Source organism: Rattus norvegicus, chromosome 7 (genome assembly GCF_036323735.1).
Source record: "Rattus norvegicus strain BN/NHsdMcwi chromosome 7, GRCr8, whole genome shotgun sequence".
Classification (NCBI taxonomy): Eukaryota; Metazoa; Chordata; class Mammalia; order Rodentia; family Muridae; genus Rattus; species Rattus norvegicus.
The window spans coordinates 96,333,552-96,477,730 of NC_086025.1; the positions used below are offsets into that span (position 1 = coordinate 96,333,552).

At 38.3% G+C, this 144,179-nt stretch overlaps 1 long non-coding RNA gene and 1 other non-coding gene across 2 annotated transcripts; one reads left to right on the forward strand and one right to left on the reverse strand.

Moving 5' to 3' along the window:
• The first annotated feature begins 12,881 nt into the window (after positions 1-12,881).
• LOC120094009 (small nucleolar RNA SNORA17) lies at positions 12,882-13,015 on the forward strand. Its single transcript, XR_005487703.1, has one exon. It is a non-coding gene; the product is annotated as a small nucleolar RNA SNORA17 (small nucleolar RNA).
• A 6,450-nt stretch (positions 13,016-19,465) lies between these two features.
• Positions 19,466-121,199, reverse strand: LOC120093675 (uncharacterized). Its single transcript, XR_005487213.2, has 5 exons — positions 121,078-121,199; positions 73,842-73,967; positions 72,482-72,586; positions 69,858-69,959; positions 19,466-21,016 (listed from the first exon to the last, which is right to left on the reverse strand). It is a non-coding gene; the product is annotated as an uncharacterized LOC120093675 (long non-coding RNA).
• Positions 121,200-144,179: the final 22,980 nt, after the last annotated feature.

Consider the following 144,179-nt stretch of genomic DNA (forward strand, 5'->3'; position numbering starts at 1 on the left):
CCATATTTTCACACAGAATTGCCTGACTTTTAAATGTCATCTCAATTTTATTTTTAAAAACACCTAGCAGACTAAACTATGTGGCACCTGCTCTTCAGCTCTGTCTTACAGACTCATTTTCCTATTTACAAAATGGGGCAAGCAATTTGTATTTGACAGTGTTGTAAAGGTTAAAGTACTTGACATCTAGGGTTGCTTTATATAATTTGCCTTATGAACTATTTTCACTATATTACAAACAATATTTATTAGTGATTAAAGAGTGAGGGTACAATAAATGAGCTATGAAGATTATGTTTCACCTTAGAAATGACTAAAAACCTTCTATCTTCCTCTCCAGAATATCACTGAGTTCTTTGGATTTAAGGTTGGAGTCAATCAAAGACTGATGATCTTATCTTTGCCAGCATTTTAACTTGATGTGCCTTCCTGGATAAATGTCCTGTATCTGTAATGACTCCTAGTGATAAGAGGCTCTCGGGATTGATTAGTGATGTCTATCAGGATCTCAAAAAAAATAATAAAGTGCCCATACATGCATGTACATTCGACATCCTTGGACTAGTAGAGTTTTCAGTTCATGGTCAGCTCTAATAGTTTACAAAATGAGACTTGATCAAATCTAACTTGTAATGCTGATGCTTACACTATGAAGATCACCTTGGCAATGAAACATTAACTGATGGAAATTTTTATGTGACAGACAACCACATACACCAGATTTGCTTCCCACCATTTTATGCTGGATCTAGACCGAGGACTTTACAGAACACATCTTATTATCTAATGTTATCATTTCATAGTACACATGGTAAATATTTACCTACTCCATTTTGGTTGAAGTTGAAAAATATGAATTTTCATCTCATATGTGAGATGTTAATAATACCACTGTGTGGATTTACTAAATGTATTTCCTACCATTTGCATTAATACAAATATAGAGAAAATATATCAAATAGGAGAGGTGAGCAATCCCAGAAGTTTCTGTCATTGCTTCTTAAATGTTCCCACCAAAGCCCAAGGGAGATTGCCTAAAACATGAAATCTGAAGCCAGGCATAAGAGTACAGGTTCTTAAGGGAATCTTGTTTCGTATTTTAAGAAAAACTAAAGCTACATAATAGGACTATTTTCTAGTTCATAGAACTTTTATATTAAAATAGTCTAGTATAACTGTTGAACACAAAAGTGCATGAAACACTTTCTGTAGATCTTTGCATCTATAGATATCTATAAGGTCCTGTGGTCCAATAAACAAACAGTCTAGTAGATTAGCATTTCTGAATGCTCAAGGAAGACACTATTAGTATTGCTAATTGAAGAAGAAAAAGAGTAAGCCTCACAGCTGAAATCAGACATGAGTGAAGGATCAGAATTCTAATACAACCAGAGTAAGTGTCTGTGTAAAGATTTGGATATTGCACAGTGTCCCCAGGAAACTGCAAATAGTTTTGTACTGTTGGGTATGATGTTTCCAGACTGAATGAGGCCAGAGTAAGGGAGATCCACTGAGTATAAGAAGCAACTGTTAGACACATCATCATCTTCTGAAATATGTATTCCTCATTATTCTTTCTAATTGCCCCTGTTCTTCTTGCTTAACTTCCCACTCCCAGACTAAAGAGCAGGTCAGTTGGAAGTGCTTTTAAAAAATTGTTATTCATTCATAAACCATACTTTAAAACCAAATCATCTGTGACAAACTCTGTCATGGCCTTGGCCACCTATCAAAAGGATCCCCTTACTGGTGATCAGTGGTTCTCCAGGACCTGAAACTGAGCCAAGAAGGAAACAGCCACTGATGAAAAGAGCAGGGTAGCAATTCAATGAGACCAAAATGTCCTCACCAGAGTGAGGGCTGAGGGTTCCTTAATAAAAAGCATTCTGTCTGGTCAAGAATCATTCAACAAGAATACCCCCACATACACATATACATGCGTCAGGGTGGAAATACCTTCTGAAAGTTAGTAACAATCCACCTTCTGTATGTAACCTTGTAATTAATTTGAGGAAATATTTACAATAGAAAGCTACACTGACCTACAGAACACCGGCCCTGTTTTTGAGTGCCTGAGGACCAGCATGCCTTTGAAGATGCCTTTTCCTCTCTACTTCCTCTGGCGACTGCCTAAACAGTGCCTGTCTTCTTGATCCCAGCCCAACCAAGAGCATGAACTTTAAAACATTTTCACATACACAAACCCAAGTCATTAATGTTGTTTTTGCTATAAATTGTTGGACATTAGGAAACACTTATAATGCACTTCATCTTTAAATCATTCTTAACTTTTCTACATGCGGAATGACTGGCTACATTTTTTAATTACCTTGCATTATTCCTATATCTTATCCTGTTTTACAATTGATGTGGTGGTAAGGGTTCTGGGAGTAATGAAGTTGACAGGAAGGGTATTTGGATAATGGTCATATCTCTAAATCCACCAGACTGTGGAAAACTTTTATTCATTCTCCTTTTTGCACATGGTACTCTAGATAAATTACCCAATTAATCTCATTTAATCTATATTTACCCTCACAAATCTAATAAGAAAAAATAGTATTTCACATTTCAGAGGTACTGATCTTGAGGCTCAGAAGAATTTATTTATTTCCCCAAATTTGAAGCACTGTCAGTAATGGAGCTGGTTTAGAAGCAAGGGTATTTGTTTTTCAAGTGTTCTGTCTTAATATCCTCTATGTCTAAGCCTTTTACCCTTGGGATTCACATTGTTTGTATTGCTTCTTCAGCCCTGGTTCATGGTCTTCTTGTTGTTAGTTTGTTTTGTGTCAGTATTTTTTTCCTTTACAATTTGAGGTTGAACTAGTTGCAGTGGCTCATGACTTTAATCTCAGCAATGGGGAAGTAGAGGCAGGTGGATCTCTGTGAGTTCAAGGCTAGCCTTGTCTACATGGTGAGTTTTAAGACAACCAGAGCTACATAGTAAGATCCTGTCTCAAACAAACAAACAAACAAACAAACAAACAAACAAAAAAAGATATAAGCTTGTAATCAACTGGGTGTGGAGACAGGACACCCAGTTCTAGGCTAGGTGACTGATATCTACAGTCTGCTCTACACACTGTTTACTATAAAATCTGACAAGATGTTGGCTATGGCATTTACTTACCCATGTCACACAGGATAACTATCACAAAGTCACTATTTAATAACTTCTTAGTCATTTAATACAGCCCTTCATTTTTGCATTTCTGTGATACTTAGTTTTACAAATGCTTCCGTGTAAACTGGACCATTATGAGATATGCAAAAACAAGTAGGATCAGTAAATTTACTACACCAAGTGAGACATATGATTAATATCAACAACTGTGGATTAGCTACAAGAGTCTGAATAACACTAATGTGTTTCTACATATTCTAATATGTAATGCTATGAAGTATGTTAAAGCACAGTAGTGAATTATGAAAAGGCCAACAATACCATTTTTAAACAAAAGTATACTCCAGCAGTACATATAAACTCTGTATTGGTGGTAGGATACATACTAGTTCCTGCTGTATGAATGGACCAAGTGAAATTTGTCATGAGATTGTTCTCTTGTTTCGCATAAATGAAAACTTGACCCTGATAAATTCAAGATGTTTTCATCTAATGGTTTTATATTTTTAAATTTACCTTTATTTATCCTTCCGTGGACTTAGTCCACTGTAGTTATTCAACATTTTAAAGGATGAATTTCCTAACAGGAAATAGGAATATATATATATATATATATATATATATATATATATATATATGATACTGCCATTTCATTATCACCTGCTAAACAATGTTACCCTCCTGTGATGTACTAAATTGAGTCTTAATACTACAGCCCTAATGCCCATGATCTCAAAATGTGAGTATAATTGGAGATATGGTTATTTCGGAAGCAAATGTGTAAAAAAGGATGGCAAGCAGGTGGAATTATGTCTATGCTGATTAGTATCATTCTACAAAGAGGGAATTTTGACCCAAGGAAAGACATTTGGGAGGTGCTCCCCACATAGAAGTGTGCAGAAAGACACTTGAAAACCTTGCGGCTAAATTAACCCTACTGGTGCTTTGTGACTTAATGTTCAGCCCCTAGTGCTCAGAAAGTCAGCTCATGCCACTGAGGTAAACTAGTGTATAGTATTCTGTTGTGAGAACACTAAGAAACTAATTGGGAGTCCCACACCCGCGGATCCCGGCCCGCAGCAGCTCTCTGCTCCCAGACCCTGTGAGAGAGAGACCCAACCGCCTGGTCAGGTGGGCACTCCTGAGGCTGCAGAGCGGAAGAGACCACCAACACTGCTCACCCCTGCCCACATCCCTGGCCCAAGAGGAAACTGTATAAGGCCTCTGGGCTCCCGTGGGGGAGGGCCCAGGAGCGGCAGGACTTCTGCGCCTGAGACACCGCCTGAACCTGAAAGAAACAGACCGGATAAACAGTTCTCTGCACCCAAATCCCGTGGGAGGGAGAGCTAAACCTTCAGAGAGGCAGACAAGCCTGGGAAACCAGAAGAGACTGCTCCCTGCACACACATCTCGGACGCCAGAGGAAAAAGCCAAAGACCATCTGGAACCCTGGTGCACTGAAGCTCCCGGAAGGGGCGGCACAGGTCTTCCTGGTTGCTGCCACTGCAGAGAGCCCCTGGGCAGCACCCCACGAGCGAACCTGAGCCTCGGGACCACAGGTAAGACCAAATTTTCTGCTGCAAGAAAGCTGCCTGGTGAACTCAAGACACAGGCCCACAGGAACAGCTGAAGACCTGTAGAGAGGAAAAACTACACGCCGGAAAGCAGAACACACTGTCCCCATAACTGACTGAAAGAGAGGAAAACAGGTCTACAGCACTCCTGACACACAGGCTTATAGGTCAGTCTAGCCACTGTCAGAAATAGCAGAACAAAGTAACACTAGAGATAATCTGATGGCGAGAGGCAAGCGCAGGAACCCAAGCAACAGAAACCAAGACTGCATGCCATCATCGGAGCCCAATTCTCCCGCCAAAACAAACATGGAATATCCAAACACACCAGAAAAGCAAGATCTAGTTTCAAAATCATATTTGATCATGATGCTGGAGGACTTCAAGAAAGACATGAACACACTTAGGGAAACACAGGAAATCATTAATAAACAAGTAGAGGCCTACAGAGAGGAATGGCAAAAATCCCTGAAAGAATTCCAGGAAAACATAATCAAACAGATGAAGGAATTAAAAATGGAAATAGAAGCAATCAAGAAAGAACACATGGAAACAACCCTGGATATAGAAAACCAAAAGAAGAGACAAGGAGCTGTAGATACAAGCTTCACCAACAGAATACAAGAGATGGAAGAGAGAATCTCAGGAGCAGAAGATTCCATAGAAATCATTGACTCAACTGTCAAAGATAATGTAAAGCGGAAAAAGCTACTGGTCCAAAACATACAGGAAATCCAGGACTCAATGAGAAGATCAAACCTAAGGATAATAGGTATAGAAGAGAGTGAAGACTCCCAGCTCAAAGGACCAGTAAATATCTTCAACAAAATCATAGAAGAAAACTTCCCTAACCTAAAAAAAGAGATACCCATAGGCATACAAGAAGCCTACAGAACTCCAAATAGATTGGACCAGAAAAGAAACACCTCCCGTCACATAATTGTCAAAACACCAAACGCACAAAATAAAGAAAGAATATTAAAAGCAGTAAGGGAAAAAGGTCAAGTAACATATAAAGGGAGACCTATCAGAATCACACCAGACTTCTCGCCAGAAACTATGAAGGCCAGAAGATCCTGGACTGATATCATACAGACCCTAAGAGAACACAAATGCCAGCCCAGGTTACTGTATCCAGCAAAACTCTCAATTAACATTGATGGAGAAACCAAGATATTCCATGACAAAACCAAATTTACACAATATCTTTCTACAAATCCAGCACTACAAAGGATAATAAATGGTAAAGCCCAACATAAGGAGGCAAGCTATACCCTAGAAGAAGCAAGAAACTAATCGTCTTGGCAACAAAACAAAGAGAATGAAAGCACACAAACATAACCTCACATCCAAATATGAATATAAAGGGAAACAATAATCACTATTCCTTAATATCTCTCAATATCAATGGCCTCAACTCCCCAATAAAAAGACATAGATTAACAAACTGCATACGCAACGAGGACCCTGCATTCTGCTGCCTACAGGAAACACACCTCAGAGACAAAGACAGACACTACCTCAGAGTGAAAGGCTGGAAAACAACTTTCCAAGCAAATGGTCAGAAGAAGCAAGCTGGAGTAGCCATTCTAATATCAAATAAAATCAATTTCCAACTAAAAGTCATCAAAAAAGATAAGGAAGGACACTTCATATTCATCAAAGGAAAAATCCACCAAGATGAACTCTCAATCCTAAATATCTATGCCCCAAATACAAGGGCACCTACATACGTAAAAGAAACCTTACTAAAGCTCAAAACACACATTGCACCTCACACAATAATAGTGGGAGATTTCAACACCCCACTCTCATCAATGGACAGATCATGGAAACAGAAATTAAACAGTGATGTCGACAGACTAAGAGAAGTCATGAGCCAAATGGACTTAACGGATATTTATAGAACATTCTATCCTAAAGCAAAAGGATATACCTTCTTCTCAGCTCCTCATGGTACTTTCTCCAAAATTGACCATATAATTGGTCAAAAAACGGGCCTCAACAGGTACAGAAAGATAGAAATAATCCCATGCGTGCTATCGGACCACCACGGCCTAAAACTGGTCTTCAATAACAATAAGGGAAGAACGCCCACATATACGTGGAAATTGAACAATGCTCTACTCAATGATAACCTGGTCAAGGAAGAAATAAAGAAAGAAATTAAAAACTTTTTAGAATTTAATGAAAATGAAGATACAACATACTCAAACTTATGGGACACAATGAAAGCTGTGCTAAGAGGAAAACTCATAGCGCTGAGTGCCTGCAGAAAGAAACAGGAAAGAGCATATGTCAGCAGCTTGACAGCACACCTAAAAGCTCTAGAACAAAAAGAAGCAAATATACCCAGGAGGAGTAGAAGGCAGGAAATAATCAAACTCAGAGCTGAAATCAACCAAGTAGAAACAAAAAGGACCATAGAAAGAATCAACAGGACCATAAGTTGGTTCTTTGAGAAAATCAACAAGATAGATAAACCCTTAGCCAGACTAACGAGAGGACACAGAGAGTGCGTCCAAATTAACAAAATCAGAAATGAAAAGGGAGACATAACTACAGATTCAGAGGAAATTAAAAAAATCATCAAATCTTACTATAAAAACCTATATTCAACAAAATTTGAAAATCTTCAGGAAATGGACAATTTCCTAGACAGATACCAGGTATCAAAGTTAAATCAGGAACAGATAAAACAAGTAAAACAACCCCATAACTCCTAAGGAAATAGAAGCAGTCATTAAAGGTCTCCCAACCAAAAAGAGCCCAGGTCCAGATGGGTTTAGTGCAGAATTCTATCAAACCTTCATAGAAGACCTCATACCAATATTATCCAAACTATTCCACAAAATTGAAACAGATGGAGCCCTACCGAATTCCTTCTACGAATCTACAATTACTCTTATACCTAAACCACACAAAGACACAACAAAGAAAGAGAACTTCAGACCAATTTCCCTTATGAATATCGACGCAAAAATACTCAATAAAATTCTGGCAAACCGAATTCAAGAGCACATCAAAACAATCATCCACCATGATCAAGTAGGCTTCATCCCAGGCATGCAGGGATGGTTTAATATACGGAAAACCATCAACGTGATCCATTATATAAACAAACTGAAAGAACAGAACCACATGATCATTTCATTAGATGCTGAGAAAGCATTTGACAAAATTCAACACCCCTTCATGATAAAAGTCCTGGAAAGAATAGGAATTCAAGGCCCATACCTAAACATAGTAAAAGCCATATACAGCAAACCAGTTGCTAACATTAAACTAAATGGAGAGAAACTTGAAGCAATCCCACTAAAATCAGGGACTAGACAAGGCTGCCCACTCTCTCCCTACTTATTCAATATAGTTCTTGAAGTTCTAGCCAGAGCAATCAGACAACAAAAGGAGATCAAAGGGATACAGATCGGAAAAGAAGAGGTCAAAATATCACTATTTGCAGATGATATGATAGTATATTTAAGTGATCCCAAAAGTTCCACCAGAGAACTACTAAAGCTGATAAACAACTTCAGCAAAGTGGCTGGGTATAAAATTAACTCAAATAAATCAGTTGCCTTCCTCTATACAAAAGAGAAACAAGCCGAGAAAGAAATTAGGGAAACGACACCCTTCATAATAGACCCAAATAATATAAAGTACCTCGGTGTGACTTTAACCAAGCAAGTAAAAGATCTGTACAATAAGAACTTCAAGACACTGAAGAAAGAAATTGAAGAAGACCTCAGAAGATGGAAAGATCTCCCATGCTCATGGATTGGCATGATTAATATAGTAAAAATGGCCATTTTACCAAAAGCAATCTACATATTCAATGCAATCCCCATCAAAATACCAATCCAATTCTTCAAAGAGTTAGACAGAACAATTTGCAAATTCATCTGGAATAACAAAAAACCCAGGATAGCTAAAGCTATCCTCAACAATAAAAGGACTTCAGGGGGAATCACTATCCCTGAACTCAAGCAGTATTACAGAGCAATAGTGATAAAAACTGCATGGTATTGTTACAGAGACAGACAGATAGACCAATGGAATAGAATTGAAGACCCAGAAATGAACCCACACACCTATGGTCACTTGATTTTTGACAAAGGAGCCAAAACCATCCAATGGAAAAAAGATAGCATTTTCAGCAAATGGTGCTGGTTCAACTGGAGGGCAACATGTAGAAGAATGCAGATCGATCCATGCTTATCACCCTGTACAAAGCTTAAGTCGAAGTGGATCAAGGACCTCCACATCAAACCAGACACACTCAAACTAATAGAAGAAAAACTAGGGAAGCATCTGGAACACATGGGCACTGGAAAAAATTTCCTGAACAAAACACCAATGGCTTATGCTCTAAGATCAAGAATCGACAAATGGGATCTCATAAAACTGCAAAGCTTCTGTAAGGCAAAGGACACTGTGGTTAGGACAAAACGGCAACCAACAGATTGGGAAAAGATCTTTACCAACCCTACAACAGATAGAGGCCTTATATCCAAAATATACAAAGAACTCAAGAAGTTAGACCGCAGGGAAACAAATAACCCTATTAAAAAATGGGGTTCAGAGCTAAACAAAGAATTCACAGCTGAGGAATGCCGAATGGCTGAGAAACACCTAAAGAAATGTTCAACATCTTTAGTCATGAGGGAAATGCAAATCAAAACAACCCTGAGATTTCACCTCACACCAGTGAGAATGGCTAAGATCAAAAACTCAGGTGACAGCAGATGCTGGCGAGGTTGTGGAGAAAGAGGAACACTCCTCCATTGTTGGTGGGATTGCAGACTGGTAAAACCATTCTGGAAATCAGTCTGGAGGTTCCTCAGAAAATTGGACATTGAACTGCCTGAGGATCCAGCTATACCTCTCTTGGGCATATACCCAAAAGATGCCTCAACATATAAAAGAGACACGTGCTCCACTATGTTCATCGCAGCCTTATTTATAATAGCCAGAAAATGGAAAGAACCCAGATGCCCTTCAACAGAGGAATGGATACAGAAAATGTGGTACATCTACACAATGGAATACTACTCAGCTATCAAAAACAACGAGTTTATGAAATTCGTAGGCAAATGGTTGGAACTGGAAAATATCATCCTGAGTGAACTAACCCAATCACAGAAAGACATACATGGTATGCACTCATTGATAAGTGGCTATTAGCCCAAATGCTTGAATTACCCTAGATCCCTAGAACAAACAAAACTCAAGACGGATGATCAAAATGTGAATGCTTCACTCCTTCTTTAAATGAGGAAAAAGAATACCCTTGGCAGGGAAGGGAGAGGCAAAGATTAAAACAGAGACTGAAGGAACACCCATTCAGAGCCTGTCCCACATTTGGCCCATACATATACAGCCACCCAATTGGACTAGATGGATGAAGCAAAGAAGTGCAGACCGACAGGAGCCGGATGTAGATCGCTCCTGAGAGACACAGCCAGAATACAGCAAATACAGAGGCGAATGCCAGCAGCAAACCACTGAACTGAGAATAGGTCCCCTATTGAAGGAATCAGAGAAAGAACTGGAAGAGCTTGAAGGGGCTCGAGACCCCAAAAGTACAACAATGCCAAGCAACCAGAGCTTCCAGGGACTAAGCCACTACCTAAAGACTATACATGGACTGACCCTGGACTCTGACCCCATAGGTAGCAATGAATATCCTAGTAAGAGCACCAATGGAAGGGGAAGCCCTGGGTCCTGCTAAGACTGAACCCCCAGTGAACTAGTCTATGGGGGGAGGGCGGCAATGGTGGGAGGGTTGGGAGGGGAACACCCATAAGGAAGGGGAGGGGGGAGGGGGATGTTTGCCCGGAAACCGGGAAAGGGAATAACACTAGAAATGTATATAAGAAATACTCAAGTTAATAAAAAAAAATAAAAAATAAAAAAAAAATATATGTCAATACATTAATATCTACCAAAAAAAAAAAAAAAAAAAAAAAAGAAACTAATTGGAATTTTGATGACAGCAAGTGAGTGCCACTGTAACACATGTCAAGAATATGGAAAGTGCTTTAGCACAGTCTAACATGTGTTGGCTTTTGTTGCTATAAAATTAAAATAAATGCTGTCTTTTATCCTGCACTAGATCCTCCACCATAGTGCCCCAAGATATCTACTAGATATCTTCATCTTTGTCAATAAAGCATCTCACAAGTTTTGCTCCATCCCATATCACATTGCCAATGATTACTCTCTGAACCTGGCAACAATCTCTCTACCCATCTAGTTCCCAAGGCAGGTTGCCTCCATGCCAGACATATATATCCCAGTTCCATGGTGGCCTAGTGTCTCCAGCCACCACATACTGTCTTGAATTCAATTAAATTGCCACGTGAAAGAACACCCAACACAATAACCTCTGATCCAATTGACAATATATAATTGCCCACCAAGACATACAAAGCCCTGTATAATCCATCCCTTAAGATTATTCATATCAGACTGTAAATGTATGGAGAGGACTCTTAACGTCCACTTCCATGTTCTCCCAGCTGCTTTCCTCTTCTTACTCATGTCTCCTCCATCGCTATAAAACTTTTCTCCTGCCCATCCTTCCTTCTCATCCGATGAAGGCCTTGTTCTGTCTTGTACCTGCCTTCATGTGCATAATGACATCATCTGTGGGCTTCTTTTATAAATATGTAAGAAATGCTCAGAGAAAGAACTGGAAGAGCTTGAAGGGGCTCGAGACCCCAAAAGTACAACAATGTCAAGCAACCAGAGCTTCCAGGGACTAAGCCACTACCTAAAGACTATACATGGACTGACCCTGGACTCTGACCTCATAGGTAGCAATGAATATCCTAGTAAGAGCACCAGTGGAAGGGGAAGCCCTGGGTCCTGCTAAGACTGAACCCCCAGGGAACTAGACTATGGGGGGAGGGCGGCAATGGGGGGAGGGTTGGGAGGGGAACACCCATAAGGAAGGGGAGGGGGGAGGGGGATGTTTGCCCGGAAACCGGGAAAGGGAATAACACTCGAAATGTAAATAAGAAACACTCAAGTTAATAAAAAAAAGAAATGTAAATAAGAAATACTCAAGTTAATATAAAAAATTCACATAAAAAATTACTTCCATGTACCAGGTATTTTTAAAAATTAGACAAAATTAGTATAACAATCTGTTTTGCTATTAAAGGTGGGTATTCAAAAGTAAAAAAAAAAAAAGAAATGCCCAGGATCCCTTGAAATTGCTGATGGTAGACAAAAAAATCAGGAGGTGAACCTCAGATGGAAATGAAGAACACATTGTTAAAGAAAGGCAACACTTGCTATGGCGTGGCAAAGAACATGGTTAAATTACATTCTACACAAGGTAGAGTGTTTGAATCTAGAAATTTAACACAGCGGGTTTCTAAGGAAAATATTAGATTATCTGTTCACATACAAGAACATGTAAAAGGGGGTTGGGGATTTAGCTCAGTGGTAGAGCGCTTGCCTAGGAAGCGCAAGGCCCTGGGTTCGATCCCCAGCTCCGAAAAAAAGAACCAAAAAAAAAAATTTAAAAAGAACATGTAAAAGGAAAATTACACAATGAAGAAGAAACTATTTCTAGAAAAGGAACCAGAATGGGAAGATTTAGAATGTTCTTAGCATATTCACATTGAAGAATGTTAGAATGAACCATGTGGAATGCTATTCACACCAAATGTTGATGAGAATGGAAACTGTAAAGTGCTGGTGGACTGGTTGCAGAGTTTTAGGCTACTTTGAAGTGGGATAACTTTTCTGTTAGTGCTAGGAACTGGTAGATTCCTTGGATTTTCTTCTGACAACCATGCCATTTCCAAAAGGACAGTTTTAGATTTTTAAGTTTTTGTCTCTGGCCTGGGTCTTGCATTTCTTTTATCTTGTTTTTAAAGTTCAGGCTAGAATCACCAGCTGCAGGACGAAGAGAAGTGTGAGGTCTAATCGCAATTGTAGAAGGACAGCATTTCTCATCCAGGAGATGTTGTGTATATTTCCTTTGAGATCTTTATTAAGTAGAGAAATCCCTTTACTAGATGTATTTTCATAAGTATTGTCATAAATGAGGGTTTGAATCATGGAAATGCTTGTCCTTCATTGATAGGGTAATACAGTTCTGTTCCCTTTTTTAATTGTTTATATGGCTTTGGTTTCAGGAAAATATTGTATTTAAGTCAGTTGGGAAATATGCCCTTAATGAAATTGTGGGTGTAGCTGCTGTGTCACATGTCCTTTATTCAGTAGTTGGAAGAGAGTAGAGAGGCTATGGCTACACTCAGTGTTCTGACCTGTGAACACTGAAAAAAGCAAGCCCGAGATGACCATCAGTCTAACACCAAGGGGCTTGAAAGGAAGCTATTCTGGGAGGACCACTCATCTGATGTAGTATGAGCCCCATTGGGCTCCAGAGGCAGGGAAAGAGCTATAGACTGGAAGAGCCCAGCCTGGAACTGAGGGTCCCTGGGCAGGAGTAAACTTGGATGACCTTTGCATGGGCCCAAACAAGGAGCAAGCCTGAAATTACCACTGATCCAGTGCCACTCAGGCCTCTGTGGTAAAGACAGACCATGCCAAAGATGATTTCTGTCTGGGTCCATAATGCACCAGAGCACTCCTCAGACAATACCAAACACTCAGAGACCCTGGGTACCACTTAGAGGAGCAAGTAAGTGGTGGATAAATGGAAGAGAAAGAGAAACAGAAGGATGTGAGCACAATGAAGAGAGGCAGAACTAGAGACCTGAGGGTAGTGAGAAGCAACCTGATGTGAGTAGCCGGTGATTACACCTGGGAGCATGGTGGAGTCCTAGCCTATGCTTCCACCACACGCCATGTCTGGGTCCATAGTCCCATAGCAGGAGTGGTTTATTACCACCAAAACACTGGGAAGATGTCCCTGGTCTGGGCTGCAGCCTGGGGATATGTTGATGTCTGAGGTCGTGCAGAGCTGGCTTCACCCCTCACATGAGCACTACGCAAAGCTGACCCTGTGAGTGTGAAGCAGAAGAGCTGATCCTGCTCCTAGCCATTCCAGTACTCAGCAAAGCAAGTATCCTTCACCTTGCCTGGGCAGCACAATAGAGCTGGCCCTGGATGATAGGGTTGCAGGCGAGCCAGCCCTGAGGGCATGAGGGAAGGAGAGCACACACTGCCTCTTGTGGGACAGATGAGAAAGAGATGCTCTACTCCCTCCCATTGTCTCTCACTACCCTTGACGGATAGGAGAGGTGACCCCAGGAATATGAGAGTAGGAGAACTGGCCATATCCCTTGATGAAAGTGGACCCTGAACCTTCCCTGGGCAGCAGGGCTGGTCCTGGTTGCCAAGTTGTCAGTAAGCCAGCCCCAGGGTGTGAAAGTGGGAGAACTGGTGGGCTGACTGACTTAGATACCTCTCATGCCCAGATCTAGGGCTTTGAATTGGCCTACTCCAACAACTGCTCCATAGACGAACTGCTGGAGTGCACAAAAGGGCCATTCCTAAAGATCTAAAACTACAGGACTTCCATTCGATGGCAACAACAGGGTATGTAAGAGGAGTTCCAGTGAGGTTCCAGTATTGATAAGTAAGAGAGAAGCCAGAGATCTCTTACCAGACCAATGAGTCATTGCAATGAACACTTGTAAGCAAGGAAGTGTGGACAAAAGGGGACAGCATGGGGCACATTTTGACACACTACAGCTTCTACAATGAGATTTTTCCCCCTCTACTGAAGGAGAGTTGGCAAGGATGGAAGGTGTGTCTGAAGGGTGGGGAAGATAAATGGGATTGGGGTGTATGATGTGAAATTCACAAAAAATCATTAAAAAGTTAAAATAATTGGAAAATAGTATATAATTTTCAGGTTTCTGGAAAAGGTTGAACAGAAATGACAAATAAGTCAAGAAACATTGGGCGGGTTTTCTTTTGATTTTTGCCAATTTTATTTTTTCTTTACAAATTTCATATACATGTACAAGTCATTTAGATTTTTTCTCTCTGTACTCCCTCTTCGTTCTCCCTCCAAACCTGTCTTAACCACTCCTATCATCCTTTCTACCAATCCTGTCCTCAGAATTATGACTCTCTCACGTCCAAGTGAGCGTGTGCACATCTGCATGTGCGTGTGTGTATGTCTGTGATCTGTTGGAACAAGGATCCTCTGTGAGTACTGATTTAGCAGCATCCATTAGAACTTTATGGAATCACCTATGGGTACATTGAATACAACAACTCCCTCTCTCCCTGAAGTTATCACTACCAAATGTTTCCCCATTGAGGATAAGAGCCCCTTGAGCCTTTCCTGTACCCATGTGTGACTATTGATGGACTAGGTTCACTTGCACGACTCAGTACAGAATTCTGCAAGTGCTGTGGACTTATAATTGAAATGACTGTGTCTTTCACAGAAGATGGCATTTTGCAGCCCCTTTCTTGACTTCTGCATCTTATATTCTTTCCACCACTTCTTCCATAATATTCTCTGGGCCTCAAAGGGAATGCACACTCACTCACCACTCATCTCCAGCATCCTGTGATGCTACGAGTGTTTGCATTTACTGCCATTCACAGGAAATAGATCCATTTATAATTAAGGCAGGGAGTAGTATTCTCCTATAGAGAATACATGTTTAATACAACATGAATATTTAAAACATATCTTGACACTCTGCCAATTTGGGTAATTAGATTCACTTCTGAACTAGTGCCTTATGGCCTCATCTCATGTTGTTTTTGAAAATAGATTTATAATGCCAGGTAGAGATTCCATGCTGTGGGATGGAACTCATCCTGTAGTTGGTTTTCCAAACAACAGTATTACCACCACTGAACAAGTATGCATGTTTTATCTGGTGAGATGGTCCTTTAGTTCATAGAGTTAATAGTTGCAGATGACATTTGATGCTTTTTTTCTCCACCAGAACCATACCTAATGCCTTCTCGAACCATGAAAGATAGTCCAGGGAAGAGTTTCCAGCTCAGATTGATTTCTTTATATCATGCAGTCAGTGTGTAGATGGTATCATCAACAATAGGGTCTTCTTATCTGGTTCAGAGCAGGGATAAATGAAATGGAAGAGAAAGAAGACTGGGAGTGAAAATGTTTAAGGAGGGAGAAGGGTAATGGGTTTGAGGGGGAGCATTAATCTAAATAATTGTTGGCCATGGAGGGCCTAGATGCCTTCCTAGTGTCTCTTTCAATTTATTATAGTGTATTTTATAATCTTTATTAATAAAATACATGCAAATAACAACAAAAAAATCACAGGCCAAAATTAACTAGTCTATACTTCTCCATGAATTTTCATACTGTTGGACTAGCTGTTCTGAAGTGCTGGAACTTCACTTTAGATTTTACATCTTCACTGTCAAGTATATTTTTTACACTTCTTCATTACTAAATGTTAAAAAAAATCCATTACATAATTGGAACTAGAAAATCACTTAAATTTATATATTCCATCACAATTTACGTCAGGTCTATTACATGCATTGGGTCCTTCCTCATTCCTATTATATAGCCTTTCTTATCCTCTTTCTAAATGTTATACTGCACACTGTTAAGTTCCCTAATGTCGAGTCGCACCCTTTGCTCTGATATTGGATGCTACAAGGTACTCTTAGTTTTAAGATATCCAGAGTTCCGGAAATACACTAGTGTACTTATTTATAGCTCTTCTCTGGATAGGTACTTCACAATTTCTTCTAGTTTATTATTTCCTCCATTCATTCTCAATTTTTCCAAAAGTCATAGATTCACAGATAGCTCTTTGTCTCCTTGTTTTGTCTTTGGAATTCACAGCTTGATTTCAAGCAAATGTAGAGGCAATCACATTCTTATATTCAAACATGTAAACACATATCTTTGTAACATTGAAAATAGAATTATGTAGTTTCTGCTCCTTGACACTGGGATGGCAAGAATAAACATATATGCCATTATCAGACAACAAATGTGTCACTACAAAGTTTGTAAATTTTTCAGTCTTGTTTGAATAGTTAAAAGCTTTTGGAGCAAAAAATTTCCTGCAGAGTGATAATTATTGATCTATTTGCATTTTTTTACATGCAGACATCCAGTTAGATCAGCAACATTTGTGGATGATGCATTCTTTTTTCTATTGTATGGCTTCTTTGTCAAAGTAGTATTTGTAGGAATCTTCAACTGATTCGATTATTCAACTTGTCTATTTCTGTAAGAATACTACACAGTTTTTATTACCATTGATCTGCACTACAGCTTGAAATCAGGGATGGTGATATGGTGATACCTTAAACAGCAGTTCTTTTATTGTACAGGATCGGTTTAGCTTTTTTTGTTTGTTTGTTTGTTTGTTTGTTTGTTTTCATATAAAGTTGAGGATTGCTCCTTCAAGATCTGTAAAAAAAAATGTGTTGGATTTTTGATGTGAATTGCATTGAATCTGTAGATTCCTTTTGGTAAGAAGGCCATTTTTACTATGCTAATCCCACCAATTCATGAGCATTAAAGATCGTTCCATCTTCTGAGATCTTCAGTTTCTTCAGTGACTTGACATTCTTGACATACAGGTCTTTGACCTGCTTGGTTGGAGTTGCACCAAGATACACTTTCCCTATAGACTACAGTAAGGACAAGTCACCAACATCCTAAGGTTCTATCAAGCCATGCCATTAGTTTTTCACCCATTCTCCTCTTGGTACTCAGAGCCATCTCCTTTATCCTGTTTTTATTGGATATTTTATATATTTACATTTCAAATGTTATCACCTTTCCCTGTTCCCTCCTCTCCCATGCTCCTTCTCTCTGCTTTTATAAGGACACTCCCCTTCACAGCCACCCACTCCCACCTCAACACCCTGGCATTCTCCTACACTGGAGAAACAAGCCTTCACAGAACCAAGGATTTCTCCTCCTGTTGATGCCAGATAAGGTCATCCTCTGATACAAATGCAGCTGGAGCCATGGATCCCTCCATGTGTTCTCTTTGGTTGGTGGTTTAGTCCCTGGGAGATCTAGCAGCCTTATTTATAATAGCCAGAAGCTGGAAAGAACCTGGATATACTTCAACAGAGGAATGGATACAGAAAATGTGGTATATTTATACCATGGAGTACTATTCAGCTATTAAATACCATGACTTCATAACATTCTTAGGCAAATGGATGGAACAACACAATATCATCCTGAGTGAGGTAACCCAATCACAAAAGAACGCACATGGTATGCACTCACTGCTAAGTGGATATTAGCCTAAAAGCTCAGAATAGACAAGATTCAATTCACAGACCCTGTGAGGCTCAAGAAGGAAGACCAAAATGTGAATGCTTCAGTCCTTCATAGAAGGAGGAACAAAATACTCACAAGAGGAAATACAGGGACAAAGAGTGGAGCAGAAACTGAAGGAAAGAGTCATCTTAGTGACCAATCCTCGTGAGAATTGAAATCCTTCCCATAGTCTGCAGACTCTGGTGGAGTTTGAATTCTCCATTTCATGCTCCCATGCTTGCTGATCATTTGTTGCTGCAATGTTGCAAGCCCCTCAGCCAGTGTGACTTTACTCACTCATGTCTGGAATTACTGAGTCCCTTGGCAACTCTCTCCCTTACATGGCTAGTGTTCAAGGTCATTCCTTGGTAGCCAGGGATATGGTCCAGGGGAAATCCTAACATATTTTCAGAGATTATTTAATTCCTATTTCTATATATCACAAGTTGTGTGACTGTGTCTTCGTCACTTATGAGCTCCTAAGGAGCTGTCAGCTTGCTCATAATAAATAATTTTACTCAACGAATATCCTACTCATTATGGTGACCTGTACAAAGTGTAGGTTCAATATATATTAGTTCACCCCTCTTCATTTTTTGTGAAAAATTATCAATGGCAATTTGATAAGGAAATGAAATTTTGGGAAAAATCTAGCACACAATAAGAGATAACATTGTAATACAAATTCTCTCTCGAGTCTGCTCTACACACACACACACACACACACACACACACATTTTAGACAGAATCTCACTATGTAGCCCTCGTTGGCATGAACCTTACTATGTAGACCCATCTGGCCTTGAATTAACCATTTTCTGCCTGTCTATAATATAAGTACTCTATTTGAGTACTTGACGTAGCCTAGAGTCATCTGAGAGAAAAGCTTTCAGTTATGCATTTTCTAGGCCAGATTAGCCTGTAAACATGTTTATATATTAATATCTTTCTTATTAATTGATATATAAGCACTCAGTCACTGTGAATAGTACCATCTCTACTCAGGTAGTACAAGGACATATAAGAAATCTAGCTAAACATTAGCCTGTTAGTAAGCTAGAAAGCAAGACACCTAGCAACCTTCTACCAGGTTTTTGCCTTGAGTTCCTACTTTGATTTCCTTCAATGAAGGAATATGACCAGGATAAAGCAAATAGGGAATAGTGTTTATTTATGTATGTATGTATGCATGCATATAGTATGTATGTATGTATGTATGTATGTATAAGTCCTATGGAAATATAATATAAAATTTATATCATTGAGAAATAACACCTAAAAATAGATTCCTCAAGGGCTGGGATCTACTATTATAGTGACTTTTGTTTGGCAAACTTATCCTGAGCCAGGACTAAAAAGGAGTTTACAAAAAAACTTTTGCCAGCAGCCCTGGTACCCAGGCAATTCACCAAAGCCCACTCTCAAGGGAGGTTTCATAGTCTTGATTCTTGTTCAGAAGAGAATTTTTGTCAAAAATACTTTCATTTTCCCAAGTTGCTATATATCCCATTTTCAAGTGCAAATTTTCTTGAATTCCTTTTTCGTTTAATTTCCTTGACCCTAACATCACTCTGTGTTTCTTCCGTCTTGATCTTGACCATAGCTGTCGATCTGTAGCTTTAATGTGGACTACAACTAATTACTCTAGATTTGGCTTGCTTATTTCTAGTATTTTCAACAATCGTTGTGTAATTGCTCCTCAACTCATATTCCAAAAGCTTTATCTAATTCTCTTCCCTGGTATTTATGATGTGTCATAGTCAGACTATCTCTTAGTCTTTCTCAGACAAGAAGGTCTTTATAAACTGTAAAGCTCTTTACAAATTATAAAATGACAAGGATCTACCAGTCACATTGAATAGATAAAAAAAAAAGACTTGTCTATTGATTTTGTAGTTTGGCTATGAGGAGGTTTGCTTTTTAATTACCAAGTTAAATGATACAGTCTTATCATGTTCAGTTTTATTATGGATTCCTTTATCTAAACTTGAATAAATATGGATGTTCAGTACTCCTCAAAATTAAGGAAAGGATGGAATTTCCCACTAAAAGTTAAGAACTTGTTCTGTTCTAGTTTGTTGGACTTTCTGTCACTGACTACTGACTGTGAAGAAAACACAAAGCATCATTTTGCAGGTCTTTAAACCTCAATAAGAGAAGCTGTCTGTAACAAGGGAATTAAATGTAAGCTGAAACACTAATTCAAGTTGTACTTTTATTCTTGATCATTTCGTTACTTTTATTTAGGAGTTTTCCTACTCAACTGATACAGGACCCGTTGGCCCCGCCTCCTTGCCAATAAGAACCTAAAGACTTAGGACAACTGGCTAAATCTAGAGGTCTTTATGAGTTTTCTTTTTATTCTTTTTTCTCTCTTCACTGGTTGCTTTTTCTGCTCTAGAGTATACATTCATATAATCTTTATCGAGTTTAATTACCAAAAGTTAAAAACAAAAGTTATACACAATAGTAATGGTAATATGTATTGTGGTCCCTCCTACTCAACCTCCCCCCTCCTTTCTCCATTTCTCTTCCTTTCTCAAAGACATGAAGTTGCAATTAAGCACAAACACGGAGACTGGGGAAAACCCATTTCTGAAGCTTGTAGTGGTAGAAAACTGTGGGCTAAATTAAGCTGCATTGAAAAGAATAGGGAGTGACAGAAAACATTACACATATTGCAAAAATTACTCACCAAGTTAAATGGTGTTATATTCAATTAAACCACGTAATTATATTCCATGATATTTTACAGGGGAGCAGGTCTAAGCAGGAATACATGTAACACTGGTGCCAGTCTATAGTTAATTGGTAAATCCTCCTAGAGCTAAAACCTTGTCTGAATCCGCAGAGCATTCAACTGCCACAGGTCCCTTCACTTTGACTCATCTGAGTGATTTCTCAAATCTGTAGAAAGAACCAACAAGAAATAATTTTTGATACTGTCGACTTATATCCCTTACTAAATACTTACACATGGCAAACTTTGCTTCAGGCCTCTTGTAGGAATCCTTATTCTCTCCTCTTCTTCCTCTTCTTTCCCTCCTTGTTTGTCCTCAGCAGCCTACACAGCATCTTCCGGCACTATGTAAGCTGACGGACAGGAAGAGTTTCATGGTCATTCAAGGTTTTTTTTTTTTTTTCTCTAGGCACTGCACCTGAAGTATGTGGTGTGTTCAACCAAAGTTTTTACAATCTAGTTATGGTAGATAATCAAGACCAATGACATTAGCCTGCCTCATTCTCGAATGCCTAGTACTGAGATTGTCATTTAATAACCCATGTCTTCTGGAGGCAGTATTGCTCACCAATGCAAGACATTCTCACTCCAGTTAAACAAATTAGATCCTGGGTAAGCAAAGTGAATTGTCTTACTAATGCGAAAGATACAGTTCTAAAGTTATACTTTGATTTGTATACCCCACATTCACACACCCACACCATTTCCAATGGGTGTGTTTGCAGGAGAAATATATGATGAATTTATAGGTCTATATCATGAGGGAATGACACAGAATCCCAGTTCAACTTCAAATTGGGAAGTGTGTGGTGTATCATGGGAAAACGTGGATGAATTATAGAAGATCTCAATCCTGAACTTCTCTATAGAACATTAAAGATGAATTTGAATGCATTATTCTCTCCTGATGCAGAAAGTTCAATGAAATACACTTATGTTTTACCTGGGATTTTCCCTGTCCTTTCTCCTGTTGAGAAACATGAGCTTTGGTCATTTTCAGGTGACAGGCTTCTACTCATGCTGATTATTTATGGAGTATATGCTTTGACTGAGAAAGTTAGTAAACGTAGCTTTTGATTCATAGTGCTGTGCTTATAGATGTGAGCTCACATTAGAATGAGGGGACTCAGAACAAACTGACCATTTCCCTCTAGTGTAGAGACTTTAAGGACTCTGTGTAATCTTCTCAATTCATTTTAAAGTTGATAGTTTAAAGATATTTCCAAGATTATCCCATCATATATATTCTGACTGCTTTTAGATGTTTTACAAATCCACAAAGATGCTTGTGGTAGGGACTTTTCTCGTAGCTCTCACACTCTGAAATTGCTGGTACAGCCTCTATTCTCTGCCCCATTATGGGTATGGGAAGTTATTAAAAGGCTTTTATGTTGGCTTTATGCCAAGAGGGATGACTGTTACCTGTAACCAGAATTTTTGCTTCATTTCCATTCCCCAAGTATGCTACCAATTGCTTTTCCAGGCAAATTTAAGAATGATTGGAGCCCTTCTAAAATCTTGCTAATTTCCTGATTCACTCCTGTCCTGGTTAGTGTATTGTTTATTGTTTTTATTGATAGCACTTAGAGTCACTGTGGAACAGTGAAACTCAACTAAAGATTTTCCTCATTCAGATATAACCATAGACTAATCTGCGAAAAACAGTCTCAGTTAATAATTGGTGTGGGAGAGCCCAGGACACTCGGTGATACCATCCTTAGTCAGGTGAGACAGCCAGAGACTCAACCAGTAAGTAGTATTTCTCTATGACTTCAGTTCCTACCCTGACTTTCCTCAAGTATGGACTGTACCTTGGAAGTATAATCAAATAAACCTTTTTAACCCCCTAAGTTTCTTTTGCTTAGACTGTCTTATTACATCAGGAGAAAAAACAAACTTGAACAAACTCCCAAACTTTTCTCTGAAATGTTAGGGCATCATTCTACATGAAGACAGTTTCTAATGAGCTTCTCAACTCTTTGATTATCATGGGTCATTGATAAATTGAACAAAAGGGGCCAAGTGTGCTTTACGAGGAAACAAAATATTAGAAGAGTGGATTATTTATTGCAGCTTTCTTAAAATAGAGTTTCCTGGAAGCGTTCTGTGGAACATATGAATATTTATCTCAACTCTCATTTGAAATCTGAACTCCAACATGATGTCAGTTTGCTTGGGTCATTCAAACTCTCAAGGCCTGTGCATGAACATTTGAACAGTGAGGGGCAATTGAGGAGACCTCTGGTAAGTTCTCTAGTAGCTATAACATTCAGTGATTCTAGTCTTTGGTATTAAAGACCATTTCTTTGGGTTTTGTTTTTCTTTTACTGAAAGTTCCACCTTACCTTGCACGGCTCCTCAGCCAAAATAGACTAGATATAAATTTGTAGGCTTACAATATCTCAGAGTTCAAAGGCACTGTCAGGTCACAGAGCTCAACCCTATGATGATACATAATACCTTCTCCAACACCTCCACCAAGTGGCCAAGCAGTCTGCATTCTGCAGGTGGCAGCATGTCTGCTGATACTCACCACATAGATTATATTCCAAACATCATTTTCTCTAAACCTCCCTATGACTATGAGTTTTTTTCTTCAGTTGTTCCCAAAGCAGCTGTCTCTCTTCCTTCACAAGGACACCTAAATTCTACCTCTATGACATAAATGATATACTTTCCTGTTTTTTTTTAACTAAGCATTTTTTCTGTCATTTGAAAATGATACACCCAAAGCCTGGTTCTAGAACAGGTAACTCAGCTCTTTGGATCTTTGGAGCATCCTTATTCTATGTGTGATCCTGGTTCTGATCACTGTCTTCTTTGACACAGACTATCAACTTCCATTTTACTGACTCACAGGATCTGTTAAGTGTCCAAGTAATTTGGGATGACAGAATTTAAAAGCCAGCTTTCAGAGCAAGCAAAAGAATCTGACAGAAAACTGGTACGTAATCTGACAAAAATATAGAACCTATACAATGTTAGTAGCAGAATAGTCATTTCTGTTGGGTATTTTGAGTCTTGACATCAGTGCATTGTCTTCAGTAATATACTAAGTCTCCCCATGTGTTTTTTCAGTTATCTTTAGAAGAAATTAAGGTTTTTATTTTCAGGTTCAAAAGCAGTTCATCAATAGCTGAAATGAAAGATATATTTCAGGAATATTTATGAGAAATGAAATTAGGGAAGGACTGAAGAAACTGAAGGGGATTGCAATCCTAGGAAAACAACAATATCAACTAACCAGATTCCTCAGAGCTCCCAGAGATGAAACTACCAAGCAAAGAATATACATGGGTGAGTCTATGGCTCCTACTACATATGTGACAGAGGAGTGCCTTATCTGGCACCAATGGAAGAGGATGTGCTTGGTCATGTGAAAGCCTGTTGCCCCAGTGAAGGAGGATGCTGGAAGGATAAAGCAGGAGTGGGTAAGTGGATGGGGGAGTGCCTTCTTAGAGGCAAAGGGAAGTAGGGATTGGATGTGGTGTTTACAGAGGGGAGACTGGGAAGGAGGACAATATTTGAAAAAATAATAAATAGATAAACAAATAAATAAACACAAACCACTCTCTTTCTACAAATAAATAGAAAGAGTAAGAAATCTGGCTCCCTAATTACTTTTCACAAGAAACTACTTTTGAAATTTCTATAGAGAGTAGATTCCAAGACTGGGATTACTGGACAGAAATACCACTGAATGGCAGTGTCCCTCTGTAGGAGTGAGTATAAGTCCTCCATCTTGGTCCTTCTTCTCCTACGTTAGTTCATCCTTCCAACACGGGGCCTTAGAATGTGTTTGTTTTAGGCTAATGCATGATGCATATTTGGTCTAGGAATGGTTTATAAGTGAGTAGCCTGTAGCATCTTTGATTTCTAGATAAATTGACTTTTGCTTCGGCTGAGTCTCAACTGCTTTTCTTCTTGTAGTATATTCTTAGAATAGTTATTATTCGAAACATCTATCCCATACCACATACCACAAACCCACATACTCCAGGAATAACCACTGTTATATATGACAGGACTATGATATTTGAAAGCATCAGGCTGCACAGGGGAAGCTTTTTGCTCAGTATTCTTAGCAGTGTGGTCAGACATCATCGTTATTGCTCCTGAAGCAGTCCTTGTAAGCAAAGAGAGAGGGATGAGCCCTGCCAGACTGTCCTCAGAACAAGGTTGTGGTGATCCTTAGAGGTCAGAGTAAGGAGAAGGCTAGACTTGGAAAACCTTTCTTGACTATGAGCTCTCCCTTTGTAGACAATAAAATATAGAGAGGTTCTTTCTCATTTCTAAGCATCCCTTTGGTCTCCACCACAACCCAGAATGCACTGAAACCTGAGTTCTCCTCCAGATTTATATCTGCAAATGATCACTGACAGATGACATGAATTCGTTAGCCAGGGCAGGTGAAACAAAAGAGAACACATCATATAGATTAGCAAACATTGACTCTCTTTACTCATAGTCTAATTCATATACTCCACAATCCAAGGAACCATCCATTAAATGAACCCCTTAAGAAATTCTCTTTAGCTTGCTGGTGATGGCATACACCTTTAATCCTAGCACTAGGTAGGGGGAGGCAGGCAGAGTTCTGTGAGTTTGAGGCCAGCCTGGTCTACAGAGTTCCAGTACAGTCAGGCCTAAACAGAGAAACCCTGTCTCAACATCCCCTTCTCAACAAATGAAAGAAGAGGTAGAAAGAAACCCCTTTTAGAGAAAGGATAACAGAACATATATAAACATATGATATAAAAATGAAAGGATTAGTAGGAATTACAACTATAAGTGGTTATCGGGGAAGAGGTAAAGGAAGAGGAGTGGGTATGGGTTTAAAATGCACCAAACAAATATAGAAAACCTCCACAGAAACACACTTTTGTAAACTGATTAAAATGTAATTTAAAAATTGGAGTATGCACTTGCATGCACACGTACTTGCAAGGGCATAATGATTCCCTGGCTGACATGGCTTAGTAAATTAAAAACTCAATACCCTATCTGGGATATTTTACCATCTCTCTGACCATAGGTCAGCAAGATCTTAGAGTTCCCTCTGGATGACACAAACTATTACCACTGCTCTTGGTTGCCATTCAGAATTAGATGGGAAGACTTTATTGCTGAAGATAAAATACATTTCTGTTGTAGAATATAGAAAAGCAAGACTGGAACTAACCTCATAACTTCCTACTAAGTGGATAACTTCTGTAGTGCTATGCGGGCCACTATTGGAGACAAAAACATCAATGGCAACCCTGTAGCCAATTCTGTAATCTACAGACCTACTAGCTAAGGTCTGCTAGCTGGTCCAATAGTGGCATGAAGGTTATAGGGGTAACACATGACATTTGGATATCCATGAGATAGTGATCACCACTGAGAGAAGCAAAAAGACTTGAGGCTTCCATAGTAATGAAATCAGGTCTGCTACTGTCAACCTTGTCAAAAGCCTAGGACTCAGGAGGTCACAGAAGAAGGAAGCAACTACTCTTGTTTTGCTAAACCACATGTCGTCAAATTGCTATCTAAATATTTAGGCTTACACCCATAGACTATGGCTACCTTCATCCTTGGCAAGAGAGGCTTGGCGTCTCTCTGTGAAGAACAGTAGTCAAATTAGAGACTTGTAACTGGTCAAATTGCAAAGGTAAATTTCTTTTTTTTTCATTCTTTCCTTTCATTTTATTTTTTATTGGTTATTTTACTTCTATTGGCTGCTTAACCTTAAGTAGGACATCTATACTGCCATTCTCAAGGCTCAAGTAACATCATGGGAGAGGGACAGGGATAATATATAGAGTTGGAGGATAGGAAATAGTGTGGCAAAATGATGTCTTTAGGACACGATGTGGACATTGTACTTCCAAACTCACTGCAAAAGATCAAGCTACCACAATCAATCCACATTCTAACAGGCAGAACCCTTGAGTGCAAGGGGTTATGATCAAGAATGGAGACAGTTTGAAATGTGGAGAGGGGAGTATTGGGAATGGATGCCTGAGGGAGTTGGGAAGGAATAGTTGGGGATACCCAAGATAAGTAGAGGGAACAGTTAAGATGCATATGCCCAAGATGTATCATTTCCATGCGTGAATCCATCACAAAACAAATTCATGATATTCAATTTTAAAAAGACATCTTCAACTGAAGAATACACATGAAGGGACCCATGGCTCCAGCTGCATAATGTAGCAGAGGATGGCTTTATCTGGCATCAATGGGAGGGGAGGCCCTTGGTCCCATGAAAGCTCAATGCCCCAGTGTAGGGGAATGCTAGGGTGGTGATGGAGTGGGTAGATGGGTGGAGAAGCAGGAAGGAGGGAGGATGGGATAGGGAGTTTGCAGAGGTGAAACCAGGAAGAAGGATCAAATCTGAAATGTAAATAAATAAAATAATAAAAAATAAATAAAAATAAAGAAATCTTTGTCAAGGCACGCATCTCCCACAACATGTCTCCATCACTAAACCTATCTCTTCCCTTGCCCAAAAGATCACTGAGATAGTGATCAGCACAGAGAGAAACGCAAAGATGAATAAGATGAATGTGTACATGCTTGCATGCGCGCGCGCAAACACACACACACACACACACACACACACACACACACACACACACAAAGTATTATATAATGGGTTGCATGATGCCTGGCACCAAGATCCTATCTATTTCCTCAAGTGCACATGCCCACACACAGGATCTCAATATGTAATTTGTGTCTGTTCCTAGACCTAATATGCATCAATCATTAGCCTAAACACAAACACTTTTCAAGGGTTCTTTTGGGAAGAATAAATCTAATCTAGGAGACAAAGGACAATACAACAACATGGAAGACTCATCTATCAACTATTGGCTATAGACTATGCTTTCTTAGAATTATTATGCATTTCACTAGTATCCAAAATGAACTAACATTATAAAACTAGGGTTGGAGAAAGAAAAAGGGGAAGACCCCTGAGATCTGTAAATGACAAGGGGAGGAGGTGTTTGTACTTTTCACCAAGAAAGGCTTGAGAGAAGACTGCAAGCGATCCTTCTTGTGGAAACAGTGTAGTTCTCTGTGGTGAGTCACCTGCCTGGGGCTTCCCCAGATCAAGAACACCCAGGGTTGTAAGCCCTTGAGTAGAAGGACCATGTTAGGGCTGAGGACCTAGAGTCCATTTGAATCCTGTTGCTACTACATGCTCATTTGAGGAGAGATTCTAAATATCATAATGTTACCCCAGTCCCTCTTGGAACTGATTATTTCTTTGTCCTTTGAAAGTGTGTGTGTGTGTGTGTGTGTGTGTGTGTGTATGTGTTTATGTGCATATTTTAGGAGGGTTTATTTACATTGGTGACTCTATTCCAATGTATTTTACTCTTCCGTGATGAAAGAGGAACAGAAAAATGAGACTGAGAACAGATAAGGTAGAGTTGTCAGACCCTAATTCGGGCAATTCTTCCTTCTAGATGCCAGGCAAGGCAATATACTTGGATGAGAAAAGACGCAGGTTAGCAAAGCCTAGTCTAGATAGAGTGACCTTGGGCTTAGAGCATACTAAGAAATTAGTATCTATATTCTTAGGAATAAGGAAAGCACAGTGCTAAACACTTCATAGTAGGGGCCTTTAGCAAAAAGAAACTAATCAGTAGACTTCCAAAACCACAAGTGGCAATCCCCTACCTGGTTTGCTCTAGGCCTTTACCTTGTCCAGCTGGCCCAGCTAGCCCAGCTGTTGAGGTAGGGATGCATAGACATTTTTCTTAGTACTTCATTCATGCAAATTCACATTCTCTCTTGAAAAAAAACCTCTAGCAAATAAGTCTCTTGATAAATAAGTTTTGTTGTCTTTTTTTGTTTGTTCTGTTTTTTAGCATTAAGGAAATTCATCAAGATCTACTTCTAAAGAAATAAAAAGTGACAATAAGATATTAAAATCTTCAAACTCATTCATTTCCTCTGTTTTCTTTTCAAAAACGATTGAAGAAGGCCATGGTGTTGGAGATGACAATGACAGTCACCACAATGTAGACTAGGAAGCCCTTAAGAATAATAGGCATCACAGGCATCATGAGAGCTGCCTATGTCTAATAATTTTGTATACATTTCTGTGAGACAGTTATATTGTTTCAGTTTTGCAGATAAAGAAAGTGGGACATTTGTTTGGCTAAGATCACAAACATTTCCAAAATGAGGACCCGTGTTCAAATCTAAGTATACTTGACTGCAGAGTCTGCTTTCTGCCCTGTGTGTCAAAGGCAGTTGGAGAGGTTGAGCTCTACTCCAAAAAACTCTACTACCTCACGGAGAAGTGAGGAAAGGCAAGAAATAAAATGAGGGGGAAATGTCCTCTCAGAAGGGCGGAGAGGTAAAAATCTACAGACTCTATAATTGACTTCTATTAGGCATTGCGAATCATTTCCCTAGACTCCAATAACTTGTCTGTGTTCATGGTTTAGTCTCCTTGAAAGGTGTTTTTCAACCCATCCATCTTTTCTCTAATTGGGTGTCAACTAAAGTGAGTTAGTCACTCCCAGGAATAAACAATATTGAAAACTGCAAAACATCTTTTCCCACTCTCTAGCTTCACGTGAGCAGGTGAGTTGTACTGAAGACCTAATATGAAAGAAAGAGACTCTCATTTAACCAGCTCAAGAAAAATGGGTAGGTGACTTTGCAAGCTCCCTTTGTTTGTCTGGCTCCACAGTACATCATCTTTGAGGGAAATGCTCTGGATATGTCATCCTGACCTCCATTTCATCACATCTACTATGAAAACTTGTTTAATGAGATTCCCACCAAAAAAGGAAGGTTATCTAGAACTTCAAAAATGATTAAGAAAGGAAGTTTGGTGCTTTTGTGGAGGCCTTTCTTAAAGTACTATATATAGCTGTTGCTTTTATGTTTATAGCTACAGAGAAATAGAACTTCCTGCTTTCTCTGAAAAATGGTGTTATGGCATGCAAGCTGAGGTAGTCACTAAAAATACTTGCATCCAGAACAGCCTGTGTGGCTTGTTAGAAGGCTGTGACTATGTGAGGTCAAGTGAATTTTTTTTTAACCATGGGCCTTGGTTACTCTTCACCTCAATTTTCTAGTCCCACAGCCTTCTATATATTCTTTCTCTGAATTACTATTTTAATAAGGTGTTACCAATAGAATTTGTCTCCAACTTTCAACATAAATTTCATCCAATGACTTTCCAATGTTTATTACCCATGGTGCTGTTGTTTCTGAATAACTAGGCAAAGACAGAGGGAACTGGTCTTTAACAAGGAATTAGAGCCTTTTGATCTTTGCCAACTTACTCTTGCTCTTTTCATCTGCACACAGATCTTGGGAATATGTAAGTGTTGATAGCGAGTCATTTATTAGTAAGGAGTCAGAGTTAATTGAACATCAACAAAATTTATTTTCTGTGTTATGCTCTGAGTGTCAAATAAATATTTATTCATACAAACATGAAAGTCACTTTTTTCATGCATTTTCTCATAATGTGTTATTTTCCTGGGTGTCAAGTAAGTTGTTAAAATAAGTGAACAACTTAAAAAAAATTTTTTTTAAAATACTCAGCTGTTGGTAATGCTAAGTTTGAGTAATGAGATAAAGTGTGGTGTCAGATTTCATCACTGCAAAGTCCCTTTTTATCTGATTGCATTTATTAAATTATCTGTTAGAAAACAATGCTGCAGTTGGAATGAACGGATACCAGGTGATTCCTAATGAGATGTGTTGACATTGCTTGGGGATGTTTCTGTCCAAAATGTGTAAATGAAATCTAGTTGCTAAAAAAAATGAGACAAGGTCAACTGAGGAGCTGTATACAAAAAGTAGTATTCTTTAAAAGTGTCGGTGTTGGTCTGGGAAGATGACTCAGCGAGTAAAGGACCTAATGTGTAAGCATAGAGACCTGTGTTCAGATCACCAGTACCTACATCTAAAGCTGGGAGCAGTGATGCTCATCTGTTGTTCCAGCACTGGGAAGTAAAGATAGACAGATCCCCAGTTGAAACAGTGGCTCCCAGGTTCACTGAGACTCTAAAAAGGAAAGAAATAGAAGGAGACACTGACCTCTCCTTTACATATGAAATATGGATAGTCACATGTGCCCACATATGCATAACACACACAAACACACACACACTCACACACACACACAGACACACACACACACACACACACACTCACACACTGTCAGTGATAGAAAAAAATCAGGATGGACTAGGGACCATTCACAAATAAGAACATGAGGAGACATATAGTACACAGCATCACAATATAATGCTAGACTGAGAATAACTTATTATAACATTAATAGCCATACATGGTAGCTATATATAGTTTAAGCTCTAAATCCTAGCATTTTGGGAGCAGAAACAGGCAATCTCTGTGAAGCTAGGACAGCCTGGTCTTCTTAGTGAATTCCAGGATAGCCAAGGGTACACAGAGAAACCTTTTGAAAGAGAGAGAGAGAGAGAGAGAGAGAGAGAGAGAGAGAGAGAGAGAGAGAGAGAGAGAAACAGAGAGAGAGAGAAAGAGAGAAAGGGGAGGGAGAGAGATGGAGGAAGTTAGGGAGGAAGGAAGGAAGAAAGGAAGGAAGGAGATATTGAACAGTTGGTGAAATCAAAATATAATCTGTTAGCCAATTACAAATGCTGTGTTGTTGTTAAACGTAGTATTTTTCTTAAATGTTCAGTGACATGGAAATGAATGTCTTTCACTGTTTCAAAGTCAGTGTTTTTGTTCTTAGGAAATGCTTGTGTAGGATTTTGGTAGCTTACTATTACCTCTTTCATGAGGGAGGGAAGGACAGAAGAAAGGGAGAGAGTCAGAGCAGGAGAAAGGGAAAGAGGGAGGAGACAAAGGGAGAGGAGAGGGGGGGAGGGGATGGGAGGGAGGGAAGGAGAAGAGGGAAGGGAGGGAGAGGAAGAAGGAGGAGGAGAGAGAATGTTACAGCAGAGCAGGGGCACACCAGTATCTCAGGAACTGAGAAGCTAAGGGAAGGATAATTCTGAGTTCAAACCTTGTCTAAAGTATATACCAAATGAGGTTCTTTTGTGTGTGTGTGTGTGTGTGTGTGTGTGTGTGTGTGTGTGTGTGTGTGTGTGTAAGAGAGAAAGAGAGAGAGAGAGAATATGAATGAATGTGAAAATAGGAGAAAAATGAAAAAGTAGAAAAAACCTGAGGCAAATCTGGATTGATAGCATATAGTCTTTAAAAAATATATAATTCATCCAAACTTTTCGAGTTTCCAATTATTTTAAAACATAAAAGTCAGAACAATCAGGCAAGAAGCAAATCCTCCAGGAACAAGGGGCGAAAATGAAAAATCAACTTGCTATGTTTTCAAGAGCTCAAGGGAATTTGAAGGTTTTTTTCATGACTTTCCTTGGCTGAGACTATGCTATGGCTTAATTGCAGTGCTAATCCTCTCATGCTCCATTCAGCTAGAACTTCTTTGACACAGATGGTGACTGAGGTAGGGCAGAAATCCAGAGAACAGTCAAACAGCTTTCTGAACTTCTTCACATAGTTTTGACACTTTCCTAACAAGTCGCATCGCCAAGTAATTGAGACTTATTGAACATTTCTTGTGTTCCAACTGTCTGTATAGGTTACAAAGATGTCTATAATGTGTCTTTACTCAAAAAATTTATAGTTAAATTTGGGAGGGACTCATGCTATGAGTAGGCACAGCTGCAAAAAACAAGTATCCCCTTGAGATAAACATAGATGCTATTAACAAAGAAAGAACAGACAAATTTAATTATAATTTTTTTTTGTGTGAGGAGATGGTTTTTCTGGGTGACTATAACTGTAGTGGATGAGAGTGGCTTTTAGACCAAGGAAACCATGATGGTCTAAACCATCACCGTCTATCTGCCTAAAGGAAGTCACTGGATACTGATGCATCTCAGAATATGCAGAGACTAAGAAGATAGTATGAGGGTGAGCTTTCACCAAAGAACTTTGTATTTTATCCTTTATGCTATAAAGTTCTCATTGTGAGCCAGTAACAAGACGTCAGAGAGGCTTCAAGGCCCCCAGCTTGATAGGCTTCTGTCACCATTGCCTACTAATGAGATTTAGACAGTGTCTGCCTCTGTCTACACCACAAATTCCAGCCACAACTGTCCTATTAAGTTTGCTTAGATTTCTTTCAAAGAAGGGCACACATTTTGTCCAGAATTCTTTTGTCTAAAGTTCTTTTCTAGATTATTGCTTCCCAAAATTGTGGCTAGGACTAAACAGCCCAACATTTAAAAGTACATTACTCTAGCAGAAGGTGCCACACCCATGTTTAGGTACCTCACAGCTACCTAGGACTGTAATTCCAGGAGATCTGATGCCCTCTGCTGGATTTCTCAGATGCCTGCACCCATATATACACATAAACCCACCCCATATACATACATACATACATACATACATACATACATACATACATACATACATAATGTATATGTTCACATACATCTTTAAAATATTCCATCCCTTCTTGTCCTTTGTGTCAACTGAAATGAAAAAGTTAATCATGTTTTAATCAAAACTCTTGAACAAAGAGGGAGATTTGGATCTTTTGTTTTTGTTTTACCTTGATTGTACAAACAACTGCTTTTTCCCTTGAAATTGATTAATAAAATCACAGTTCCCCTAAATTCTATAGTATTAAACTAAAAAAAAAACCCCAAACTCTCTTTCCCTCTTCCACTTTTTTTCTCCCTCCTTTTCTCTCTCCTTCCTTACTTTTCTCCCTTCATTCTTCCCTCTCAGGGCTCCTACTTGCATGCATGCTAAACCAGGCAAACACTCTACTCATGGACTAAATTCTCATCTATAGTAATCACTCATTAGCTGGTATATGCTTTGTCTGACATATCTTTTTGACCCCTACAAGAGGAAAAGTATTTGAGATCTTCAAATAATATATATACTATATATAATATATTTTATATTACATATTATTGTGTATAATATATATTATATTGTGCATAGTATATATTATACATATATATAGTATATGTGATATATTACATGTATATATAATATGTATATTATATATAATATATGTATATATTTATATGTGTGAGGGTATATATAGGTATATATACACATATATGTATATAAATTTTCATTTTTTGAGAACATTATATGTGAATACAGTGTATTTAACCATTTTACCCCACTACTTCCCTAACGCCTCCTAGATCCATCCTTCACTTTTTACCCTTTGCAAACTCAGGTCCTTTACTTTTGTTAAAGCCAAAATGGAGCAAAGGCTTTGAAGCTGCAGTCTCCCACTGAACATGGCTTCCCCTCTATTTTAAGGAAAAGAACAATGTAAGTGGTTATTTTTCCAACGAATTGCTCCTGTCTAAAGGAAATGCAGGAACAAAAATGAAGCAGAGACTGCAGGAAAGGTCATCCAATGATTGGTCCAACTTGGGATCCATGCCATGTGCAGGCACCAAACCTTGACAATATTACTGATGCCATGTTAAGCTTGCAGAAAGGATAATAGCATTGTTGGTCTCTGAGAGGCTCTACCAGCAGCTGACTGAAACAGATGCAGATACTTTCACCTAAACATTGAACTGAGGTCAGGATCTCCTATCGAAGAGCTAGGGGAAGGACTAAAGGAGCTGAAGGGGACTGCAACACCATAGCAACTAACCTGGACCCTGGAATCTCACAGAGACTAAGCCATCCACCAAAGAGCATACATGGGCTGATCCATGTCCCCATACCCCAGCACATATGTAACAGAGGACGGCCTTGTCTGGCCTCATTGGAAGACAATGCACTTTATCCCATATAAACTTGATGCCCCAGGGAAGGGGGACGCTGGTAAGGGGTGAGTTGGGGGTGGATGAGTACCTTCTCAGGAGCAAAGGAGAATGGGGAGGGGGTGAAGAACTCATGGAGGGGGGACTAGAAAGAGAGGCAACATTTGGAATGTAAATAAATAATTTAATAAAAATTAAACTTAAAGTAATTAATTTTATTTTCACTAGACATTTTATTCTTGAAAAAGGACTTTTGTGAGGAAAAGTAAAAGACATATAAATGATAAAAGGTGAGTTCTTCTGTTGAGTAATAGTCAAACTTTAACCTCATGTAAAATAATTATTGGTTCAGGTCTATTTGTGTCATATACAATGAAGAACTAGAGACATCTGTTTTATATGGCCATTTGAAGTAGAAAAATAAAGATTTTTAACACATCTACTTTTGCATAATTTGTATTTAATGATTTGTATTAAAATTAAAATTAAGTTCAGTTAATTCCAAGAAACATACAGTAATTAGTAATTAATGCTGCTTTTGTATCTGGCAATATGTCAAGTGTGTAATATACTGGTTTAATTATTCTTTCTCATTGCTATGACCAATAGCCAGTAAGATGCAGTTTAAATAGCTCATAGTTTAAGGGGGTACAGTCCATCATTTTGGGAAAGGGATGGTAGCTAGTCACATTGTGCCCATAGTACAAGGATATATAGAGAAAATTGCTAGCAATATTCAATTCCTCCTTACTGTTCAGTGTAGATACCCATTCCAAGGAACAGTGAGGCTCCCAATCATCATGTGCCTTTCATCTCCTTCTAGTATTTCTACAAATTTCCTCACAGACACACTCATAATAGTGTTTCTATGGAGATTCTTAGTCTTCTCATGTTGACAGTCAAGATCACAAATCTCCTTGTTAACCTAACACACTTTCTGATCACTAATAATCCTTCCCCATAATATCTTTTCATTTTATTATGCAAGAAGTTCTTGGTCTGCCTCTATAAGTCCTCAGAGTCTTTTACAGGGCCAATACTTTTCAAAAGTTCAAATGATGTAAAGCAACCTCTAAACTGTGAAGCCCTGTAAAGTAACAGAATAAAGTATATCCGTCCAACACACACTGCCATGGAGTAAGCAGTCCTATCCCAAACGGGAGGGGTGAAAGTATAACAAGACTATACTAGGACAAACAAGACTGAAAGCTGGATGGGCAAATAGTAGATTTGATAGTTTCATGTCCATCGTGTCGGATTTGTCATGGAATCATGTCGGATTTGAAGGGTGAGGAGAGTCCTAACCTCTTCAGATCTGCTACCTATAACAGATATAGCATCTATCTTGGACTAGTTCACTCCTGGTTGGCCGCTTTCTTAAGCAGATAATCCATTGATTTGTTATCTCCCACATATTATGGTTTCCTTTAAAATTTAAGTTCTACCCTTACGTCATTACACAGTGGTGGTTTTGGGGATTATCCTTGCAGCACTCTGATCCTATCACCCTGTGCAACAGTATCTCTCCGTAATTTTGGCACAAGGCTCTGTGAATTCCTAATCATGCATGTTTTCATACCTACAAGTCTAGTCCCACATGAACATTGTTTAAAAGCTGTGCCGTCGTATAGCCTTTCTGGATCTTAGACATATTTTTCATTTTTATTCAGTGCAGGATTCTAGTGCATGGAGTGGTGTCAGCCACATTGAGGATATATCTTTATTCAAAGAACACTTTCTAGAAACACTTCATAGGTATACAGAGAGGTGCTGTCAAATTAACAATGAAGATTAAAAGTGCATATATAATATTCCATTTGTTGGTGAACTAAGACAGATATTTTGTCCTCATTTCATAGAGAAGAATGGGAGACAGAGTGGTAAGATTGTAGGAAACAATAACAGAAAACAGAAGTGGCCTATTAATGAAGTAGTGCTAAGGCCATTATGGAGGATATCTTCATCTGACAGCAGCTATATAAATCCTCCTGTGAGAAGACTGGAGTTGCTCACTGAAGCTCCTATTTCCTTTATGCTGTAAAATGCAAGCATTGACAACTTCATATCCCAGACAGATGTAGCTGAATTCACATTGATCTCAAGCTCCAGGATTCTCTGTATCATCTTACCTTGTTAGGCTTTTTGGAAGAAAATGAAAGTGGACGGCCTGCTTTTTAGTTTATTTCATATAACTCATTTCTGTTGGCAAAGGTAGAGGCAACAGTTGTGCAAATATAAAGCTGACTTTGTCACACTCACATTCAAACTCCTTGGTGGTTTCTCAGAACACTTTGAAGAAAAGACTTGTGCTGATTATTATATGGTGTGTAGACTATAAATAATATCAAAGCCATCAACCATGGTATATAAGGCTCTGTGCTCTAATTCATCTTAGTGATAGCTTGGCCATGAGGAAATTTCATGTTTTTTCTTTAACATTTCCTTTTCCTTCTAACTCTTGGTCTTTATGTTAGGCATAGTCTTGGGCTTGGATGAGTTTTCTTCTGGATTTTTCATGACTGACTAATTTTATTTATGTTACGTGCCATCAAGCTACCATTACTTTGCCTTTCTGTCACTTGTAATTATATATTATAGTGATTAATTTTGTCTTTATCAATTTTTAAACAATGTTCCTCATTCTAGGTTCCTGTCATAGGCTTTTTGAGAGCGAGAATATCACCTTTATTTAGTGCTGTATGGCCAATACTTATAACTGTGTCCAGCATTCATTGCTATTTAATAGGCATTTATTGATTGATTTGAGTGAAAGGCAGCAATCTTACCTTATTCAGAAGCTGAGCATAAAATGCTATGTTATCATCAATCCTAAAGCATTCTGAATTTAAACAAATTTAAAACATTTATGAGTTTTGTGAAGACAAATGCTATGTCCACATGAATGACAATTTATAAATAAAAAATATTAATTTTAAATACTGTATCAAATTATCAAATATTGAGTATTAAAGGAGAAACATACAAACCTTTAGAGATAAAGGTTATCTATCATCTCCATATTGAGTTTGAAATCTCTGAGATTCTCCATCCAAATAACCATAATATTTGATCAACATAAATCTATTGTACTCAGTACTTAGTATTTGCCATGATAACCCATTTCATTCTTGGTCAGAAGAGCAAGCTATTCTATTCCCCAGAGAGCCATTAATGTTATGGATAAAAAAAAAACATTCTGGACTCTATATCAAAGGTTCTGTAGATTATGGCACAAAGGTTAAATTCATCTTACTTTTGAAATAAATGAAGAGTACCTTATGTTCTTAAAAATTATAATTGTCATTAAAAAGTTTTCTTGATAACAGTAGGTGGTTTTCCCCCAGGGCCCATGGCATGTATAGCCTCAGGCTCAGCTATTGACAATTGATAGCAGCTAGGAGAAGAAACTCAGTTTTCTTCAATGGAGTGATATTGAGTATATCAACCACACTCTGGGGAAAGCCTCATGTTCAAGAGCAACCAGCTAACACAAACTAGACTTCATAGCTTGGTTGTTTATTAAAAATTAACACAATGTTGATTATAAAGGAAGGTAGTAAGGAATCTATTAGGAGTTGGGAGAGGGGAATGAAAATGATTAAAATACACAACATTCCAGAGACAAAAACAACCCCATTATTTTAAAAGTTGGTCCTATAAATAATAATAAATAAATAATAATGCATTACAAATGGTCATTGGTAATTATTCATAATCATTAATAAAATGTACTTGTTTGCATCTGTATGTTTATATATATGTAACTTTTCTCACAGCAATAATAAAATGTCCCTCTCAAAAAATACTACTGAAAGAAGGAAAGATGTATGATTTAGTTTAAGGAGATCCTGTCCATGATGAGTAGGCATAACAGTCGGAGCAGCTCACAACTGTGTCTACAGAAGCTTGTTCACATCATACCTGATCAGGAAGCAAGAGATGGTTTCATCAAACCACTGAACTGAGAACGGGACCCCCGTTGAAGGAATCAGAGAAAGGACTGAAAGAGCTTGAAGGGGCTCGAGAACCGATATGAACAACAATGCCAACCAACCAGAGCTTCCAGGGACTAAGCCACTACCCAAACTCTGGGCTCCAACTGCATACGTAGCAATGAATAGCCTAGTAAGGGCACTAGTGGAAGGGGAAGTCCTTGGTCCTGCTAAGACTGAACCCCCAGTGAACGTGATTGTTGCGGGGAGGGCGGTAATGGGAAGAGGATGGGGAAGGGAACACCCATAGAGAAGGGGAGGGGGAGGGGTTAGGGGGATGTTGGCCCGGAAACCGGGAAAGGGAATAACAATTGAAATGTAAATAAGAAATACTCAAGTTAATAAAGATGGAGAAAAAAACAAAACAACAACAAAACAACAACAACAACAACAAAACCCAAAAGTGGAACCAAATTATAAACCCCATGACATCCCTGATTCTTCCTCCAGGCGCCACCTTCTAAAGGTCCCAAATCTCCTCATAGAGTGCCTATAGCTGGAGTGGAATGTTTAAACACACAGTCTTCTGGAAACATTTTACATGCCAATTTTAATAATTTTGCATGTGTTTACACATGGCAGTCTATATGTTCCAACAAACAAGATTAAATGTAAAACTCATGCATGGATTATCATGTTCACTGATGATCACCTATAGACAAAATGACAGGATACAAAAGAATAAATTTTCATAGCCTTCTATCTTATTGTAGATAATGCCATGCTCACATGTTGACTGTGGTGCCTAAAGCTGTATATTCATTTTCATAGACAATTTCCTAAGAACATTTGTAGGTGTGTGCATGGTTTGATTATGACCTCATAAGTTACTCTTATTTTTATTTGATTATTGTGATCTTGGGATTATTGTATTTAGAGAAGTAAAAACAATATTTTCCAGTCATTGTTTTATTTATAGGATTAAAATGTAATTACATCACTCCTCTCTTCTCAGCTCTCCCTCCAAACCATCCCATATACCCTCCGCTTGCAATATTTCAATTTATGGCCTCTTTTCCATGCATATACACATATGTATATAGATATACACATATATTCCTAAATACAACCTGTTCCTTCTGTGCAATGTTACTCATATGTATTTCTGTATCACCTTTAACAGCTTATCTGAAATGGGTGTGCTCTCATTGTTAAGATATCAACTTTGAAGAAATTCAGAGAATTCTTCCGGGAATAGGGAAACTGTCCTATTGCACAGAACTCACAGTGAAAGTCAGTCTAGCTCTGTTAATGGTTCAAGAGGTGAATTATTCTGTAGGAGATACAGATCTGCCACCCTCATGTGTGGGGATGAGGGTCAATGGTTTTCACATTCTGACAAAGAACTATGAGTTCCAGTGAGGAAGAGAGGGAGCCTAGTGGAAAGGCAGGGTGCTTCCCTCACTCCAAATGGCTTCTAACCAGCCCTGGAACCTAGTCAAGATACTTAACTTCTTGATCTCAAATTTCCTAACTTTGAAAATTAAAGGGTCAGTTAGATTTGTGTCTTTGTACTTTGTAAAGCACTGAATTCCTAGATAAAATAAAAATCCCAATTCAAATGTAAAGGGTGGAACTGAAGGGAGTAGTTGTGGTTGAAGTGCAGTACTCTGCTCTGTCATTTGATCCCTGACAGTAGTTCTAAAGCCCTTCCTGAGAGCTGAGGACTCTTCAGAACAGCCTGGGGATTACAAGGGTTTTTCCTTCTTCCACAGTTCCTTGTTACCTGCTCTAGAGCACACATGATTCTGTATATTTCTATTTGAACATTCAGCAATACATTAGATTATAATTAACATAATAATATTATTAATAACAATAGAAAGTGCTCTTTTAAATAATCTTGTATCCCTATTGTGGCAATATTTAAATTATTTACATATTAGACAATTCTTAGGGACAGAGATGAAGATTTAGCTGTCTCAGCCCTATGCACTGATGATGGGAAAAACCACAATAATTATGCAAGAGATTCAATGTGTTTGGGTTACATAGCTCATTCTTGATGGTCACACCTCTCCTACTACTATACTGAAATTCTGTGAAGGAAAAGCCAGTGCCTTCATCTTCTTTTTCTCAGTGCTTTTATTCATGCCTAGTAACAGAAAAACCATATATATATATATATATATATATATATATATATATATATATGAATTCTTCTATACTTTCTGTATCCGTTGTTAAATCCATATATGGCATGTGACGGGCTATCAAGAACATGGAGGAATAAAGCTGATCCAATTGGATAGCCAGGGATTAAAATGATCTAGCAGTATCCCAAACTGATATATTCCTAGCCCCATTCCTACATTAACTTCTGTTCCTCCTGCTCTACATTTATAAAATATTAGCTACATAATTTCTAAAGGTTTCTGAGCATTTTCTGTCTATTGTTAAAATACTAAAAATAACTATATTAAAGTTTTCTTAAAATATTTAATAATTATTTTAAATTTCTAATTTATATTTAAAAGTCTCCATAGGAAAATCTCAGAATTCTCCCAGCACAGCTTCTCAGAAGCTACAGAATGACTTAAGGTGGCCTCCTCTGCATCAACCAAATTATGTCCCTGTCCTAGTGTATTCACTTTGATTTTCTTTTCTACTATAGAAGGCTGAGGAACAAACAAAACAAGAACAACAAAGACCAAAAATGATAATGATGAATGGTGGGTAGGAAGAGAAGGAGAGAAAAGGCAGACAGGCCGACAGACAGACAAAGAGGAATGGATACCTGATAAAAAAAACTGTCAGTTGTAAGTATTGGCAGAGTCCTCAATGTGGGAGCACTGGGGCACTGTAGATACTTGTAGATTTTATCAAAGAGAGCAGTCTAAACAGATGATCCCAATCAAAGCTCTTTGAAGAGAAGCAAGCAGAGCCCAGCCATAGCATAAGCCTCAAATCATACTTTAAATATACAAAAAGTGAAATGACCAGTTTATGTAATTTTGCCACTTGCTAAGGATCTTCTACATAGGAAGAAACACCTTGCTGGCTCATGACATAGCTGTTCTTGATATTTGAGATTTCTACAGAATTTCTTTTAAAAGAATAATTTTGGAGCAAACTGGCAGCATTTCATATTTTCCTCCCCCCCTTTCTTCTTTCAAGGGAGACACCATTAAATATACATCTTCCTTTGATTCTGATGAGAATATGTGTGCATACCATGTGTGTTTTTCTGTGATTGGGTTACCTCACTCAGGATGATATTTTCCAGTTCTGACCATTTGCCTACGAATGTATGTGTGAATACTGCTTTCTGCTCTCCAGTCCCTGCTGCTTTGTTAGAAATGGAAACTCCTTCCCAAATACCCTTTATTTGCTGGGAATGCATCCACTAGAAATACTGATAAGTAGCTTTATTTTTGCTTACCATGCCTATGATGTGGTTATCAGACATGCAATCTCAATCAACTCATTGTCCACCTCTATTTTTCTCTGTGAACTGGAGATTGTTTTGATCTAAGTATTATACAACCTTTGAAAACATTAACCATTAAGTTAATGTGAATGGTTACTGTCCTTAGTAATATTAAGCATCAAGTAAAACAACCACAAATTTCAAGGCATATGGGGTATGACTGTTTATTAGCCCTATTAATTTTAGTTGAAGGTCTTGATGTTCGATTACCAAGTGTGGTGTTGTACATACTAGTTCTTGTACAGATTTGGAGAGTCACTTAAAGTTAGGCACATACGAAGATCACCAACGTAGTAAAACTCTCGAACTTTCCCAGCCTCAGGTTTGAAACCCAGTAACCCGGTGTCTATTGCTAAGCAATCAACCTAATACACTGTTTTTGAGAAACTTAAGGTACAAGTCACTTTCATCTTTACTCTGTCTGGATTTAAATCATTTCCTTCTGGTCTCATACTAATTTCTTAGCACTACGTGGTGAGAAAGATCATTTCAATACTGACTGTTACAATGAACCTTCTAGGGGCTTCTAACTGTTGGACCATTCTACTTTCTAGATTAATCATTTCTAATGAGAATTTTCTGTATTGGTGGTTTCATTGGCCAGTCAGAGGAGAGTCCCTTACCAGGAGCTCTGTACCCAATTTGATCACTTAGTCATTCTGTTCACAAGGATATCACATATTTAATTTTTCAAGACCTTGGCCTTTACTCTGATTAGACCTCCAGTCAAACAGTTCCTCCATTTCCTGTGGGTAGTTCTTGAATGTAGCAAATACTTTACTATACTAACTTTAATCTTTAAGCTTTCTTTCAAAAGTTAGGAACATTTCCAGTTATTAATGTTTGTATTGTCTAATGTGATTCACTGGTGGGATTTTTGGAGGGAATAGTAATTTGGATCAAATGGTAGTGCAGAAAGGTTCCTTCTATGATGTCAGGAACATGCTATTCCACTTCAGCTATTCTTGTTCTTCCTCTTTTCTTACTGTGCTTTAAGAGATTTTTGCATATGTGTTAACATTTGCTTATCTCCCATTCTGTTCTGATTTTTTGTGCATGTAAATTCTTAACAACCAATAGAACTGCACTGATACCCAATCCTGCAATTCCATGCACTCTGTGATCTTTGCAACATCCAACAAACTTTGAACACTCTTGATGTCTGCCTCCTTGAGACAACTGTTTGAATTGCTTAATCTCTCAGTTTCCCTTTTCTTCTTTTTTTTTCATATCTTTTTTTCCTTCATCTTTATTGACTTGGGTATTTCTTATTTACATTTCAATTGTTATTCCCTTTCCTGGTTTCCGGGGCCAACATCCCCCTAACCCCTACCCCTCTCCTTCTATGTTGTTGTTCCCTTCCCCATCCTTGCCCCATTACCGCCCTCCACCTTCAATCACCTTCACTGGGGGTTCAGTCTTGACAGGACCAAGGGCTTCCCCTTCCACTGGTGCTCTTACTAGGCTATTCATTGCTACCTATGCAGTTGGAGCCCACTGTGACTTTGGATAGATAGAGCCTGTCCCAATCATTGTAATTGACATCTAAACCATTAGAACTCAGGTTTCCTCAGGCATATTGTGCCTTCTTGGTTGAGGCTTCCACTTTAATCATATTTTATGTGTTAGAGTATTCATTAACACCTCAGATACTATAAATTTCAGACTCATATTTCCAAATTAAATCTTTTCTGTGAGATCTAGATCCCTACCTGGATATCTAATCATGGGTGTGACATAGATGTCTAGGTGTCTTATAGAAAACTCCAAGCTAACATATTCCCCAAACCCTCCTAGTTATCAGCTATTTATCTTTCCAGTGATTATCTCACCAGATAGCATTTCCAACTATCCATCAATCATATTGGGTATCATCTTTATCCTCAATGGTATATCCAATTACTAGTAAAATATCAGTATAACACTTTCAATTTTCTAAATCTTATCACATAGAGCGTTGCAGTCATAATTTTGTTTCAAGATATCATGGAATCTCCAAAGTATTCTAACAAGTTTTCACACATATGCTCTCCTTCTCCTTTCTGTTCTTTTAGCAACTGTTATCTTTTGTCTACAGTCCTGACTATGAATCTCCTATACACTGTGTCCTCTTATTCTCAGGATATACAGCAGCTATGCTATCAGTTTGGGTTACTTTTATGATTCTATTTTTTCTAATATGCCAACTGTATCTCAAGCCCTTTTCTTCTTCCTTGTGTCTTCTCATTCATCCGGGTCTTTCTTCTCCTTTATACTCTGGGTAATGAGTCTCATCAGCTATCTCTGTTTCAGACTACCCCTTGCTTGCTTATCCATCACGTCTTGCCCTAAATTATATCTCTTCAGTAGGACTTCTAACAAGCCCAATAGGGTTGTTTATTAGGACACTCTTTAGTGTATATTTAGAGTAGTTATGTGTCTAGCACTTGTATAGTATCTTATTGTTGTTTTCTATCCATGTTAACACAATATAGAGATTTTTATTGAATAACTAACTTGTCTAAATAAAGCTGCTGTTTAAATGATTTAAATTTATAATAATAGAAAATATTTTCCCTAGATACTTTACAACTCTATATATCTGATTGCAAGATAATTCATATCAAATAACTTTATTATTAGTGATTAAAATTATCACACACATGTTCAGCAAATGCCAGACAAGTGAATGCATAGAAGAAGATGGATACAGAGAAACATGATCAGGGCAATGTGTAATCCTCCACCATGGAACTGTGATTAAAAAATTAAAAGTGGACATCCCTAGCATCAAAACTAGAATAAAGGAGGAGATATTTTAAGAGTTAATGTTAATGTGTCCCTACTGGAAGAGGGTATATGCCTCTAAATGGTGCATAGTGGACATCTTAAGCCCTCTTACATGGTCAACAGGTTCACAGATAGGTTTCTGAGATCAGGTCACAGAATAACAATGGGTATTCAGCAGCATTGTCAGTGTCACAGAGCAACTTCAACTTCATTTCCTCCTTAATTAACTCACCTACCATCATTTCCTTTCTAGGAACAGTGTGAAGACCAATGCAAGAGTGCTATGGTAGACAAATCCTAACATTTGGTGCTCTCCCTCACACCCCTGCAGAAGGGAGGGCCAAGTGCATTTCTAGGAAACAGGATTTTTTGAATTGCATTTTGTCGCGTTAAATAATAAAAAATGAAGCACCATCTCATACTAGCATCGGCTACTCTTTGGCTCAGGCGGCAGCTTCGCTGCCTCCATGGCCAGCCCCATGTAGTGACTGCCCATCTTGTAGTTAGCTGTCACAAATCTCTATAACCCACCGAAACCAAAACTCTAGAGGCTTGTAAATTATCAATCAGATTTATATCCGTACATTCTCACTCCACAAACCATCCACACATAAAGTTGGAGCTGCCCACTTAGATTAGACAAATTGTCCCGTGACAATCCATCCCTTATAGGATACTCATAGCTACCCATGGCTCTTTAAAGCCACACAGTCTGGGTTGTCCTTCTCTTTCTCCATCTTCCTTCCTTCCCTTCTCCATCCTCTCTGTCCTGTCTCTAAAATTCACAGCCCACCTTTCCTTTTCACTGAACAATCACAAGCTCTTGCCTGATCTTGTGCCTGCCATCACCTACATATAGACAGCCACCCACAGTATTTCTGTTCTGTATTACAGCCACATGCAACCTGAAGAAAGCGAGTGAGAAACAACCACCACCTTCCTACTACCTTCTTGGTAGTGCTAAGTATTTTCCCTTCTTTGAATCAATTCTCTCTTACTCCTCCTCCTTACTTCCTTCTCCCCTGAAAATTGTTTGTCTTTATACCTGGCTGCTTACAGAAACATCCTTACCACACTCCACTTTCACCCTGAGCCAGTGAGGCTGTATTTTAATTTCCTTGTGAAAAAAAAATAGAGTCAAAAGAGGATATAATTGCCATACAAGGTTTTTGAGTAAGGTGAGTTTTTTTTTCTTTTCTCTTTAAACCTTCAAGTGCCTTTCAATCTGTAAGAAGGTACATATGTTACTTAAGGACTGAATATCTCCTCTGTGCACTGAGGATGAACGGTTATACTTTTGTTCACTATGACGTGTTTTCCCACACTGACAGAAGTGCCTTGCATAGTCCGTGGCACATAAGTGCATCAGTAAAGTTCTCACCCTTTGTATCCCAGAGGGTTACTTATTTGGATATAATTATTGCAAATGATGTTGGTGATGATGTAATCATGTGTGTAGGGCCTGATACAAAACAATTAGTGTCCATATCAGAAGAAAAAATTCAAGTTTGGAGAGGAGAACATTGGAAACCTCAAAGCAAGATGAAGGCAGAGATCAGAAGATGACATCCACAGGCAAAGGAAGTTTAAATATATACATGTATATGTGTTTGTGTATATGTGTATGTATGTCACAAATCCCAGAGGAATTTCAGAGAGATGTGTGCATCCAAAGTTGCTGCACAGTCCTCAGAATATCTCACATTGCTGACACCTACATCTTAGACATTGAACACATCTAGCTGTGAGACAAAGCCTGTCTATTTTAAAGCCATTTGCTGAATAGCAGCCCTAGGACACTAATTCAGGCCAAATGTATTGTATGGCAAAAGAATTGCTCATGAGATAGATGTGGTGAAGTTATTTCCTTGGCTTCAAAGGGGTTTACTTTCATAAAGAAAACACAGTATACTTCCCCGGTGACTTAGCACGTACTTATCACAGGATGAACGTGTGTGGATTTTCATTGCTTCTCTGGCCTGATAATTTCCTTACATGTTGTCTCAATCTCTTTTCATGCACTGCTTTGTAATATGTGTTCTTTATTCAAGGTAAAGATATTTATCAGTCATGTTCATCTCTGTACAATACATTTGGAGCAGGGAATGGCCTGAGTCGTGAAGGTAGGAAACAGGGCAAAATGAAAGAACAGAAACAGAAGACAGTCTTTTCTGTGGCATATAAAGGATGACTCTTAAATTCCTCCCAGGAAGCCACCACATGTGTATGTATAAAACGATGCCCTACTCTTCCACAGCTCAGCTCTCTAGGTGATGGAACTTGTTACAAATTTCAATATAATTTTATTTTTTGGAAACTTTTGAAACTTCATTTGCATATAATCTTACTAGAGTTCTGCAAAGTAGTTCATTCAAGAGCTTTAGATAATTAAGAATTGACAACTGATGACTCCAGAGACTTCCTTTCTTGAAATTTCCCAAGCGCCAGAGCTTTGGTGCCTTCACTATCGGTTCACACTAAAAGGGTCTTTCCCTGACATTCATTCACTTGTAGAAAACATCAAAAAGGTGCTGTTTCCCCTGCAGACAAAGAAATGTTAACTCTACAAGTAAGAGATGTTAAATGTGGGACTAGTGTTTTGCCATATCTGATGATCACCACCCCAAGTAAATTTTCCTCAGCAATGACTCCGATTCATTCTCTGTTTTTGATGTCAAGCCTGGTATTTTGAAGTGAGATGAGGGTCCTGACTGTGTTGTATAACAACTGGAGACATACTCTGCCCAAATAAGGTCCATTCAACAAGGGTGGGAGCCAGCTGGCACATGGCTTTGGGTGCCAATAGATGTAATCATGCCAGGAAAAGGAGCTTTAATGGGCAGCTGTTGCCTTGTCCAGCTGTCCAACAGATGGAGAGATGAGCACCGGAGCTCTATAGCTGGCACCAAATACTTCTGCCTCCTTCTTGTGTTATTTGAAAATCAGCACAATGAAATTGACAAGTGATGATATGCTTAAAATAGGGGAAGTCCTACACAAACAATAAGAGTGCCTTTAACACTTAAGTGCCTTTAACAGTTAAGGCTACTGTTCAGTCTTATCTCCAAGTGTCTAGCTTTACCTGTATAACAGGCAAATGAGAGACTTATCACATACACCACACACACACACACACACACACACACACACACACACACACAGATATCTACTTTCCCATGGGCTTTGTTTATTTCTCTATTCCACTACTCATATTTCTACATGTGCATAGACAGCCCTCTGAGTAAGAATAGCAGAAAAATATATTTAAAGACTAGTTTTGCAGCATTTCAAGTTGATACTATAAACTACCTCATTAGAACAATGGAAGTAGTGCCTGAGGAGATGGTACCATTGGTAAAGTGCCTGCCTCCATGAGGACCTGAGTTCAGTTCTAATACTCATGTACAAGAAAAGCATGGTGACACGAATTTAGGCATATTCCTAGAGCTCACTATTCAGTCAGTCTAGCTAATCCAGGTTCAGTGAAAGATTCTGCTTCAAAAGATTAATGTGGAATTGTACTAGGGGTTTAGTCTTTGGTAAATTAACCACAAACTGCTATTAGTGGGTGTTAAAAAACAAAAAAACATGAAGCACAACATTGGAAAGAAAGGATAAGTCTAGCGAAAGAGTAGAGGGTGAATTTGATCAAACTATATTGTATGCATATATACAATTCTCACAGAATATTATATTATAAACTCTACGATCAAGAGTAACTGCAGGAAGGTACCCAATGTCAACCTCTGACATGTATACCTTCATGCACACCTGCTCTGCACATACCACAACTGTGCACAACATTTCTTTAAAAAGAAAAATATACTAGAGTCAGTCAGTGTTGACTCATAGATCATGGCGCAATGTGAAACTCAGAGCAGTTGCATATTCTGACTCTGGTACTTATCATCATGCATAAATCAATCCCCTCTTTAGGCTGAAAGCTCCCTGGAGCTAACAACAATTCTTACTGCTCTGCATTGCCAGATAGAACTCTCACATCAGTCCTATAGGTGTGGTAACATTGATGGATGCTATCCTGTCAAGTTTAACTGGAAGTTTCAATATCTTAACAAAAATAAATGGAGTACTGAAAAATCCCTACACATTGGGAGTCTCTTATGGGATATGATAATTTAGGAGATAATTAAAATTCACCATTTTTATCTGATAAAGGTCCTTGTATATGAAGCTTATGCTGTGTATATTGCTGGGAGGAAGCAAATGAATAGTTAGAATGAACACTATCAGAGAAATCTTTCGCTGTCACAGTCTCGGTCTGTTAAAGACTGAATTCTGTGAAATCCAGACTGAGATCTTCATTAGTTCATCATTGACTGCTGAGACAAACCAGTAGGAGACGTGTAGTGTTCTTTATCAGAGGACAACAGACTAAGTTTAGCACATAGTTTTCAAAGGTGGTGTCAATAGTTTCTCATATCTTTGCAATGTGACCATTTCATTTATGTGTATGTACATGTGTGCGTGTACATATGGTACAAGCGTGTATTGTGTATATGCTAATGTCAGTATACCTGTGCTGCTAGTGTGTGTGTGTGTGCATGTGTGTTAATCAGATATAGGCTGTCATCTTTTCACATTGTTTGAGACAGAGCATATGCTACTTTTCTTCTGTGAACCCCAGGCTAGCTTCCACAGGAGCTTAAAGCTCTCTCATTTCTAATTCCTACCATCTGGAAGGACCACCAGGATTATGGCTGTTCATGCTATATGCCTGGATTTTCTGTGGGTTCTGGATATCTTAACTCAAGTCCACACATTTGTGTTGCAAGCACTGTTCCCCACTGAGCCCTCTCCCCACTCTACATCTGACTATTTTATATGTCAAATTATGACTATCTCCCTTACCATGTAATTAAGGCAGATCCTAAGATTTTTGTGAACAGCTGAATGTGTCAGCAGTGACATCTTACCACTTGCAAATATCTGAGGTACATTTTAGGCTAATTTTTTCTGGTAATGATTCTATTCTCCCATAAAGAAGGACAGCTTTATGGAAAAACAGAAGTAACACACAGTGGAGATAGAACAGCAGACCTGAAGACCTTTGAGAAATCCATCAACAGCAGCATTGTTTGCCTGAAGCATGAACAAGAGAGCAAACTTGGACCTCTCAGTCCATGTGGAGCTACTGGTCTTCACAACAATTGACTTTACGCAAGGCAAGCAGAAGTACCTCCCATCTGAGAATACCTTAATTTCTTAGTACACAGAATCATGAGCATTTACTGATTGCTAAAGCCAATGTATTGAAATGTTTTATACTCACGAGCAGATGACTGATGTTTGAAGTGATATATGTTGGTTCTTTACAATAAGATCTGTGACACAGTCAGCAAATATTTATTGAAACCACAATAAGGAAGCACTAATCACTCACAGTTAAAATAAGTTTTCATTTTGTCTTAATGTTTTGATTCCTGCAGTGGAATCAATCACTTTATAGTTGAAAAGGTTGATATATGGTGATATAATAAGGAGCACCAATGAATTTGTTCAGTTAGTCTATCATGGTCTCTTTAACAACCAGGCAATTTGTGAAAACCTAATTTTTCTTTTACTTATTCTAAAGTTAATTGGGTAACTATATATAGAATTGTACCAGTGTGGTGCCTGTGCTTAGAATGCCAAGGAGAATTGACTTATATAGAAATAATCAGTGACCACTCATGCTACTTCTTGGAAATCTACTGAGTGCCACCATGCCCTATGAATACTGTAGTCATAATCTCTATTGCCAGTAAACTCAGGTGGAGTGTGAGATATGAGATTTCCAATGTTTGCAAATGTGATACATGGACAGAAGATGGAATGGAATAGAAAACATTTTAATGGAGAGGAATGACAAGAACTATAAATGAAGAAGTAGTAAGGTCTTTTAAGCTAGGTCTTATTTTTAAGCACAAAGTTCACAGCTTGGTTTATCTGTCTTGATATCCTTCATTTCTTTTTATTTATTTTATTGGATATTTTATGTATTTACATTTCGAACATTATCCCCTTTCTCCCTCTCTCCTCCCCATCCCCCTGTTTCTATGAAGATGCTCCCACTGCCACTCACCCACTCCCACCTCAACACCTTGACATTCCCTTACACTGAGGAAACAAGCCTTCTTTCCCAAAATGTCCCCTCTTATCTCCTGTCTCTTCTCTCTCTCTCTCTCTCTCTCTCTCTCTCTCTCTCTCTCTCTGTGTGTGTGTGTGTGTGTGTGTGTGTGTGTGTGTGTGTCCATCCCACTGAGCCTAACTCCAATGGTCTGAATGTGAATAGATAGGAGGTTATTTACAGAAGCATAGGTAACTCTCAGTGGCTAAAGCATTGAAAAAAGACATACACCCCTCCACAGACGACATTAACTGTTGATAATCCTCAAGGAATAGATGGGGCCCCATAAACCCTTTCCCCTTTCCACAATGAAACATTGAGAGGCCAAATCTTATGCAGAACATGTCCAATCACAGTTTCACTGAGTTCATAAATACATTGGCCATGTTCTGGTCAGATGACTTTCTAAAACCAAGCACCCCATCCCTGGTTCTTTCGTTCTTCCCCAATCTTCCCTGTAATGTTATCTGAGCCTTGGAAAGGGTGATTCAGATGACTGCTTTACAGATATCTTTCACTTAGACTATAAACATTCACATTTGCAAAGAAGGCATTTCCTTATAGTTTATACTCTCTCTGGTTAACTTGCGAAAAGTTTCAGAGTATAGTAGGCAAAGGAAATACACAATGGCTGCTGACCTGGATTGAACTGATAGCTCAAAATATTTAAGAGGATATCTTAGTCATAGTATTTTCCTTCATTTTATTAGTTCTTTGAGAATATCATATATTATATTTCAATCATATCCACACCCTCCTCAATTCCCATATCCACTCCCAAATCTGTGTCTTTTTAATTTTTTTAAACTATCAAGTACAATTCATGATGCCACCTACTCCTTGATACATGGACTTCAACAGTAGTGTATTCGACTCACCAGAGGCCACCCTTAGAGAAAACAGACTGCTCCAGCCTAGTAGCTACAAGGTGCCAATAGACCCTAACTTAGAAATTGGATTTCGTGTCCACCTCCCATCTGCATGCTGAGATTTTGTTTAGCTTATGTGTGCGTGTTGTCTCTAGTGTGCTGTAAATTCGTCTGTGTGATATTGCTGCTTTATCTTGAGATCCCTGTTTCCTTGAAGGTCCCCACCTTCTCAGAATCTTATAGTGTTCTGGCCCCATCCTCCATAATGTTCCCTGAACCTTGGGAATAGGGAGTGTGATAAAGATGTCTCCATTAGAGACACGCACTCTACAGTTTCTGCCCTTAGACTAACTATGGGTCTGTTACATTATTATGTCCCTCTTCAGTAAGGTCTTTCAGTGTAAGTTTTCAATAACAGCAAAACATGTATGATTGAAGGTAATATTTTCCATCCCTGTCTTACAAAACTGTTTTAAAAGTATTTGTGAAAGGAGGTATGAGGGGGAGTGAAATTTTTGACAGGAGCTACAAAGGTACTGTCCCATTTCCGTGAAGCCTCAAGACTGACTAATTCCTGCTCCTAATCTTGGGCTATCACACCTACCCCATGTCTAGCTCCCTTGAAACCTCCTCTTCAAAGGCAGTTCTTGGTCTCATTTCCTTCCCTCACTTAAAATCTCTGAAAAGCTTTCATGTTACTTGGAAAAGTTGATAGGTAGGAGAATGCAATGACTCCTTCCTATCCCATTCTTGGCTATAAGAGGAGCTTGCTGGAGTCAAAAGGAAAGAGACATATTTGTGTTTGTGGGTATGTGTCCACAAGCAGCAATATTTCCTAAATTGGAAAGGGATTAATTTAATAATCCCCATTTCTAGGATCAACCTTGCTTATTTAGGTACATTTACACTCACTAACTTGGATGCATAATATTCTATTTATGCCTTCACCAAATAGTGCTGTTCATACAATCCTGCCCCTGCAGTTGGATGTTTGATGATGCCTTGCTCCTTTTTTTTCTGTTACAGACAATATTGCAACCAAAGAACAAAGTTATATTTTGTTTGCTTTTCTCTAAAACATAAACTTCAAAAATAGCTTGTCACATTTTCGGCTAAGTTAGAGTGGTGGTGCCCACTTGTGATCCAGCCACAAGGGAGACTGAGGCAGATAGATTACATCAACCCAGGAATAAAAGAACAGCAGGAGAAACAGAGAAAGCCTTGCCCCCACCACATGAAAAGCGTTGCCAGGTTCTGGGTTATCTTAAACTTAACAGGGATTCCCACATTTTCTCTGCCCCTTACCATTCACTAACAATTTTTTGACTACTGCCACATTGGGGACAATCTTAAAATACAAAAGTGATCATATCCCTAAAAAGCTTAAACCCTGTAATTGACTTCTTGATGTCAGTAGGACACAGTATACACTCTTTAGCCTTATCCTAAAGGCCTTTAAGATTGTGGCAAACCCATCTCAGCTTCTTGCACACCATATCTTGCAGTGGGCCCAGATCATTACTCATTTTGTGGTGGCACAATGAAGTACACCGCCCTTCTCTTTTGCACAATAGATTTCCCTGCCTCTAAGCCTCCTCCTTTGCCCCTTAGTCTCATTTTATCAAAATCTGTTACATAGACACTTCCTTTAATTATAGTAATAATAGGTAACACATACTGAATATATGTCATTTGCTCGAAATTACTCTGTCAGTTTGTCCTTGTGCCAAATACTTAGCTTTTATTCTTTCTAAAAATAGCTTTCCCGGGCAGATTTAACACCCTTTCCTGTGCTTCTCCGTTATTTTGTCTTAGCCTATTTGATATTGGGGCAGATGAACAATGACAAGGTTCAAGATATTGATCATTTATTAACTAACACTATTTATATGCAATTCTGATATTACCATATTTTGTTGTTTAAAACCACTTGACTTATAAATTAGTAATAGTTTTTCTAGAAAAACTTCAAGTTCTAGGAATAGGGTTATCTTAAAGTTTTGTTGTGTTATTACTGACCTAAATGTGTACCTTCATTAATTTAAAAATTGCTTTAAGAAGAGATTGCCTGAACTACTCACATTTTAACTCTAGGCAGAATAGGATAATGACTCAGTAAACTAGTACATTTGCTGATAAATTGCTATCCTTTTCCCTCAGAACCTCAATCCTCACTAACATTGATGATGAAGTTAGCTGGGAATGGTAGCATTCACCTTTAATACCACCTGGGAGGCTGAGGCAGGTGGATCTCTGGGAGTTTGAAGCCAGCCTGGTCTATATAGTTTCAAGACAGCTAACACTACATAATGAGACACTGTCTGAAACAAATAAACAAAAACAATTACAACAACAACAACAAAAGCCACCCTGATACACAACCACACACACACACAACCCCCTCCCACATTTGGTGATAAAGACATGATGACTAATGTGAATGAAAGGCCATCTTTGGATGAAAAAATCACTCCTCAATAACCCAATCCTGAAGCCACAGAAGCCTTGCACACTCATCCCATCAGTTTCATTGAGAGACCACATCCTTCCTTTCCCAGGGGCCAATAGTCCCAACTTGATCTGTTGCTGGCCTACTTGAATCTAGTGTACAGAATTAGCCGGTAGCTAAGAGAGTGGGTAGAAGAACCCAGCTAGCAGGGTCTCCACATTAGATGACTTTTTTTTAAAATCCTGTGTATGTGGGGGATGTTTTCATGTATGCACTTGTGTGGAATTTGCTCCTGCGTTTGGGAGGAAACATTGACATCAGTGCAATTTTTGCAATCACTCTTCACATTAATTTTTTGAGAAAGGATCGTTCTCTAAACCAGAAATTCTCCAACTGGCTAGTAAACTCCAAGGATTCCCCTGTCTCTAACCCCTAGAGCTGAGATTACTGACGAGTGCCACCACCTGCTTTTACAGGAAACTAAGAACTCAGGCTTATGTTTGCACAGCAAGTACTTTACTCAAAGATAATCTCTCTATTCTCACTATTACATGAATTCCAAGGGAAAAATCTATCATCTGTATAGTCTGGCCTGGTGCCTCACTCAAGGAATCATTAACAAGCTTCTGTGGAGGGGAATTACTTTATCTCCTGAAGTCAGAGCTTCATCTTTGGCCCTGGGTAAGAGAAAGAAAGAAGATACTCGGTCAGACATAAGGCACTTAGAACTGGCACAGATAAGGCTTGAAAATTCTTGAGAAATGCCAAACATTTAAATATACAGATTATTCTCTGGAATCATATCTGCAGTCCTTGATAGGAAGTCAAGAAGCCAGGAAGAATGAGATCTCACAGGTTTATTAGGAGAAATATCCAGAGTATATAATCTTTAGTCTGTAACTACTTCTTATGTTGTTTTCCAGAAATGTCTTTAAGTATGTCATGTGTATACTTGGACATAAAAATGTGGACAATTTCTTTAGTGTTAACTGTAATTTTGCTTCAGGAACTAAGTTTGGTATACTTTTAAGAAAAAAAGAATAAATATGTCATACTAACTCCATCAGTCATCCCTATTCCTCATAAGGAAGCTGAGAATGTGCATTTCCAACTTCATATCAATGATGAACAAATGGAGGGAAGAGACAACACACTGTAGGCATTGAGCAGAACTGGAATCAGAATGTAGGAACTGAGAAAATGAAGAATTCACTAACTTTACAGGAACCTCCAACAGCAAATGTGGGTTCTCTGTCTCTTCCCATCTCCTATGGCCATCACTTTCAGGTAGACTTCCAGGAGTGGTAGACAAGTCAAACTATGACAGTTACTGAAGTAGCCATCATCTGATATGTTGGTTTTGTTGGTCAAATAATTACCATCTTTCTTCCTTCTAATCCTTATGTTTAGTGTTCATAGAATGAACAGAAAATCTGCCTCCTTGATTGCTTAACAAAACTGGACACCTTCCTCCAGTTGAAAATAAAATACTCCTGTTGTTTTAAATCAAACTATTTCTGGAGGAAAAGGACTCAAATAGCTGCCTGGTCCCTAGAGCTGGAGAGGAGTCAGTCTCCCTCTCCCCCTCCTTCTCCCTCTCCACCTCCCCTTCCTCCTCCTCCTCTTTCTCTGTCTCCCTGCCTCCCTCTACATTTCCATGTTATCGCTATCTCCTTCTCTTTCTCTACTCTTCTCCCTCTTGCTCTTTCCCATCTCCTTTGTCTATACCAAGGGACAATTAGTGACATTGATTCACAGAACTGAGAATAAATGAGTTAAAATGGGAGAGAGGATTAGTGTAGTATGATATGCAGTTAGCTCTAAGTAAACACCTTGTTTTCTTACATTGTTACTGACTGTTCTGTTAGGTCAGAAGATGTGAGTTTGAATTTGAATATAGGCATGGCCCAGACACAGTGATGAATTTTCCTTTCATAGGAAATAGAAACATCTCTTTTAACTGCAGACATTCATAACTCTTTCATTTTATAAATAGATACTGAAATATGCATTGTAAAATTCTTTTAAAATAATACTGGAAACTTCATTAATCTAGAAGATGTGAGAGTTTAGTAGTATGGGGTTCACTGTGCATGGAAGATGGCTTTTGCTCTCTGAGTTGACTAATTGTCTCAGGATTAACAGAAATAAAAATCTAAAACCCCCAACTTTGCATTTATCATTATGAGAAAAATACCTTGCTGTTAAGCTGTGTGACATTTGATGACACATGGTAAAAAAATGTACAGGAGGCTTGTGCTCTACCGAGTGACTCATAACTTGCTTTACAGGAAAAAAAAACCCAGCATTCTATAAACCAGAACAGGTCAGAGACAAAGAGGGGATGGATAACTGGTAACAACAGGAAAGGCTGTTTTAGGGGACAGCCAGTTAGCCTGGGGACACTGTTCTTGAGTTCCTGCTGTTCACTGTATTATCACGATGATGTAGATTCTCCTTTTGTTTACACACTGTCTTTTGGGGTAGCTTAGGCAGACCTTGAACTTGTGCTGATTCTTCTAACTTTAAACCCGTACCACCCCACTGAGCTAATTCCTGGTCTTGAAAAATTTTGTTTATAATCCAAATGTGGCCCTCTTTCCCCATCCCACTTCCAAGAGTCCTTCAACCCATTCCTCCAACCCTGTCACCCACCCAACCATTCCCTCCTCTCCTTCGCCTCATCCCCCTTGCAGGGGGATAAAAGTCTACAGTATTAGGTGCATCCTCTCTCAGAGGCCAGACAAGGAAGTCCTTTGCTACATCTGTGCCAGGGGTCATGAACGAGCCCATGTATCAACAAAAAGAGCTAATTCCTGTTTAAACTGGGAATTGACATGTCCTGTTCTCATCAGACCTTATGAAATTTTGTTGTTAGGAAATAATACACGGCATGGTGTTTACTTACAATTTTATTGTTTTTCGGATGAGAGTGTTCTAAATAAAACCAAAATCCCACTGTCAATTGCTCTGTCTCTGTAATCTGCCCATGTAGTCCATGAATAGCAATTACACTGCAGCCCACGTTTCTCCTACAATGAACTGGAATTCCTTTATACAGCCTGTGAGACCATGGCTCCCCTTTCAATTGCTGGCATTACTTTTTTAAACAGAACAAACTTAAAATTCCTTTTTGATTTAATATAAATGTTAAACTAAATCATATTCTATTGCCACAAATCATAGGATGTTGTGATAATTGCAGTCATTATACTAAATATCAGTTATTAATTATCCTCGTCTTTTTTCTTTTTCCCTTTTTTTATTGGATATTTTATTTATTTACATTTCAAATGTTATCCCCTTTCCTGGTTTCACCACTGGAAACTTCTAGGTCATCCTCCCTCACCCTGCTTCTAAGAGGGTGCTCCCCCACCCACCCACCCACTTACTCCTGCCTCCCCATCCTGACATTCCCCTACACTGGGGCATCGAGCCTTCATAGGACTAAGGGCCTCTCCTCCCACTGATGTCTGTCAAGGTCATCCTCTGATACATATGCAGCTGGAGCCATTAGTCCTTCCACATGTCCTCTTTGGTTGGTGGTTTAGTCTCTGGGAGCTCTCGGGGGTCTGGTTGGTTGATATTGTTGTTCTTCCTATGGGGTTGGAAACACCTTCAGTTGTTTTGGCCTTTTCTCTAACTCCTCCATTGGGAATGCCCTACTTAGTCCAGTGGTTGGCTGGGAGCATCAGTTTCTGTATTTGTCAGACTCTGGCAGCCTCTCAGGAGACAGCTATATCAAGCTCCTGTCAGCAAGCACTTCTTGGCATCTGCCATAGTGTCTGAGTTTGGTGTTTGTATCTGGAATAGATCTCCAGGTGGGGCAGTCTCTAGATGGCCTTTCCTTCAGTCTCTGCAGCATACATTGGCTCCATATTTTGTTCTCCCTTCTAAGAGAAGCATTCACACTCTGGTCTTCCTTCTTGAGCTTTATGTGGTCTGTAAATTGCATCTTGGGTATGCCAAGCTTTTGGGCCATTATCCACTTATCAGTGAGTGCATACCATGTATGCTCTTTTGTGAGTGGGTTACCTTACTCAGGATGATATTTTCTAATTCCATCCATTGGTCAGAGAATTTCATGAAGTCATTGTTTTTAATAGTTGAGTAGTACTCCATTGTGTAAATGTACCACAGTTTTTGTATCTTAATTGCTGTTTTTATATTCTACAACTTTAAAACACAACCTTCTTCCATTGGGCATTTCCCCTGCTTCTATTCTTATTGTCATAAACTATGTAGCAATTGAATTGCACACCTCTCTGTCAAGAATTGCTAAAAGTTTGGAAATGTCCCTTGTATGAAAGCTTTCAAATTCTCCTGCCCCAAGTTCCACCAATTCTGGCAGAAGACAGGAAGTGCTTGACTCGGAGACAAAGGATTTTATTACTCATGGTGAATGAGTACCCTGAGAAAGAGCACATTTGCTCCAATTCCCCTTCCTTTAGTATAGTCTCACGGAAGCATACTGTTGAAGCTCTTGAAGAATACCGCACCCTTTGGTCTGCATATGTCCTGAGGATTCTGGAAAGTCTGTTAGGAGTATATTTACCAATGTGGGACATTGGTAGCCCCTCCATTTATCATTCCATAAGTTTCTTGGTTATGAACAGAAATCAAAACCAGCCTGTGATGACTCCCTCTTTTTCAAATCTGTTAACCTTATAACATTCCTGATGCTTTCAGTTAACATTCTTGATTTCTCAAGTGAATAGTCTAATTTTCTCCTGATGTTCGGCTAGCTAACTATGGGGATTTCATCATTAACTGAAAGCTAAGCATAGGCTAAGGTGCAAATTAACTTTTCACAATGAAGAATTATTTCCCAGTATTGATAGCACCCTACAAACTGTAAACTTACAGTACTATCCTCAAAATGGAATCCATGTCCACTTTTTCCAGGACTTATTCTTCAGCAATCAGTAGTGAATCTTGTTTTAATGCTCACTTATCAAATGGCTATTAATATTTACTTTCCTCTCATGTGTAGTTGTCACCCAAGATTCCTTCTTTTTCAGTTTCTTTTCTGTGTTTCCATTGTATATGTGTGAACATACATACAAAGACTTGTGGAAGTCCCATAACAATTATGAGTATCATTCCGTAGGCTCAATCCCCCTGATTTTTAACATAGAATCTGTCACTGGCCTGAAACTCATTAATTAGCTAATGTTGGCTAAGTAGCAAGTCTCAGCGACCTGCCTTTCTCTGACTCCCTGGAATCACAAGTCATCATGAATTTTCCCTTAGTTCTAGGATCATCTCATGTCCTACCTAAAGACAAGTGTTTTCATCATTAAGCTACCTCCTCAGATTATTAACATATGTATATGTATGTATATATATATATATATATATATATATATATATATATATATATATATATATATCTCCTCCTACCTCTCCAATGTCTGTCAACCATTCCTGATATTGTCACCTCCTCTCCGTTATCAATTGCTATTGCATATAAATATTTTTAAAAATCAACATAAAATACAAACTGCTGAGTCCTTTAAGTGTTGCCTGCATATATGTTCTCAGGCTTTACTCCTTGGTATTGGATAACAAACCAGGGGTCTCATCCTTGTGGAAGACTATTTTCTTCTACCTCAGCCGTTGCTAGTTGTTTGTAGCCCTGCATCTAGGAGTGCAGTTTCCCTCACCTACATCGGGACATCAACTGTCAACTGGTGTTGGAGTTGTTTAGAAGTTATTGACATTTCTTGGGTGCTGCTTTCCCATCATAACTAGAAGAGACAATCTTACAGCAGACTTCCTGGTCCTTTGGCTCTTACAGTCTATTAGCTCCCTGTTCTGCTATGTTTTCTGAACATTGATTGTAAAACTTGTGTTCTAGGCTCATGGACTAAGACTGGGAAATGTGTTTTCATAAGTATATAGATGTCTGTGAGCATATAAACTTAGCCTTGTGGAAAAACCAGAACAATCATGAGTATCCTTCCAGAGTATAGCTTTCTATAATGTCTTTCTCTTGATAGTTAGGAGGAGGAAGAGGAAGAGGGGAAGGATGAAGAGGAGAAGTGGCAGCTTCTTTGGTGAGGAGTGAGCTCTACACCCCCATTTCAATATTTCTTTTTAAATGTATTACTATTTCTTTCTTGGCACATAATCAAAATTTAACTGGCATGTAGGTATTCTGAGTCTTACACATTCTAGATACAGATCCATTTTCTTCTCAGTACTTACATGTGTCTCCTAAGACTGACATTTTTTATTATTTATTTTTTGAGTTTTACTCTAAACATCTTATTTCTTTTTGAAATAGTGGCTTCCTACATAGACCAGTCTCATCTGGAAAGTTTGCTTCTCCTGACTTAGCCATCTGAGTTCCAGTGTTAAATGTGCATATCTCTATGCTCACCTAGGAATCACACTTCATAAATGCATCCTTTATATTTTCTTCCATAGGTTCTAAATATTGACATGCAGAGCTATAATAGAGATGCTATTTATTTGGGGATATTATATAGAATGTAAATCTAACTAGACTATTTTTTCCAGACAAGTGACAACATGTCTCAGTACTATTTCTTGGCAGATCTATATTTATCTGTCTCTCACATGTTAAGACCCTGTGTTCATCAAAATAGTGGCCCAACTACTCCTGATCCTTTGTGATTCTTTAGAACTACTTTGGTAGTCTCTTCTACCATGGACATGGCATGTTAAACGTGCTTTGGCAGTATGAGCTTTTCTGTCATTTTATTTATATTTGGATAGCTTCCAGTGTTAATCCGTGTGACAAATGGAGCAAAACTCTAGTGTGATTTTTCATGGTCAATTGTTATGTGCCTACCTGAGAACTTTTGCTATGTGTATTTTAAGACTCCACTGCTAGTTATTAATTCTATTATATTTTTATACAAGTTTTGCTTTCGTGTTTTACTAAGGACACTCTCTGTTATCTTTGTCATTTTGTTCCATCATAACCACCAATTTTAATGCCATCTTCAATTACTAAGCATCAGTAATACTATAGACTTATTTACCCACTGTCAGCTTCTGTGTAATTTTTATGCTTCATATTGCTCCACCTTTCCTTGTTTTGCTTAAAATTCCCTTCTTTTAACAACTCTTATCTGATTATGTGTTTAAAAAACCTACATTGAACTTTTTGTTTTCTGAAATATATTACAGATTGGATTATTACCCCAAGTTTACACGTGGAAGGCCTAACCTGCTCCCAATGTCTTTATAGAGGTAATTGAAGTTTAATGATGTGTTAGAATTAGAGCAAAAATCCAGTATTAGTGATGTTCTATGAAAGGAAGAGATATTTTGTAAGGAATGGGATTAAGCAGCAAAAAGAACATGTGAGGTTATACATAACATGAAGATATCAACCTGCAAGGCACAAAGAGAGTCCACAAATCCACAAACCTACCAATGACTTGATTTTAGATTTCCACTCTCCAGAAACATGCAAAAAGTTTATTTCTATTGCCTTCACTCACCAATTTAATATATTATTATGGTAACTGTAGAAATTAATATGTTTTAAAAATCTGTTATTTACTGGGAAACCTAAATAATTCTCAGCTGAAAGCCTCTGTTCATTACCTATATTTTGAAGACAATAAAAGATATACCAAATAGATAGCAAATGAGGTTGTTAAAAGCTCCTTAATTACTGATCAAGGCCTAAATATAGAACAAGGACTAATAGACTTCTAATGCCGGATACTACTACTGTTACACAAACTCATTTGTCAAATGCCCTACTACAGACTGGAGTGATCTTTCTCACACAGGGTGCTGTCAGGAGCACAGAGAAGACAGGTTATGCTTTCTTCCTCAGGAAAAAAAGCCACAAAAAGGGCTGCAAAAAGACGTATGCCGGAGTTGGGGATTTAGCTCAGTGGTAGAGTGCTTGCCTAGGAAGCGCAAGGCCCTGGGTTCGGTCCCCAGCTCCGGAAAAAAAAAGAACCCCCCCCCCCAAAAAAAAGACATATGCCCTTTCCACAGCTCAGAGTGTATTTCCTAAGTTTTCTTTCTGTTATCAAGATTCTTTTTTGGATAATATTCTTTATTTTTAATTGAAAATAGATTTATATGCAATATATTTTGGACATGGTTTCCCTCCCCAATCCCCTACAAGATGCTCCCTACATACCCTCCTACCCAAATCCATACCCTTTCTTGATCTATCTCATTAGAAAATAAATAGGCAACTAAAACTTGTTAAAAGAATAAAATTAAGTAAAAAAAACCCTAAATACAGCAAGACTGCCAAAAAATACCCCCCAAATCAAAACAAAGCAGCCAAACAAAAAGTACATGTATACACAGACAAACATGAGAGGGGGGGAGGGGAGGGAGAGAGAAAAGGGGGACATTAATCACAAAACTGGAAACCATAGTACACAAGAAAAAACCTGTAAGGTTAAATTTTATATATATATATATATATGTGTGTGTGTGTGTGTGTGTGTGTGTGTGTGTGTGTGTGTGTGTGTGCGCACAAGTGTGTATGTCTGTTTTTGTGTGTATGTATGTGTTCATTCCTATAAGTACAGGTATATAGTCCTGTTTTCTGTAATCATGAGTTGATTGTTTATCGCACGGGACTATTCAGCTTCAGATGCATTCTAGTTTGTTTAATAATCTCTATGTTGATGGACATCTGGAATGTTTGAAGATTTAGATGGTAAGCCAAAAAGTAACACTATTTATATATAGTTTTTGAATACATATATGTACTCATTCATTAGACACAAACGCTCAGCAATATCATAGCTGGGTGATAAATGACCTGGATGCTTAGGTTTTTAAAAAAGGAGATGCCAAGCTTCTTCCAGTTGAGGTACTCATCAGTTTGTGGCACACTGCATTCCACATGTATGTTCCCACTGTATGTGAGCGATGCATAAGTAATGTGGTTTCCCTGCAACATCTCCAGCTTTTGCAGTTTGGCCTTTTTTGATGAATTTCCTTTGGTCAATTATGCGGACCTCATCTCCCTTGATTCCTTCCCATTTGGCCCAGAGCTTTCTGTGCCATTTCCTCAAGTGATCAGTGGCTTCTGATCAGAAACCTTTGCCAACTCAATAATTGCTTCTTGTTTCTCTCTATTGTGAGGTTTTCCTTTATATTTAATCTCATTATTGTGTGAATTAGACATGTATTTGGTGGGCTAATGTTGTGTAGGGTTCACTCCAGATCCTGAAACACTGGATTTCGTGTTTCTTGACATATGTAAAATGTTGACAAACATTATTTATCTGATCCAAGGAGCCGTCATCTTCTTCACTTTTATCAGCCACATATGATGGTTCTCTTGTTTGTAAGTTTATCTTTGACATTTTCAGTATTAGTTCTTTACATACATGTTTGTTTCTGATCGGACAACTAAGCACATTTCTTCATCCTTGCAGCTTAGTTTTTCATCCTCTTTCCTCTTCATCCTAGGCTCACCTACTGAGCTTTTAAGCTCAGTTTTTATATTTTTTGATTACTGATCTTTTAATTTCTTTCCTACTAGTGTTTCCTAGCTGAGCTTTTCTAATGCTTTGCTGAGAGTTCCAATTTTTTCATTTTTGCCAAGTATGTTTGTAACCTCTTCTGAAACTTCATTCACTTTTTTTAAACCATGGATGTTTTAAATCTTTGCTGGATTTTTCTGACATATTGTTTATTTTGTGCAAGAATCCACTTACTGCATTGTACTAAGTTAAATCTTCCTAGTTTTTGTTTGTTTTTTGTTTATTGGTATAATAGCAGATCCCTTATTGCACTACTAATTAAGTGGATATTTCTGGCAAGAGATAGAGGGTCACTGTTCCATTACTTTTAGAAGAAGACAGATCTGGACGTCCCATCTGACCTCTATTGACACTACATTGGGAGCTGCTGAGGTACAAGTATTAGATGCCAGAAGATTCTCCACTGGTGGCAGAAAGGAAGGAGAATGTGACATACTTGAAGAGGAGTTAATAGTCTCTGACAGACCCTCTTTGCACACAGTTATGTCCTTGGAAAATTTGCTACATTCTCATGAAACAGTGTTCAGTGTTTGGTCTATTTTGTAACTTAGCTTTTGCAGGCATAATTTCCATCGACATAAGACTCCCTAATATACTTGGCTTGGATAGAATCATTAGTAATCAATGTTTTGGGTCTTGGTAAGCCTGTTGTTTCCCCCGTTCTTTGTCTGGAGAGAGACTTTTGATGAGATTCTTGGTCAAAGGAACCTATATTCATTGGCATTTTCTGTGTGGTGGCTTCTTTGTTACTCTTCACAATGCAATGCTATTAGCAGATATACCTTTTCATTTCCGTCTTCCTGCACTTGCTTTGTATGTAATCTAAAAGATTTTTGCTATCTTAAGTACAAGTATAAGAAATGTATGTTTGCACCATTTTGTGGAAGTAGAAGTTCCTAGACTAACTTGCAAACAACTTAAATAGTTAATATATAATATACACATTTTTACTAAGGAAATATGGCAGGTAACCTCCTCCACTATACACGCAGATGTTCACTGGCCCACACACAGAAAATTTGGAAAGCAAGCAAATCTCCAGCTCCCTTAAGCAATTATCACTGGTAAAATTATGTTCCCAGAACACAGTGCTCACCATTGCCAGAAAGTAGAGCAGCAGAATCTCAGATGCATGAGAGAGAAACTCATGAGGCTGTCTCACCATAATCATGCCTGTCAACTGATGTCAACATCCCCGAATCTGTGATTTGTGAATTCAAGCTAAGCTGGGAAAAATGTCTTGACCAACTTTGTCACTGCGTGTATACCTATTAGAAAACACACTGAATGTTCTGTCTGGATCCTTTTCTCCAGTTGCTGGAGAATGACTCTTCAGACTGAAGCTCCTTCTTCACTCTAGGGACGTACCTGACAACTGACTTACTTGGGGACACAAAGTCCTGTTCTCTTACTGCAAGTTGTGAAAGGCCATGAGAGTTAGAGGTACCTGCAGGACATGAAGAAGCCTTAGTTGCGATCAAACTAAAGGTAAGTTTCTTTTCTGAGTTCAAGCTTCTGTAAGTTCCTCTCAGTAAACTTGATGATAACTCTATTCTTTGTATATGTTGTATGCATATTTTTAACATCTTTTCTAGGAAAAATGATGAGATATCATTATCTTTCTTATTAGAAATTTGCATTTCTCATTTTGGGTGTCATGAACTGAGTACAGAAATTGGATCAACATCCATGTGTGAACAGAAACTCGCATTCTGATACCTCTGTAACTCTTTTCTGATTATTTAACATTTTTGGATGTGTGCATATGGTGTTAATCAGTAAATCTTTGCTAGGTATGATGGTATAGACCCTAGAACTCAGAAAGCTATGAAAGGTGATAACATTCTATAAGAGTTTGAGGCCAGGCTCATTCTACCTAAAGTGTTGGAGTCCAATGTAGACTACAAAGTATGACCCTGAATAAATACAAACAACCAACAAACAAAAAAGTACAAGTATAAGAAATGTATGTTTGCACCATTTTGTGGAAGTAGAAGTTCCTAGACTAACTTGCAAACAACTTAAATAGTTAATATATAATATACACATTTTTACTAAGGAAATATGTCAGGTAACCTCACACACACACACACACACACACACACACACACACACACAATCATACTTCGCTACTAGAAAATAGTTTTTTGTAGAAGGAAAACTAATCCTTAAGTATTTTGAATTGACATCATATCTTCTCTGGCTCTTTAAGTTTTATTCAGTTATTTAATTGCCTAAGCCAAAACTTGAATGTTTCTATTTTAGTATTCTTTTGATCAAATAGTAAATTATATTTGCTCTAGCTTCAAAATTCATTGGGACCCTATCTATATTGATTGCCACTAATTTGCAATATTTTATACCATAGTCTAGGTCATCATTTCCCAAAGTGTTTTAACCAAGGACTGTGAGGACATACTCCAAATCTTTGAACCTGAAGAATAACTTTAAATGGATATCATCATACTATAAATTATTCAGTTGAGATGAAAGACTATTACTTCTTAATTTGACTTTATTTTTATGGTTGACATGGGTATTTTCTTGGAAGAAAATGTGTTAAAGTTTTTACTAAAGATTTCATTAAAAAGTGAATAATGACATTATTGTGTAGAATGGCTGTCAGTAAGTTCTCCCCAAATCGAATGCTATAAAACTACTGGCACTTCTATTCACTATTGGAAAAACTGTAAAGACTGAGGATCAAGAATCATAACTTTTAAAATAATGTAAATGTTTTCACTTCCTCATATTTAAACTTGTGAAGAGTTTTCATCTCTAACTGGTAGTCTGCAAACTATCAGAGATAAAGATTATAAGACTTTGCTAAGAAATCTAAAGAAACATCCTTTTGTGTGTGTGTGTGTGTGTGTGTGTGTGTGTGTGTGTTTATGATTGTTACTGTTCTATGAAAAAGGAAGAAAACCTAACTCAATAACTGGAGGATTTCATTACATCTAATTCCAAAATATTTCTTATCTAGCATTCCAGGCTCACTTGTAGTCTAAACCAGGGTTGGTCAAGATGCCTAGTAGCAATTCCTAACTTAAAGACATGACACTGAGAAGTGTAAGCAAATAGACATGGGTAAACACACAATAGCAACAGCTAAAGAAAAAAATCAGGTAAAGTATCTATACTCTATGACAAAGAAAGAAAGAAAGAAAGAAAGAAAGATCAACATAAGAATTGGAGTTACTGTGTCTAAGAAATGTGATAGGCTTTTGTAACAAAAAGGCCATTTCCTGTGGCATGTTGAATTTAATTATACACTGTACTAAGTCTATGCAGTACTGCTTTTCTATCTTTTTTCATAACTTATCAACAATGGAGGCTACTGATCTTGCTTTCTGACTGGTGGGGACACAACAGGGTAGGAGATCAATCTGTAGTTAATGCATAAGTGACTCTAGGTACAGCTCTGATGTATAAAAGGACATTTTTGTGCCTAAACTCTAGCCACAAGGATCCTGACAGGAACAATTAAGAAATATGCCTATTGGTACTGCCGGGGTGTGTGGTAGAGATGATATTGGTGGCTTGGTATAGGAAAGCCAGCTCTGAAGACACGAGAGCAGGAAGGCTGGCCTGACCTCTAGCTAAGACGGTGCTGGAAACCTGGTCCTGGTGGTGTGGGCATGGGAAATCTGGCAAAGATGACATGAGCAATGGCGAGCCAGTTCCATCCATCATAATTTACTATAAGAGCAAGAGCTGGTCCTCCCCCCCTTCTCTTGGGCAAAGTGGGAGATCTGGCCCTTGTAGCTGGTAGTCCGACACCACCCAGGTCCAGATCTAGCCCTTCGAGTCGGTCTACCCAGCATCTACACCATCTATGAACTGCTAGAGCTCATATTACAGAGCCAGAGTTTCAGTATCTCCATGACACTGGTAAACAGCAGTATATTTGAGAGGAGTCCACATGAAGATACAGTATTGATAGTGTAGCAGAAACTAGAGGTTTTGAGTCAGACCAATGGCTCATCGCAATGAACAATTCACAAGTAAAACTATTTGTGGAAAAGGGTTGCTTGTGACATACCTTCACATACTATAGCTTCCATAGCAAGGTGCTTTTGTTTTGTTGTTTTTTTGTTATTATTTGGTAGAAAGATTGGAAGGGGAGAGATGGGAAGGGGAGTAGTTTCGGTAGATTATGTAAAACTCACAAAGACTGAATAAAAACTAAAAAAAAAATAAAGAAAGAAAGAAAGAAAGAAAAAAGAAATATGGCTCTCATGCCTTAGCAAGTAGCTTTTGGCCAATGACACACAAAATGTAGTTAGGTGGTCAGTTCTGCAGAGAGAAGGGATCACTTCTTACTATAGAGCCTGTATCCCCACTTCAGAGATTAGAAGAATAAATGCTGGTCCAAAGTCTAAAATGAATCACAAAATGAAAGGACCCCTCACTAAGATCAATGACCCTCTATATCTAAGACGTACTAATATATTCATAGCATTATTTCTTTGATCCTACTCAGATGAATGAACAGTTTTGTATCTGCTGCCCTAGTTTTAAGTATTACATTTCTGAATTATCATACATTCTCATATTCTTTCCCCATAACCATGTTATATGGTTCAATTACTTGTGAGCACGGTTTTAAATAAATATGCATGTTAATATGTATATACATGTACATACATATACACATGTATGGTTTACACTACACACATATTTATATATTATAGTGATGTATATAGAAGTAAAATTAGAAGAATACTTTCTGGTTCTTTAGATAGAGATTTTGAGATTGTGATGGGTAGTAAGAAAATTTGATGTCCGAGAAAAAAAATATCTCCATTCATCAATCTTTTCTTTCTTTCTTTTTCACTAACTTTTTATTCACATTACATGCGAATTATAGTCCCCTTACCTCTTCTCCACCTTGTCTCACCCTTACAAACAACCTTTCCCTTATCAGAGAAGGAGAAATCCTCCATGGGTACCAATCCACTCTCGCACATCAAGTAGCAGTAGGACTAAGTGCATTCTCTCCCACTGAAGCTAAACGAGACAGCCCAGCTAAAGTAAGGGGATCCTAAGATAGTCAACAGAGTCAGAGACATTGCCTGACTCAATTGTTAAGTAACCTACATGAAGACTAAGCTGCACATCTGCTACAAATATGGAGGTTGCCTAGGTCCAACTCTTTGGTTGGTGGTTTAATCTCTGTGATCCCCATGGGCCCAGTTAGTTGACTTTGTAGGTATTCTTGTAGCATCTTTGATCCCTTTGCCTCCCTCAATTCTTCCCCATACTCTTCCACAAGGCTCTTCAAGTTCTACTTATGTTTGGCTCTCACACATCTCAAACATCTCATCTCTTTCCATCAGTTGCTGGATGAAGCCTCACAGAAGACAGTTATGCTAGGCCACCGTGTGCAAGCATAGCAGAGTAACATAATAGTGTCAGAGCTTGGCTTTCTCACATGGGCCCTGGGTCTCAAGTTGGGCAGTCATTGGTCAGCCATTTTCTCAGTCTCTGCTCCATCTTTATTCCTACACATCTGTAGGCAGGACAAATTTTGGGTTGATCATTTTTGGGGGTATTTGGTGTCTTCCCTCCACTGGAAGACCCCTCCATTGCTGGTGGGACTGCAAACTTGTACTCCCATTTTGGAAATCAATTTAGTGGTTTCTCAGAATGTTGAAAATAGTTCTACTCAAAGACCCAGCTATATTGTTCCTAGCCATATATGCAAAAGATGCCCCACTGTAGCACACTTGCTCAATTATGTTCATAAAACCTGTATTCATAAAAACTAGAAATTAGAAACAACCTAGATGTCCCTCAACCAAAGAGAAGATTAAAAAAAATGTAGTACATTCACACAAATACTGCTCGGCTATTAAAAAATAAAAACATCTTGAAATCTGTAGACTAATGAACAAAACAAGAAAACAGTATCCAAAGTGAGATAATCTAGACACAGAAAGATGTCCATGGTATGTACTCACTTATAAGTGGGCTTTAACCATAAAGTACAGGATAGCAATGTTACAATCTACAGACCCAAAGAAACTAAATAACAAGGAGAGTCCAAGGCAGGATGCGTGAATCTCACTCAGAAGGAGAAATAAAACAGACATTAGAGGTGGATGGAGGAAGTGGAACTGGGGTGAGGATCAACTCTGGGGATCATGGTCCGGAAAGAGGGATGGGAAAGAAAGCACGTTGGTGGGGGGGTACATCTCTGGGATAAGCTGGAGACCTTGGACAGGGGAGACTCCCAGGAATCTATGAGGGTAACCCTAACTGAGACTCTTACCTAGTAGCTGGGCATATGGAGACTGAAGTGGCCACCACCTGTAGCCGGATGGGACATCCTTCTCTTTCTCTGTTGTGGAAAACTTTCCTGTTCTGCAGAAACCTGTAGAATTTAGGTTCATGCGTCTCTTAAGTCTTACAAGTTAATCCATTAACTTATTTTCTAGGAGCTAATAGCTATTACTCTTTCTTTTTCTTCCACTGTTTCCATCAATTTTTCATACTTATAAACAACAGACACTTTCACATATACAAGTGCACATACAGTCACATATATACATACATGCACATATTGTTATATGCTTCTCTTCACAAACAATATTCCATATATACCATGGAAAATTGCTTTGTAATATAATAGTTGGTTACTTGTTGAACTTTCCAAAATCAAAGTAGCATACACATGGATTGAGCGATCTGTAGGCCTTTTTGGTAGTCTTACAGTCTTGCAAGTACTGTTTTTATAATTACCTCACTTTGACTTGAGATTTGGCTTTTCAAACCTCCAGTTTGTCTTTCATAGTTTTTTGTCTATTGTTCCTACATCTTTTCAAACTGAAGATTTTTACCACTGCTTTCCTTATATCCAGTGCCTACACAAAATGGTATATTTCTGATCTTTGAACATTTCTGATCTTCTTCTATCTGAAATACTTCATTCTTTCCGCCTTTGGAGGAAGGAAGCTGAAGCTAGTTTTAAGCTCTCAATCTTCCTGCTCCAGCCCCTCAGGTATTTGGACTATAAACGTGGACCATCTCTCTAAGGCTAAGCAGTTCTTTTTCTTTTTTCACATATCTTTATTTGTGTATATAATTTTTGGTACATACTAATGTATACATAAAAATTTAAATATTTCTGTCGGGAAGGATTGGATATAGGCGTATATGTCCTGTATATGGATACTCAGATGTACCAGGAGGAGAAATTATAAGCAATTCTTAGTTGGCCAAGTTGGGTGCAGGATTCACATTCTAACCCTTAAAGGGACCATTTCTCCAGGCTCCTAACTAACCAGTTATTTAGAGATCACTATACATATCACATTCACCCTAAATATTAATGTCACAGATGACTGTTTATGTTCACCTTCTTACTTGAACTCTGCTTAAATATTTACTTACCCTCCTACATTGAGAGTTTTTGAGATAAAAACTATTCCACTGTTTATTGATCACAGGAAAGAATAAATAACCAATGAAACGTGTTTGTCAAACAATTGCTTTGAAGTAAAACTGAACCTTGTAAGCATGTTCCTAGAATGGACAGTCATTTTCTTGCTTAGTGATGCTAGAGGAGGAATTCGGTCTTCTATGTTATATCTTCAGGGGCTGTATGCAAAAAGTTGTCAGTATTTGTTACATGAATGGATTATAGCTAATGTCTTGTCCTGCTTCTTTTTAGCCAGGGACCATCTAGAGAAGAGGGTAGTAGCATTCCGGAGTCTACATCAGCAATCATCTCCTATCCTCCACCATACTCTAGGCTGGTCAGTTCTAACAAATATCAACTTGTTTACCATTTCTCTTCTCATCCTCTGTTGCTCAAAAGTAGCAAGGTGACCAACTAGAATTGGTGTTACAATCTTTCCTTATGAGGCTTAAGCAAAATTAAGTCAGGTTAACATAAGAACAAGAATTTGTGGACAAAATTATCTACATCTTCTGTTTTATTTCTACATCTTATTTGTAAGTACACGATTTCAGGGTAGCTCTTTTTCCTTTTAGATAAGTTTCCGTTCTGAACGTTAAGAATACAACAGCTTGCAGTATAATTAGAGAAAATGTAGGTCCTCTGCAATAAAATTACCAATAAAAATGATAATTTTGGGAAACAATTAACTTCAATGAAACAGTGGGTTCGGCACACCCCTTGCCAGCCCAGGATGATGGCTTGTTACGTTTCTGCTTGCTCTGGTATTAATCTATAGAGCTACAGAAAGAGAGCAGCTGTTGTAGTTTTGGAGAAAAATCAAACTCAGTGCTAATTTTCAATGACAGAAAAATATGATCATGGTAATTGTGGCATAATTACAATGCCTTGAATCTAATTTTAGCATCATAGTAAAATAAAGAATGGAAAACCAATATAAAGTATGACAAGAAATACATTGGTCTTTTACTTTCTAAAGATAATAGGACCGCAACAAAAAGAAGTGTTACTTATGGGGGAAATCATTATCTACGAGTTACACTGCAATGCTCTCCAAATAAAATATGCAGGAACTGCTTCAGGAACTGCTCCAAAACAAACCAAAAATATTTAGATAGTATACTACTTTTACTGAATAGATGGGCTAGTGGTAAAACAGTTAGCTATGCGATCTTAAGAACAGGAGTTCCCAAGTAAAAGCTAGGCATGGCAATATATGTCTGCAACCATGTACTTGGGACTGGGGAATTTGAGACCGGAAGGTCCTAGGGACTCCCTGGCTTAGTGAGAGACACTGTAAAACTAAAATGGAAAAATGATATAGGTAGACATATAAGCCTTAGGTCTTCAAATGTGCATGCACAGGCAAGGTCATCAACATCAGTGTCTGTACAGTCATACACATATACAGAATACATATACATATCACACACATATACAGAATACATATACATAAAGACAGGAAGAATGCCTACCGCCATTGGTAGGCCACAATTGTGAGTCCAGTTGTATCCAAAAGATCTTTTCTTCTATATTTCAGTGGGTTTGTTCTACGTGCTGATGTTCACATGAATATCAATCTAAAAATGAATTTATGAAACAAAGAAAAAGGGCTGTACCTTTTGTGTCAAGAATTAAGTACCCTGTTCCTCAAAACTGAACAACATTTCAGCAAAACAGAAAAATCGAATATCAAGAACTAAAGAGAACACACATTTAAAACCTTGTATCAACTATAGAACAACCTTGACTTTCTCTTGTCATTTGCAAAAACTACAATAATAGTTCTTACACAAAATGTAATCATGATTATTATACTAGTAGTTTGGTATTTTGGAATGGAAGATTTTTCTTAATGAAATCTTCATCCCCCATTAAGTGAAGATTTTCATAAATTTGTTTTTATAATGAATCATTTTATCATATCACTGGATCTGCTTCATAAAAATAAGGATAGAATTTAAGATAGTAGTATAAATCACTTGTTTTGATTATTTATTTACTTATTTGTTTGGTCTTTGGAGATAGCTGGTTGCTGACCCACATGCCAACAAGGACTCAAGGCTGTATAACCAGACCTACCACTTTCTAGTCATTTTCTCATCCACATGTAATACGTACATGAAAATCAGTAAAGTTATATCTATAAATGCTGTATTTAGCACAGGAAGTCATGTTTCTACTTATTACTCTGAACAAAAAGTTTACACAAGTTCTGGAATATGACAGTTCTTCAAGCTTCAAGACAAGTATGCAAAGGTGAAAAGAAGAAAGGTTGTAGAGAGTTATCAATTTTCTCCTCTGTATCTTCAGCCCAGTAGGTCTCATGTTCAACTCCCTTTATCAGAAGTGGAAGCATATTCTTGGGTTAGAATTTTTCTTCTTAGCTTGAAGGGGCTCGAGACCCCATATGAGCAACAATGCCAACCAACCAGAGCTTCCAGGGACTAAGCCACTACCCAAAGACTATACATGGACTAACTCTGGGCTCCAACCTCATAGGTAGCAATGAATACCCTAGTAAGAGAACCAGTCCTTGGTCCTCCCAAGACTGAACCCCCAGTGAACGTGATTGTTGGGGGGAGGGGTTAGGGGGATGTTGGCCTGGAAACCGGGAAAGGGAATAACAATCGAAATATAAATAAGAAATACTCAAGTTAATAAAGAAAAAAATAAATTAATAAAAAAAGAATTTTTCTTCTTTACAGAATCACCAGAACACAGATATAAATCTAAACATTCACAGATGCTTGTAGAAAGTAATCACATTTTTGAAATAAATTAAATAATGTCACTAAATCTTGGTAGTATTTGCAATTTAGGGCTTTTTTTTACCCTGCTTTTATGTTCAGCATGCAATTTTATTTGAACAGACTTCTTTCTTCCTTTCTTCTCCTTCACCCACCCAAGTAGTTAGCCTCCTGGATTTTTCTGCCTTTTCACATAGCACAAGCAGGCCATCTACAACAGAATAAGGGCATGAGATGGGATGTGTCTTTTAATCTTATGTTTTTTATAATTTGCACCCCCTATTTAACTTTAATCTGAAGTTTCTATCCTCAAACATAAGTAACAGCAACATCAGAAGTTAAAAAGAGGCAAAGAACAGACATTGTTTTGAGACAAAAGTGATTCTTGATTCTTAAATATATTCCAACATACACAAATTTTCCCTAAAAGAACAGGAAATGTCATGAGCTTTAAACTTTCCCAAATTTGGCTGATATAATTTCCTCTGTGAATAACATCCCTGACTTTCGTGGCTAGCATTTACTTCCAGAAATGCATGAACACAACTTCTGGCAGTCATAACAGGGGCAGACTTTAGCTGTAGGATTGTTCAGAGCAGACTTCACTGAGGACTGTTGGATTGTTTCTTTCCACTTTTTGACTGGAAGGTCACTTGCTGGCTCCCACTCAATGAAACACTTGGTTTTCTTTCAAAAGAAAGTATTTAAGGATTTCTTTGGGCAAAGTGACCCTCCCCACAACTCCACCCATGATGTAAGGCTTTCACTTGGGCTCCATTTAAGTCAAAATTTACTACCATAAATTAGATACACAGGGAGAACTTAAATATTAACAATTTTTGCTGACATGTTGCTCTGAACTATTTGTTAAAGATGAGTTCTTAAGGCCTTGCATGACTTAGGATTCAGTTTGATTCTTGCCTATTGTGTTGAATTCACAAATATATCCATTTTCTTTTCATACTGTCACTCATCAAACATTCAATGATACTTCAGAGACTAGTACTGCGCTAATGCAGATTATACCTATGAAGTGATGCTGATAGTATAGATAACAAATGCATTGATAATAAATCTTATATTATAACAACACACACACACACACACACACACACACACACACACACACACACACATATATATATATATGGATTTTGGTTGTTCAAGGCTTATCTTCATGGCACATGGTAATATCATTATAGCATCATAAGAATTGACTAAAACAAATGTTATAACCCATATCTATGTTGCCAGTTGATATACACTTTTTTAAGGTATTTAGCAATGAGTGAGGTCTTGTTCTGATCCTTACAAAATTCACAAACAGGACAAAACAATCCACACAAAAATAGATCAAAGTAAACGCTTGTGACAAAAGTAACTTACATAAACGTATCTAAAGTACAAGTCAATCCTGCTGTCTCAGATTTTAGTATTTATTTATCCCACTCTGGTAACCTTTCTCAGTATTTCGTGAGTTATTCTCATTTTTATTCCAATATCCTCATGCTCTCTTCCTTCTCATATTTTTAACATATGACTTTATTTCTTGTTTCACTATTCCAACTATCATTAATTTCTTTTGGCACCACACATAGGTTCTACAGTGAAGACTCCAGTCCCTGTGACACATCGTTTTCTGTGCCAGCTTATTCCCATTCTCAATAGCCATAACAGTATGGCAGGCTGAAAATAACATCATGTTACATTTTTAGATTAACGATTGCATTCACACATTATGTCATATAAGATATTGCCAAAATCGTAAGCTATAACTTATCGATGAAGCTGTAAGGAGTAAATAAGTCAATACACAAAAAACTTTAATTTTTTTGCCAGAAATGTGGTTAGAACTCATCAATGTTATGTATAAAAGTAAAACTTGAATATAGATGTTCTCCAAGTTTTTTTTGTCTCAAAGTATAAGAATATTTCAGTTCCAAATTCTGCCACAAATAAGAGCTTTTATTTAAAGTTTACTTGTTAAACTGAATTTTATTCTGTGAAATAAATGTCATTTACTCAAATAAATTAGATCAGAAAAGACAATTCTCCTGCCACATAATAATCAAAACACTAAATGTACAGAACAAAAAAAAAGAATATTAAAACCTGCAAGGGAAAATTTTCAAGTAACATATAGAGACAGACCTATCAGAATTATACCCAATTTCTCAACAGAGACTCTAAAAGCCAAAAAGGTCATGGACAGATGTCTGGCAGTTCCTAAGAGATCACAGATGTCAGTCCAGACTACCATACCCAGCAAAATGTCCAATTCTCATAGATGAAAAACCAACAGTATTCCATGACAAAACCAATTTCAACAATATTTTCCACAAGTCTAGCCCTACCAAAGACACTAGCCAGAAAAGCTCAACCCAATGAGACTAACTGCACTCAAGTAAATACAAGAAATAAATGATTTCACACTATGAAAACCAAAAGAAGAGAAACACACACACACACACACACACACACACACACACACACACAACCACCAGCAACATCAAAATAACAGGAATTAAGAATCATTGCTAGGGGTTGGGGATTTAGCTCAGCGGTAGAGCACTTGCCTAGCAAGCACAAGGCCCTGGGTTTGGTCCCCAGCTCTGAAATAAAGGAAAAAAAAAGAATCATTGCTCATCAGCCTCTACACTTGATCTTAGCCAAAAGGCTGAGAAGTGATAGCCTCTCTAAACATCAATGGACTCGATTCTCCAATAAAAAGACATAGGCTAACAGAATTGATACATAAACAGAATCCAATCTGCAGTATAAAAGAAACATTTCAGCAACAAAGATAACATTGCCTCAGAGTAAAGGGTTGGAAAAAAGTTTTCTAAGCAAATGGTCCCAAGAATCAAGCTGGAGGAGACATTCTAATATATAATAAAATAGATATTTGACCAAAATTAGTCAGTAAGACGGGGAGGATACTTCGTAATCATCAAACAAAAAATTCACTAAGAGGACATATCAATTCTGAACCACTATGCCCCAAATGCAAGGGTACCCACATTTGTAAAAGAAACATTGCTAAAGCTTAAATCACACATTGAACTCCATCAAGGCAGAAAATAACAGAGAAATAATGTAACTAACAGAGGTTAGGATTAAAATGGACCTAACAGATACTTATAGAGCATTTCACCCAAACACAAAAGAATATACCTTCTTCTCAGCACCTTGTGGAACCTTCTCCAAAATTGACTGTATAAGCAAGTCTTAACAGATATAAGAAAATTGAAATAACCCTGTGCATCTTATCAGATTACCACGAATTAAAGCTGATCTTCAACAACAAGAGAAAGACTAGAAAGCCTACACATTCATAGAAATTGAACAACTCTCTACTCAGTGATGTTTGGGTCGTGGAAGAAACAAAGAAAGAAATTAACGTCTTTCTAGAATTCAAAGAAAATGAGAGCTGCACATACCCAAACTTATGGTGCACAGTGAAAGCAGTGGTAAGAAGAAAGTTCATAGTATTAATTGCCTTCATAAAGAAATTGAAAAATTCTTATACTAAGGAAGTAAAGCATACTTGAAAGGCTCTAGGAATAAAGAAGCAAACAAATCCAAGAGGAGTAGATTGCAAAATTTAATCAAACTCAGGAGTTTAATCAATAAATTAGAAGAAACAAAGAACACAGCACAAACGATAAGTGAAACTGAGAGAAGATTCTTTGAGAAAATCAACACAATGGAAAAATTCTTACCTAAACTAATGAAAAGGCAGAGAGATGGTATCCAAAGTAATAAAATCAGAAATGAAAAGGGGGGCATAACAATAGACACAAAGGAAATTCAAAGAATCATTGAGTCTTACTTCAAAAGCCTGTACTCCACAAAATTGGAAATGTAAATGAAGTAGATGATTTTCTTTACAGATTCCCAACTACCAAAGTTAAATCAAAATGAAGTACATTATCTAAATATTCTTATAACCCATAAGGAAATAAAGGCAGTTATTAAACCTACCAACCACAAAAAGCCCAGATCCAGATGGTTTTAGCACAGAATTCTACCAGATTTTCAAAGAAGAGCTAATGCCAATACTCCTCAAACTCTTCCACAAATTAGAAACAGAAAAACCATTGCTGAACTTCTTCTATGAGGCCACAATCACCCTGATACCTAAACTACACAAATACTCAACAATGAAAGACAGTTTCAGACAAATCTTCCTTATGGACACAGATGTAAAAATACTTAATAAAATACATGCAAACTGAATCCAAGAACACATCAAAAACATCATACACCATGTTTAAGGCTTCACTCCAGGGATGCAGGTGTGGTTAAATATATGAAAATCCCCCACTGTAATCCACCATGTAAACAAACTGAAAGAGAAATCACATGATCATCTCATTAAATTCTAAAAAGTCTAATAAAATCTAACACCTCTCCATGTTAACTCTTGGAGAGATCAGGGATAAAAGGTTCATACATAAACAAAATAAGCCAATAGCCAAAATCAAATTCAACAGAGAGAAACTAAAAACAATTTCACTAAAATTAGGGACAAGTTAGGGATATCCATTCTCTCCCTGTATTTTCAATATAGTACTTGAAGTTCTATTCTAGCTAGAGAAATAAGACAACGACAGGAGATCAAGGGGGTTCAAATTGGAAGGGAAGATGTCAAAGTATTTGACAGATGGTAATATAGTTTACATGAGTGACTCCAGAATTCTACCAGAAAAATCTTATGCCTGATAAACCCTTTCACCAAATTGACTGAATACAAAATCAATTCAAAGAAATCAGTAGTGCTATTTTATACAAATGAGAAATGGACTAAGAATAAAGTTAAGGAGACAATATCTACACCTCACAATAGCCACAAATAATATAAAGTATCTTGGTGTAACTCTAATGAAGGAAGCAAAAGATCTGTGTTTCAAGTCTCTAAAGAAAGAAATTGAAGATACCAGAATGTAGAAGATCTCCTATGCTCATGGATCAGTTAAATTAACATAGTGAATATGGCCATCTTACCAAAAGCAATCTACAGATTCAATGCAATTCCAATCAAAATTTCAACACACTTCATTGCAGATTTTGAAAGATTAATGCTCAAATGGAAAATAAAAAATCTGAGATAGCTAAAACAATCCCAAACAATAAAAGAACTTCCGGAGGTATCATGGCCCTTGACCTCACACTGTTGTAGAGAGCAAGAGGAATAGAAAGTGCATATTGGTATAGAACCAGACAGGTTGATCAGTGGAATCAAATTGAAGACACTGAACTAAACCCACATAGCTACACATACTTTATTTTTTGACAAATATGCCAAAACTATGCAATAGAAAAGGGAGAGAAACCTCAACAAATTTTGCTGTTTTAACAACAGACATTGGCAAGTAGAAGAATGCAAATATATCTATATTCATCACCCTACAGAAAACTCAAGTCCAAGTGGATTAAATACCTCAATATAAAAACCACATAGACTAAATCTAATAGAACAGAAAGTAAGGCAGAGTGTTGAATATATTGGGGATAGTTCTACCTCAAGATCCAGCTATACCACTCCTGGAAAAATACTCAAAAATGATCCAACATCCATTAGGATACTTGTTCAACTATGTTCATTGCCACAATATTCCTAATACCAAAAAATGGAAACAACTCAGATGCTCCTCAACTGAAGAATGATAAAATATGCTTCATTTACACAATGGAATACTATTCAGCTACTAAAAATAAGAACATCATGAATTTTGCAGGGAAAATGGATGGAACTAGAAAATATCATCCTGAATGAGGTAATCTGGACACATGGTATGTACTTAACCAGAAAGTACAGGATAAATATACTATGATCCAAAAAACCAAAAAAGCCATATCCCAAGGAACATCCAAGAAAGGGTGCTTGAATCTTTCTCAGAAGAGGAAATAAAATAGCTATCAGAGGTAGATAGAAGAAGGGAACTTGGTGGGAGAAGGGGATGAGAGGGGAAACAGGGTGGGGATTCAGGGATATGGATAGCAGAGGAGAGAGAACAAAACTCAGAGGTGGGTGCTGGGGGGGGTCATCTCTAGGACATGCCGGAAACCTGAGATGGGGAAGGGGGAGGGCCCAGGGTATATGTGAGGGTTAATGTAGCTAAGATCCCTAACAGTGGGGGAAATGGAGGCTGAAGTGACCATCTCCTATAGTCGGGTAGGACTCCAGTGGAGGGGATAAAGGCAACAAACAACACATGAACAAAGCCATCAACCCCATTTATGTCCTTCCTGTCAGATATGCAAGAGACAAAGACAGAACAGAGACTAGGGAATAGCCAACCAATGACTGGCCCAAATTAATATCCATCCCATGGGCAAGAATCAATTCCTGACACTATACATGATACTCTCATGCTTCTAGACAGGAAGCCTAGCATGACTGTTCTCTGAAAGAATCCATGCAGCCGCTGCCTGAAATAGACAGCAGAGACTCACAGCCAAACATTAGACGGACCTCAGAGAGTCTTGTAGAAGAATTGGGGAAAGTGTTCAGGGACCTGAAGAGGATATGGACTACAAAGGAAGACCACAGAGTCAACTAACATGGACCCTTAGGGGCTCGCAGAGACTGAACTGCCAAAGAGCAAGCACGAGCTAAACCGAGGGCCCCTGTACATGTACAGTGGATGTGCAGCTTAGTATTCACACAAGTCCCCCAACAAATGAATCAGTAGCTAATCTGTGAATCTGTTGCCTGCCTGTGGATTTGTTCCCCTAACTGGTCCAACTTGTCTGACCTCTGGGCCAGAGGGTACACCTAGTCCTGCAGTGATTTAATGAGTCAGGCTGGGATGATGTCCACGGCAGCTCTCCCTTCTCCAAAAGGAAGGAAGGGGGATTGGGGGGGAGAACTGTATGAGGGGGGGACTGGAAGGATTGGAGGCTAATATTGATATATAAATTGAATAAATTCATTAATTAATAAAACACATAGATGGAATGATCATGTATGTTGATTATAGGAAATAGGAAAAATATGAAAATAAAATACTAGTGTAAAAATTAGAAATGAGAAAATAAACAATAACAGAAATAGAGCAGAAAATAGTGCAAGAGTCACATGAGACATTATGAGAAGATGGTCTTTATGTATAATTGGTGTCTCAAGGAAAGAACCTATATAGCATGTGTCAGAAGCAGTGATTATCGCCACCTTTGTTGGTTTTCAAAACTGATGAAATATGTTAAACCACATGCTCAAGAGACAACAATGAGGCCTAAGAAATTGATAAGGAGCCAACTGTGAGAAATGGAAAGGAATCTCAAAAGTTACTAAAAAGAAGAAAATATACATCAGCAGTGGTTAAGTAGAAATATAAGTGCTGGCTTTCAACAGAAAGACTCTACAGATGACAAAAGAGGGGTCATTTGTTCACGGTGGAAGGTAGCAATGACTGCCTATAAGTTACACTCAGTAACAGACAAACAGAAAGTCAGGATCTGGAAGAAGTGTACAAAAGTGAAAGTAAAGACATTTTTCAAGAAGGGAAGCAATCATATACAGCCACCAAACTAGATAAGATGGATGAAGCAAAGAAGTGCAGGCCGACAGGAACCGGATGTAGATCTCTCCCGAGAGACACAGCCAGCATACAGCAAATACAGAGGCAAGTGCCAGCAGCAAACCACTGAACTGAGAATAGGACCCCCGTTGAAGGAATCAGAGAGAGGACTGGAAGAGCTCGAAGGGGCTCGAGACCCCATATGTACAACAATGCCAAGCAACCAGAGCTTCCAGGGACTAAGCCCCTACCCAAAGACTATACATGGACTGACCCTGGACTCTGACCTCATAGGTAGCAATGAATATCCTAGTAAGAGCACCAGTGGAAGGGGAAGCCCTGGGTCCTGCTAAGACTGAACCCCCAGTGAATGGGATTGATGGGGAGAGGGTGGTAATGGGGGGAGGGTGGGTGGGGAACACCCATATAGAAGGGGAGGGGGACGGGCTAGGGGGATGCTGGCCTGGAAACCGGGAAAGGTAATAACAATTGAAATGTAAATAAGTACCCAATTTAATAAAGATGGAGAAAAAAAAAGAAGGGAAGCAATCAGAGTATGGCAAAAAGTACATCAGTTTAAGTTTGCCATACAACACAGACTGTGAAGTGAGCAACAAAGATGTTTTAAAACAGAAAATATGCACTTACTAAAAATCAATTATATCACAGCTCATAGAGCTGACCTCAAATAAAGGAAGATTCAAATTACACAGGATAGTCACTGAAGTTGAGTAAAACTAAGCTATAAATTAATAGCAGAAAGGTCACTACTATATGAACTTCTCATGAGAGTCACAGAAAACAGTAAGAGCTACACTACAGATTTTGAACTCAGAATTACTGTAGAGAAGAGAGAATAATTGTGACAAGACCAAAAAGCAATATTTGCAATAAAATCAGATAATAAAGTATCTTCACGAACTCCAAATGTAAGCAGCAGAGGAGAAGAGCAATTCTCCAATGAAGGCATCAGGTACACACCTGGTGCACAAATACATATGCAGGCAAAACACTCACATACGTAAACTAATTAAAGAGTTCAAATTTCATTAGAGTTACATCAAAAAAAAATTGTGACCAGAAGAGGGCCTTGGAGATACCCTGGAACTGGAGCTACAGTTGTGAGGTGATATGTGGGTGCTAGAAATTGAACCTTAGATTTCTGAAAGATCATCTTGTGCCCATAACCACTGAGTCATCACCCTAGACCTCTACAGATATTTTAAAAAATTGATTCATTTTTAAAATGGTCAGGTATCCGAATATGTTGCATATGTAAACTCTGTGACTATTTGAGGGAAGAGTAGGGAAGTTACGTCAACATACAGACTTATATAAGGAGCTTCTCAAAAAGACAATAATCACCAGGAATAAAGTCAGAAGTTGACAAGTGAAATTTACAATTTTTTAAAATATAAATCAGCAAAGGGACGGTTAATATATTGCAAACGTAGGTGATCTATTTTACTTTAATTATGAAATTCACACAACCTGGTGTCACCTGAGATGGGAGTCTTAGTTAAGTGTTGGACAGGACAGATTGTCCTTTAGCACATCTGTGGAGGGAGTGTCTTGATTATTAATTACTCTATGAGAGCACAGTCCACAGTAAACAGCCTCATTTCTTGGGAGCGTAGTCTTGACCTCTGTGAGAAAGCTAGCTAAACAGGAGTCTGAGTACACTAGCAAGCATCATTGCTCCATGATTTCTCCTTTCCAATTCTCGCTTGGGTTTCCGACTTGATTTCTCTCATTGGTGAACTATGATGTGGAAGTGTAAGCCAAATAAAAAAGATAATTTGTTTTTGGTCATGGTGTTTACCACAGAATCCAAATGAATCTAAAACAAAAATCAATAGAATGGAAACAGGGTCATTATAAGGAAAGAAACAGTACAAGGTCAGAGCCGTGGAGAGGTTGGAAGTGGTGAGCTACTGATTTTGATGTGTGATAAGAAGGGTAATGAAACAAAGGATTCAGGCTGTCTTTAGACTCATGAAAAGTAGTTATATATAACCTCTAGGCCCTCAAACAGAGACCATGCTCTTAACATTCCTACTTTGGTCTAATAAGAGTAATGTACTTCTGAATTCTAGCAGGATAAGATGATGAATTTATGCTGTTTTAATTGTACTCTGTAGGGGCTGGGGATTTAGCTCAGTGGTAGAGCGCTTACCTAGGAAGCGCAAAGCCCTGGGTTCGGGCCCCCAGCTCAAAAAATAAACAAAAAAAAATTGTACTCTGTGGTCATTGCTATACCAACAACAGAAAACTGTAACAGAGTAGAGGAGTATGCTAAAATGTCTGTGGTGCACACCTGCTTGCATGCATGCATGTTTATGTGCATGTATGTTCAGGGATTCAAACAATGGTGGTGGTATATGATGATGACGGACAAGAGTGCTGGCTCTCATTCTGCAGAACTTCCTAACAAAAGAAGTCTGAATTTTCCCGAGAATGAGATCTTATAAGAATGATCCATTTGCCTCTTTGTTCTTCTGGTTTTCCCCTTAAGGTTCATACTTGGCAATTATACATCTCCTCTTCCTACACAGACGCAATTCCACATTAGATTCTGAGTTCTCTTGCACCCCAGGAGCTACTGTTACCGTAACATGCAAATACATTCACACACACTATTCACTATTGTCTCTTCCATGCCATGATTTTTTGAGGTACTGAGCATTTTATCCACTTATAAAGTTATAATGACAAACTTTGACAAAAATCAATAAAACAAAAGATCAGGTTGTACTGAGAGAGATTAATAAGAAATCTTAGGTAGATTGTTCAAGACAAGAAAGGTTTTCCAGAGGTCTCTCTCCCTCTTGTCCAGTCCTCTATCATCCTGTGCCAGTCATATTTTTGTTCATATTTTTTTCTTTCATCACTTGTGTTAAAGGAAGTGGTCAGAACTACAATAGACAGGCTGAGTGGGAATATTTAAAGTTCATCTTTACTTTCCCAACCTTAGTCTTGATTCATTTGTAAAGCAGACTGCTGTCCATGTGCATGGCTAAATTCAGCATTCAGGCTCACTGTTAAAGAAGTTTCCAAAAGAGCAAACAGACCACCAAAAAGCTGGGCCTGGGAAAGGAAGGAGAATATGTGATACTAGAAATCCTTGGAAGCATAAGAAAGAGTCTTTATTTTTTTAATGTCAGCAGGATTTCTCTGGATTAGGGCTGATTGCTCTGCTGTGTATAGCGTTGCAAAATGCTTTGAGTTTCACAATCTTCTGCGTGGTTTTCTGTGAAGTCACTGGTGGCCTCTACTCTCCAAATCACTTCACAGTGAACACTTTGATCCACTATGCTATCAGTCTTGAGCTTCTAATTGCTTCCAAGTGAATTTTGGATTGCCAAGAGTCTGGGTGGTGTCTTCCGTCTGATTCAGTTCTTTGCTCTGCACTTACATATTTCTGTGCTCCCAAAGTCCTCAGAACAACTTACTAGGCTAAATCCTTTCACTATAACAGAAATAACATATGTGCAAGTTAACCTGAAAATGGAAAGTTAGGGTCCATTTTCATTCATTAACTAACTGCAGGGGACACACTTAAAACACAAGTCTCTAATATGTTATTTTGTACGTTGAAGACAATTTTCCTTGTTTTGGATGTCCAGGTAACGTATTAGAAAAAAAGTATGTGAGATTTTAAAAGGGATGCAGAAAGGTGGCTGTTGAAGGAATTATTGCAACTAAATATGTACAGATTTTTAATGTATTGTTATCTAACCCATTTCCTATGCCCACATTCAACAAAGAAACACTCAATTATGTATGACTTGTATGCCCTTTTTAATGTACAAAAATGTACGACCATGTCACTTTGCATTCTCTTCCTATATTCAATGTCACTCTTGTAACAGCCACCCTTCTTTCATCTTCCCTACAACTTTAAAGAATTTCTTAATTTCTAGTCCTTCCATTAAACTTTCAATACTTTCCTTAGGTTATGTTAATAAAATTAAACAAATCAAATCCTATTATAGCTAGGCACATGTCACAGATGAGTCCCCTAGCACATACATATCACCCTAAAGTGTTTTCTTCCTTGTTTGTTTATTGGGATCACATGCTTCCACTCGAATTTCTAGGACTAAAATAAGTGATGGAGTGCGGGGAACTAGAAATGGTAGGGAATCCAGCACCTCTCCCAGATTATCCTGCCATTCTCTCCTATATATCTTCACTCTATCACCTTAAGTTAGGTTTAAATTTCAGCCAGCTTTGCTCCCTGCGCCTCTTAGCATGTGTTGTCCTCTGCGTCTATTGATCTGAGTTTCTGCTTCAGATTAATTCAATTCCCAAGTCTCTAAAATATCATTAAGTCATTCCAAAATGCTCATAAAGCCTGAATTATTTCTCTGTATTGTTTCATAACTGTTCCTGGGAAGATATTAGTAAGGGTCTATTCACTCCAAATAGGGGATACACACACACACACACACACACACACACACACACACACACACACACAAGCACTCACGCACGCATGCACGCACACAAACACACACTAGGAACATGGGTAAAGCTTCCTTGCTGGAGCATAGAAGCTTCAGGCAGCTGTATCACTGAAAATAACACTCCAGTATGGATGCTAACTAACAAAAGTCACATCAGCTAAATTTCTCTGCACTTAGAGGCATATATACCACAGAATCTCTTCTCCCATGGCAACTGCTTACTATTTAATTAAAGCTGGGGAGGATCTTCTTAAGAATTTAAATTTTGTGAACTTGTTAAATCTTATGAACCTCTTTCTTCCCTCCAGGATCTTTCAATTTAAAGGAAATATCTATACAATACTCTACCCTTTCCTAAAATTGGTATTTCTTTCTGCCCGCCCCCATTCCACAATGTCATCTGAACTTTGAAGAAAGTGATATGAATATAGATATTTGATTGACTGATTATGAGTCTCCACGGTAACCAACCCTCACTACAGAGAAGACATTCCCTCCAGAGAAAATTATAATATCAGTATTATCCCATGGCTATAAGTGCAAATTCATAGAAGGCATCCTGAAAAACCGCACAACATTCATTTAACAAAGCAATAGCAATGGCTCCCTCAGAAATATGCAAACTGCCTGCCTTGGTTTACAGTAATAAACACAGGTTTCTCCTCAAGGATCAGGACTTAAGTCCATTCTTAAAGTAGTTGCATGCACGCACAGTATCATGCCACCAATACACTAGTCTGCACATCTTTCCCAGCATGCTAATGCTAGTATAAAAGGTAGATCTCCAAACCAAGCAAGGCTTGGTTAACACTTCTCTCACTACAGCCTAATCTATGCTCAAAATATGTGATGTTTTCAGCAATAGAGATTTAGCGTATGGTTTTAGAAGGCAATAAACATTTCATAAATGATAACAAATAACCTTTACGGTTTCTGAGACTTTGGTGATCAACTAATAGAGAGGTAATTTCCACCAAGAACTATGATTTCTACCAAAAATTTAAGGTTCCTGGGAACTACTTTTGCTATGCACATGATATGTCTCATCCACAGCTTTCTAGGTCTTTCTAAATGCTTTCTATCTAGATGGTTAGTATATAATGAAAGATTTTCAAAGGGTAGACAACCTCTTTTTCAGTTTTAGCAACATCCTCTCCTCTTAATTGACCTTGGGACTCAAAAGCTAGGGGACTACTTTAAAAATGTTATCAAGGTCCTATATACAATGAAGATATTCACACACACACACACACACACACACACACACACACACACACACACACAAAACCTTATCATTTCTATTAGTTTTTCTATGAGACATGTTAAGTACAAAAGCATGGTTGAGAAGTACTAACCTTATTTATATTTCGGTAATCCTCCTGCTTCCTGCCTCATCATTCTGGAAGATTCTATGGACTTTAATATATCTTTCTAAAAGATCAAGATATCTGATTAAGCCCAAAGTACTCAGCAACTTTCTTGAGCTTCTATACTAGGCTAGGAGACAACTACAGAGAGTGGGTCATGCTCTCATTTGACATGATTGCTGTCTGAGCGGTTTCCCAGTTCTGATTGTTAGACATACCTCATCATGGAAAGTGTCCAAGGACAACCTTTAATACACTTTCTTGAATGGGAAAGACATATACAACATTCTCTGAAGGAAAAATAATTTCCCAGCCCTAGAATAAGCTTTATATATTTATTTGTAGCATTTGTCTACCATTACATCATTCCTTTAGTGACCTGTCATTTCTGCCTTAATGCCTTCTAGAGACTCATTTAGACAGCATTTGGATTTTCATCATTTCCACCCACCAACCGCATGATACAAAGTTTGCCAAATTTGCTTTTGGGTGACATGGATAGATCTCATTGTCTCCTGACCTTTTCTTACCTTTTTTGGGTTGCTTCAGTACTTTATGAACTCAATTTGGATACCAATCTAAATCATTTTGATTATATAAAGCCTTTCCTACCTCATAATAATCACAGAGCTCTATGAGTATCACCATTGTTACCAATGTCTCAAACCCGTCTTGAGTTCCCTAATGAGGTAACTTATTTCTTAATCTTCCTGCAAAAATAGTCCTATCAGGACCAGCGAACATCAAACACCTTCTCTCCTATTCTCAGCATCCTTAAGAAAGTTGGTCATTCTCTTGAGTTCTGGCCTTTAATGTTAATGGGGACCTCAGTTTGAAAGAAACAATGTATCTTTAGTGTTCCAAATGAGTCAGGGCATCCTTGTTAGTGAGGCTGGAAGGATGTAAGGGTCTATTTCATTTCTTGTTTGGTAGTTTTTCTCTATTTAAGCCATTTAGAGGTAGAACGCCTCTTGATTATCACAGTTTCCTATACTGAATGAACACTAATGCCTTTCTGTGCATGCTGAGTCTTGAACTCACCCTACCTCTGAATTAAAGATATACTCCAAAGACCTGAAGGCTACATTTTCTTGTTTCTACCTCATTCTCTTTCTCCTACCAGACTTTCATTTTTTTTACTGTAGATTCCAAGAATTTATGTTTCATAAGGGTTTTAACACAGATATTACGTATTCTCTCATCTCCTTATATCCTACTGGCTTTTGAAAAATGGCAAACTGGTACCTTCATCTCACCCTCTTTTTTCTATGTGTCTTGCCATTTTAGAAGCCAGTCCAGGGAAGCCGTATTTGTTCCTATTGTTATTTCTCTCTTATAAATTGGCAAGATCTTACTGGGTAGACAACTCAGCATCAGTTTATGTCTTATTATAGCCAAGCCTTTAAAATGATCCCCACAGTTGCTTATCCTCTCCTCTATATATGTTTCCTTCAGAATCTAAAATATACTTTTGAGGCCATTCACCATTTGAGGGGGGATAAACTTACATGACTAGATGGTCTACTTGGTAACATAGCAAATGTTTCATGTATCTAGAAAGAGAAGAGAGGGGGGTGACAAGTAATTTTCAGAAATAGGATTATAAGACTCTGAAATGAGCAAGAGGCATCTGAGGATGGCTTAGACATCAGGTAATGGAATATCCTAAGTCCCAATACATTTTTTCCAATCAGTTTGTCATAAAGTTAAAGCTAGCTTGGAGGAAACAAGCTTGTTGATATCATATATTAGTGATAATCCAGAGCAGGAGAATTCTACCTCCATCCTCTAGAAATGGCCCCTTTTTATTCATCTTGCTTTTATCTTGGAGAGTGTAAGGTTTAGCCTTGGTCCACTGCCACTAAGAGGTATCCTGTTGAAATGGCTCATTTCACTTTCTAAGTGAGATTTGAGTTCCCACTGAGAAGAATGTAAAGGTGAATTAAATATCTTCAAATTAATGTCTTTGTCAGATTTTTAAAGCAAAATCCAAGTCTTCCATTTGTTTATCCATTGACCTATGCTTTATTCATTTGTCTGGTTGTATATTTATTTAACCTAGTCAATAAGCATTAATTAAACTAGCTCTCCAAACTCGTAGCTTTTAATTAACCTTGCTGCTAAATTAGATTTTATTTTCAAACTAAATTCTAAACTCCCTTCAATATAAATGACTGAACTTGTCTCTTATATTGACCCCAGTAGAAAAATTTAATGCTAGAAATTCACTAGGTAACTTCCTACATGCCTGTTACCTGACAAACAAGCAGCTCAAACTACAAGTAAAGATTCAAAATGAATTTCTATTTATAAAAGTCAAAAGTGATCAGACAGACTTCTTTCCATTTTGTCTCCATGGAAACTTTTATTTTGCTTGGCTGCATATGAGAAAGCACTGTGACGGGGTGACACAACCTTGGAACAGCTCTTCTGTCAGGTTGGAGCACTTTTTCACAATCTCTGGCATAAGAACTTAAGTCCCAATACTGGGAGCACTGGGAAATCTATAGATACAGGTTTTGAGAAGCCAGAGGTTTGAGTAAATATCAACTTCATAAGGCAATGATCTCCCAGATGAGGACATGAATGATAAATGAAGCACTTGAAGATAAAAATAAAATTTTGCAACACAGACAACACAAAAGGATTCATAGCTGATTAAAAGAGTGAAGGAAGAAAGCAAAGACGTGGACCTCCAAACGGGCTTCAGAAAGTAATTTCAGAAGGTGTTTAAAAATGGTGAAGTGGCCACCTCCTGTAACCAGATGGAACTTCTAGTGGAGGGAGGGGGACATCAACCTACCTACAACACCTTGAACCCAAAATTTGTTCTGCCTACAAGATTCAAGGAATAAATAAGGAGTAGAGATTGAAGGAACAATAAATAAATGACTGTTCCAACTCACATATACATCTCATGTAAGTTAGCCAATACAGAACAATATTAATGGTTCTTTACTATGCTTGTAGACAGGAGCATAGCATAACTGTCTTATGAGATGCCTCATCCAGGAGCTGATGGAAATGGATGCAGAGACTCACAGCCAATCACTGGGCAGTCCTTAGAGTATTCTGTGGAAGAGAGTTGGCTAGGATTGAGCAAGCAGGAGGGGTCAAGGACACCACAAGAATACCTTCACAGTCAACTAACCTGGGCCCAGGGGGTGGTCACAGAGATTGAATCACCAACCAAAGGGCTTGCAGGGGCTGGACTGAGGCCTCTTACACATTTGTAGTAGAGGTGCAGCTTGGTGTTTGTGTGGGTCCACTAAAATGTAGAGTCGGGGGAGGAGGCTATCTCTGACTCCTTTCCCTGCCATTGAAACCCTTTCCCCTACCTGGACTGCCTGGTTGGGCCTCAGTGGGAGAAGAATTTGCTAGCCCTACTGCAACTAAATGTGTGATAGTAGGGCTTATCCTTGTCTGAAGGGAAGAGGAGGTGGTAATGGGGAAAGGATTGTGAGGGAGGAGTGGAGGGACTGGGGACATGATTGGGTTGTAAAGTGAATGAATGAATGAATGAATGAATGAATGAATGATGAATAAGAGCAGATTGATGTTCAAGTCAAGAGAGCCAGTGACTAGACTCAGTGCAATTAAATAATTGCTTATTACTGGTGAAGTTTAACTAGGAAGAAGGAGGTAAAATGGGAATTAGAATTGAGTTTTTTAATGGAAGACTTGAGGCAGAAACAGTAATTTCTTTTTTTGTTGTTTTCTTTTCTTTCTTTCTTTCTTTCTTTTGCTTTCTATAATGTAAGTTTTATTCCTTTTCTTTTTTGTTTTGTTTTTATTGGATTTTTTATTTACATTCCAAATGTTATCTTCTTTCCCCAAACCACCCACCCACCCCTTCCCACCTCCCCACCTTAACACTGCACTAAAATGTGGGGTCCAGCCTTGGCAGGACCAAGGGCTTCTCCTCTCTCTGGTGCCCAACAAGGCCATCTTCTGATACATAAGCAGCTGGAACCCTGGGTCTGTCCATGTGTTCTCCTTGGATGCTGGTTTAGTCCCTGGGTGCTCTGGTTGGTTGGTATTGTTGTTCTTATGGGGTTGCAAGCCCCTTAAGCTCCTTCGATTTTTTTCTAACTCCTCCAATGTGGACCCCTTTCTTGGCTCAATGGTTGGCTGTCAGCATTCGCCTCCGTATTTGTCATTCTCTGACAGAGCCTCTCAGGACACAGCTATATCAGGCTCCTGTCAGCATGCACTTCTTAGCATCAGAAATATTGTCTGGGTTTGGTGGCTGGATGTATATGGGCTGGATCCCCAGGTGGGGCAGACTCTGAATGGGCATTCCATCAGTCTCTGCCCCAAATTTTGTGTCCATATCTCCTCCTATGAATATTTTGTTCCCCCTTCTAAGAAGGACTAAAGCATCTGCACTGTAGTCATCCTTCTTTTTGAGCTTCAAGTAGTCTGTGGATTGTATCTTGGATAATCTGAGTTTTTGGACTAATATCCACTTATCAGTGAGTGCATACCATATGTGTTTTTTTGTGATTGGGTTACCTTACTCAGAATGATATTTTCTAGTTCCATCCATCTGCCTATGAATTTCATGAAGCCATTGTTTTTAATAGATGCGTAGTATTCCATTGTGTAGATGTACCACAATTTCTGTATCCATTCCTCTGTTGAAGGACACCTGGGATTTTAAAGCTTCTGGCTATTATAAATAAGGCTGATAAGAACATAGTGGAGCTATGTGTTGGAGCATCTCTTGGGTGTATGCCTAGGAGTGGTATAACTGGGTCTGCAGGTAGTACTATGTCCAATTTTTAGAGGAAACTTCAGACTGCTTTCCAGAGTGGTTGTACGAGTTTGCAATCCCACCAACAATGGAGTGGTGCTCCGCTTTCTCTACATCCTCACCAGCATGTGTTTTCACCTGAGTTTTTGATCTTTGATTCTGACTAGTGAGAGGTGGAATCTCAGGGTTATTTTGATTTGCTATTCCCTGATGACTAAGGATGTCAAACATTTCTTTAGGTACTTCTCAGTCATTTGATATATCCATCATCTGAGAATTCTTTGTTTAGCTCTGTACCCCATTTTTAATAGGATTATTTGATTCTCTGGAATCTAACTTTTTGAGTTCTTTGCATACACTGGATATTAGCCCTCTATTGGATCTAGGATTGGTAAAGATCTTTTTCTAATCTGTTGGTTGCCATTTTGTCCAAATGACAGTGTCCTTTGCCTTACAGAAGTTTTGCGATTTTATGAGGTCTCATTTGATTTTAGAGCATAACCCATTGGTGTTTTGTCCAGGAAATTTTCTCCAGTGCCCATGTGTTCAAGGCTCTACCCCACTTTTTCTTCTATTAGTTTAAGTGTATCCGGTTTTATGTGGAGGTCCTTGATCCACTTGGACTTGAGCTTTATACAGGGTGATAAGAATGGATTGATTTGCATTCCAGTTGAACCATCACCATTTATTGAAGTGCTATCTTTTTTCCACTGGATGGTTTTACTTTCTGTATCGATGATCAAGCTACCATAGGTGTGTGGGTTCATTTATGAGTCTTCAATCCTATTCCATTGATCTACCTGCCTGTCTCTGTACCAATACCATAGAGTTTTTAATCACTATTGCTTTGCAATACAGCTTGAGATCAGGGATGGTGATTGCCCATCAAAGTTCTTTTATTGTTGAGGATAGTTGTTACTATCCTGGGTTTTATGTTATTCCAAATGCTCTTGCTAATTTGCAAATTGCTCTTTCTAACTCTATGAAGAATTGAGTTGAAATTTTGATGGGGATTGCATTAAATCTGTAGATTGCTTTTGGCAGGATGGTCATTTTTACTATATTAATCCTTCTAATCCATTATCATGGGAGATCTTTCCATCTTCTAAGATCTTCAATTTCTTTCTTCAGAGACATGAAGTTCTTGTCATACAGATAATTTACTTACTTGGTTAGGGTCACACCAAGATATTTTATATTGCGACTATTCTGAAGGGTGTCGATTCCCTACTTTCTTTCTCAGCCTATAAACAGTAATTTCATACTTACCTGTGACAAACTTTCTATACATTTAACAGTACAGTTCATATGGAAAAAGTCTCAGGCACTGAATGTTACCATTATTTATCAGGTAGAAATAGACTGAAAGACTGAGAAAAATTCCCAAACACATTATTAGTATATCCCAGAATCTATTTCCAAATATAGATGCATAAGGTATGAAAATCTATATCACACCTATAACCTCAATTTTCTCCTTAACCTTGCTCAGTATTTTGTGATAGAGAGGAGAGACAATGCCACAGAACAGAATAGTCCCAAAGTATTATGAACGAATAAAGAAATTGTACACATACCTGAGGCATCCAATATGAGACTAGATATAAATGGTTCAGTAAAGATCATGGATAAAAAAGCGTTTATCAGAGATGATGATAAGGGACAGTAAGTGCTGCCTAGGAAGGCAATATAATAGGATCTGAAAGGAACAGGTCTTGGATTGGCCTAATAGAATTAAAGGTAGATCACCATGATTGAAGAAACCTTGAACAAACATTGTTCATAGTATAGACATGGCTAATTTTGAGCAGGTGCCACGATGTTTGTGGAAAATATGGAAAGATCTGTTCCTCTAAGTTCCCGTTCTTCCTCCCAAGAAAAGAAAGCTTCTTCTGTTGTTGTTTTCATAGTAAAAATGCTTCAAGAATACAAATGAGATGTTTCATTATTGCTATTTCTCTACCATCACAAACTTGAAAGAATTGTTAGAAATCAGACATTTGCTATTGGTCTGAACTGTAAATACTATAGTCAACAGAATTGTGCATATATGTATACATGTGCCTGTGCGCGCACACACACACACACACACACATACACACACAGGGCACACATACTGAATTCATACATGCACACCAGAAGCTTACATCATAAACATCAGACAGAGACACACAGAGAGACATATACATCCCCCACACAAACATACACATCATAGACAGCAAAGATATACCCTGATAAACCTATACAAATATATATAGTATACAACATACATATTTTACATATACACACCACACCATAACACAGATACATCACACACTCTCATATCATATTCATAACACACACACACACACACACAAAATCACACACCATTGGAAGTTTAGGTTGAGAAAATGAGATACTAGATAAAATTTTATACAAAGGAATAAAAGTCACTAGAAATGATATATATGAGGAAAATATTTCAGGCTTCTTTCCTTGTATTTTAAATATGTGTAATAAGTATTGTGATGATAGGGAATTTATAAACCATTAGAAATATATTATTTATTATTCTCATATTTAAATGATATATTATTCTTCAAGTAAAGCAACTGTAATGAGTTTAATGTATATATTTTAAGGTATAGAGCAACCTTTAAAAGAATAAGGATAGCATATTTAAAAATCAAAGAAAATTAACTTATGTAGTAAATATTAGTTGTCTCAAAGAGTACATTAATGGGGAAAATAAGAAAGCTACACGTGAGACAAATATAAATAAAAACATCCATGGTATATTGGCTTTGAATCCAACTAGATTTGTGAACATATTAAATATACATGCTCTAGGGGGTCGGGGATTTAGCTCAGTGGTAGAGCGCTTGCCTAGGAAGCGCAAGGCCCTGGGTTCGGTCCCCAGCTCTGAAAAAGAGAACCAAAAAAAAAAAAATATATATATATATATATATGCTCTAAACTGACTTTCCATAAGGCACAGACACATTTCAAATATTTTTTTCAACAACAATTTTTAAACATAGGCATAAGTAACTTTCAAATGATGTTAAAGCATTCCACACAGACGCCAAGTCCTGATGAACGTGAGATTACCATGTTAGTGTCATACAAAGAACATTTTGCAACAAAATATATCATTCCAAGCAATTTTATGAAAATGAAATATTCACATTTGCTAAGCCATAATACTACATATTTATGTTCTTTGAAAAAATGCATTCAAACACATAAGGATGAGGGAACCAGAAAGACAAATCTAGAGTTTTACATTTTGCTATTTATAGGAGCTGGATATATAAAAATCTCAAGAAATCAAATACCAACAAACCAAATAATCCAAATAAAAAATAGGATACAGAGATAAACAGAGACTCCTCAACAGAGGAATCTCTAATGACTGAGAAGCACTTAAAGAAATATCATCATCCACAGTCATCAGGGAAATGCAAATCAAAATGAGTTTGAGGTTCCTTTTACACCCATCAGAATGGCTAAGATCAAGAACTCAAGAGACAGCACATCTTGGCAAGGATGTGGACCAAGGTGGAACGCTCCTCCAATGCTATGCAAACTTGTACAACCACTTTAGAAATTAACTTGGTGCATTCTTAGAATATTGGAAACAGTTGAACTCCAAGACCCAGCTATACAATTCCTGGGCATTTACCCAAAAGATACCCCACTATAGCACAAGGATACTTGCTCAATTATGTTCATAGAAGCTTTATTCATAAAAGTCAGACTCTGGAAACAATCTAGGTATTCCTCAACTGAAGAGTGGATCAAGAAAATTTATTTATACAGTTTGATTTACATAATCAAATACTATTGAGCTATTAAAAACAAAGACATCTTGAAATCTTCAGACAAATTGATGAAACTATAAAATATTATCCAGAAAATATCCATTGTATGTATATACTTATAAGTGGACATTAATCATAAAATACAAGATAACCATACTACAATTCACTGACCCAAAGAAAATAAGTAAATAAAGAAGGCCCCAAGAAAGAATGCTTGAATCTCTCCCGGAAAAGAATATAAAATAGATATCAGAGGTGTATGGAGGGAGGGACCTGGGTGAAAGAAGGATGGTAATTGGGTTGGGGTCAGCTGTGAAGATAGTAGCAGGAAGCTAGAACAGAAATTGTTGGAGGTCATCTTTGGGATTAGCAGAGGCTCTTGAGAGTCTATGAAGGTGACTAGTTGAGACTCCTAGAAACTGGTGATATGGATATTAAAGTGGCCACCTACTGTAGCCAAGAGGAACTTTCAGGGGAGGGAGAAGAAATATCAACCCACCCACAAAACCTTCCACCCAAAATCTGTCCTTGCTACAAGATATCAGAGATAAAGATAGAGCAAAGATTGAGGGACTGGCCAACCAATGATGGTCCCAACTTGAGACCCATCACTTGACCGAGAGCCAACCTTTGACTATTAATGATACTCTACTACGCTTGTAGATAGGAGCTTAGCATAACTGTCTTCTGAGAGGCTTCATCTAGCAGCTGATGGCAACAGATGCATAGGTCCACAGCTAAATACTAGGCATTGCTTTAGAGCACTTGTGGAAGAGTCGAAATAGGATTAAGAGAACCAGAGGTATCAACAACACCACAAGAACACCCAGAGAATCAACTAACCTGGGCCTCGGGGACAGTGGGGGTCACGTGGACTGGACCACCAACCAAAGAACGTGCAGAGACTGGACCTAGGTCCCCTACATAGTTATAACAGATGTGCAGTTTCATGTTCATGTGGGACATGGGTCCCCGAATAATTGGAGCTGGAGCTGTTTCTGACTCTGGTGCATGCCATTGGATCCCCTTCCCCTAGCTGGACTGCCTGGTTGGGGTTCGGTGGGGAAGGATCTGCCTAGTCTTGCTGCAAGTTGATTTTTCAGGGAGGGTTGGTACCCACACGGTGCTGCTTCCCCTTCTCTGAGAAAAGGAGGGAGTAATGGGGGGAGAGGTTTGTCAGTATGATATTGAGAGGAGAGGATGGAGGGGAGTTGCAATATGGATGCAAAGTTAATAAATAAATAAATAAATAAATAAATAAATAAATAAATAAATAAATAAATAGAAGGAAAATGAAGAAGACTTATAGATCGTTTGAATAACATAACACAGCAAGCTGAACTAATCTGTGCTTTTAGAATACCACAATAGCCAATGAACACTTATAAAGAAAGGCCATCTGCCCAACACAAAACACGAATGAAGAAATAGTTAAAATATCAATATACAGAATATTATTTATTGCTTTAAAATGAAAAATAAAAATATGTCAGTTAAAAAAGTACCTGCAAGAACTTTTTGAACAATTCTAAATAGCTTCACAAGTATAGTAGTTTAAAAAGTAGAGTTTAAATGTAATGTTCTGCATTAAAAATTGGTAAAAAGAATTGAAATCCAAAAGAAGCATAAGAACAGAAATAATAACATCTACAAAAATGAATGAAACAGAAAATAGTAAAAGAAAGACAAACTCGAAATATCTTTATTAGGATAAAACAAAGTTGATAAAATGTCAAGGAAAACTAAACTAGAACAGAGAGAGAGGGAATAGAGAGACTAAATGGTGATATCAAAATGAAATGAAGAATGTTCACTAAAAGTATTAAATTCTATATTGAACATTATAATTAATCTAGTGATGATATAGGTAAAATGTACAGGATCCTTAAATTGTCTGAGTTTCTACAGATGATAAAATAAGAAATAAAATAGTTACAACTTCTAAGTAAATTGAATTAGTAAATATAAAACTTACTACAAAAATTTCCAGTCTTGTAATTTATACTAAACATTTAAAGATGAAATGTATCTATTCACAAAAACTCTGAAACATTCAGGTTGATTTCTTAAAGTAGAATTGTCTTGATACTTATGGCACACAAATATCCTATATCAGAATACGGTAACTATAAACATATATGCTTCATAAAATATAAAAGTATATTTTAACTATCTGTCAACCAATAAAATTCAACAAAAACCAAAATGATAATACACTGTAATTTAGTCAAAGTGAATCTATGTACCCATAAAATAAAGGAGAAACCCCACATGATTATCTCTAAAAGAATGAGGAAAAACACATTCATGAAAAATTCCCAGTAAACTACACATATAATTATCTTTAATGTCATATATCATGGTTTACAACTGAATACTTTCTCCCCAACAACAGGAATAAAAACAGGGTAACTATTCATACTGCTCCTCACCAATAGCAAGACTAAATCTCCAGATCTATTCTTACAGTATATCTAAAGTAGAAAAAACAGTCAACGCATTGAAAATAAACAACTTTCCTTCATGGAAAAGTCAAAACTGTCCAGGAAAATTCTAATGAATACAGAGTTATATGAACTTGTGGTCAGACTAGTAACTTAACACACTAAGAGTTCAATATGACAAAGTAACTTGTGCAATAAATACTAGTAATCAATAATTGAGAATTAAAGTTGTAACTATGTTTTATGATAGCATGAAAGCATGGAATATAATAGGACAAGTTTTGTAAAATAAGATATACAACCTCTGTATTCTGAAAGCTAAAAATTAACATTGAGTGGCAAGCAAAAGAGACAAAAGCTTGGTGAGAGCCACTGTACCGTTGGGTTGGGGCACTTAATTCAATGCCAGCCCTTTCTAGGTTGACACATCAATGGTCTCAGAAAATTCCAGATTTAACCAAATTATAAGATACACACAGACATATAAAATTAATACTCAAATTCAGAGGTCACAAATCAGGAAACACAATCTTGTAAAGGAATAACATCAGAAGAATACATAAAAGAGTTGGTTTATGGAGACCCCTATGGAAGAGTTAGGGGAAAGATTGAAGGAACTGAAGAGCATGGCAACCCCACAGGAAGACCTATAGTGTCAACTAGCCTGTACCCTTGGGAGCTGCCAGAGACTGAGCCATGAACCAAAGAGCATCCACAGGCTGGTCCAAGGGCCCTGGCACATATGTAGCAGAGGACTGCCCTGTCAGGCCTCAGTAGAAAAGGTTGTGCCTAATTCTGCAGAGGCTTGATACCCTAGGGTCAGGGAATGACACCCTCTCAGAGATCAAGGGGGAATGAGAGAAAGAAATCTGGAAGGGGGAACTGGAAGGGGGGCAATATTTGGGATGTAAATAAATAAAATTAACAACCACAATAACAATAGAGACATTCTGCCTTTCTTCTTAAGAAACCCTTCTCTGCTTTCACATACTAGTCAAATATCAAGACTCACTAAAAATCTAAATGAGGGACTGGGACAGCAAATTTAGCTACAATGCAAATAATGAATGCAGCTGATTCTTTTCCATTACATAAGATTACATTTGTCATACAAACACACAAAGCACTTGCAGTCTCTTTCCCATGTCCCATGTTTCTTGTCCCTCTTCCTCTTCCTTTTGTTAATTACCCCCCCCAAGACTTTGCCTCTCCATGTCATCTGGATGTTTCCAATTTTAAGTATCTATAAATAACAAGACCAAAAATTACAGAACAAATGATACTTACCTGTCAGAGGTTGATTTAATTCTCTTAATTAATATGTAAAAATGTGTCAAAATGCCACAAAAGAACAAGCACCTTCTTAAACTTCCTGGCCCAAAGCTCAAAGTGTGATAAACGGTCCTCGAGATGACATATCCAGTGAAGTTTGCCACAGATAGCAAAGTGATTGAGGTGGGATGAACTCAGAGTCTCCCCTGAGGGCCCAATATGAGAGTGTCACAAGACTGAACACATCCTGAACAGACCCTTTAAAGCTTCTTGCTCACCTACTACCTACAAATATGGAAAGAAGACCCCACAGCAGTGACTGACCCATGGACACATAGTCAAGTGGTCATCATTGTCCCACTTCATGCTTACCTCACTTCTCCTAGGGTCCAATGAACTCTAATAAAAGACTTTCAAAATGAAGCTACTGAGTCCCAGTTTACCTCACCAGTCTCTGCCATTGTGTCTTCTTGTTTTATGAAAGTCAGGGTGATCTAGACATAGCTGCACAGCCTTGGAAGTCAGGTGGCTTCTGATCAATAGCCTTATGTGGTGATAGCAGAGTCTTCTGTTTATTTTCTGTCTGCTGTGAACTGAATTGTGGTGTGATCTGAAGACCAAGGGCCTGGCTTCCTGAAGCTACATAAAAGAACTTCCTTAAAGGTATCACCTAATCTTGGTCTTCCTAGTTGTCACAGGATCACTTTTCTTAGCAAGATATAGTGTCTCTTGGTGATCAGGCACCAACACAGCCTTAGACTATATGACTTATACCTGCCCCTACCTGCGTGTGTGGTTTTGAGTAATGTCTATTCTAGCTGAACTTAATTCTTGTTGTTTGTGGGTACTGGCTCCTTATGATCTGTTGCTATAATCAAAACCCAATTCTTCTACTACAAACATCCTACATTTATTTATAAACCTCAAGGAACACTGAACTCCTCATCCCATATCTTAACACAGCTGGTGAGTTTGAGAACTTTAAGGCTCTTCCCAAAGGCTAATGTGCAATTATCCTATCTAAATACTTTGCGAACATAAAGCCATATCTTCTTATCAACGTGTCCTGTGTTATATTATCAGGGTGGTTTTTCTTCCCTCTCCCATTCCTGAAAAGGAAAATTGTCAAAAGGCCTCACCCTGAACATTGGATATGCTGAAGCTGTCAGAACTTTGAAATTTCCATTTTCAATGAAGAAGAGAAAGTACCTCATGCCAGTGATTGTCTCTTCTGGCACGCTGGATTCCTCAGGGATATTCCCTTTCTTTACCAGGTCGCTATGGTATAAAATCTTTGAAGCACTATATGAACTTAATTATGAGTCAATAAACTCAATGGGTACCAGTGAAGGTCTATATTCAAAATATGTTATGAAAAAACATAATTCAGCATAAGCATAATTATGCCCCTACATGAAACCCTATCTTAAGAGGAGGAATAGTCATGGAGAAGGAGGAACTAATCATAGGAGTTTTATCATGTACACGCTATAGGATTTGTGGGTCATTTGCTATGTAATTTTAGCAACACCTTTTATTTGTGATTTTATTGCCCCATTTGGACAAAAAGCAAAAGAAATAAAAAAAAACATTTGTTGGTGTCAACACACTGTGCAAGAGAAAGACTTATTATAGCAAGACCCCAAACTCTAAGCAACTAAAGCAGATTTTATAAAAACTAAGAAAGATGATGAAGCTAAAAACAAATTTCTCTGGAAATGAACAGACCAACTCTCTGGTGATTGGATAGATTAAAGCTGGGATAAAGCCGACAGTATTATGGTATTTTCTTCACTTTCAGTGGGTAAATGGACGTTTTTCCTCAGAATTATTAAGAAATGTGGACACAATGGATGAGAGGTGTTTACTGTGTAGCCATCATCATAGGGAGATTTAAGCTTTGTAGTCTTTTATACTTACATGTACTTGATCTTGTGGTTTGCGTTCAGACTACTGTAGGAGAACTTTTGCACCAATTGTAGAGGATCTTAAGACAATGCATATTAAAGACTAGCAAATACTCTACTCCCCTTTTCTTTCTCCAAACAAGAACATCAAGGTCCCATCATCATAAATGGAAACAGTGATGATCTACCTACATATGCTATAGACTTAACTCATTCTTTGAAACTTGCCCTTTTCTTTCAAAATTTTAATATTAAATTTGAAGATGAAACAAGGGTAATAGAGAAAAATAGCCTATCTGATGATTTCAATGATAAAGCATTAGTTTGCATCCTTCAACTTACATGGTTATATCATGATATACATGTGATACAGTCCTGGCTGTTCTTGTTTTTTATGGCTATTGCCAAGAAAACATTCCTATCAACTCTCAGATGCTGTAGCTTTCTGGCATTGAGGGGCTACCACGTGAAAGAATAATATCACTTCTGTCATTATCATTCCAGATGAAACCCTTAGAGTGAAAGAGTTGAAATCTGAGTGAATTCCTTAAAATAATTTAAGAGAATGAAACCTAACTATTGTAGTATCAAAATGTGATATGTTGCTAAAGAAGTCAGAAAACAAGATGAAAAAAATCTGCAAGCATTTGCTATCAATAAAGAACACTTCTTCGTGGATAGGAGACAGAATTAAACAATCCATAAATGTTACAGGATTATTCTCTGGGTCACATAAAAGTGACAGCATATGGTAAACTGTATAAGGCAAATCTTGCTATTTTCATCTTATGTACAAGGAAACAGAGGCTAAAATAGGCAAGAAAGAATTTCTCAAGGCTCACAGTTCAGTGGTGCCATCAAAATTTCATCTGAGTTTGTTTGTGATAAGTGTTTCTCAGACTCAACATCATTAATATTTTAGGGCAAAAAATCCTTTCTTATAGAGACTATTTGGTATGCTGTAAGACACATAGAAGTATCCCTGACTCCACTTTGAAGTGGAACTTTCAGGTTGTGTCATATGATGCAGACGCCTGTAGTGTTTTGCCAAAGCAATACCCATGGGAGGACACTTGATGTTTATAGAGAACTTAAATTAGACTCATTAAAAAGTGATGGCATGCTTGCATAACTAGCCTTGCAGTGCATCACTGGTCTTGAATATTTGGTGATCTTTACTTTGTTGAAAGACACATGGCAGAGAACTTCTCCTGGATCCTAGTCAGTCCTGATGGCTGGTGGTGGTTTGGCCGAAGCCTGGTGGTTTTAGCCGGTCTGGTAGTTTCTGCTGGATGTTGCCATTGTTGATGATTTGTATTTGGTATCCTGACACTACTCAACTGGACTGCTGGGACTCTGACAGAGATTAGAATCACCCCAAAAAACTACTTCAAAACAGGTCCATATCCCCTTGTCCTATTTACCATCTTCTCTTCCCTCCCTTCTGACAGTGGGCTAGAAGCAAAGTTGAAGCTTTGAGAACCCTTATTAAAAGTAGGTTTTGAAAAATCAAAGCTTACAAAATTTCTGAGCTACTACTATCCCCTTACTCAAGTAGAGCCACCCAGTGTCTCTTATAGGTAAAATTGCCCCGAGGGAAAAACTATTGCCTTACTATGTGGCATCCCATTCTGTTTAGTCTGATCAAGGTTGTTTGTTCTCTTTGCTCCTTGACCGAATGTCAAAGTTTCATGAGGCCCAAACCATACATTAAAAATCTCTTACTAAAGTAAGTGTGTGTGTGTGTGTGTGTGTGTGTGTGTGTGTGTGTGTGTGTGTATGTGTTATGTATTTGGTGAATGGGTGCATGCAAAGACAAGAGGAAGATATTGAGTATCTTGCTTTATCATTTTATACCTACTCCTTTGAAGCATGATCTCCTATTGAATTTTGAGCCAGGCTGGTAGCCAAAAAGTCTCAGGATTCTCCTTTCTCTAGATCCCACACACTAGGGTTACATGCGAGTGTGTATACATACACAGCCTACATCTTTTGTGTTTGCTGGAGCTCTGAGTCCAGATCCTCAAGTATGCACAGCTGAAACTCTTGTCCACCGACATCTCTCCAGCACTAAATAAGTATTCCTTTCAGCAGCTTAAAACTCTATTCTGTCTCTATCATTTGACATTATTTTAATTCATCCTTTAGGAAAGTAGGAAATATTACATCTTGTAAAATGAGGAACACATATAGGAAGGTAACCCACAGCTGCTGATGTTGTTATCATTCCCTACTGACTACTTTTCCCTGTGTTATTATTGCCTAACTGCAGATAATAGTTTGATAAAATTTTTCAATGGCAGCACTGCTACTGGCATAAATAGAGTTCAGTGAGGTATATTCTAGACATGTGCTGAGCTATGCTCCTAAAGACTAGATTACTCAATGCTAAAGTTAGGCTTCTTTCCTTGTGTCTCTTTCCGGCACTGCCTCGTCTTTGCTACATTATCAGTAGGTATCTATCTTCATCCACACAGCCACCATTGAATAATGAATGAATACTTCCCTTCATAAGAGAGAAATCCAGAATATTAGCTAAAAATAACAGAGGTCACACTGTACAATAAAAAATATAACTTACAAAAGAGTCAACTGAGATAATCTTATTTATATGATTATCTAATAATCTAAAATAATGGGATGGTGATTTAGCTCCTTTTCCCCCTCATCCAGGTAATTTGTAAAACACTTGATCAAAAATGATTATGAATACTATTCCTGTTCCTTCTCCCTGCCCTGAATACTAAGGTAGGGCATAATTTAATTTATAGCCATCATTTTCACATATGATAGACTTAAACGAAGTGAGATCTGAGGAAAATTAAATTGGGAGCGCTAGACTACACACCATGCAGGACATAATTCTGTCAAATCTCCATCCTGAAATGGCTCTTTTCCAACAGAAAGTAACGCATGCTTCTTGCTCAGAGGCCTGACATCTTGTCTAAGACAAGGCAATTTCCCAATATGCTTGCAGAAGTGACCAAAATATTTCCTCTCTTCACAGCAAATTATAAATCATCCTGAACTTGACCTCATGACTGTGGTAGTACCAGTCAGTTCTTCCCTCAAATATGATTTGAATTTCTATCCATCAATCCTGGAGCACTGACATCCCACTGTGTACTTTGCATCTTCATGAAGCTGAGAAATCATAGACCATCACAGTCCATTCATGGTGCCAAAGAGCATTCAGCCTGAAGAAGAGAGTTAGAAAGGAAGTAGGTGAACAAAATCAATGCAATGGGGACAGAGGGAATGTCAATGGGTTACAGAAGGACGTTTTCTCATAGGAGATCTTGGAAGCATCTTAGCACGAGACAAGAGAAGAACTAGGGATTATAAGAAGAAGGACAAAACCAAAAAGAAAGAAAGAAAGAAAGAGAGAGGGGGGAGGGAGGGAGAGAAAGATGGAGAGAAAGAGAGAGAGAGAGAGAGAGAGAGAGAGAGAGAGAGAGAGGAGAGCAGCATGAAAACTGCATGTTTTTACAAGTATGTTCCATTTGCAAACAAGAGGAGCAGAGACAAAAACAAACAAACAAATAAACAAACAAAAAACAACCAAAACCAAAACCAGGACCAATTTCCATTAAACAAGTTCTAAGGGAAAAGGGAAGAGTTTTTAGTTTGTTACTTATTTAATTGGGAAAATATAATAGCCTATTTGTATTCTAATGTGCTTGGGGAAAAATAAAGTCACAAGAAAGAAGTAAGTGAAGCCACAAAGGCTTTGTGTAGTTGACACAGCATAAAACATGGTTCATAAGGCTAGGAATTGATCTTCGGTGGGGCAAGGACAGCTTGCCCATTTTAACAGAAGAAAAAGAAAACACTTAGAAGCTACTAAGGTGACAAATGTGCTGTTAAAAGGATTGGAAACCCACTTCTAATTGCTCCCATTTTTGCAGTAACAAAGGCAAGGTCACAGCCAAAGAAAGAAGGTGAGAGGAGCTTGGTGAGAATTCTGTGTGAATACTGACATCAAAAATGAACTAATTCAGAACTGCAGCAGAACACCTGAGCTTTCCTTTCAGGGGGTGCCTGCCATGGCCTGTCAATTTTAGCTCCAAAAGGGTGAGCAAACTATGGATATGAGTTTAAATTTCACACCAGTGAGCTTTTGTACTTTGGCACATAGAATCATGGTCCAGATTTAATCCCAGGAACTCGATGGTGTTCAGGTATGTGAAAAGACCGGAGATAAAATTTATTGAAATTAATTGGCTAATCAGTTGAGGCAAAATTATTTAATGGAACCAGGGGTCATATCACGCTAACCATCCCTGTGAATGGACAAAAGAAAGTGGAAACTTAGAGTCAACCTAGTCAGAAGAATTTGGTCAGTCATATTAACTGAGAGATAAAAGGAATCCAAGAAACTGAAAAATATAAATGAAAGGGTCCTTTCATACAACCCACTCCCCAAATAGACCCAGCCTTGTAGTTCCATCTCAGCTATGATGCCTTTTTTGAAATTTTTGACCTAAAAAAAAACATGAGAAAGTGGGTATTGTATTAAGCTCCTATAACTCATTTAACTAAGAGTTAAGAAGAATTAGAAAAAGACAGGGGAAGAGGTGCTAGCCTGTAATTATAGTAGTGTCTGATAGCCAAATACAAATGAGGTGTTTAGGGGTGTGAAACAGTAAAGAAATCAATTAATCGAAAAGTTTGATTAGCAGAACTGCCATTTACCATCATGCAGTGGGGCTCACAGTGAGATGGACAAGTTATGTTTGGAAAGAAGGCAAGAACAACTCTATGAGACAGAGTCAGAGAAAGATAAATTGATGCTAGCTAGATGCTAGCTAGATGATTATATATATATATATATATATATATATATATATATATATATATATATATGAAGAGAGAGAGAGACAGAGAGAGAGAGAGAGAGAGAGAGAGAGAGAGAGAGAGAGAGAATGAATACTAAGATACAAGCTTTTGCTCAGAGGAAGAATCTAGAAGCTGAAGTTCTTTCCTTTTGTGGAAGGATAATTACAAATACAGAGTAAGTCAGTACATAGATTTAAGTAAATTTATGAGGAAAAGATCATCTTTATGAGGAAAGAAATCACCATGAATGGAAATAGAATCACTGGGAAATCAAATTTATGAAACCCTCAAGTCATTCTCTAGCACCATATCTACCTGCATGCCACCACGCTTCCTGACATGACAATCATGAACTCAACCTCTACACCAACAAGCCTGAAACATTTTCATTTAAAACAGTTGCTGTGGTGATGGTGTCCCTTTAAAGTAATAGAAGCCATAACTGAGGCACAGCTATTTCTACCAGAGGCTACTTCACACTGGACGTCCTGGTAATTCTGGCTTTCATAGTCTTTTGGTTCACTTTTCCGTGATGTATCCTAAGCTATAGATACAGAAGCTGTACCTACAGTTGTACATTGGAGCTTTTTTGCCTACAATCCATGATCATTATATTACGTCCAGTTGTGGTTTTCTTCCATTCGCTATAGAGAGGAGCTTTTTTGATGAGGGAACACACAGAATGGGAGAGAATCATTACCAACCTCACATCGGACAGAAGCTTAAAACTCAGCATATAGAAATAACTCAGAAAATAGAGTCAGGAGAACAAATGACTCATATCAAAACAGGCTAAGAAACTCAATAGAAAAAAATGAAAATATGTAAGGAATAATGCAAAAAGCATTCATCATCCTTAGCAATAACGGAAATGCAAATTAAAACAATTCTGAGATTTCATCTCACTCTACTTCACAATGACTAAGATAAGCAAAACAGCTAACAATAAATTCTGAGAAGGTTGTGGGAAAAAAGCAGCCCTCATTAACTGTGGGTTGGAATGCAAACTGGCACAGCAACTCTGGAAATTAGGATGGAGATTCTTCTAAAAACTGAAAAAAAATCTACCATCCTTCATGCTTGGTATATGATGAAAGGACTGAACATCTTACATCACAGATACGTGCCGAACCATGTACAATGTCACCTTACTCCAGAAATTCTTTTAATTCAAAATGTTTCCAAGTTAAAGACCATTATGCTGTACTATAATTTCATGGAACCAGGCAAAAAGAAATGAGTAGAACCTGCCATGCCTTCTCCTAGTCTGAAATGGCTACAGCGGCCTACTGACAGATGTGACCTGTCTGCTATGTTCAGATGATTAGGCTGTTTGCCCAGTGCACTATCTCACTAAAACTCTAGGGATAGATGATGCTCTGAAGCTCACGTCTAGCTCAACCAAACCATATTTTCTTGTAGATATACCACTCTGCAAGAAATAAGATTCCATTTGACCAAAGAAAGATTTATGAAATACAGGTCCAAATGAAAAATTCTGTAAAAGCCTCCGTCATCCCATTCAAACTATTAGAGCTGCAATTATTAAAAACTGCATCTGTTGGGGCTGGGGATTTAGCTCAGTGGTAGAGCGCTTACCTAGGAAGCGCAAGGCCCTGGGTTCGGTCCCCAGCTCCGAAAAAAAGAACCAAAAAAAAAAAAAAACTGCATCTGTTCTGCAGACATGATATTCAGCAGTCAGTTCTTTACCCTATTCCACTGGGGCCAGAGGTACAATCTATTCTCAACAGTCCAAGGAAGTTGTTTTTATCATTTTTCGAAGTTGTTTAAAAGGAGGAAGAGAAGGAGGGAAAAAGAGGAGCAAGAGGAGGAGGGAGGAGAAAGAGGAGGAAAAGGAGGAAGAGGAGGAAGGGGCAGAGAGGAAGAGGAGACAGAGTCTCCAAGTTTTTAGCTCTGTGAGAAAAGATATGATTGTGATGACTATGTTCACACATCTTCCTCTCCTCGCATTAATTTTGGATGTCGTTTTTTTCCCATGGTGGATGGGAATTTGCCTTGAGAAGCTCACATCTTATACTGCCAAGGTTACTCATCCAGGGAGCTTACCTGCATTATTGAATTCAGAGCACACAATGTGGGACTTGAAATATGCAATTCCTAAACTACAAATCATATCGTTTTATCATGATTGCTAATTTTTATGCACACTTTGAAGGGGGCCAATATTGTATGATAAATTACAAATGTCACTGTTCTCCTGGCCCACCTCATCAACATAGGGCAATAGTTGACCCAGCAGGGGCTCTGTATCCCTGGTCTCTTCATTTGCTTCACAGTGTTTTAAGTCAGATTAAGTATGTTTAACACTGAAAAAAGGTATCTATGTCTCCCATTGGGTGCTCATATCAGCAAAGCCAGAGGTAGAACACACATACCGGCCTACCCATGAGAGTTCTAGCTTGCCTTTACTCAGATTAGTTTCTACCCATCTGCCCTGCTTATCCCTCCCAACATCTGTCTTTGTGGCTTCAGAGTCAAACAATAAACACAAAGAAATAAGCCTTAAAGAAAATCCTTGAACATCTTCACCTTCGGGCAACCTCAAATCCAACCTCACTTCCTATTATGTATATGTTTCTGCCTCGTATCATTCTGATTGGACATGGTCTGATGCATGCATCTTCAACAGAACAGAAATAATATAAGCTTGTTTTAAACCTCCTCTTCCTCCTACTCTTCTTCCTCTTCCTATTTGTCAGTTGTGTTCTTTTTTTGTTTGTTTGTTTGTGTTTGTTTGTTTGTTTTTAGTTATTTTGTGAAATAAGAACTTCCTGTGTGACCCAGGGTGATCTGAAACTTGTCATGTAATCCAGGTTGGTCTCACATCCATGACAATTATCCTTCTGCTTTAGCTTTCTAGGTACTAGAAAAGTAGGTGAAAGTTTATAGGTCATCCACTATGTTTGGCTTCATGTAAACTCTATTTTGACGATCACTGGATTTCTCATTTGTGAAAAACTTATAGTGTTTGCTTCATAGAGTTGTGATAAAAACTAAGGAAGTAAATGTGAGGGGCATTGTATTAGTAGTAGGTGACTCACTAAAATGGCGGCATTGTTGGGGGTTGACTGGCTTGTTCTGAATTAATATAACAAGTCCTCTTTTTTCACTTTATCCAGAGTAACTATCTTAGGACATGTAGTGCCTAAAATGTGCTTCATAGTTAAATGCTGAGGAATGTCCCCACTTTTGGAAAGTGATGGAAATGAGGTTAGATTGACTCATACCATGTTTGCTTCCTGTATGGCAGTACAGAAGATTTTCATCTTTACTGTGGTGTTGTGTATAAACGCCTCCCTCAGAATGAATTCAGCACATGTTTTGGTTCTTACATCCAAACATTTCCATATGGCCTGCTGGCTTGGATTACCAAGTGTTGACTCTTCTTTCTCTCCCCCACCCCTTGTCTGTGCTAGTTCTCAGAGTATGAAAATGGGGACAGTAAAGTTGCTGGGAAAAGTAGGTGAAAGTTTGTAGGTCATCTTCAAAAAGCCCTGGTGAGTCATTAGCTGGATCTCCCAACCACCTCTTGAAGTTTCTGCACCAAAAAATCTGTAGCCTGACTGTAGGATCTGGGGACACACACAGTTTTCTTGGGCTAATGATGGCACTGTAAAAGCCAGATCACTGGTGACAAGTCCTTTGATCAAAATGCCCTTCAAACTAATTCAACAGAGCAGAAGTCACAATATTGGTGCAGAGAACAAGTTAGCTACCCTTAATTGGGTTGATCCACTGCAGAGGCTAAAGGAAGTAATAGGAATAGCATTGTCTAAGACGGGTCCATATATTCCAGTCTACATACCTTCTTTATGGGGTTTGTGGAATGGATTTCAGATTTCTTCCCTCCCCATCCTGGTGTCCACTCTGAATTCTGAACAATTCCAGCTCAGCACATGTTAGTAAGTAGAGAACTACACTCTCAAGTAATAAATGTTTTCTGATGTTTGCAATGAGCCAGACACTTTGTAACATTCTGCTAGAATAAGCAAACAGAAAAACATGAACAAAGCAAAGAATTAAACATTTAGAATTTGTTATAGGGTATTAAAACAACAAGAGAAAATGTGTCAAAGGAGGGCTATGGAGTAATTTCTTTGTAATTCATGCAGAAAGTGTGTGTCAAAAGAAGTCAGGGATTGAAAGCAAAGCAAGATATCTATAAACCAAAGGCTCTAGGAACTAAGGAGAAATATTTGTGTTTGTGGCATATAAGCTCTAGAGAAGCAAGGAGAAAACATAGAATACTAAAAAGAAATCTGGATTCTCCACCTCAACATAGGCACCCAATGCTGGAAAGATTCTAGACATCTTAAGTCTCCCATTTGCTGCTTGGACTTAGTCATTAGGTTGATTTGCTTAAATACGTAACCAGGTATCAGTCTATGCTTTGAATAAAATTGTATGAAAGAATGCCCATGGTGGTCAGCCAAGCAGCCCCACTAAACATCAGCAGGAGGTACACAGAAACCAGGACAAGTCGAGAACAGTGAGTATGGGTAACACATGAGAGATTTCTCAGTCGGAGTTTGCACTAAACCTGAAATATTCTCAGAATGGAATCCTAGGAAAGGTACATTACTCTAGCCAAGTTGATACATAAGACTTCCTAAAGGCATGTATCCTGACTGGTCTCTGTTCTAAGCCTAAATGTCTTATTCCGATTGCAATAGAATCTAGTAAACGTGATGACCTGGTAGCCCTTCCTGGTAATACCTCCCTCGTGTTGTATGCTTTCAGTGTCTCTGGCTTCAATCTACCTGGTACAACAACATCCTTAAAGTGCCCTATTGGTCCCCTTGGAATAGTCTAGATTTTAATACCACAACCCTCTGTGCACTTGCCTTTTGGATGACAACTGCTTTAGGTTATTATTACAACTGTTATTGTCATCTTTGTTGTTTGACAGCTTTGTTCCCTGAGAGACATTTATGTTCCACTCTATATGATATTGTTGTGCTTTCTCTTCCCATTCCATCAAATAGAGAAGGCTACAAGAATGCAATGTCGCTCCAGGGGACCCATTTATACAGAGTACAAATCCCACTTGTACCTCACAGAGGAACATGTTTAAGATCCAGCTTTTATAAACAGACCCTTGAATCTCAGCAAGAGGATTTGAAAAGTCAAACACTCTGGGGCCATGACTATAAAAGTAAAATTACAAGGCTTGGGAACCTTTCCAGAGACAGGCTTATTTCAAACATTGCTATCTCATCGGTGTTATTCTTAGCAGAACCTACTTCAACACCCAGCTGTGATGGGAGTCTTACAAGAGCTTCCTCGGGCTACCAAGGAAGGTAGATGACCCTGAGTGTCCTCTCTCCCCTTGGTTTCTATTATGAGCTCTAAACCCACCCTTTCCTCTCACATCAAACTTCTCACACCTATCTTTGTGGATTTGAATCATCAAGAATGCATGCTTTCCCAGGTGCACAGCTGGGGTACAAATACAGTAAAAATGGATACAATGAATGCCACATACTTAAGCATCACAAATAAGATGAGAAATATTGCCATCCAAAGAGACTGATGTCATGTTGCAGATGTGATAACACAAGTCATGATGCAGGAGGCAGGGCCATACACAACAGGGAGAAAAAGGTTTCCAGAGACATGAAGGGGAAGTACTTAAGCCTTCATTGAAAGGTAGGTATAAGAACATATCAAATGATTGGACAACTCTGTGGAATCAGACACACTTCGTACCCTGAGGCTTCTGGTTAGGGCCATGGGGTTGTGTCCCTTCGCTCTCAGTTCTATGGAGATGTGGCATACTTACATGTTCAGGCTGTATTTCCTTGTTGTTTCCTATAGCTCTTCTGCCTGAACTCAGTAATGTTGATAGGCAGCTCTGCAAAATACTCATGTGCTAAATGTGATCCTATCACTTACTGCTAAATTTCCCTGAGGATATTGATTGACATGTTCTTATAAAGCATTAAAGAAGTAGTTCATGACCACTGTCAAGTTCAGTCATTCTGTGACTCATAGTTTAGATGAGTTTGTTCATACAGCACCATCACAAGCACAAAACTGGCACACTGAATTAAGGGCTTATAAACTTCATAGCTTCTATAGGCAATATAAATTATCTATGTGTATTTTCACATAAAGTTCAGAGGACAGTTTTTGGAAGTTGACTCTCTCCTTGGACCATAGGAGTTCAGTGATTGAACTAAGGTTGTCAAGCTTGACAGCAGACACCTTTACCTGCTGAGCCATCTTGCCATGCACTTTTAAGGTGTTTTAGTGCTTTTTACTAACACATGATACCTACATGTATTTACAGGTAAAGTGTGACATACATATGCTCACTGTATACTGATCAGTTAGAGATATGTAGCATTATTATCTCCTGAGTTAACTTCCATAGATTTTTCTTTCTCTAATGAAAACTAGGGCTTATAATGGTAGCCTCCCCTGCGATGGTTCTATGAATGAGTGGAATATAATGTAGCACTCGGAACACTGATGGGCTCTGGTGAGCTCTGTAGAAAGGCATATCATGAAAGAAGACATTTTCTTCTTCCACATGATGTAGATACAAAAGAAGTATTTTAGAATTAAACTCACAACAATTCTCTTATTTTCGGCACTAAAAGTTCTTCAAAAGGCATTGCAACTTTGAGCAAGTCACCACAAATCTTAGGCCTTAGGTCCACTTTCTTTAAGGAAAATACCACAGCTCAGGTATTCTAAACTCTTCACAAACATCATCTTATGTATCCTCATAATAGTATAGAGGATTGGGTTCTGTTATTTACCCCATTTCTGTAAGTCAGTAAAATGAGGTCCAGATTATAATCCAGAACCAAGATCTTGTAGGGTCTTAGAGGGGGCTTGAAGTTAGCTTTATTCTGGCATAAGTTTTAAGGTGCTCCAGACACAATGAGTTCTACAGAATTTATTTCACAATAATTGATAGTATATAATCAACAGACCTTTACCATTACTTTGTCCCACTGTATTCTCTCATCACTAGAACAACAGTGTTCTAGCTAAGAGGAGTAGCTTGTGACTGTTTGTGTCTCTATCCATTCGCCTTTACTGTTAACGTGTGTGTGTGTGTGTGTGTGTGTGTGTGTGTGTGTGTGTGTGTGTGTGTGTGTGTGTTGGGGTAAATTAGTGGTCATGCTCACATTTCAATGTGATTCTAAGATTTTCTACAAGTATTCCCTGGTACCTACATGTATTTATGGGTAACATGTGATATATCATACAAATAGTCAATGTATACTGATCAGTTCAAGATAAGTAGCATTATTATTTCCTGAGTTAACTTCCATATGCTTTGCTTTTTTTCCAATGAAAATTAGGGCTCATAACTGTAGCTTCCCCTGTGATAGCTCTGTGAATGAGTATCCCTTGAAGACCTCCCATGGGATCACATAGACTACCACAGGGGCACTACAATGTGCATTCATTCCAATATTTGTATAACTCCAACTGAGAGTATTCACTGAGTTTTATCAGAAAAAAATAGGTTAGTGATAACTACATCATATCTCTCTAAAGAGATGTTGGATGTAAGTCCCAAAGCTCAATGTTCTAATCTTTCCTAATTGCCTATCTTCTTTCATTCTGTCCAGCTTTGGAGTCCCTGGCCTAGATGGATTAATTCTAAGCCTCTTCTGTTTAGACCTGAGTTTCTGCTCATGAACAATAAGACCTCTTTACAGTGAATTCCACAATTCATCTTAGCTGTATCATTTTTACTACTAAAGGGGACATTTCCTTACATAATTTGCCTTAGGTAGTATTAAGCATTCTATTGCCTATAGAACAGAGTTGCCAGCTGTTTATATAGATTTTATAAGTAAGGATGTATTGCAATACAACCTACTCATTTGTTCATGAATTGTCTGTGACTGTTTTCATTCAACCATGTAGAAGTACTCATGGCATAAGCTTTATGATCCCTAAACCACACATTGTTAACAAGTTGGTGATTTCCTGACAAAGCTAAGTGTCCCTTTACCTTAGCGTATGAACCTTATATGACTTTTAAATGACCCACTTCACATAGACATGAATTGGGAAACAATGTAGTAAAATATTTAAGACGAAAAGATATGGAACCACATGACTTTTAAAAGATTTGAATTCATTTTGGTGGACCATTGCTTTAAATTATACATTTTAATGAGGAATTATTCCAGAGGCATTGCTGTAACTATGACAAAGCACTCAGACTAAAGGCAATTTAGGGGAGAAAATTATTCATTTGGCTTCTAGGTCACAGACCATCAATGAGGGTTTTGGGACAGGAACTCAAGGCACACCAATTTGCTATATCACACAAGCTATCCTACACAGCAGTACCGCTAATAAGGGGGCTCACTCATAGCTAAGGAAGCACAGCAGAAAACATGAATGGATAATGCTTGAGGACTCACTCCTAGACTCATGGTTAGCTCATTTCTTATTCAGCATAGGACCATCTGGCCAGGGAATAATATCTCCCATAGGGGAATGCACCCTCCCACATCAATTAATAATCAAGAAAATCCCCTAAAGACATGCATACTCACAAGTGAATCTGTCCTGGGAAATGCTTCATTTGAGGCTGCTTTCTTAATAGAATCTGGGTTATGTCAGGTTGAGAATTAACACTATTTAGTACAAGAACTGTGTGATGTTTTGATACAAAACACAGTCTGCAATTTGTAAATTAGAATGAGCATGACTAACTGAACTCGTCACTTTTCATGGTGGAAACTTACCAAATCCTTCTCACTGAGTTTTGCATCATGCAATTGTAACTTGACTATCCTCACCCTACTGAATGTCTACCTCATATTAAAGTATAATTTATTACTGTTTGATCAACCTTCTAATCTTCTTCTCTACCCTCCCAAGGCTACAGGCATCAACATTCTCTTGTAACTTACTATGAGATCAACTCTTTTAGCTTCTATGTATGAAACAGATCAGCTATGGTACTGGGTTTAGTTCAGTTGATTGTATGACTTCCATATTCTATCCATAGTGTCACAAATGACAGGGAAACATCTTTTCTTATAGCCAAGTAATATTTCATCACACACACCTTTGCATCATATTTCCTTCATCCACTCATCTGTTGATGGACACTTAGGCTGTTTCTACTTCTCAGCTATGGTGAATAGTTCTGGAATAAGCATGGGGCAGTACACATCTTTTCACCATACTGATTTAATTTCTCTTGGACATGTACCCAGAACTAGTATTGCTAGTTCATATGGTGGTTCTATTTTTAATTTTTTTTCTGAGGAATCTCCATACTGTTTTCCATATGGCTCTACTGATTTGCATTCCCACCAGCAGTATGCAAGGGTTCCCTTTTCCCTACCTACATCAGTTGTTTTCTTTGGTCCTTTTCATAATGGCCATTCTCAACTGGGATGTGGAGACAACTCATGGTGGTTTTGATTTTCTTTTCTCTGATGATTAATGAGACTAAACCTTTAGACTGTCCAATTGTCCGGGAAATATAATCCTTCTAGCACACCAAAGAAGACTGAAAGAAGCATAGAAACTTATCAGTTTACCTCTTCTGACTCTCTTTCCCAGGCCCAGTCTCAGACTCCTGCTCTTCTACACACTTGCCACTCACTCTGGTCTTTCTTCTGCATTCGGGATGTCAGCCTCACCAACACTGTGTCTTTCTTTGGAAGTTAAACCTGGACTGGGAGTACATGGATAAAGGCTAACTGCATACAATTGATCTTTAATCAGTATTTGAGATGCAAACAGACACCCGAAAGTTCAGGAAGCCAGACTTCCTAGATATAACTTCCTTGGGAGGAAGCACCAGCACTCTACAATTTCCAACAAGTTTTCACAGTTCTCTTGCTGCGGGCACTCTTCTGTCAAATGGTAATTGTTTTCACTGCCTAGGAGCTATCGCCCCTGAAAAAGCACTGCATCCTGACTCAGGATGCTGAGGGCGGTGGCATGTGTGTTGTAGCAAAGACAAAGACTAAATTGTTTATTGACCGTCGTCAAAAAAAAAAAAAAATTACACCAGATAGGCCTACGCACTTAGCAGATGGGCATCTGGACAGATGACGAATAATCATCTTTTGTTTGAAAATTAAAATAGGACCAATGGGGTAAAAGGTGTGGAGAATTCTCCCTCCTTATTTCCTGAGTGTGGAAAACAAACCCCACCCCCACCCCCCTTTCACTTGTTCAAGAGAGGTCTGCACTTTGGAGCTAGTAAATCTGCTTGGCAGGTAATCTGCTACCCATCCGCCAGCTGCTTCGTTGGCAAAAGGCGCATCACCATCGCCATGGCAACTCACAGGCAGGCAAAGGGCATGCGGGCCTGGCTTGAGGCCAAGGTAATCCGATGGCACTGGGCTTTGTTAATAGAAAGAGAAAAGCAGGCCGGAGCTGCTTGCCTCTGCCTTTGCCAGTAAGGACTGGAGGGAGCAGAGAGCAGGGCTAATTAACCCGCTGGACCAGCTGTTGACTGCCTCTTGCCAAATCCGACAAGTGGCCAAGGTTTGTCTATTCCTAACCCTTGTCTTCCAGGGAGGCTAGACCCTGGGGGAACAAGAGCCTTTTCTCAATGATGTCATCTGAGTATTTGTAGAATTTCCTCTTTGTGGGAAAGTTCTCTGGCAAAGTATAAAGAGACTTGACTTCCCTCGGAAGACCCTGTTTCCTTTTGAATGTTGAAGCGATTTTTCTAAATGAGAAACAAATCTGGGATTATAGGGAGAAGCAGGATGGTGGGGGTGGTGGGATATCCGTGATTTAGGCTGTGCATTGTATTAGGAATCCCATCTGAGGCGCCTTTCATCCACCAACATTGCTTAAAAGAGCCCATAGCCCACGGAATGGTGAGTAAAAAAAAATGAACTGTTTTTAAAAGACCATGTTGTGAGGGAAAGGGAGCTAACACATATTAATTTCTTACGTTATGACAGGAGGTACACCTGTATGACACACCTGTGCCCAAATGCAGAGATGATAAATTAAGTCTGCAGGGTCAGGGTTAAAACTGCATAGAGGAACACAGCTTCTCCAAGGTGGAGCTCACTGAAGCCTATATCTGATAAACAGCCTCCTCCTCTCCCTTCTCCTCTTCTTCCTCCTCCTTCTAGACCTCCTCTTCTCCACATCATCATTATTGGCCTACTCTAACTGGGCACCGATACAAGGTTATTGGCATCCTGAAGAATATTTTATTGCTTAAGGATAAATAATCCAACAAAATATTTTTATGAATCAATCAGTATGCTAGCGATAGGAGGTTTACAAAGTTAAAGAACTTAAGCTTGGCATCGATTTTATTTCAGATCATAACCCTCCATTGTGTCTTGTGTATAGAGCACTTTGTGTGCATTGTCATTATAATGCAAAATGCGTGTTCTAATCCCATTTTATGAAGAAGGCAATTAACACGTAGGGAGCATAAAGAGGGCACGTAAAATAAAACACAAGATAACAGACTGAGCCACAGTTGAAAATCTCCACTATGACAGCTACATATGTTTGCAACCTTGAAGCCATAACAAGTAGAACTCAGTACATGGATGGGAGAGAAAAGGATTCCCAGGACTGAGAAATGGAGTAAACATGAGAAAGGGCAGTGGAGACAGTAAAACAGGCTGACCCTTTGCCCCTGGAAGTCCACCCACAATCAGGAAACATGAATGTCTGATCTCTAAAGCTAGATTATTTTTTCCTGGATAGAAATAGTACTTCCAGTGGGAAAGCGGTCATGACAGAGAGGGAGAGGTATTCTAGGGCTGTCTGTGGCCTGGGCTTGTAGCATTTACAGCATTTATAGCTGAGAAAAGCAAGTCGTAGGTTATCACACAGCTGACACCCACTTAAGCCCAATTATTGTATCATGGTCATCCCATTTAATGCTTATATATTGTCTCCATGAGATCAGAATTATAGCTTTATAAGTCTCCTGACACATTTGATGAACTGAGTTGCAGAACACAGTGTAATGACCTACTTTAAGGACAAACTGTAGTGAGAAAGCATATCTCTTTTCCCTGCCTCATTGTTATCCTTGCTTCCCTGGATACACCATGCAGATCCTTACACATTTCCAAGAGTGTGAAACTGAATGTGAATGAACCTGGTCATGGGCAACCAGAAGCTGAGAAGAAACAGAAGTTCAAGAAAGGATGCTGAATAGTAAGTGGGAGCAGGAGCAGTCAATCCTTCTTGGGTTCAAAGATCCAGAATGGTGTTGGAAAGTGAAGACATTCTGGTACAGGTCATTTTAGGGAGGCATCAAGAGATAAATGGATAACAAAATCATGAATGAATTGTGGAAATGACAAATATCCAAAAAAGATACTTATTGTCAGACTGTCATGGTACAAGAAAACCTTGGCTTGGGCAACACCTGGATTTATGTTTTAATTTCCTCTGATAACATTTTTATTGATCGTTTTATTCACATACATAAGTTTTGAGTAGATAACATATCATTTCCTTCCCTCCAATATTTCTCCTTTATATTTCCAAATCTCCTTAGGTGTGATGCTTTGAAACCTACAGAACATCTTCCAGGGTCTCACTATGTAGATATAGTAACACATACTTTTCCTAGTAATCCTGCGAAATACTTGATCATTGATATCTGTTTTGCAAGTAGAACTTATCCAGAGGAAATTACCTTCTTGGGCTTCCTACATATGCAGTCATAAGATAATATGTATTTGTTATGTCATATTATCTATTCATTGGTCAGGAAGAATTGGGACATGGCTTATCTAGGTCAGTTTCACAGTTTCTGCAAAGGCTACAATTAAAGGGTCTCCTGAGACTGAGGATACTTATGGGCATTTAACTAGAGAAGGATCTGTTTCCAAGTTAACACACATGACATTTGGTAGAATTCAACTTCCCAGCTATTCTTCACAGGCTATTGGCTACAGATCACCCACCAGTTCCTTGTTTCATGAGAGTTTTCAATGGAGTAACTTGTATCATCAAAGCCACTGAGTTATCTAGTGATACAAGTTGGATCCAGCTCAAGGAGTAGCCCCAAGACCTGACAGTATTACTGAGGCTATGAAGCGCTCACAAAAAGGAACCTAACATGACTGCTCTCTGAAAAGACTCAACAGGCAGCTGAAAGTGAGATGCAGATATTTACACTCAACCAGTGGACAGAAGCCATTGCCCCCTGTGGTTGAATTAGAGAACAGCTGGAAGAAGTTAAGGAGGAGGGTGACCCTGTAAGAGGACCAGCAGTCTCCATTAATTTGGACCTCATGATCTCTCAGACACTGGACCACCAATCAGGCAGCATACACCAGCAGATATGAGGCCCCCAACACATACACAGCAGAGGACTGTAGGGTCTGGGTTCAGTCAGAGAAGATACACCTAACTCTCAAGAGACTGGAGGCCCTAGGGAGTCTAGAGGTCTGGTGGGGTGAGGGAGGTTGTGGGGGGGGGGCTTATGACATCCTCAGGGAGGCGGGGGGCCAGGGAGGAGATATGGACTGAGGAAAACTCAGAGGGTGGAACGGGAGGGAAATAAGATCTGGAGTGTAAAAAAAAAGATAAAAAAAAGGTGCCAACTTAGAATATTATGCTATACTAGTGTTTCAAAAAGAGTCATTTAAGGGATGGCAATTGTACAAACCCAGAAACACCAAGATGTGGTGATCATCTAGGGACATTTTTAGAGCTATCTTTCCCAACTTTTAGCCTTCAAGAAGCAAAACCAAGACTCTCACCTAATTACTCTATTTCCAGAATCTCTGTGCTTAGTCTGTGTTCTTAATCACCAACATTTCTAAAGGTTTTATTTATTACATATATGTATGTGAGTACACTGTCACTGTCTTCAGACACACTAGAAAAGGGTATCAGATCCCATGACAGATAGTTGTGAGCCACCATGTGGTTGCTGAGAATTGAACTCAGAACCTCTGAAAGAGCATTCAGTGCTCTTAACCATTTAGCCATCTCTCCAGCCCCTGAAACCACTCATATTATCTTTGGCTAATGCTTTAAGTTATAATTGCTTTTTTCTATGGGAAATTTATTGCTATTACTTGGACTTAAAAATTGTTGCTCTTTTAAAATATAATGTGTATGATATATCTTATATATTCACACTCCTCAGTATGCTGAAGGACACTCAAATTAATTGACGTATAGGTTGTTATGGTGATTACTTGAAACAGAGTTGTGCAGCATTCCCTCGAAGGAATTAGGAAACCTCAGCATACAAAATGGGCACTATACTGGCCTATATCACCCTAGTATTAAAGTTTTCCTTCTGCTATGAACCCTCACTCGTTCTGTAGTTCCTCTCAGAAAGTGGGCCTGAAGTGGAAGAAAGCCTACAAGTGTGTTCTATCCTTGAAACACTGGGAAAAATCAGGGCAGATTTTAAAATAGTCAAGAGCACCTTTTAAGAATAACCCTTGTGCTGGCTAGTTTTATGTCGGCTTGACACAAGCAAGAGTCATTTACAAAGTGGGAAGATTCAGTTTGAAAGTGGCTTCTCTGGACTGGCCTATGGAGCATTTTCTTGACTGATGACTCATATAGGAAGGCCAAACTCACTGTGGAAGATGCCAGCTCTGGGCTGGTGGTTCTGGGTGCCTTAAGAAATTAGGCTGAGCAAGCCATGAAGAGCAAACAGGTACACATTGCTCCCCTGTGCCTCGTGCTTCAGGTTATGCCTCAAACCTTACAGCTAAGTATAACTCTGACTTACTCTTGATGCAGGACTACAATGTGGAGCTGTAAGCTGAAATGAATGCTTTCCTCCCCAAGCTGTTTTAGACTCCAGTGTTTTATCATACCAATAGAAAACAATTCTTCTTCCTTTTCTCTTTCTCTCTCTTGTGACCAACTTTGACATTTAGTACTCCTACAGCACAACCAAAGCATATATTCTAACCAATATAAAATTACTGTTTAAAGTTTATCTAACCTTGTAGATTTCACTGCCCTTCAGTCTGCTACAGGGATAATTCCATGGTTCTCTGAGAGTAGACAGCATACAGCACAGGTTTGGGCATAGCTGCCTTCCTTGTCCCGGGTCTTCTCATGCTTCTGTTAAATGGGAGAAAAGGACAGTATTGGCAGTGGTAAATAATATTTCATGAAGGCTTTCCATATTACAACTGACTGATCCAATTGTGCAACCTTACCTTTCCCCATGCTTAGGAATTCAGTGACTGTTTCTAAGGTTCATATTCCTCACAATGTCCCCTTGATTCAGTCCCTCCAAGCACATAACACTATGGAAATACTACTTTTAAGCAATGCTTTGGGATCATCTAGTACATTTCAGCTTGTCCTAACAGTGATGAGAGATCTATGTTCCATTTCAGTTTCTTCAAGGATCCTTAGTTTATTGTGTGGCTTTTTAGCAAACTATTTCATCTCACCAGGAAATAATTCCCTCAACTATTGAATGACAACCTTTAATCATACCCTGGATGTTTCCTAGGACTGGGGTCTGAGATCTCTTCTCTCTTTGCATCTGTCATTGAGTTTTCTGTGTAAACTGTAACCTTAGGAACGGTCTCTGAATCTGCAGTGCAAGCTATCCTAAATATGGCAACATTAAGCCATTTCCTGTTAAGTTTCTTTGGAAGCATAAAAAAGCAGAGATGGTGACTTCTCAGCTAAGCACCTCCTCCCCCCTCCACACATCTATTTGAAGGAGGATGGGATGGGAACACTGTGGCAGACAAGAATGAAAACGTACCACACAAGTGGAACTCTCCACTAATCCAAACAAAATGACTGGGGTGGATGGTCAGAGCCTGAACAATTTTAATGCAGGCATGAAGATAGGCCACACAGTTAGATCAGAATTTAAATAACCTCACTTCACATGCATTTTCTAGCTCTCTTCACAACTTCTCAAAAAACATCCAAATGTTCCATTTTTGGGAAGCAGATGCCCCTGAAAATGAAGACCATCCCTCTATTGTCTTTCCTTTCTACATTCTCCATAGTTAACTCTTGCTTTCCAGGCATGATCTTGGCAGATGATACGTGTTCTGTAATGGGAGGAGAATGGTCCACTGTTTTGGCCTCATTCTCCTGCAGAATGACATAACTTGGTAAGTGAATGCTCAGGGGAGGGGCTGAAGCAGGGGGTTACAAGGATGCACCACACATTACAGATGGTTGTCAGCAGCCACCTGAGGTTTCCCACCCAGCCAGCCAGACTACTGAGTGTTAGTTTGATGTCAAACACCATTCTAGGCACCAGAGACAGAATGAGGACTAAATGCTATACTTCCTATGGAAGTAAAAGTTCTGCCCCATCTTTAAATAACATAAGTGAGCTAGTCTAAGTTTATTGCTTCCTTAGGGGTCAGCTAAATTCTTTGATTTTTTTTAATTTCATACATGTGTACTCTTATTACATCATTCTCTCCTTATCCTATCTCAACTTCCACCCTACTCCTTTTACACACACACACACACACACACACACACACACACACACAGAGAGAGAGAGAGAGAGAGAGAGAGAGAGAGAGAGAGAGAGAGAGAGAGAGAGAGAAACTCACTGGTTCCTATAATCTTTTTGGCTCCTCTTTTGCAACTTCTGAACCTTAGGTGCAGGAATTGTTTTGTAGATGTGTCAATTGCAGCTGGATACCCTGTGGTCAGTTGTTCTCAGCATTTCCAGTTGTGGTCTTCTGTACAGATCACTGTCTGTTGCCAAAAGAACCTTCTCTGATGAGTGTAAGGTTGGGCTGGAGACATCAGCTTAGAGTTTTGATGCTGCAATGCTGCAGAAAGACAGCCTACTTACTTTATTGCAAATGTGATCTGAAGAACGATTTAGGTTGCCACTAAAGAAAACAGATATTGATTCTGAAAATGTGGGATGAATTTGCCTGTCTGAAGAATGAGGTTGAGTGAAATCATGAGTGAAAACTGAGTTGGAACATAAGGTTCAGATTTCTGTGCAGTGGATTCTAACATAGATGAAATAAGTTGATCAGAACCAAGCTAGTGAAGAACATAGAGATGTTTACAGACATGGGATACTAGGTAGCCAACCTGGTGGTCTCATCCTAAGAGGTTTTATTGGCTAGAACAGTGAATGGCTTAAAGAGATCCCTTACTTCCCCAGTCTTTCTCTGTCTATATGAATTTTCACATTTATATATTTATTTTAAATATGCCTTCATGTATATTTTCCCTTATATTTTCTCTTCACTTACTTTTCAGTATTGTACTAGATATGTCAGTCCAAGTGAATGCCAAAATATTTGTTTTTCTCCTAAGATGTATCAGAAGTACCTCTGTGACTACATTCGCATTAGCAGTTTCATTCCAGGTTCTAATTTTATAAAAGATCTTGGGGAAAATTGTCTCAGTTACTTTTCCTTGCTGTGACAAAATGCCACAACCAAGACAACTAACCAAAGAAAGCCATTTGGAGATCATGGTTCCAGAAGGTTAGAGTCTATGACTATCACGGTAGAAAGCATGATAGCAGGCAAGCAGGTATGGCACTGGAGTAGCCACTGAGAACCATAATTGAGAGGCAGAGAGATCTTACTTGGAATAACATAGACTTTTGAAACCTCAAAGTAAGCCTCCGGTGATACATCTCCTCCAAAAGAGCCATACCTCCTACTCTTTCCCAAACACTTCCACCAACTACAGACCAAATATTCAAATATATGAGCCTATGGGGGCCATTCCCATTCAAACAAGCACAAAGTTACAACTAAATTGGAGGGAATAAGAGGAAGGAGGCCTTGAAACCTCTTGTTCTCTCAAGAGAGTTAGGTAGGATTAGAAAGGGAAAGTATGTATATTTTTAGGTGGTATCCAAAAGATGTTTAAATATGGGTAATGGGATGACTATGAGGAACTGCTTAGCAATGTGAAGGTAAATGATGAGGAATACCAGAAATAAAATTATCAGCTCAATAGGATGCAGACTGTAGAACAAGAGATGACAACATCGATGGTTAATTCAGAATGCCTTATGCTTACATATAAGCAAAAGATAGGAATTATGGTTCATGTGATTCATTGTGATGAACATTAGATAGATTACTACCCCTTCAGGAAATTACTTGCAGACTGCCTCCATCTATTTTGTGGATTTCCTAGGCTTTAGAGAACAACTACCCATAAGCTGATGCTCTCCTCCAGGACAGTCCAGGTTCAGTGACTGATTGATATGGGAGAATAAAGAGCTGGCCCATGTTTAAAGGACTTTGAGAGACCAATCTAGCTCCTTCATTTTCTATAGTCAAATAGTGCTTTTGAAGACTCTTCCTTCCACCCTTTCTACCTCATCTATTTCCTCTCAGCTGGCACTAATTACAAAGGCTTAACATCAAAAGCATTATACATGTCTTAGAGATGGCTTCCTGGGAAACCTTAACTATAACATCATCCAATGGTATTCATTCAAGTTTCTGTCTCACAAACTTTAGGTAAAAATCCAATTCTCATTATGCTAGTATTTACAGGAAGTGCCCTAGGAGGATGTTGGGTCATGAGAGAAAGTGAGCTCTCCTGAATAAGGTTAATGGCCTCATAAAAGAGATCCCTGAAAGATCCCTTCCGTTGAGGTTGCAAGGAGAAGAAGGCAGATATCTATGAGAAAATGAGCCTCATCAGACCTCAAACAGGCTAAACCCTTGACCTTGGGCTTCTTTTCTTCCAGAAGTATGAAAAATTAATCCCCCTTGTTTGTAATGTATCTAGTCTATGGTGTTTTCTTATGGTAGCCTAAATGAACTAAAATACCAAATATGTTCATTTTAAGGAATTTTCTCATTTGTTAACTGTAGTTATTTGGACATAGACAAGAAACCTATGATTCTGATTTTTTTCAATCTTTAAAGGCTGTCACATAGCGTGACTGTTACATGCATCAACAAAAAGCAACTTAAAAATCCTACTCAAGACCCATAGGAGAATCAAACAGTCATAATTTCAGCATGAGCTAGAGAGATGGTTCAGCCATTAAGATGCTGGTTGCTCTTTCAGAGGACCCAAATTCAATCCTCAGTACCCTCATGGCAGCTTACCACTGTCTTTAATTCTAGCTCCAAGGGTCCAACACCCTTATACAGACATATATGCAGACAAAACACCAATGCACAAAATTTCAACATGGGTGATGGAGGGGCTCCTGAGGTCTCTATCAGAGGAGATACTGGCCACTGATGGAGGTTATGTGCAGAAGAGTCATTCTTATTTGGAAATGTGGCTACAGGTATACTGCTTCTGCCCCAGTGGATGGCCACATACCCATGTGCATATGGATAGAAACCACAGAACTCAGTGATATTAATAACAACAACAATAAAAATAAACAGAAGACATGAAGCTAGAAGTGAGCTTCCAAGGGTAGAGTAATTAGAGAGAAATGGGGAGACATACTGACAGATGAATATGATCCATATACATTTGCATAAATATATAAAACTTCCAAAAAATAAAAACAGAAATCTTTTAAACAGCTACAGTCCTCTATTCTTTCTGGTCTACCATTACTTTGTCTCCATTGATTCAAAGGCTTCAGAATCATATTAGATATGAACATTATTGCAGGATTAAGGTTAGAATAAGCCATATTTCAGGACCTTGGGTAGCACCATATAAAATGGTGCTCTTGAAACCTCAATAATTATTTTCTAAATATGCTACCCCAAGCAACCCCTAGAAGACTCTGTCAGTCAAATTAGAGCTGCATTGCTATAAGCACATTAGAACGCCATGTTGGTACACAACTGTAAGTGTTTAGGATTTGGGGCCTATTCTTTACATCAATTCTTCAGTTCTGTGACTATCACTATATATCTCCATAGTAGCATATTTTTGAACCAGTTCAGATATTAGATTCATTTACTGATAATGATGGGCAAAAGATTTTGTCAGTTGGTTAAACTTTACTGAGTTATTAATGTATGATCCTCTGTGCACATGGATGGCTGACTTATCTGGACAATATTGACAGGGGAAGAGTAAGCACATACCTTTCTGGATATTATGTGGAAATTACCTCCATTGCTCTGGATAATGTTCAGTGGCCTTTATTATACTGCATAGGTCACCCAGGGAACATGTTTGGAACTTCATTTTCCAAGTACAGCTTTCAAGCAAATGTTGAATTTTTAACCTAAATATTCAACATAGGGGTATTCTTATAGAAATATTTCTATAGTTTTCCACTAATACTTAAGTGAAATAATGCATTGATAAGGGAGAATACACTGATAATTCACTAAACAATACATTTCACAAAGTCACATATTATACTTTTCTCAGTAACCCCCTGTATGCATCCAACACTTGATGAGAAAAAGATTCTTATAAAAAACAACAAAAGAAGCTAAAGCCAAACACCTTGAACTGAACCAACTAGAATAAATGGCTCTAGCTCTGGGAAATAAAGTAACAAAATACGTTTTAAGAGGGCACTGTTCCTGTGCAGAAGGGAGTAATTCAAAGTTATGTGCTAATAGCATGAAAACAGTTTTCATATAGCATTTAACTCAGAGAAAATTGCAATCCTACCCCCACCAGGAACTTTTGCACTTTCCTTCCCAAAATAATGCCTTGGGCTACAAAAAGAAGGCAACACTTTTACCCAGAACATTGAAAACTACCTTTGAGTGAAATTAAATTTAAAGTGAGGTCCTGTTCTCTGTGGTTCTCTGTTCAGAATCATCAGAAATGGCTGGAATGGTTTATGTTGGGTAAAAGGGCAAACGTGATATCTGTTGGGATTCAACACCTCAGACTGTGAAAATAAAAAGAGTAGACAGAGTCTCTTCTTTGCACTGTGGCTAAAGACAACAGGAAATAAGAGGAACCATAATAAGGTATGGCTTCCAGAAAGTATTGCTATTATATACCATACTCTAAGCATCTCACACTACACAGCTCAGGAGGATTTTAGTTCTTCCTTGAATTAGATGATAGCTATATAATCTTAAAAGTTTCAGTTGACCCCTATTTCTTTAATTCTTAGTCTCAACATGACAACTGTTTTTGTCCATCCTTTTCATAAAGGAGTTTCTTAGATTGTTTCTAGAAATTTCTAATATCATTGAGAATGTAATTAGACCACATTAATTTAAAATTAAAGCAACTTTTCAGTAAGCATGATCACCTTCTATGTAGTTAAACATGCAAATATTGATCTCCTTATGAAGCTTACACTGTACTAGAAAGAGTGGGCACTGTCTCTGACTATTTTCCTGCCTTTGGCTTTCTCCCCTCTAGCTGGACTGCATTGTCTGCTCTCAGTGGGAGAGAAGGCACTTAGTCCTGCTGTCAACTTTATGTCCCAGGTTGGGGTGGTACCCAAGGGAGATGTCCCTTTCCTGAGGAGAAAAGGGAGTGGTAGGAGAAAGGAGGATGGGAATGGAAGGAGAGGAGGGAGGGATTCTGTGACCAGGCTGTAAAGTGAATAAATAAATTAATTAATGCAAAAAGAAGAAGTCACAAAAGTAAGCAAACAAGTAAAATGAAGCTGGTGTAAATGATTAAAATAGAAGAAAATCAAGAAAACAGAAGGTACACAGTATGGGGGAAGGACAGACCTTTATCATAAGTAGACTATAGAAAATCAGGTTGACTACATAATGAGCAAGTGAGAAACTAAGCCACATGGGTAGTAGGAAGAAAAACGGCACAGTAAAGGGCATGCAATGTAAGGCTGTTGGAAAAAAAAAACAAACAAGTTGGTGACTTGGAGGAGAAAAAAAGGGCTGCGGCAATGTGAGTTTTAAGTGACATTGTGTGACATGTGCATCACACTGACTACTCCAATAAGCAGGACTGCTGGGTTGACAGCCATTCTGATTACTGCAGTGTGGATAAATTTTCAGGTAGTTGCCATCCAAGTCCAAAGTTTATCCTATAGTGGAATGCAAGGCTTTCTATGCCTGTCTAGGTAAGAGCTGATCATGGATAATGGAAAGAATGCATGGAATTTTTTCAAATTGACTAGTAAATTAACATCCATCCCCCCACTTGCTGCTAAACTTGTCTTCCTACTCTATTTTGATCCTTTTTGATTCAAAGCATCCATTCTAGTACTATTATGTTGCAGCTCGTTGAATCTCAGGCTTAGTCTAACTGTGAGTCTCACATATGATTGAGATGAGGCTTAGGACATTAGACTTAGGATCCTTTTCTATGATAAGGCTATATATGTTGTAAAAATATAAAAAATAAAAAGGCTGTCTTTTATCGCCACTTTGGGTCCAACACCACCCCAAGATATCTGATAGATATCTTAATTCTCAGTCAACAAAGCCTCTCACCCACTTTGCTCCATCCCATATCACACAACCGAAAGGCCTCTCTCTGAGCCTGGCAGCCGTCTCTCTACCTACCTAGTTCCCAAGGCAGGTTTCCATGCCAGAAACACACGTCCCACCTTCATGGTGGCCCAGACCAGCCACCCCACACTCCATTACACTTAAATCTTCACATGAAAGAACACACAACACAATAACCTTTGACCCAATTGACAAGATATAATTACCCACCTAAACATACAAAGCCCAGTGCCATCCATCCCTTAGGAACATTTGTAACAACCTGTAAAGGTACAGCGTGGAATCTTAACGTCACCTGCCATATTGTCCTGCCATGGCTTCTCTCCCTCTCCCTCCTTTCCGTTCTAGCCTTGAACATAAATACCATCTGTTTATATAACCAAAACTTAGAAAATGAACAAACCAATAGAAAATGGAAAACTGTAGCTGAGTTATGATTAATAAATGAAGATGGAATAAAAGCATTTGGGGAACAACACAGTAATGGTTACAAGAGAGAATATTAGTGTGTACGAGGCTAATAAAAAATAGGCTATATTCACAGCCTCAAAATGGCTTCCCACAAAGAGGTTATTAAACACAAAGTAAGAAATTGTAACTATACAATTATAGAGATGTTTCACAAATGTTCTCATTAATGTCACTAGTAACATGGTTTTAGCCTCATGTCAAATACCTGCAAAAAGGATTCACTGACAGGGCTTAATATTGCTTTCATGGTGACTTATACAAATATATTTCCTAGAAATCCATGTTTCAATTAAATCCCAGGGATATGTATATAGACTTATGCTGAAGGAATATTCTAAAACAATTAGTACAGACTTACAAGATGTCAGCTGATGAAAGGCAAATACAAATCAGGGTGAGAGAAAGCTGAGATGAAATTCCCAGCTCACAGAAGCACAGGAAAAAATTATACATAGACAGAGTCATGAGCATATGTTGGGTCATGGCACAGTATGCACATATATGTGGCAGCCACTGGCTAATACCAATTGTCTTCCTCTGTTACTATTGGTGAACTTAGTGTTCCTATTCAGCTATATTGGCTAGCTAGAAAGCCAAAAGGATCACCCTGTCACCTCTTGCCATTGGCTGGAATAACAGTGTGCTGTTGTGCCTTTTTTTCAATGTATGTTCTAGAGATCTAAATTCAGGTTCCCATGTTTGTGTGCCGAATGCTTATTACTGAGTAGGCTACCCCGTTATCCCCTAGTATTTACTTTAAAATAATAACTTTCACCATCCAGGTAAAGCTCTCATAATGTTTTATTTATTTTTTCCAGCCAAATAATTTTTAAATATGAATATTTAGTAGTCTGACATTCACCAACAAGGATTGATATTGGTGATCAAGATTATACTTAGACACCTGTTTTGTTTTGAGACCAAAAGTGTTGGCATCTACATATGTATAAATTCTCTGTATGCATTTTATTTTCCAGGTTTTAAGCTTTCAGAAATGATTTACAAATGTAATACCTTTGGGACAAGCAAGCATAGAGAACATTTTATAATTTGCTAAGGTAATTAACTTCTAAATATATTATAACTCAATTATATGAAATGTTTTCACTTGAAAAAATGTAATATTTAATTATTTTATTTCTCAATGTAATTTACTCACCAGCTCTATTTATTTTCCAAATCTTCCTGGACTAAATGGTAGAAGAGGAATATGTCTCTCCTGTTCAGAAGTTCTATTATAAATTGCCAAGAAGCCAAGCCATAGACCAAGCTATTGCATCATGCTTAACTATCCTGACACTTGGGCATGTTTGTATAACATTAGGATGATATGATTTCCTAGGTTACGGCTTACAAGACTCCATACATTAAAAAGGGGAGGGGCGAAACAGACAAACACGCAGCTATTCTTTGTTATTTACACTGGAATGATCTTGTCTATTTAAATTATTGTTGTGAAAAAATGATGCTTATATTTTTATAATTCAACAAAGTAAACATCAGACAGGTTAAGTAGCTTAGTAGCCTTGTGTAAAACAAGAGCACAAAGTCAATAACTAGGTAACTAAGATAAGTATGTGGGAATACTTGAATAGACAGAGGCAATTTTATTGATCCATCTTGTATTCCTCCCATCAAAAATGACACAGTTCCCTTACACAGTTCACTTCTGGATATACCTGCTTCATTTTTTCTCTCCTGGCCAGACATTTAGCCTTGTCTGTCTGTCTCTGTCTCTGTCTCTTTGTCTCTGTGTCTCTGTGTCTCTGTCTCTCTCTATCTCTCTGTCTCTGTCTCTCTCTGTGTGTGTGTGTGTGTGTGTGTGTGTGTGTGTGTGTGTGTGTGTAGTACAAGGCTCCTCATAACTGAAATGCTGACCCTCTCCATTCCATACACTGCCCCAGAATTATAACTGAGATAACTTTTGACTCTGGTTACTATGGGTAAAATATTTTTGTATTATGATGAGAATTGTACTGCCTTCCTTCAAGCCCCTACTTTTCCTTCTCTATAGTGTTTTTAGTAAGTTCCCTCTTCTTGGGAATTTTCTACAGAACAACCAGTGGAGATGGCTTGAGCTGGAGACCCAAGGTCAAAGATCTATAGCTTAAAGCACCTTAGGGGAGGGACAGAGAATTCTCTACACAGAGGCTATTCACTCCCCTTGTTCTCCTCAATCCTTTGGTGTTACTGATGTGAGCTGCTTTTCCTACTGTTTGACTCAAACACACACTGGCTATTTATAGACCACTTATGCAATCTGCAGGGACTTTTCCACACACTAACACATTCCATCTGCACAAGCAGCCTGCAGAGCAATTATTATGAGCCACACTTCAAAGATGAAAACATGCGGGAAGCTCCAAAAGGCGATGATTTGCCCCAAGATCAATGGTTCATAAATGGACAGTCAAAATCTAACCTGAGAGTTTTGTGTTTTTTAACACACCATGACCATCTCAATACGGTTACCATGAATGTGACCTACAGCAGGCATCACACACTCAACTAAATGACAGATCTGACTCTGGGAAGCAGTAAATGCTCAGTTTCCAAGATGACCCTTTATCCATCTCTTTCTCTGACAAAGGGTGTTTCAAGCTACAGGGAAGTTGAAGCTAAGAAAGATATTTAAAAGGAAGAAATATAGAAGCTATAACATCTCCAGCTGGCCTCTTAGTTGGGGAATAACATATAAATTGTTTGTCCTGGGAAAAAAGAATGTATTGAGTTCTTACGTGGTGGTGGTGGTGGTAGTGGTGGTGTGTGTGCGCGCGCGCGTGAGTGTGTGTGTGTGTGTGTGTGTGTGTGTGTGTGTGTGTGTGTGTAATATGAAAATTGGTAAAAAAAACACTTGCACAAAGAGATGAGATGAGATGTGCTGAAAGAAAGATAGACTGACCTCTATCATTTCCATATTTGCCAAGAAGAGGAAAAAAATTAAAACAAAAACAAAAACAAAACAAAACAAAAACAAAAACCCTCTAATGATAGAAAGAAGCAAGGAATTGCCCAGAGTCAAGGGGTGTGGTGAACTGAAGAAAGCCAAAGCAGATCCTGGTTGCTCTTATTTAGTGACTTTTGGAGAAATTGAGTTCAGTCATTGGAATGGTTATTTATGTTTTTATTTCCCTCCATACTAAATAACTGGTTGATGTCAGTTTCCAGAGGCATTTATCTCAGTACAGAAAAACAAACAAACAAACAAACAAACAAACAAACCAATGGAAGCAGTCACAGACAGTACTCAAAGACCCCAAACTACAGACTTTATTCTCACCCCAGTGCACCATTCAGAGTCAACTGAGGCCTCTTCACTCTGCCACCCAGCTCTACGGTGTCAAAGTATCCCAGAGAGTCACATTAAAGAAAGGCAGATTTGACCTAATCTCTCCACATCTCACCTTGAACCACCAGTTTACTCTTTGAATAACTGTGAAGAATAAGAAGTTTCAACTGTGAACAATAAGAAGTTTCAAGGAACCCCATCGAGAAGGTGTGAGCTAGAGACTCAGATTGTAATGATTAAGCTAGCCCTTGTGATAGCAGCCCTGGGAAAGAACTGGACACACTGACTCTCTTAATGACTAATGCTAATACTGGAAACAATGTGATTTATTTATTGCCCTTGATGAAGACAAGGAAAATAAGTGCACATAGCATTCCTAGCTGGACTGACAAGATGTCACATTGCCTTTTGAAGTTCATGAGCTCTCTGAGCATGTGACTGCGTAGGTGCCCCATACATGAAGCAGGAGAGCCACTGGTCCCAGTTATATCTCCTTTGTCATCCTGCTTTCTGGCAAACAGCAAGGACTATGCCTCTGAGAGTGTTTTAGCCATGAGTTACTAAAGGCTGGAGAAATGAAATGAGAGGCACTTAATTAAACTGCCTGACTTCAGTTCAGTTCTTGAATTTTGTTTTAGTCCTAAATTACTGTGAGCATGTCGCTGAAGGACCTATAAATCAGCCTCACAAATGAACTCAGCACACAGGAGAAGCAGCACAAAGAACAGCAGACTATGACCGTGTTAGCATGTGAGCAAGCATAGACCAGACTGATTCTCCTTGGATTTCCTTATAAGGGTATGACTGACCTTAGGAATGACTATGAAGCTTAGTTTAGCTCAGCTCAATAGACATTTATTGAGATCCGCTATCCTCTAACATCTGATTTGGGATCTGGCAGTAATAGCATGAGGATAAATGATGGTAATGACTGCTCTTTATTTAGCTCTTTCTACTTTTAGCCAGGCAATAACAAAAATATTAAATGCGTTCTCTTATTTAACCATTACAACAACCCTATAATGCACATTCTGTTAACATCAGAGGAGATGTAGGATTTCTGCAATTGTCTACTCAAACACAATGTCTAGAAATACAGGGAAGTCCAATTCCAATCTAGATTTGCTTTCTTAACATTATATGTGGGGGCTTGCCAACTTGCTAGCTGTTGACCAAAACCTATCTCTTTACTTCCCAAAGTACACAGCACGACTACATTTCCCAGCTTGTTTGCAGTAATTCTAACACCAACCATCTTCAAGCATCTGTGAGGCTGGATAGGCATTCATTACATAGTGGAGCAACATGGCAGGGATATATGGAAAGCCCATTCCACTGTGCCTTCTCTCTGGTGGATCATAAGTAGGAATGGCAACAGCATGTGTGCCACAAAGACTGAGATTTAGAAATGATGCAGCCTTCTTCAAAGAATTATATTGCATTCCATATCCTGGATACCAGTGAGAATCCGTGTTAAGGGACAACACTCCAGAAACAAGGCAGAGCCTGGATGATTAAACCATAGCACCAGGGAAATCCAGACACCAAACAGAAACATTGTCTTTGGTCTGCTACAGAAAAGAGAGGAGGTTGCATGAATTTATGCACTATCTAATATGAATGAATCATTATTTTTACCTTTGATTCAAATAAGCCAGTGGATGGTTTTCAATCCTGTATATTTATTTACTGTCTGGTAGTAGTAGATTTTGAAGTTAGGGCCTTGCTCATTCTCACTAAATATTCTGGCATAGAACTACATATAAACATGTTTTACATGCTTTTGACATAATATATATACATATATATATATACATACATACATATATATATATATATAAAATCACACACTAAGCAATCTCATCAGCACCACATAGACTCATATTTTAAAAGGAATATTTGAGACAATTATGATATTTGCTTTAGATGAGAAAAATAAAGGTATTTTTACCTTTTTTGAATAAACAATTGCCAAAACTAAGATGCATTTTCCAGAATCCCTGTTTACTAAAAATCAAAATGGGGCTAGTGGATAGAACTTTTAAGGAGGCAAGCTTTAGTTTATTTTGTGAAATATATATGTTCTATCTATTCAATGTGCTCAGACATGAAAAGGCACCTTTAGGAGACAAAGTCCCTAACGCTAACCATCTTCAAGCACCTGTGAGGCTGCACAGTCATTCATCACGTAGTGGAGCAACATGGCAGGGATATAGGAAAGCCCATTCCACTGTCTCCTCTGATCAGTATACCTTTAAGGGCATTTAATTTTGAGTCTCTGAGAGATATTTCATGGCTCTGCATTCCTAAGTCTATTATTATAAAATTTTCAATATGGCTGGATTCTCCTAAGGAAGGCAGGCATACTTAATGGATCCTCTTGATGCAAGGACTGCTTTGATTTGGATTCTGATTTTAATAACTTCTAGATATATGCTTTAAAGAAGCCATTAACTAAAAATATTTCTATTTTAGTATCCTCATCTGTAAATAGAAATAATTATGATAATACATTTGGGATCGGTAGGATGAATGTAGGTCATTTGAGCACTTAAAAATCCTTCTTTATGCAATGTAAGTATATGAGAAATGTAGCTACAAATGTCCCTGGTAAAATCATTGCTTTGTTTTACCATCAACACTTGTTAGTCTTTGTCTTAGTTAGGGTTTACTGCTGTGAACAGACACCATGACCAAGGTTCAAAGGTTCAGTCCATTTTCATCAAGACAGAAACATGGCCACATCCAGACAGGCATAATACAGGAGGAGCTGAGAGTTCTACAACTGAAGGCTGCTAGCAGCGTACTGGCATTCAAGCAGCTATGGCTAGGGTATTAAATCCCACATCCACAGTGACACACCTACTCCAACAGGGTCATACCTTCTAATCATGCTATTCCCTGGGCTGAGCATATAGAAACCATCGAAGTCTATTTTATTTTTCTTTCCAAACTTTTCAATGTTTTTACTATCAATGTGATACAGGATATATTTCTGCTCTCTGGAGACATTCCTTCATCCTAGAAGGTAGGTAGGCATGCAACATCCAAGTAGAGAGCTCCACAAAATAACTAGTGAAATTTTAGATATTGTAGCTATTCTCAATTTGGAAGAACATTCTAAGAGTAAACTCATTATAAAAAATTGGCTTGACCTTGTGGCCATTTCTATGGGCCATGTACAGATCCCTTGCTCCCTGTCATTTCTTTTCTTTCCTCTAGTTTTTCTTAAGCTTAGATGCCTTTGTTTCTCATGGACCTTGCCCCACTGCAGGGACTTTTCCATGTGTGAAGACTAAGGAAATTAATGGAATTGACTACTGGCTGTATACGTAGATGAAAATAGATGGTTCCTATGTCCTACATTAAATTTTAGGAAAAAATATCACTGACCAATACAAAAAATATCTATCCAGAAATAGTAGAACTAAATACATTCTGTGTCCCTTTGGAGCAACTAGTTTAACTTGAAGAAAAAATTGTCTTGCAGAAATTTTCTTATCCAAATAACCCATCTTCTAAGGCCTTTAGTTAACACATTTCTTCACATTGTTTGGGATTTAGCTCCAGTAAAACTTATACTTTTTGTTTTATTTTATTTCTTACATGTATTAGTCTATTACTGTAAAATACATGAGTTGAGAATAGTTTTAAAAATATATTTGTTTTGCTTATTGATTTGGATACTAAAGTCTAAGTTTATACAGCTACCTTGGCTCTGTCTCTAGGATTATTGTAGTGCCTATATGAAATTGTGTGAAAGATGTTAATAACAATAAAGAAAACAAAAGAAAAAACACATGGGTAGAAAACACTGGGGTCTTAAGAATTATATCTAAATTCCACACTGACCCCAAATTTTCCTACTATGCTCCCTTTTCAAGTTCCTGCATCATCTTTACACCAGCATACTGAGGACCAAGCCTTCATCACATATATCCTTAGAAGACCAACTACACACAAAGCACTGCACTAATGTATGTGGTAATGACTACTCCTGGTTGTCAAATTCACTATATCTCAAATGAACTACAATCCAGAATTGCAGGGTACACCTGTGGTACAGATCTTGAGGCTGGAAGACACAAGTTTGTGACCTGGACCTTGGCATGGAGATCTTGAAGCATAGTGGTCATGGAAAGTTTAGGTCCAGGCAAGGTAGTACACCCTTTAATCCCTGGAGACTGAGGCAAGGAGATCTCAGAGTTCAAGGTCAGCCTGGGACAAAGCAAGTTCCAGATCCAGATGTGTTAGTGCACAACTTTAATCTAGGCCATACCCTCTTCTAGAGGCCTACAGAAGGACATTGGAAGAAGGAAGACTCACTCTTTTGATGCTTACACTTACTTGCCAACACATTTGTTAGAACCCACTGCTACAGAAGAAGATTGGCTAAACATTTGGCCTCATGGGACTGAGCAACTACTATATTCTTGCTCTTCCCATCCACAGCTGCCTATTGTTGGGTTAATTGGACTACAGACTGTAAGTCATTAAATAAATTCCTTCAATATAGAGAGACAGTCCACAAATTCTCTGACTCTAGAGAACCCTGACTAACACAGATATTATAATTATTCATTATGCTCTCTTAAAGATTCTAAAGTCTTCTCTTGAGCTCCCATTCTCATTTTGCACTCTCTACCTGCTATCCTTTTCTCTATAAACTAAAATTAGGATATTGCACTATATCCAAAACATTTCAGAGCTAGAGAGTGAGTACTGCAAATACTAAGTTTAGTTCATTCATTCAACCCAAAAGAAAAAAAAATGAATTAAATGCTGACAATGATGCAGAGAGAAATCTGGGATGTAAGCAAAGAGAGCACCCTAGGAATCATGAAAATACTGAGTTACTAATGTTTTCTGCTTGGCCTCCAGCCATCTTAGTTATGAGTATGTTAGCATTGATTTAAAAAAGTGAAATGCCATCTATGACACCATTTGGTCCCTTATTTACTCTATGTTCATTAAATGCCATAGATCCCAAGAGGGTGTTGCCATTCCTGCCTTCTTGCAGCTTTCATTCTGGAATAGGAGCTGAAACAAAGGAGAGACAATGAAGAAATCACACACAGTGTTCAAGTCTTGGAATATAAGAGGGGTTAAACAATAAGGACGTGTGGGTGTATGGTTGGGATATTCTTAAGATCAGATGTGAGGACATTTGATCTAAACTATGGAAGATGAGAAAGGACAGGAAATAGGAGCGAACATTCATTTGTGAAATGAAAGAACAACTTAGGATCTTTTTGTAGAAATGAGTCTACCTACTGCCTAAGGAGAAGCAGTAATAGTACTGGGGCCTGGTAGGGGAGGGGTTTGGTACCAGCAAGTATTTAAAGTGCAGAACAGGACCTAGATAACCACGGCAAGAACAATTATATTCAGATTCTGAGATGCCCCTCCTCTCAATCTCTTCACACACATTTGGTCTCCATCAAAGTTAAACATTTCTATTTGTCTCTTACTCTGTTTTCTGTTGGGATTTGGTCAGATGCTAAGTTCCTGTTCCCACTTAGTTCTTGATCAATCAAGAAAGATTGTCAGGGGTCGATTGCTGGGCAGAAGGGCAAAGGCAGGACTTCTGGGTACTTAGGGGGAGGTGAGGCTACTCAGAGAAGAAAAGGAGTTTTTGCCATGCTTCAGAAGGACAAAAGGTGGTCAGCCATGTGAGATCTCTGGTAGAGCTGCCATAAGAAGTTTCTCCAGGTGGGAGGCTAGGATGTTAAACAGGGGCTAAAGGTAAATGAGCAATGGAAGCTAGGGCAGGTTGAGAGGTGATGAGCTAAGAGTACTGGGAAGGGCATACTAACTGGGGAAGATTAGTAGTGCCCAGCAATTGATCCAATAAGGCAGACTGAAATTGAGCAACATGTGTGTGCTTATGTTTTTCATCCACGGATCTGAGGGAATCTGGATGGGAGCTGGTAGCACAACCCATTCCTGAATCTTAAGGTGGGGTAACAAAAGCTACACAGTTTTCTTTTCTCCCACATCTTTCTCCTTAGGCAGACATTTACACTGATCTATTTCTATAACTGTTTTTCCATCAGTTACTAATCACAGTGAAAGAGGTATGTGGAAATCAGGCCTCTTTTCCCAGTTTTTGGTTGTTGATCAAATGATCCAGTGTTCATTTCTTTTTGCTTCTGGTAAAGAATTCTCCATAACCACTGTCACCTACAGTCTTCTCTCTTGAATTGTAAGATAAAACAATTATGAATACAACGGGTGTGGGTATTAATCATTTGTGAACTTTTCTATTTGAACTATGATTCCACAAACAAACATGGTGGACTTAATGCGTAAGAGTTTGTCTATTCATAGATTAACAAACTGGATACGCAACGAGGACCCTGCATTCTGCTGCCTACAGGAAACACACCTCAGAGACAAAGACAGACACTACCTCAGAGTGAAAGGCTGGAAAACAACTTTCCAAGCAAATGGTCAGAAGAAGCAAGCTGGAGTAGCCATTCTAATATCAAATAAAATCAATTTCCAACTAAAAGTCATCAAAAAAGATAAGGAAGGACACTTCATATTCATCAAAGGAAAAATCCACCAAGATGAACTCTCAATCCTAAATATCTATGCCCCAAATACAAGGGCACCTACATACGTAAAAGAAACCCTACTAAAGCTCAAAACACACATTGCACCTCACACAATAATAGTGGGAGATTTCAACACCCCACTCTCATCAATGGACAGATCATGGAAACAGAAATTAAACAGTGATGTCGACAGACTAAGAGAAGTCATGAGCCAAATGGACTTAACGGATATTTATAGAACATTCTATCCTAAAGCAAAAGGATATACCTTCTTCTCAGCTCATCATGGTACTTTCTCCAAAATTGACCATATAATTGGTCAAAAAACGGGCCTCAACAGGTACAGAAAGATAGAAATAATCCCATGCGTGCTATCGGACCACCACGGCCTAAAACTGGTCTTCAATAACAATAAGGGAAGAATGCCCACATATACTTGGAAATTGAACAATGCTCTACTCAATGATAACCTGGTCAAGGAAGAAATAAAGAAAGAAATTAAAAACTTTTTAGAATTTAATGAAAATGAAGATACAACATACTCAAACTTATGGGACACAATGAAAGCTGTGCTAAGAGGAAAACTCATAGCGCTGAGTGCCTGCAGAAAGAAACAGGAAAGAGCATATGTCAGCAGCTTGACAGCACACCTAAAAGCTCTAGAACAAAAAGAAGCAAATACACCCAGGAGGAGCAGAAGGCAGGAAATAATCAAACTCAGAGCTGAAATCAACCAAGTAGAAACAAAAAGGACCATAGAAAGAATCAGCAGAACCAAAAGTTGGTTCTTTGAGAAAATCAACAAGATAGATAAACCCTTAGCCAGACTAACGAGAGGACACAGAGAGTGCGTCCAAATTAACAAAATCAGAAATGAGAAGGGAGACATAACTACAGATTCAGAGGAAATTCAAAAAATCATCAGATCTTACTATAAAAACCTATATTCAACAAAATTTGAAAATCTTCAGGAAATGGACAATTTCCTAGACAGATACCAGGTATCAAGTTAAATCAGGAACAGATAAACCAGTTAAACAACCCCATAACTCCTAAGGAAATAGAAGCAGTCATTAAAGGTCTCCCAACCAAAAAGAGTCCAGGTCCAGACGGGTTTAGTGCAGAATTCTATCAAACCTTCATGGAAGACCTCATACCAATATTATCCAAACTATTCCACAAAATTGAAACAGATGGAGCCCTACCGAATTCCTTCTACGAAGCCACAATTACTCTTATACCTAAACCACACAAAGACACAACAAAGAAAGAGAACTTCAGACCAATTTCCCTTATGAATATCGACGCAAAAATACTCAATAAAATTCTGGCAAACCGAATTCAAGAGCACATCAAAACAATCATCCACCATGATCAAGTAGGCTTCATCCCAGGCATGCAGGGATGGTTTAATATACGGAAAACCATCAACGTGATCCATTATATAAACAAACTGAAAGAACAGAACCACATGATCATTTCATTAGATGCTGAGAAAGCATTTGACAAAATTCAACACCCCTTCATGATAAAAGTCCTGGAAAGAATAGGAATTCAAGGCCCATACCTGAACATAGTAAAAGCCATATACAGCAAACCAGTTGCTAACATTAAACTAAATGGAGAGAAACTTGAAGCAATCCCACTAAAATCAGGGACTAGACAAGGCTGCCCACTCTCTCCCTACTTATTCAATATAGTTCTTGAAGTTCTAGCCAGAGCAATCAGACAACAAAAGGAGATCAAGGGGCTACAGATCGGAAAAGAAGAGGTCAAAATATCACTATTTGCAGATGACATGATAGTATATTTAAGTGATCCCAAAAGTTCCACCAGAGAACTACTAAAGCTGATAAACAACTTCAGCAAAGTGGCTGGGTATAAAATTAACTCAAATAAATCAGTAGCCTTCCTCTATACAAAAGAGAAACAAGCCGAGAAAGAAATTAGGGAAACGACACCCTTCATAATAGACCCAAATAATATAAAGTACCTCGGTGTGACTTTAACCAAGCAAGTAAAAGATCTGTACAATAAGAACTTCAAGACTCTGAAGAAAGAAATTGAAGAAGACCTCAGAAGATGGAAAGATCTCCCATGCTCATGGATTGGCAGGATTAATATAGTAAAAATGGCCATTTTACCAAAAGCAATTTACAGATTCAATGCAATCCCCATCAAAATACCAATCCAATTCTTCAAAGAGTTAGACAGAACAATTTGCAAATTCATCTGGAATAACAAAAAACCCAGGATAGCTAAAGCTATCCTCAACAATAAAAGGACTTCAGGGGGAATCACTATCCCTGAACTCAAGCAGTATTACAGAGCAATAGTGATAAAAACTGCATGGTATTGGTACAGAGACAGACAGATAGACCAATGGAATAGAATTGAAGACCCAGAAATGAACCCACACACCTATGGTCACTTGATTTTTGACAAAGGAGCCAAAACCATCCAATGGAAAAAAGATAGCATTTTCAGCAAATGGTGCTGGTTCAACTGGAGGGCAACATGTAGAAGAATGCAGATCGATCCATGCTTATCACCCTGTACAAAGCTTAAGTCCAAGTGGATCAAGGACCTCCACATCAAACCAGACACACTCAAACTAATAGAAGAAAAACTAGGGAAGCATCTGGAACACATGGGCACTGGAAAAAATTTCCTGAACAAAACACCAATGGCTTATGCTCTAAGATCAAGAATCGACAAATGGGATCTCATAAAACTGCAAAGCTTCTGTAAGGCAAAGGACACTGTGGTTAGGACAAAACGGCAACCAACAGATTGGGAAAAGATCTTTACCAATCCTACAACAGATAGAGGCCTTATATCCAAAATATACAAAGAACTCAAGAAGTTAGACCGCAGGGAAACAAATAACCCTATTAAAAAATGGGGTTCAGAGCTAAACAAAGAATTCACAGCTGAGGAATGCCGAATGGCTGAGAAACACCTAAAGAAATGTTCAACATCTTTAGTCATAAGGGAAATGCAAATCAAAACAACCCTGAGATTTCACCTCACACCAGTGCGATTGGCTAAGATCAAAAACTCAGGTGACAGCAGATGCTGGCGAGGATGTGGAGAAAGAGGAACACTCCTCCATTGTTGGTGGGATTGCAGACTAGTAAAACCATTCTGGAAATCAGTCTGGAGGTTCCTCAGAAAATTGGACATTGAACTGCCTGAGGATCCAGCTATACCTCTCTTGGGCATATACCCAAAAGATGCCTCAACATATAAAAGAGACACGTGCTCCACTATGTTCATCGCAGCCTTATTTATAATAGCCAGAAAATGGAAAGAACCCAGATGCCCTTCAACAGAGGAATGGATACAGAAAATGTGGTACATCTACACAATGGAATATTACTCAGCTATCAAAAACAACGAGTTTATGAAATTCGTAGGCAAATGGTTGGAACTGGAAAATATCATCCTGAGTGAGCTAACCCAATCACAGAAAGACATACATGGTATGCACTCATTGATAAGTGGCTATTAGCCCAAATGCTTGAATTACCCTAGATCCCTAGAACAAACGAAACTCAAGACGGATGATCAAAATGTGAATGCTTCACTCCTTCTTTAAATGAGGAAAAAGAATACCCTTGGCAGGGAAGGGAGAGGCAAAGATTAAAACAGAGACTGAAGGAACACCCATTCAGAGCCTGCCCCACATGTGGCCCATACATATACAGCCACCCAATTAGACAAGATGGATGAAGCAAAGAAGTGCAGACCGACAGGAGCCGGATGTAGATCGCTCCTGAGAGACACAGCCAGAATACAGCAAATACAGAGGCGAATGCCAGCAGCAAACCACTGAACTGAGAATAGGTCCCCTATTGAAGGAATCAGAGAAAGAACTGGAAGAGCTTGAAGGGGCTCGAGACCCCAAAAGTACAACAATGCCAAGCAACCAGAGCTTCCAGGGACTAAGCCACTACCTAAAGACTATACATGGACTGACCCTGGACTCTGACCCCATAGGTAGCAATGAATATCCTAGTAAGAGCACCAGTGGAAGGGGAAGCCCTGGGTCCTGCTAAGACTGAACCCCCCGTGAACTAGTCTATGGGGGGAGGGTGGCAATGGGGGGAGGGTTGGGAGGGGGACACCCATAAGGAAGGGGAGGGGGGAGGGTGATGTTTGCCCGGAAACCGGGAAAGGGAATAACACTCGAAATGTATATAAGAAATACTCAAGTTAATAAAAAAAAAAGAGTTTGTCTATTAATATCTTCCAATAACACTATAAAAATAGCTAAGAGTTTTCCAACATTAAGATGAAGTGCAGAGATGCTTGTTCAACCATACACTCCCAGTAAGCATCAGAAGTGAGGTATGCATGGAGGTGCATGGTAAAACCTTTGATGCACTTCCAATTCACAATTAGATCTTTCATCTTGCATTGCTTATCAATATTTACCTTCCTTTTTGTCAGCCTATATATTTGGCAATTCCTGAATTACAACTGTGCTAAATGCTGCTTTTTCTTTCTAATTGATGTGCCTTCTCCATGAGTCCCTCTCCCTTTTCTTGTATACTTGATTTTCTTATATATGTGTCGTTAGAGCACACAGTGAGGTATTAAACTCTGAAGATCTTCAAACTCACCAGGAAACAGGAAGTGCATCTTCTACTCTGCTCATTGTGAACCTTTTAATTCCCCTATCAAATCACTGTAATCATTCTGATTGATCTCCTTTTAGTTGCAAGTTCTACTGTCAGCCACTACCTTACACATGACACTTGTAACACAGTCAGAACAGCAAAAGGACTGGATTTTATTGTTCACGACAAATTTTGTATTGAATTTAAATTTCAACATTAAAGCAGTTTAGGGTATTTAAATGCTGGATCCTGAGCAAATAAATTGAGACCTATTGTCAGTATGCATTATGGAGAGGTTTCACAAAATTAGTAAAGAGAAAATAATACAAAATAGGTTAATTAATCATTATGTTGCTAGTGTGTTCAAATAATATTTTTGACATGTGGAGATAAAACACACCATATCAATTAGCTTCAATTCTCTCTTCATTTTTTCCTCTCCTTTATTTTGTAAATGATGATTACTAAAAGATTATATATATATATATATATATATATATATATATATATATATACTTGCTCTTGGCTTCACACTGCTGCTACTAGCACTTCAAAGAAAGGAATGGCTTTCATGTTTTTATTCACTCTTATATTTCTAGGTTCAAGCATCAAGTAAATGACATGAAGAAGTGACCCAGTGGATGACTATCTCATTTGATAACTTATACTGTGCCTCTCAGGGAAATTGGTCAGTAGATACTGGGACATTTGGGTGACATAATTCTACAGTTTTGAATGAGAAATTTGTATCCAAAGGAAATCATTTTTAAACTGATTTTAATTGGAATAGAATT